Source organism: Electrona antarctica, assembly GCF_951216825.1.
Source record: "Electrona antarctica genome assembly, chromosome: 16".
Lineage (NCBI taxonomy): Eukaryota > Metazoa > Chordata > Actinopteri > Myctophiformes > Myctophidae > Electrona > Electrona antarctica.
In genome coordinates, this window is record NC_136797.1 from 40,506,380 (window position 1) to 40,650,558 (window position 144,179).

General features: G+C 41.7%; 9 protein-coding genes across 12 annotated transcripts; 3 read left to right on the plus strand and 6 right to left on the minus strand.

Moving 5' to 3' along the window:
• Positions 1 to 1,152: 1,152 nt before the first annotated feature.
• On the minus strand, positions 1,153 to 9,787 carry psmd5 (proteasome 26S subunit, non-ATPase 5). The gene is made up of 10 exons (XM_079524265.1): positions 9,557 to 9,787; positions 8,221 to 8,365; positions 7,784 to 7,897; positions 6,892 to 7,020; positions 5,689 to 5,798; positions 5,431 to 5,573; positions 4,540 to 4,731; positions 3,283 to 3,392; positions 2,663 to 2,803; positions 1,153 to 1,811 (listed from the first exon to the last, which is right to left on the minus strand). Exons 1-10 carry the CDS (start codon positions 9,727 to 9,729, stop codon positions 1,554 to 1,556), a joined length of 1,515 nt encoding a protein of 504 aa, XP_079380391.1. The 5' UTR covers positions 9,730 to 9,787; the 3' UTR covers positions 1,153 to 1,553.
• On the plus strand, positions 9,250 to 33,400 carry agxt2 (alanine--glyoxylate aminotransferase 2). Of its 2 annotated transcripts, XM_079524266.1 has the most exons (15): positions 9,250 to 9,375; positions 11,870 to 11,934; positions 17,158 to 17,246; positions 18,700 to 18,890; positions 22,133 to 22,256; positions 22,658 to 22,752; positions 25,029 to 25,122; positions 25,502 to 25,595; positions 26,895 to 26,995; positions 27,677 to 27,769; positions 28,490 to 28,622; positions 29,684 to 29,772; positions 31,458 to 31,607; positions 32,097 to 32,195; positions 32,859 to 33,400. In XM_079524266.1, the coding sequence occupies exons 3-15, from the start codon at positions 17,211 to 17,213 to the stop codon at positions 32,958 to 32,960; spliced, it is 1,401 nt and encodes a 466-aa protein (XP_079380392.1). In that variant the 5' UTR covers positions 9,250 to 9,375; positions 11,870 to 11,934; positions 17,158 to 17,210; the 3' UTR covers positions 32,961 to 33,400. The 2 variants fall into 2 exon arrangements, with proteins under 2 accessions (XP_079380392.1, XP_079380393.1); XM_079524267.1 differs by lacking the exon at positions 11,870 to 11,934 and having other exon boundaries at positions 9,320 to 9,375.
• A 2,327-nt stretch (positions 33,401 to 35,727) lies between these two features.
• Positions 35,728 to 46,272, minus strand: dnajc21 (DnaJ heat shock protein family (Hsp40) member C21). Of its 2 annotated transcripts, none has more exons than XM_079524217.1 (12): positions 45,869 to 46,272; positions 45,177 to 45,270; positions 44,551 to 44,680; positions 43,925 to 44,053; positions 42,305 to 42,609; positions 41,409 to 41,575; positions 40,638 to 40,734; positions 39,620 to 39,784; positions 38,629 to 38,677; positions 38,041 to 38,450; positions 37,693 to 37,780; positions 35,728 to 36,579 (listed from the first exon to the last, which is right to left on the minus strand). In XM_079524217.1, the coding sequence occupies exons 1-12, from the start codon at positions 45,963 to 45,965 to the stop codon at positions 36,418 to 36,420; spliced, it is 1,893 nt and encodes a 630-aa protein (XP_079380343.1). In that variant the 5' UTR covers positions 45,966 to 46,272; the 3' UTR covers positions 35,728 to 36,417. The 2 variants fall into 2 exon arrangements, with proteins under 2 accessions (XP_079380343.1, XP_079380342.1); XM_079524216.1 differs by having other exon boundaries at positions 37,693 to 37,783.
• A 255-nt stretch (positions 46,273 to 46,527) lies between these two features.
• On the plus strand, positions 46,528 to 52,409 carry bxdc2 (brix domain containing 2). 2 transcript variants are annotated; one of them, XR_013791949.1, is made up of 11 exons: positions 46,528 to 46,764; positions 47,144 to 47,255; positions 47,644 to 47,687; positions 47,786 to 47,856; positions 47,942 to 47,991; positions 48,136 to 48,209; positions 48,667 to 48,717; positions 49,345 to 49,446; positions 50,315 to 50,443; positions 51,897 to 52,220; positions 52,279 to 52,409. XR_013791949.1 is itself a non-coding variant. In XM_079524764.1 (10 exons), the coding sequence occupies exons 1-10, from the start codon at positions 46,615 to 46,617 to the stop codon at positions 52,143 to 52,145; spliced, it is 1,032 nt and encodes a 343-aa protein (XP_079380890.1). In that variant the 5' UTR covers positions 46,528 to 46,614; the 3' UTR covers positions 52,146 to 52,409. The 2 variants fall into 2 exon arrangements, 1 of the variants encoding a protein (XP_079380890.1); XM_079524764.1 differs by having other exon boundaries at positions 51,897 to 52,409.
• A 2,520-nt stretch (positions 52,410 to 54,929) lies between these two features.
• LOC306939144 (uncharacterized protein) lies at positions 54,930 to 66,399 on the minus strand. Its single transcript, XM_079523658.1, has 17 exons — positions 66,128 to 66,399; positions 65,056 to 65,163; positions 64,672 to 64,788; positions 64,313 to 64,423; positions 63,746 to 63,806; positions 61,921 to 63,585; positions 61,440 to 61,605; positions 60,837 to 60,991; positions 59,980 to 60,174; positions 59,787 to 59,872; positions 58,267 to 58,329; positions 57,697 to 57,788; positions 57,227 to 57,306; positions 57,033 to 57,121; positions 56,404 to 56,546; positions 55,756 to 55,858; positions 54,930 to 55,223 (listed from the first exon to the last, which is right to left on the minus strand). Exons 1-17 carry the CDS (start codon positions 66,295 to 66,297, stop codon positions 55,028 to 55,030), a joined length of 3,600 nt encoding a protein of 1,199 aa, XP_079379784.1. The 5' UTR covers positions 66,298 to 66,399; the 3' UTR covers positions 54,930 to 55,027.
• A 1,973-nt stretch (positions 66,400 to 68,372) lies between these two features.
• Positions 68,373 to 75,560, minus strand: rad1 (RAD1 homolog (S. pombe)). Its single transcript, XM_079523670.1, has 7 exons — positions 75,480 to 75,560; positions 74,446 to 74,647; positions 72,863 to 72,971; positions 72,472 to 72,629; positions 70,675 to 70,775; positions 70,363 to 70,461; positions 68,373 to 69,604 (listed from the first exon to the last, which is right to left on the minus strand). Exons 2-7 carry the CDS (start codon positions 74,638 to 74,640, stop codon positions 69,421 to 69,423), a joined length of 846 nt encoding a protein of 281 aa, XP_079379796.1. The 5' UTR covers positions 74,641 to 74,647; positions 75,480 to 75,560; the 3' UTR covers positions 68,373 to 69,420.
• Positions 75,561 to 75,693: 133 nt separating this feature from the next.
• c21h18orf32 (chromosome 21 C18orf32 homolog) lies at positions 75,694 to 80,128 on the plus strand. The gene is made up of 3 exons (XM_079523689.1): positions 75,694 to 75,832; positions 77,060 to 77,290; positions 79,579 to 80,128. The coding sequence occupies exons 2-3, from the start codon at positions 77,096 to 77,098 to the stop codon at positions 79,642 to 79,644; spliced, it is 261 nt and encodes an 86-aa protein (XP_079379815.1). The 5' UTR covers positions 75,694 to 75,832; positions 77,060 to 77,095; the 3' UTR covers positions 79,645 to 80,128.
• A 40,524-nt stretch (positions 80,129 to 120,652) lies between these two features.
• Positions 120,653 to 124,104, minus strand: LOC306939488 (uncharacterized protein; the record flags this gene model as incomplete). Its single annotated transcript, XM_079524076.1, has 13 exons — positions 120,653 to 120,882; positions 121,013 to 121,186; positions 121,293 to 121,402; positions 121,737 to 121,812; positions 122,007 to 122,117; positions 122,235 to 122,352; positions 122,466 to 122,557; positions 122,647 to 122,764; positions 122,932 to 123,143; positions 123,241 to 123,367; positions 123,494 to 123,587; positions 123,709 to 123,890; positions 123,976 to 124,104. 13 exons carry the CDS (start codon positions 124,102 to 124,104, stop codon positions 120,653 to 120,655), a joined length of 1,773 nt encoding a protein of 590 aa, XP_079380202.1.
• Positions 124,105 to 124,799: 695 nt separating this feature from the next.
• Positions 124,800 to 126,186, minus strand: LOC306939489 (uncharacterized protein; the record flags this gene model as incomplete). The annotated part of the gene is made up of 6 exons (XM_079524077.1): positions 124,800 to 124,879; positions 124,974 to 125,075; positions 125,180 to 125,563; positions 125,649 to 125,723; positions 125,874 to 126,003; positions 126,097 to 126,186. 6 exons carry the CDS (start codon positions 126,184 to 126,186, stop codon positions 124,800 to 124,802), a joined length of 861 nt encoding a protein of 286 aa, XP_079380203.1.
• Positions 126,187 to 144,179: the final 17,993 nt, after the last annotated feature.

Here is a 144,179-nt window from a genome sequence, read left to right on the forward strand (position 1 = left end):
TTATGCTGTGCACCTCGTACAATGGTGTTGCTCGGCGAAAACAGCAGATTTACAAGCTCACAGCGAGGCGCATTTAGGCCTGTCACAATTATTACATAATCACCTTGAGATCATTTTTCAAAAATAGCAGAAATAGCTGATCTACAACAAGTAGATCAACTATATCCGCTATAAATAAAAATAAATGTGTCAGTGATTTCGTTGCCCTGTGCAATTTGTGATTACAAAGCCTAAAAGCAATTATTTGCGGTTGAATTTATCGTCAACTTAAATGTTTAATTGTGACAGTCCTACTTGTAGATCGGCTATTTTCATCGTATACGACGGCGTCAGGTCTATAAGTGGTTTAAAGCGAGGTATAACGTGACTGTGATGAATGGCATCCAACGTGCTGCTGTAGACACAGACACAATGCACATTCTATCAGTCTGACAGCACCGGACCCACTACCTGCACTGCAGCTTATACAAGGTGTGGGAACCTGACTGCACAATTACTTGATATATATATACAGTATATGTTTTTGCTGCATTTTGTACATTTTTTTGAGTAGCATTTCTTTTGTAAATACTGTACAATTTATGTTTACTAAACAAAAGTTGGCACTATTTTTTTAGTTTTATTCCATTTTATTTCGTTTAGGCTTTCAGGTGTTTTTTTATTGTTATTATAATTTCGATGTGTTGAATCATGTTTTATTTTGAAGCAAAATAAAATGTAATAAATGCTTCTACTGCTAAACTAAAACATATGGTTGCGGTCTCTCGTGTCGCAGCCTTGCAGGGTTTTTTTTCATTCTTTTTTTACAAAGGGGGGGGGGGGGGGGGGGGGGGGGGGGGGGAAATAATCATTCCCTTGACATGGGGCGGCGGTGGCTCAGGGGTAGAGTGCCTGGATGGTAACCGTAAGGTTGCCAGTTCGAACCCGGGCTCCCGCAGAGTTACTGTCGAAGTGTCCTTGAGCAAGACACTGAACCCCTAATTGCTCCCGATGTGCTAGTTGGTGCCTTGCATGGTTTCCGCTGCCATCGGTGTATGTATGTGTGTGTGAATGGGTGAATGTAATGCACAATCTCTGTAAAGTGCCTTGGATAAAGGCGCTATATAAATGCACCATTTACCATTTACCATTTACATGACACATTTAATTAGTTGTTACAAACTTACAAAGTTTGTTCAAAATGCATTTATTGGGGAATTGCAGACTCCATGCTCTCGCAGTGAAACAGAAATTGTGAAAACTTACTGTGATTGTGAACATATGCATTTTGCTGCGCGAGCATGTAGGCCTATGCACACTTGCACAGTCCTTCATTTGGGTATGAAACATATTGGGCTTGTTAAGTTGTTACTCAAAAATGTACTTGACATGGAAATGTGTGAGAATCACTGGTTTAAACAACATTAGGAAACACACCCAAATAAGTAACTACACTTTAGAAATAAGCCCAAAACAATGCAACTCGCAACTACTACCAATATTTACAAGCAACTTTACAGAAAAACAAGCCCAACGTCGCTTATAATAAGCGGACATGGCAACACTGCAGTGAATCAGTCCGCTCCCTCTGTGGCGACCGTAGCCACTGCCAGCACGTAGTAGGGTCCCTCTCGGAGGTAGGTCTTCAGACGCAGGTAATTCTGGCTGCCCAGCATGTCTGCCGGTCTCGCCGAGCTCACCAGCGCCCCAACTAGTTCAAACTTGGCATCCTTTGCCTCCTTGGTTTTTCCTGACGAGCGGTCCACAACGAACTCCATGAAACCCGGGGTGGTGATCATCAGTCGCTGGCCCCACGGCTGAGGAGCGATCGCCTGCAATGCGCGCACACACACACACACACACACACACACACACACACACACACACACACACACACACACACACACACACACACACACACAGAGTGTTATGGTTGATGCAGATTATGGATGAATTACTCATTTGGTGTAATAAAAGAAAAAATCTAATCTAGCGGAGGAGAAAAGAAAACGCATCACATTGCGACTATACACTTGATTTTACTCTTTTACTTTTTTGTCTACCATATAATGACATGCTCAAAATAGGGATAGATTATCAATAGTTTTTCTTATCATCAATTAAACAGATTAGTTGTCGTACCCCTATATCACTCAATATCCCAAACAGTGGGTCAGGAATCATTTGTTTGTCAAGGACCAATTTCTATGTGTAAAAATCCCATTTCTATTAACTACATTTAAAAATATATTCATTTCAAAAGATTTTTTTTTAATATATTTTTTGTAAATAATTTTATATATTTAAAAAAAAAGAAAAACAATTCAATAAATATATTAAAAAATATATAATTACGAAGTAGTGAAAATAGCTACAAGCTTGCAACGCGCCGCGTTGTACGCTTATAGATCTGCTATTTTCACTGATTTGGGTCCCGGGCAAACGTCTAAACTCTCTTTTGGGTCTTGACCTGAAAGCTTTGGGAACCACTGCTCTAATCTATATCAGAGGTTCCCACAGTGGGGTCCCCAGTGGGTTCCCACAGTGGGGTCCCCAGTGGGGTCCCACAGTGGGGTCCCCAGTGGGTTCCCACAGTGGGGTCCGGGGACCCTTTCCCTTTCCTTGACATGAAAAGGTTTATACTGTATATGATAGCATGTGGGCAGTGTGTGTGGACACTCACAGCGAAGATGTTCAGTGCTGCACAGTGGAGCTCGGGGAAGGGCTGTGTGCTGATGTTACGGATCATCTCCATGGGATGATCAGTCAGGAGGAGGAACCAGGACTCTGTTAGAGCCAGCAGGTCCTCTGTCTGCTGCTCCGCCTGCAGTAGAACACTCGGTTAGAGTAAATGGTGCATTTATATAGTGCCTTTATCCAAGGAGCTTTACAGAGATTGTTGTAACACATTCATACACCGATGGCAGAGGAAACCATGCAAGGAACCAACCTGCTCATCAGGAGGCGAGCAATTAGGGGTACAGCATGCTTGCTCAAGGACACTTCGACACTAACTCAGGGGGAGAGCGGGATCAAACTGGGAACCTTCCAGTTGCCAAGCAACCACTCTACCCCTGAGCCACTGCCACTAATAATAGCACTGTTATGAGCCTAGGTACTGAAAAGCACATGAGAACAAATATGAAATACTTTAAGTTTACACACACACACACACACACACACACACACACACACACACACACACACACACACACACACACACACACACACACACACACACACACACACACACACACACACACACACACACACACACACACACACACACACACACACACACACCTGTAGACTGATCAGTTGAGCGATGGCTTCCAAGCAGCGAACTCTCATCTCCGTGGCTCCAGTTGAGGCCAGTTGACTCATTCTGAACAACACTGCCTTGAACTTCCCTCCTGAGGAAGGAAGGAAGAAATCATAATAGTCATGTGACTGTGACATGCAGCGACACCCGCGAGTAGAGCAGAGGTGTCGCTGTCAGGTATTAGAGACTACAGTATGCAGTACGAGATCGAACCAAATGGACATCTGGACATCAGGTCAATGTCACGGTTGACTGACTGTTGATCATTACAGTGAACCGTGCTACCTTTCGGTTCTTTCTACAAGCATGAAATGTTTTATGTCAGTGGTTCTCAACCAGTGGTCCGGGGATTCCAGGTGGTCCCCAGCTAAATGACCAAATGGACCCTTATAGATCTTTAACTCTGGCTGTAAAATCATTTCATGCTCTCAAGAGTTACATTATTGTTAACACCTTGGAGGCGCAAGACGGAGATCACCGTCAAGTTCAAGTGCACAGTCAGTTGCCCGAGACGGAGATTGATAAAAACGACGGAGATTAATGATATCAAAACCGGTCGCATCGCTCCACAGCCTAGGAGCGCTTGTTGCCCAATCCTCTGTGTTGCACAACAGTGACACGTCATCGAAAATGTTCCCTGCCTGTTTAGCGGACGACAACGAAAATCTTAAAACGTTCATCGACTCGCGATCTAAATCATCCCGTCTAATTATGAAAAAAGATCCTGTGTTAGACGGCGCTCCACGGTCCAGTCGCTAGTCGCGATAGATTTATTCTTACCTCCCGTTGTTGTCGATCGACTCTAGAGTGGTGTGGCTATTGTTAGCTGCTACACAGACATTCACAACAACTTCCGGTCCGCCGGTAAAAGTGGTCCGGGCGCTATAAACGATGGGCACATTTTATTAATGGATTAAATAGGCCCGAGCCCTCAAGGTGTTAAACATCTGCATTACTTAATTAGAAGAAGTCTATACAATTATAGAATGTAATTGTTTGCCTGTTATCTCGGCAGCACATCAATACAGCATGGAAATGTGGGCAAAGTCTTATCCAACGAAAACAAAATGTTCTAAGAATTGGTGGTCCGTGGCTTACATTTCTGAATAAATAATGGACCTTGATATGAAAAGGGTTGAAAACCACCGTTTTGCACACATCGCTATGTTGATGGTGAAATGATACATCCTTCAGCCTTAAATTGTAACCGTCATAAAACGGAGATGCCCCAAACAAACCTGTTTTGTGCAGGACTTGCTTGCCCTCCACGTTGGATCCCAGTAGACCCAGGGTGTCCAGAGCCACGCCGGTCATCACAGGGTCTGGATCAAGAGCCATCTCAAACACCTTGTTCTGGAAGGCTGGGTAGTGCTCACAGATCTGCTGGGGGCTCTCCATTATGGCCAGTGTCCCAAAGAACTTCACCAAACCTGGAAGAGTGATATGCCCACAGGTTTGTAAATATATCAAAGATGCGATTATAATCTATCTGTAATGGATAAAGCCTTGGCCTGGAAGAGAGGTCATCAGGTGGTCTCCAACCTTCTTAGAGTGATTCGACACTCTCCAGTTGGTGGGTCAGCAGTGATTGGCCAAATCACTGCCCCTCTTATCCATGCTTCCAGTTATTGTCTTTTCTCATATGCCAGAGCCAACAGGAGGCTCTCTCTGCCTTGCATGTTCTTGGGGGATTTGCAGGAACTGAGGTCTTTAGGACTATGGGTGTCTTCCTGCCTAGGGTCCCCCTATGTATCACCAGACTACAGTATAGTAAGTCTGTGCGGTGTGCATGCATCCTTCCTAGTCCACTCCACAATTGGCCCTACTCTGGTACATAGTCTGAATAATCGTGGGGCAATACATTATCTATGAACGACTTTAACGTACCCATTTATGTTCAAATATATGTATTATGTATGATAATTTTAAGATTTTCTCAATCACTGGACATCATTCATTCACACACCGATGTAATGTTCAGGGCCTGTAACTAACTTAGTAAACACATCCGTTTTTCTTTTTTTTAACAAATACATTCAAAACATCAGTAATCGGTGGTCCTGTTAGAGACTAAGTACAGTGTTTGTGTGTGTGTGGCCATGCTGAAAGTATTTCATTCAGTGCCTTACCAGGAAGGTAGAGAGTGGAGAATGAGTCTGTTTCAGCTCCTCTGATCAGGTTAGAGATCTTGTCCATGGCACCCTGCTGGGCGAGGTACTGTCGTCCGTGTTTACTGTGGGCTAAAGTGGTCACCATCTCAATGGCTGTGGCCCTGAATGGAGCACAAATATCTATTATGCATTGATTAAAGTACATTGACAAATGGGTGGTGGAGATATTCTCTCAATATTTCTGTGTGTGTGTGTGTGTGTGTGTGTGTCTGTTACCTAATCAGTATATCATTTCCTGTCAATTCATCCAGCAACTGAGAGAGGATGTTGCTATTGGCACAATAGCCAAGAGAGATGGCCGACCCTGAAGATATGCCTACTACCAACTGCAAACACAAAGAACAATGAATCAGTCTTTAGGGTCTATTTGTCAACTGTGTCAGTCTATACACGTTATAATCCTCTGTTAATTTAAGGGCGTGTTAAATTAGTGTTAAGAGTGTTTGTTCAGTAACAGCTCTTACAAAGAAAATACATTTACAGGTCAGGACACCAATTTCATCCAAACAGCAGATATAACTAATACAGAGTAGGATAAACAAGTGAATTTGGAAGTGATGAAACAAATAAGCAGACACGATTTGGAACTGGGACACACTACAGTATAAGCCTGAAGCTGATGATAAATCATCTTTGTGGGGTTCCTTCTCCTGATTGGATAAAACAGACCTGAAAATGCATTTCTTGTTTGCTGAAGAGCTGGAGAGATGTTGGGAGAGACCCGGGCATAATTCAATATTTTCCTAAAGATAGTGAATGTCTTAAAACCGGGAAAGCATGTGTCCTTGCAGATTTTTGCATTGGCTATTCCAAAATAGCAGATATACAAGCTAGCTCACAGCACGTCACTTTGTGCCGCGCTGCGAGCTTGTACAGTACATCTGCTAATTTTGAACATTTTTGAAAAATCTTGACAGTGTGAGAACTACTGATTAAGAAGGAATTTGTAGCATCGGCCTCAGGTCTTAATATGATTTCAGATGTAATTAAAATACTTTTGTGCTGCTCTAAATCAGGGGTTCTCAACCCGTGGGTCGCGACCCCTCGGGGGGTCGCCAAATTATTTTAGGGGGTCCCCAAATTATTTTAAAAAAAAAAGATTTTATTTTAAATTTTATTTTCACGATTTTTCAAAAATAGCAGACCTACAAGCTCGTAGCGCGCCACTCGGTGGCGCGCTATGAGCTTGTAGATCTGCTATTTTTAAATAGCTAAATTATAACAATGCTTAAAACACCAAAAGGGGTTCCCGCCCAAAATGGTTTAAGGTTATTGTAGCAGTCAATTTATAGTGGGGGTCGGGAGGGGGCGGGGCGGGGGTCCCGAGACGTTGCCAAAGCATTTTCGGGGGTCCCCGGCCAAAAACGTTGAGAACCCCTGCTCTAAATGGCAACGATGTCTCATAAATGGTGTATGCACCTCATATACTCTATATCTGAGAATGTCTCCTGCAGCCATCACGCGTTTGATCTCATTAAGCAGGTCGCTCCGGAACAAAGCGTCTAATCCAGCCTTGGAATGACTCAGTTTGGACAGAGAGCCAATTGCCTAGAAAACACACAGACACACACACACACACGCACACGCACACGCACACGCACACACACACACACACACACACACGCGCACACACATTTCATAAATTAAGGCACTATTTTATACTTAATCACAACACATCGCATTGTGACAAGTTGTGAGCTTGTAGAATGGCTATGTCTCAATCAAATATTAACAAGAGCTTATCACTAAATAATAACTACATTGGATCCATTGGAACACTGGCTTTTCTTTTCCATTTTCTGAAAAGTAATGGTTTTGGACATACACGCTTTCTAGCCGACAATGCCGATATGCCGTACGTATATTGTGCAGCAGAAATATTTGTTCTCTTCTATATGTCTCACATATATACAGTATAGCAGGGGTTCTCAACCCGTGGGTCGCGACCCCTCGGGGGGTCGCCAAATTATTTTAGGGGGTCCCCAAATTATTTAAAAAAAAAAATATATATATATATATATATATTTTTTTTTCACGGTTTTTCAAAAATAGCAGACCTACAAGCTCGTAGCGCGCCACTCGGTGGCGCGCTATGAGCTTGTAGATCTGCTATTTTTCAATAGCTAAATTATAACAATGCTTAAAACACCAAAAGGGGTTCCCGCCCAAAATGGGTTAAGGTTATTGTAGCAGTCAATTTATATTGGGGGTCGGGAGGGGGCGGGGCGGGGTCCCGAGACGTTGCCAAAGCATTTTCGGGGGTCCCCGGCCAAAAACGTTGAGAACCCCTGCAGTATAGTATGATTGTCACCTCTTTTGCAACAGATATCTCTTCACTCTTAATGCAGTGGATGACTTCACGCACAACGTCGTGATTCTTGAGGATTTCAGTGACCGCCTCTGGATGCTCCATCATTCTGCTTATCTGAAATAATAACCCCACCAACAACGAAATATTTGATCATAATAATACTTCTCAACATCACAGAAGATGTACGGTACTCGCAGCGTGATCTGCTATTTTTGAACATTTAAAAAAAACCTCCGCAGCCTAATGCATATCATTTTGGCGTTCCTTGACATGAACATTTTGAGAACCCCTATAGCAACATACGTTTTTCAGAAAACAGTTGGGATTTAGAAGACATTTGTAGAATTGGCCTCGGGTCTTAAGGGATCACACCTAATCATAGGACAGAGCCAGTCATTCAGAATTCTATTCAGTGTAGCGTGTGCATTGAAACGAACCTGTGTCAAAGCCAGTATCTTGACCGTTTTGTCCGGGTGGACCAGGCCGGCCACCAGCTCAGACGGCAGGTTCTGGGCCAGGTGCAGTGGACTCAGCGCCAGCAGAATGCGACTCAGGATGGCCACACACAGCTCAGTCTGTTCTCTGTGGAACAAAACTCATCAGATCAACTTTGCGGGTCCTACAACTGTCCTGTCCTATACCATTGGTTCTCAAAGTGGGGTCCAGGGTCCACCAGGGGTCCTTGGGAGGGGTCCCCAGGGGTCCATGGTCCACCAGGGGTCCTTGGGAGGGGTCCCCAGGGGTCCACCAGGGGTCCTTGGGAGGGGTCCCCAGGGGTCCACCAGGGGTCCTTGGGAGGGGTCCCCAGCAAAATAAGTTAACATAGCATCACAATCATCTTAACCACTTTATCCAATATGTTGGCCGTTTCAAAAATAGTAGATCTGCTATTTTGTGAACGTCATCCTGTCATGTACATGGAAATGTTGCCTGTGTGAGGAAAAGTTAGAGATATTTTACTGAACACACTTTTTCTGACAAAACTTTTGAATGCAGCACATTGTCTTTCGTTAAAATAAGCTATAGCTCGACTATATATTGTTTCTTACAGTGTAGTAAGCATTGCTAATTTGCTATATAGATTGAGTGTTTGTTCAGTGACAGAGGGAGGGTCGGGTCCCCGTCTCTTTAGTACAAAATTAAAAAATAGAAATGTATAGGCCAGGATACAAATTTGATCCAAGCGGGAGAAAGAACTCATACAGTAACAGGATAAACTAGTAAAATTGATGACACAAAAACAATCACACACGTGTGAAGTGAGGGCCGCTCTTATCATCATACATCATCTCATTCTGGCCAATCACAAGTCATAGGAAACGGTAGCAATACAATGTTTGTGTTTACACAAACCCTCAAAACTAGTCATAGGATTGGCTACCTCAAAAATTAAATGAGCAATTAGAACTGTTAAATGGGTTTTCTCTCCTGATTGGCTGAAATTGGCAACACACCTGAAAAAAGAGCTGGAGACCCGGGACACCTTACTGAACACTATAGAACTTTCCATTCCATTCTAACTCTGATGTGCTTATTGGTTGCTGCTTGCTTGCATAGGTTCTAACATCTAAATGCAATTAATAATATATTGGGTGAGTACAAATTAGACAAATTAGAATGCCACGGACGTTACTGCCTCCATGAAATTGCAGTACATGTGTAATGTATGTATAATGTATGTATGTGTAGTACCAGCCATTCTAGGGCAGGGCTACTGTATATCACTGATGCTAACACATGCTAGCATCTATGATCTATGAGTCAAAAACGTACCTTTCATTAGTGTACAAAAGAGAGAAGATCGCGTCGAGCCGCTGTCCACTGACAACGTTCCTCAGAGTGCTGAGAGGGATGGATAAAAGGGCTGTCTTCAGATTCTGCAGTTCTTCGATGGGATCTTCAATGCTGGAGATTTCCTCCAACAAGCTCTCTATGGAGGCCGCCATGTTGACTCAGTGTGCTTGTTGTCAACTTGTCATGTGCATCCACTGGCTGCATTGCTTTGGCTTGTGTTTGCATTCTAAACGTTGCATTACTGCCATCTACTGGACTTAACATTTAGAAGATTTTAATATCTCAACCTGTCTCAGACCTAGCTTTGGTCCATAGCTCTAATGCTGTTGGAGCTATGGACCAGAGCTATATATCTCAGACCCAAATCTTTTTTAAAGTGTTGGATAAATGGATATGATTTTGTCAATAGTATCAATTGATTGGGTAGGAGATAACAGGCAAACGTTAATACTTAACTTCCTGTCTCACAATGATAACTCATTCTTCCATGTTTTAAAGAAAATAATATTGCGTTTTATTATTATTATTTTGGGGACCACTTGTCTTGCAATATCCTCATGGCCTGCCAGACTGCCAGTGAGCCCCTGTCCACAGGCTGGACTAATCATGTTGTTCTATTTCAAGAAACAAGATGACTAAGCTGAGTGTTTAAATTTTGGCATGTTTATTATTAGTTTTAACAAACATAATGTTGGTAGGACGAAGATTAATTACACATTTTTGTCTATCATGTTGTCATGAGTTGTCATGAGTGCGCTGCCTTGGACCTGGTGAGAGATAGAAGTGAGGAAATAGACAGCTACCGGTATTTCCTCTTCCATTGTCATTGATTGATTATTGAAAATTGCAAGTTTGTATGGGTGCAGTTCAACAAAGTACAGGTCAATACAAAATCTGCTAAAACCAGAAAAAGCACTAATACTTGTGGGTCCTAGCCTGACACTCAGCCTGAATATATTTTTTTAATGGGCGTGGCTAGCGATTCAGGGGCTGGAGCCAGGCTATGTGGGTCCCCCATTTTCAATTAATTCAAAGACATACAGATATAGGCTACACTTCTATGGAAGAAAAAAATGAAATCATCATATACCCGGTTAATGAATGTCCTTTTCAAATGGTTTTTATTTAGCTCTCACAGACAGAAGCAATGGACGCATTTCGAACTGATCGATAATGCTGAGGAAGACCTATTAGGTCAAAACGCTGTCAGGGAGACGCAAATAAAAACCATGTGGAAAAAAACATTGTGTGCTGCTGCTGGCTATGAGTGTGTTGCGGGCCTTCTGCAATGCAGTCATTTCTCCCTGTGGGAGCCTGGAGGCCAGAGAAACAGGATGAGAATGAGGTTGTTGGGTTGAAAGTTAACCCTGACAGGGCAGATGGTGAGGGTGAATTGAGCATTCCCGTGAGCCCTTTGTTAATGTAGAAATGAAGCGAATACACATTGATTTGAGTTTGATCGCTTGGGGCCAGACCGGTCAGCAGAAGACACATGATAATGTGAATTTAAATGACCGGGATGGTTTACCAGGCTATAGTTTACCAGCACTTTTATATTATCAGATATGACAGATATTACAACTTTACCACAGCACTGCAGTATTGTCAGTTTGGACGGATGACTATTACTTAAGAGCAGATAGTCTGTGTAATCATTTATTGCTAGTTTCACTTAAAAATATAGTAGTTGAGGCATTTCCACCTGTCTTTAGGGAAAGTAAGTAAGACCTCCAATCTAATATAACTAGTTGAGGCATTTCCACCTGTCTTTAGGGAAAGTAAGTAAGACCTCCAATCTAATATAACTAGTTGAGGCATTTCCACCTGTCTTTAGGGAAAGTAAGTAAGACCTCCAATCTAATATAACTAGTTGAGGCATTTCCACCTGTCTTTAGGGAAAGTAAGTAATATAACTAGTTGAGGCATTTCCATCTGTCTTAAGGGAAAGTAAGTAATATAACTAGTTGAGGCATTTCCACCTGTCTTTAGGGAAAGTAAGTAATATAACTAGTTGAGGCATTTCCACCTGTCTTTAGGGAAAGTAAGTAATATAACTAGTTGAGGCATTTCCACCTGTCTTTAGGGAAAGTAAGTAAGACCTCCAATCTTTCCCACACATCAGCAGGAAAGTGATCAAATCTTAATCGCAATATCTTGGAAAAGAATACTTTTGTTTGATCTGTGCGGCACTACTCACACAGCTGTGAGTATATGGTAATGGTATAATATACTGTATACTAATAGGTATTTTATAATTGTACTACTAAGCCAACCATCTGTGCTCTGTTGTAGTAGTCTACTCTGCACCTGGTGAAAAGAGGAAGTGTAAACACCATCCCAAGAATAAGCACAAGAAGGTACTATAAGCTTAAAGTTAAACCATAACTTTACTAAAGATGATAGGACACAACCTGTCACAACCTCAAGTTGTATGTAGCCTGTATTTTGAAGTATTTTGAGAGAATAAGTAAGCCGTGTTGACAATGTTGTCGGTTGGAAATAATGTAAAATATGCACTTGTGTTGCAAGTATAAATTAAGCCTTAATGTGAATGGTGCCGTTTCAAGGGCCAGTCACTGATGGATCTGAATGAAAGCAATAATACACCATTTGACAGATATTACAACTTTACCACAGTATAACCAGTCCAGTATTGTGATTTGTGATAAAACATCACATCCTCTTGCTCAAATCTGCACCAAATGTGGTTCAGGGGCCATGACCATAGTAACACCAACGGGACCTCATATTTCCCCCACAGGCGCACTGTTGATTGGGATCTAGCATGACAATAGTCACCATAAAACATAAATTCCGCAAATGTGGGCATTAGCACAGCAGCGTTTAACTCTCCAAATGGCCATAACTCTGAACATCGCTCCGATCAGTGCAATGCATTGACTTGATTTGAACCCACATTGAAAATAGCTTCGCACCGAAAATAGCGGATCTATAAGTTCACAATGTGTCACATCACGATGCATTGAGGGCTTGTAAATTGGCTATTTCTGTGTGCAACACTGGTATGCAACTAAGCATACATCAAGCATAAACGATTATGTACCTGGTCTCAGTTATACAACTTGCCTCTCACTCCTACAGAAGAATACCAGCAAGAGTGAGGGGGAAGGGTAAGATGGTAGTGAAAACATCTATGCTGTGCGTCTTGGAAACGATGACACTGACAAAGACAGGAGGCAGAGCTGGATGGAGGAGGCCTATGATTCTCATTTGGTGGAGGCGCTTTCCCTTTAATGTAGTCATCCTGATCTCATCCCCAAGTTGAAAGGATTGGAGATAAAGCAAGAGAGTCAAAGTTGAGATGGTTTGGACATGTGCGGAGGCGGGTTTAGAGGTAGAGAAGTGTGTTGAGGATGGAGCTGCCAGGCAAGAAGAGGAAGTCCTGGAGGTTTGTGGATGTATAAGCAACGGATGTATAAACAGATGATTCGCTGTGGTGACCCCTGATGCAAATTAGGCGAAAGACAGATTACAAAAAAACCAAAAAAGACTTTTTTTCAGAGGTCTCTTCTTGAATATCCTCGATCTTTTCCATCTCTGTTGTCTGGTTGTCATGTTCTCTTCTTCCTCCTCCACCTTCTGAATCTGGGGAATGACTTCCTACTATGAGTCTCCTCTTTGGTGATGGTAGATGCCTCTTCAGCCGGAGGTTCATCCTGGGCTTGAGGTGAAGGAGGCGGATTGCTGTTTGCAACATTTTTATTCTTTGATTTGTCAAGGAAACGCCTCATCAACCCCTTCACCAAATGGTCTGTTTTACCTTTCTTCCCGGTGGCAGCGGTGGAGGCCTTGGTTGACGGTGACGCAACAAGCTTGAGCATGTCCTTGGCACTGCTACCTGCCGTGTCTGGGTCCAGCGTGTGTTCACACACGTCCGATAAGAACTGATTCGTCCGTTCGTTCTGTTCTTGCAGATCTTCCATCTGCTCTGCCATTCTCAGGACCTTGTCCTCCGTCGTCTTCATCCGGTCCGTGATGTCTTCACTCGTCTCGTCCCCGAGGGAGGAAGACGTTTCTGGCAGAGCCTGCCTTTCGCTTTCTCTAATCAGCTGGATTCTCTCATCCTCCCATGTGTCGATCTCCTTCGTCCTCTCCACCTCTATGTCCCTGAGCCTCAATTCAATCTTCAGCAGCTTGGTCTTCAGCTCTTCGTTCTGCTGCTCCATGGCGGACAACCTCTTACACAAAGCCTCTTTTTGTCCGATTAGCTGGAGTCTCTCTTCCTCCCACAGGTCCTTCTCCTTGATGAAGACCTTGTTCATCTCCACCAGGGACGCCAGGAGTCTGTTCTCTTCTCTTGTCACCGCTTCCTGCCTGTAAACGTAACCGGCCACGCATGCCGCTGTCGCTGCCGCGACACCGCTGACGAAAGACTCCAAACTCATCGCGGATGATGACTACTTGTCCACCACCATTGGTGAAAGACATAATTCCATTTGTTGCTGAAGTTGCGAAATGGTGTTTTTAAAGGACTACTAAATGGTTAAGATGACTACGTGGTGATGACATTGAGTGAGGATGACGTCATTATGTAGAATACATCAGGGATTCTCAAACTTCTGTATTCATTTTTGAGAGGCACTAGCCCCTCCTATATACAGGTTTAATGTTTGTTTTTAGTTCAATGTTTTTTTTTTAAATGCCATTGACAATGAAGGGTTTACGTCATCTTGTCCCTGTCGGTGTTATCCCCCGGAACCACCGTTTTTACATAAACATACATAGTTACGTCATCAGCCAATCCCTGATTGGCCGAGCAACGCCACCAACATACGGACCCAATCCAATCGGTCGAGGGGCCACCAACATACGCAGCAAGCTGCCAATCTGTGCTCTGATTGGCCGAGCGACGCCACCAAAAATACACGATCCCTGGTTGGATTGGCCGAGCGACGCCACCAAAGACAATACACAATCCCTGATTGGCCGAGCGTGTCACCGACAATTCACAATCCCCAATTGGTCGAAACAGTCACGGACATACGCAGCCAAAAACAGTACTTGCGCTCTGCTCGCACAAGTAATAACCATATTTCAACTGGGGGACCCCCCACCAACAAGCACTTGGAATGTAGGAGTCGAGGCGTTACATTTTGTTTGACTCGGTTCCACAGATAAATATTGTGAAAATAGAAGCTCTACAAGCTCACAACGCAAATGCAATGGGATTTCAAGGGGAGTGGTTAAACCTCTGAGGGCACACAGATGGAGCCAAATTGACCTGTAAAGGGTCCAGTTGGTTCCACCTGTACAGTCCAGCATCCCTGTTATGGGGGGAACGATTGCCAAAATAATAGCCGATACAAGCGTACTCGTACTGTAGATGGGCTGTTTTTGGTGCAGAGATTTGAAACAACAAAGAATTACACTAAACAAAATCCCATAGACTTGGCTGCCATATGACGCAATCTACAAACAACAAATTATTCTCATGATATCAAGGCATTATCACCATCACAACCAATGCTGTCTTCTGTAAGTAAATTAATATATCTGTACATGTCATTTAAACTGCTAGAGGTGGACATGTGGATGCACTGTACTCACGTTCAATCTTAGACCTATTCTACTGTTAGACTGATAGGTTCTTGGTTTACTTATTGATTGATTGATTGAATTTTTTTGTCACAGTATGCAGAATGTGGACGACACCATGATAAAGCATTACACTTGTCTACAACAGGGTCCACCTATGATCCTAGATTCCTATTTCTATGCATTTGATGTATTACCTATGTATTATAGCCACTCTGGATTATAGAGTGTCTGCTAAAGACCTAATTGTAAATGGTAAATCTGGTGGTGTCCCAATACACACACACACACACACACACACACACACACACACACACGCACGCACACACACACACACACACACACACACACACACACACACACACACACACACACACACACACACACACACACACACACACACACACACACACACACACACACACACACACACACACACACATGTATACACACATATGTTTTGTATTGTGCTTTATCCATTTTTTACAGATCTGTAGGGTTTATGTAGGCCTATATGCATTTTATCAATCAATCAATCAATCAGATTTGTATTGAAGGGATTGCCCCTCTCCTCTCTCTCATGTAGGCCTAATCAGTTCGAACTGCAATGAGAGAGAGAGTGAGAGTGAGAGTGAGTGAGAGAGAGAGAGAGAGAGAGAGAGAGAGAGGGAGGGAGGGAGGTAATAATTGCCTATTGGGAGGCCGTGATTGTCCCTGTCCCATTGGCTGCAGCGTGTCCTCCGCCTACACTTGACCAACGTCCAGTCCCAGTCTGTGTAGTGTCACCACTAAACAACACAGAAGCTGCAGCCTGCAGACCGTGTGCGTCTCGAGTCGAAAACATGCACAAGCTTGCGTCTCGTTTAAGTAGCAGTAGCCCCTATGTGGGTCTATTAGGAGACCCCCACAGTTGGGTAGGTTTGGCCAAATTCCACCGAGCGAGCGGTAAGTTTTATAGTTGACAAAACAAGTAAACAATACCAATGCGTTTTCACGGACGGGTTTCGGTTTATATAATGTTATAACGTTTGTGTAACACAGCTGAAAACAAATGTTTATTTTTGATTTCCGACCTTTGTCTACCTTGTTTTCTTTTTGAAAAATTGTGCTGTGGAAGTAGGACTGTCTACACCCGTTTAACTGTTATCAAAGATGTCATTCCGGTGAATATTGACTATAGGCCTATGCCTATCTTAAAATCACTATCTAGTCTAAGATAGTACAAGAAATCTAGGAATCTAATCTAATCTGGATGGACCATGTGTTTGTGCAGTGGGAGGGTGGGCAATTTAAAGTGGTATGCGTGCAGTCAACATGTTGTTTAAAAATTACCATGCATGGCATTAAAAAAAGAATACTTATATATACTTAATATACTTCTAATTTAATTTCTTAATTCAATTTCTTATTATTGTGAGTTGTCATTTCAATTTACGTGAGGTAATCAAAAGTTCAGCTGTTATCAAAATGCTTATTTAAAAAAACAACTTTGATTCTGTAGTCTGACCTTTGTTGTAGAGACATATCATGAATATGAATATTATGATGAAATGTCTTAATTTGTTACTATAACTTAAACAAACACATGCTATCCATCATTTTTCATTAACTTTTACCTATGATCTCTATAGTTATCTAATGGAAAAAAACATTATTTGTTTGTTTGTTTTACCAGGGAAAACAGTTGAGGAAGATATAAAATGAAATATTGGGTGTAAAGATAAACTAAAAAGCCTTCAATAACTAACCATCTACATTTTAAATTACTAAATCTCATGATTGTAGCTTCATTTACAAAATACCAGCATTTGTCTATATTACAGGGCAAATACAGTAACGCGCTGAGCTTGTAGATCTGCTATTTTTCAATAGCTAAAGTATAACATAATGCTTAGTTAAAACACCAAAAGGGGTTCCCGTCTAGAATGGGTTAATAACAAATCTTGTAGAGGTAATGATGTGAGTGTTTCATCCATTTTAAGCCACTAAATATAAGTTTATCTAAATATAACAATATTTTACAGGTGCATTATGTCAAAAATCTGCCATCAAGCACTCACCACCAGATGTCCCTGAGATGCCAGGCTGCAGCTTCCAACCAGAGGAGTACAACGTAAGAACAAGCGCTGTTTGATTGATAAATATATTGCACCATTCATGAATATCTATCCATCTGTCTGTCTGTCTAGACCTGACATCGCATCACCAGACTTTCCACTTCAGAGGTTTTATTGGATAGGCCCTAAAATGATGATGCACAGAATTATTTTAGGTATTCTGGTTCCTGTTTGGTGGTTCTGGCCCGATGACTACAAACCAGTAAGTACAACATGATGTAGGTTATTTCCGCTCCCAACTGGATCAGAAACCTCAAAATGGTATGCGTCCCAGGCTGGTCTAGACCAGTGGTATCATTTTAGGTCACAGGGGCCAAACTGGGCAAAATGTGACTTCATGTGGGTCGGACAGATTGTACGAACAAACATGTGTGTTGCCCTCATTTAAGTTTGTGTTTGTTTGATTTCTTTAACCTGTTCGCATGTCTCAGCCAGTACTACCCTATAACTACAAAATGCTTCACTTCACGAGTGATTTCACCCCTGGTTGGACTCTCTTGGTATTTGTTGTGTGTATGATAACATTTACCAGCTCAGTGGTTAGTGTATCCGCCTTGAGACTGGGAGGTCGGTGTTCGATCCCCTGCCGGGTCATAACAATTAAGATGGGACCCAGTGCCTCCCTGCTTGGTACTCAGCATCAAGGGTTGGCTTGGGGTAAGTCCCCCCTGCGACATACTAGCGTCATGTCCAGGCCAGGTACATCAAGCTGCCTCACGCTACAGAAACAGGAGATAGGCTTCGAGTCCTAAATGGGCCTCATGGCTCGGTAAGGCTTACTTATGATAACATTAAACTTCTGCGTGACAGCATGTCCACTGGTTCTCAACGTGGGGTCTGAGTTCCCCCAGGGGTCCTGTAGTGTAGGGGTTCGAGGGGGCCGGAACTAATTGCTCTGTAATTCAAAGTGTGCTCTCTCTGAGTCAAATGAACACTGAGGAGTTGACAGTGAAGATTGCATGGATTAAAGTTCTCAGTCGCCACGACTGATTTCAGTCATTTGGATTCCATATATACGTCAGAATGTCTTCTATGGAAGCATGCTATGCACTGAAAATAGGCCTATCTACAAGCTTACAACGTGTTGTAAGCTTGTAAATAGCCTATTTTCGGTTCATCGTTAGTTTGGTATGGATGACTTTAACATCAATCAGCAATTTCTTCAATTGGTTGGATGTATGGCTACAAAAACATAGTTCTACATATTAATTGTTTATGAATCACAGTGCTATTGTGTGGTGGCTCCTTTCTCACTGTCAAAAAGAGATTTTATTTTGCTTTAATCCATGAGATTGGGTTCCTATGCACAGATAGAAAATACTATCAAATGGGTGTCCGTGTGGGCTTCATGCATATCAAACGTTGTGCATCTTAAAGTGCTCTAAATTCAACTAGTAATAATAATACTAATTATCATCACGTGGACCACCTGTGTCTGCCTTATTACAGGACATGTCAAAAGAGAAGATGTTGGAGATCCGCAGGCAGTACTGCAACCCCATGACCATGAAGGTCACCATGTACAAGAAGCCAGTGTTCATCCACCAGGGTCACATGCAGTGGCTGTGGGACGTGGACGGCAGGAGATACCTGGACCTGTTCGCTGGCGTGGCCACTGTCAGCGTAGGACACTGCCACCCGTAAGTTCAACTGTCAGTGTAGGACACTGCCACCCGTAAGTTCAACTGTCAGTGTAGGACACTGTCACCCGTAAGTTCAACTGTCAGTGTAGGACACTGCCACCCGTAAGTTCAACTCAGTCAGTGTAGGACACTGCCACCCGTAAGTTCAACTCAGTCAGTGTAGGACACTGTCACCCGTAAGTTCAACTCAGTCAGTGTAGGACACTGTCACCCGTAAGTTCAACTGTCAGTGTAGGACACTGCCACCCGTAAGTTCAACTGTCAGTGTAGGACACTGCCACCCGTAAGTTCAACTCAGTCAGTGTAGGACACTGTCACCCGTAAGTTCAACTCAGTCAGTGTAGGACACTGTCACCCGTAAGTTCAACTCAGTCAGTGTAGGACACTGTCACCCGTAAGTTCAACTCAGTCAGTGTAGGACACTGCCACCCGTAAGTTCAACTCAGTCAGTGTAGGACACTGCCACCCGTAAGTTCAACTGTCAGTGTAGGACACTGCCACCCGTAAGTTCAACTGTCAGTGTAGGACACTGTCACCCGTAAGTTCAACTGTCAGTGTAGGACACTGTCACCCGTAAGTTCAACTCAGTCAGTGTAGGACACTGTCACCCGTAAGTTCAACTCAGTCAGTGTAGGACACTGCCACCCGTAAGTTCAACTCAGTCAGTGTAGGACACTGCCACCCGTAAGTTCAACTGTCAGTGTAGGACACTGCCACCCGTAAGTTCAACTGTCAGTGTAGGACACTGCCACCCGTAAGTTCAACTCAGTCAGTGTAGGACACTGCCACCCGTAAGTTCAACTCAGTCAGTGTAGGACACTGTCACCCGTAAGTTCAACTATCAGTGTAGGACACTGCCACCCGTAAGTTCAACTGTCAGCGTAGGACACTGCCACCCGTAAGTTCAACTGTCAGTGTAGGACACTGCCACCCGTAAGTTCAACTGTCAGTGTAGGACACTGCCATCCGTAAGTTCAACTCAGTCAGTGTAGGACACTGCCACCCGTAAGTTCAACTCAGTCAGTGTAGGACACTGTCACACGTAAATTCAACTCAGTCAGTGTAGGACACTGTCACCCGTAAGTTCAACTATCAGTGTAGGACACTGCCACCCGTAAGTTCAACTGTCAGCGTAGGACACTGCCACCCGTAAGTTCAACTCAGTCAGTGTAGGACACTGTCACCCGTAAATTCAACTCAGTCAGTGTAGGACACTGCCACCCGTAAGTTCAACTCAGTCAGTGTAGGACACTGTCACCCGTAAGTTCAACTCAGTCAGTGTAGGACACTGTCACCCGTAAGTTCAACTCAGTCAGTGTAGGACACTGTCACCCGTAAGTTCAACTGTCAGTGTAGGACACTGCCACCCGTAAGTTCAACTGTCAGCGTAGGACACTGCCACCCGTAAGTTCAACTGTCAGCGTAGGACACTGCCACCCGTAAGTTCAACTATCAGTGTAGGACACTGCCACCCGTAAGTTCAACTCAGTCAGTGTAGGACACTGCCACCCGTAAGTTCAACTCAGTCAGTGTAGGACACTGCCACCCGTAAGTTCAACTCAGTCAGTGTAGGACACTGCCACCCGTAAGTTCAACTCAGTCAGTGTAGGACACTGTCACCCGTAAATTCAACTCAGTCAGTGTAGGACACTGTCACCCGTAAGTTCAACTATCAGTGTAGGACACTGCCACCCGTAAGTTCAACTCAGTCAGTGTAGGACACTGTCACCCGTAAATTCAACTCAGTCAGTGTAGGACACTGCCACCCGTAAGTTCAACTCAGTCAGTGTAGGACACTGTCACCCGTAAGTTCAACTGTCAGTGTAGGACACTGCCACCCGTAACTTCAACTGTCAGCGTAGGACACTGCCACCCGTAAGTTCAACTGTCAGCGTAGGACACTGCCACCCGTAAGTTCAACTATCAGTGTAGGACACTGCCACCCGTAAGTTCAACTCAGTCAGTGTAGGACACTGCCACCCGTAAGTTCAACTCAGTCAGTGTAGGACACTGCCACCCGTAAGTTCAACTCAGTCAGTGTAGGACACTGCCACCCGTAAGTTCAACTGTCAGTGTAGGACACTGCCACCCGTAAGTTCAACTCAGTCAGTGTAGGACACTGCCACCCGTAAGTTCAACTGTCAGTGTAGGACACTGCCACCCGTAAGTTCAACTGTCAGTGTAGGACACTGCCACCCGTAAGTTCAACTCAGTCAGTGTAGGACACTGCCACCCGTAAGTTCAACTGTCAGTGTAGGACACTGTCACCCGTAAGTTCAACTGTCAGTGTAGGACACTGTCACCCGTAAGTTCAACTGTCAGTGTAGGTCACTCACCCGTAAGTTCAACTGTCAGTGTAGGACACTGTCACCCGTAAGTTCAACTGTCAGCGTAGGACACTGCCACCCGTAAGTTCAACTGTCAGTGTAGGTCACTCACCCGTAAGTTCAACTGTCAGTGTAGGACACTGTCACCCGTAAGTTCAACTGTCAGCGTAGGACACTGCCACCCGTAAGTTCAACTGTCAGTGTAGGTCCATAAGTTAAAACAGAATAGATGCCTCATTGGCCGCTGCAGTTCATTGGAGCAATGTGTCTACAGCGTAAGGCAGAAGGCAAGTGGAAGTAGGGAAGGCACGCTGCGTTGCTGCCACTCAAGTGACTACTGGCCAATCACAGCTCGTCTTTTCCGGGACTTCAATTCAATCCATGGGAGCTTTATTGGCATGAGGTTTACATTGACAAAGCAAGTGCCGCTGGGAAAGAGGGAGCATATCGAGAGCAATTAGGGGTCCAGAGTCTTGCTCAAGGACACTTCGACACTAACTTTGGGGGAGCCCGGGATCGAACTGGTAACCTCACGGTTCCCATCCAGCTGCTCTACAGTCACTCTACCCGACTACCCCTGAGCTATTGCCGCCCCAGTGTCTATGTAATCCTGAGCGCTACACTCCTCTGCCAACCTGGGGAGAGCAACGGACTAACCTCATGCTTCCTTCAATGCATGAGGAGTTCAAGCCACTGAAAGGGGGAGTTTCCTCGGTTGGACGTACTGTAGCACGTGGAAGGAACACGTTATTCCAACCAGTTCCTTTCCTCTCCATCAGGTGCCCTGGCTGGCCAGGGGGACGCAGTATATAGAGACTAGGATTACTGGTTGTTGTTTGTGAGGGTACCTACTATTTCCTGCGTAAACTTGTGGATGCTGGGGTGGTTAATTGTGGCTGTCCCTGGATACAGAAAGGTGACAGCGGCTGCAGAGAAACAGCTGAGGAAACTGTGGCACACGACGAACATCTACGTCTACCCTACTCTCCATGAGTACTGTGAGAAACTGGCATCCCACCTCCCTGATCCTCTCAAGGTGCTGCATATGCTCACTTTACCTTTAGAGACCACATATTTAACCATATAGCACTAGGATGTCATTACATTCAGGGGTGAAACGTCTAAGGGAATAATTGATTAATCCATCACCAGAAAATGAATCAAACTCTCTCTCTCTCTCTCTCTCTCTCTCTCTCTCTCTCTCTCTCTCTCTCTCTCTCTCTCTCTCTCTCTCTCTCGTTACTTTTCTAATTGTCTTTAGTGATTGTTTTAGTATCATGCAAAAAGAATATCTGTGTTATTCATAACTACACTGCTGTAAACATAATGTACTGTGTGAGGCAAGCAACTGGATTAATCAATGCATTATGAAAATGATGGTTTATTTCTGTTGTTCATAATCTCTTTCATTCTCATTAATGTGTATTGTATGTCCAGGTGGTGTACCTGACCAACAGTGGCTCAGAGGCGAATGAGCTGGCTATGTTGATGGCCAGGCTTTACACAGGAAACTTTGATATCATCAATTTAAGGTAAGATGCCTTTGTTATTTACGTAGATGTAAAATATCACACCTGTGTGAAGTGAGGGGCGCTAATATATTAAAGTCTAACTCATGTTGATTAGGTGATGTAATGGTGATGTACAAACGGTGCCAACACAAACATTAAATTCTCTTTATTGTTAATGGCATTTAATGTTTGTGTTTCCCTTCATTGTCAATGGCGTTTTTATGACTAAAAACAAACATTAAACCTGTATATAGGAGGGGCTAGCACCCCTCAAAAAGAAAGGATGGTTATGAACATCATTATGCCAACACTATAATAATGTGTCTTATGAACAGCCTGCACACCACTAATCTTACAGAAGTAAACATTTTCCTATCAATTGTTTTTTCCCCCAGCCATCATACTGCAGTTTGTCCTAACTTTTAGTGATTCTTTTGAGCATAATATTAAAGCTACAATCCTGAAGTTGTATGACCTTTCCCAATGTGTTATACAAATTGCATATGTACTGTATATGTATCACTTGGAATACAATCCCAATTCTCCCTCATGAAACCAAACCTCCAAACATCTACCTCTCACCATGGCCAGGGGGCATATTGGCCTTATGAGCTTCAGGCAGTACTACTACTCAATTAGTAGATGTTTTAACCGGCAGTATGTCTCAGTAGAAGATTAGGTCTTTATTATTATCAGGATTTATTCCATTGAGAAATGACGTCGGAAATGCTTAGATAGCTTCTAGATTGTTCTGAAATTTAAGCAGCGATACAAACATTTTTATACAGGGTGTTGGTTTCCACCTTCCATCATCACGTCATCAGTGGCTGCAGCCCCATCTTGCTTTGTTTCCTCTCTAAGACAGGGGTTCTCAACCCGTGGGTCGCGACCCCTCAGGGTTTTTTTTAATTTATTTTAGTTTCACGATTTTTCTAAAAGCTCGTAGCGCGCCACCGAGTGGCGCGCTACGAGCTTGTAGATCTGCTATTTTTCAATAGCTAAATTATAACATAATGCTTAAAACACCAAAAGGGGTTATTGTAGCAGTCAATTTATATTTGGGGTCGGGAGGGGGCGGGGCGGGGGTCCCGAGACATTGCCAAAGCATTTCCGGGGGTCCCCGGCCAAAAACGTTGAGAACCCCTGCTCTAAGAAACCAGGTTCACGATGCTCCAGTATGCACAACAAGCAAGATCACCCCACTATCTTCTGACTGTCACATACCAGGAGGCCAGCTAGATCGGTGGTTCCCAAACGTTTTAGCTTAAGAAATTAGATGTTTGCCGGCAACCCAAACTAGTGAAAATAGCAGATCTACGAGCTCACAACGCATCGCAGCTTTTAAGTAAGAATTGAGGAAGATCATTGGAGATGGACAGGGACATGAGCTCAGACGTTAAAAGAATAATCCTGGCCCAGGCGGTGGCGTAACCGTCTGGGCACCCGACTGGTAATCCAGTCGCAGTGTGCCGCGGGTTCGACTCCCGAGCCCGACACAGCCTTTACTGCATGTCTTCCCCCATCTCTCTCCCGTTTCCTGTCAGCCTACTGTCTGTCCCTTCAAAAAACCAATAAAAGGCGTAAGCCGCAAAAAAATATCTTAAAAAAAAAAAAAAAAGAATAATCCATCCCCAAAATGACTTATGTTCTATCGATTACACACCCCACGAAGCGGTCATCAAATTATTGGCTTAGGAATGCGACAAAAACTAATAAAATGCACATGAATACATGGCTTCGCGGGATGTGTCATTGATAGAAATCAAGGCATTTGTTATCTATCCCATTAAGGTTGACAAGAGGTCACCATGGTGCTTGTTGGCAGTGGCGTGCACAGACATTTAGAGGGGCAGGTGCTCAAGTTAAAAAAGGGCACCTTGTGCAGCGCGTGGAACCGGCCGGTTGCCTTAATCCATTTTGGGCGGGAACCCCTTTTGGTGTTAGCATTATGTTATGCTTTAGCTATTGAAAAATAGCAGATCTACAAGCTCATAGCGCGCCACCGAGTGGCGCGCTATGAGCTTGTAGGTCTGCTATTTTTGAAAAATCAAAAAAAAAGAGAAAAAAATGTTTTTTTTTTGTTTTTTTTCTCAAAAGGGCACATTGCCAAAAGGGCAGGGGGTGCTCTAGCACCCCCTAGTGTCTATCTGTGCACGCCACTGCTTGTTGGCATTATTGTGTTTGGGAGCATTTCTTACATCTGTGCACAATACATGATAGAATCATTTCCCCATATCTGGATGTCCCAAGAGAGGACGTTTCTTTAATTAACCCAGACCTGTTTGTTCTTCTCCCAGAGGATCGTACCACGGTGGCAGTCCATCGACCATGGCTCTGACCTCCAACTCTGCATATAAATACACCGTTCCCAGCGGCTTAGGCTGCACCAACGTACGTACAGTAATACAGACACATAGCTAACTAAGGCAATAGATAATACAACATGACAATAATTATATATAGTATACAGTAATGTGCAGTGCGCACGCACGTATGCACGCACACACGCACACACACACACACACCCACACACACACACACACACACACACACACACACACACACACACACACACACACACACACACACACACACACACACAGCTTATAAATCCTATATTATACATGCATTTCAGGCAAATGCAATGTAAAAGGGATGCATGTTTTTTTTTAATATACATGAATGCCATTATGACAACAATGTTGGTGATATTTTCCCTGCATTACATTATATCATGTTGATCTAAGGGACTTGGCTTCTGTCCTCACAGACCATGTGTCCTGATGTGTTCAGAGGTCCCTGGGGAGGGACCCACTGCAGGGACTCTCCAATACAGACCATCAGAGACTGTGGCTGTGCCCAAGGTACTTGTTTCAGCAGGCAGGCAGGCAGGCAGGCAGGCAGGCAGGCTGGCACGCACGCACGCACGCACGCACGCACGCACGCACGCACACACGCACACACGCACGCGTGCGTGCCCCCGCACACACACACACACACACACACACACACACACACACACACACACACACACACACACACACACACAACCACACGCACGTACAGCAGGCCAGACAGCTTATATGTATACGAAAATAGCTGATATACAAACAAGCTTACACTGCGTCATGGCGAGATGCGGGTGATTGTAAGTAGATTGGTTATGTTTGGTATTCTTTTGAAAGTGGTTAAACATTATTGCAACAACAAAATAACTGTGGCTTTATACTGGTTTGATAAACCTTTCCAAGCCCAGTCTTATAATTTAATCTTTAGGGAATCAATATGTGCTAAATTTTCATGCCAGAGTGGTTTTAATTAAATCCATTCCTTTTCCAGTTGAACTGGCTCTGTTTAGGAAAAGGTCAGCTCAGTTTAACCCTAACCCTTATAACACTAATCACAGCAAACATTGCACTCGAGTACAGTAGGCATATGAACAGTGAACCAGAGAGTTTCAGTTACCAAACCACAAGAAAACATGAAGGAATCTCCTCTAGTAGCAATACAAAGTTAAAACCAAGCCTTTGTCAGTGTTGCCCTGACGAAGGCCAGTGTCGGCCAAAACATGTTGCTTTATTGTTACATTAGGGTTTTTCTATTGGTTTGTTACCAACGATGGCGTTTAGATGCAAATCTAGAGTTCAAAGTCCTTCACTGGTGTTCAAACATTTACCATTTCCAGGAGAAATATTACACCTATAAGCACTTTATCTCTACTAGTAGTTTACCTGGAAGTGGTCAATATTTTAACTCATTCACGTAAGACTGTGCTTCTAGTGTTTTGAAGGTGAAAATGTATGGAACACAACCACAGTCAGTGGCGTGCACAGACATTTAGAGGGGCAGGTGCTCAAGTTAAAAAAGGGCACCTTGTGCAGCGCGTGGAACCGGCCGGTTGCCTTAATCCATTTTGGGCGGGAACCCCTTTTGGTGTTAGCATTATGTTATGCTTTAGCTATTGAAAAATAGCAGATCTACAAGCTCATAGCGCGCCACCGAGTGGCGCGCTATGAGCTTGTAGGTCTGCTATTTAAAAAAAAAAAAAAAAAAGGGCACATTGCCAAAAGGGCAGGGGGTGCTCTAGCACCCCCTAGTGTCTATCTGTGCACGCCACTGACCACAGTCAACATGACTCATGACATGTACATTTAAATCCATAGGTGATTGTATGGCTCATCACATGTATATTGGGCAGCTCAAAGAGACATTTGCTACAAGTGTTCCTAGTCGAATTGCTGCATTCTTTGGAGAACCTATTCAGGTAACTCAGTATTAATCCAACTCTGAGAGAGTACAAAATACAAATGGATAAATTACCATTTATTTATGCTTTACATTCCTCCTGTTTGAATATTTTGTTTGCAATAATTGTCAATCATAATAACTATGATTACATTTGTATTTTATATTTATTTATAACCAATGAATGCTATTATTGTGTGACTAACGGTTCACCTTACTGGATACATTCATTCATTTAACATCTAATTTAATTTTATTAGACAAAACTAATATTTTTACCCAGATGTTATGTACAATCTTGCTATTATTTGAGAGGCTTACCGTTTTTCCTAGTCTCTTGAGACAGACAAATTGTCAAATGCTTCCGTCATACAGTCTGGTATCACTGATAACTATTCGGGAGTAAAGCGGTTATAACCAACAGTTCAGCAAAGAGTTCAGATCTTTAGAAATCGGGGAAATGATATGACAATGACTGGCGAGTATTTTGCCTTCTATTCATATCATTTAGTTGATCCTCATTCATACAGATGGGTGCTTTTTAATTGTGGTGAAACCCCTACCTTGTTTTGACTTTATTTTTGGATGTGTGCATGCATATAGCTTTTTCTATTGTATATAATAAATACTTATGTTCTCTTCCAACTTGATTACCATGACAAATTGCATCACTTATGACAAATATTTATGCCCCATACAGGGAGTGGGAGGAGCTGTCCAATACCCCAAAAATTACCTAAAGGAGGCATACGAACTTGTGAGGGAGCGAGGTGGAGTCTGTATAGCTGATGAGGTAACATACATAGTATCTATTAACTACTTCCAACCTGGCTGGAGTCCCTAATTTTAATTATGGGTATAAAAGGGACACAGACAGATGGTTGGAACGGGTACTCTGACACGGGTACAACAGGTATTGCATAGCCAGGTGGGGCATGGATCTCCAACTTCCATCGTTACCGACTCAGTGCTCTACAGCCGGGCACCGGTCTAGTATTATCTATAAATGTACCTCTGTACGTATGTCTGTAATCCACGTAACTCGAGAACCGTTCGCCCCACCGACTTCAAATTTGACAAACACGTTCCACACCCCCACAGGGAGTTCAGTGCCTGGTGTCGAGTCGGTCAAAGAGATACAGAGAGACAGATACAGAAATCTCCATATATGGGCATAAAAGACAGACATAATAAGTGGATGGGCATGCATTTCCAACTTGCATTGTTCCAAGTGGGCCAGTGCCCAACGGGTGCCCCTCTAGTATGGCTTAAGTGGTTAAAGGTATGACTGATGCACATAGACATTAGACAACTGTGTTCTGTGCAATTTGAAAAAGACATATTTACAGTTTATGCACGAATTTTATACTTTCATTGAGTAAGCAAGCAATATATTCTCTACGAATGTTCTATTCAGCTCTTGTAGCTGCCACTTAAAATGGCATGAAATATTAAGAACAAAGTGATGCTGATTGGACCATTTCCTGAAAACCTTGTGGTTTGTGTCCGACAGGTTCAAACAGGCTTTGGAAGAACAGGAAGCCACTACTGGGGTTTCCAAGGTCATGATGTCATTCCTGACATGGTTACCATGGCAAAGGGTATTGGCAATGGATTCCCTATGGGAGCGGTCGTTACTACGCCAGGTGAGATCATAATACTAATCAACCGTGATGCTCTACAATTTAGTAGTTATACCAATTTATTCCTCCCTGGTCCTCCTACACGCAGCGCTTAACCCATTCAGGCCTGACGTCGAAATTTTAAAAAAAAAGGTTTTCTAAATCATGACAATTTTTGGAAAGAAAAAGGCACATTTTAACGATTTTTCAAAAATAGCAGACCTACAAGTTCATGAGCTTGTAGATCTGCTATTTTTCAATAGCTAAATTATAACATAATGTTTAAAACACCAAAAGGGGTTCCCACCCAAAATGGGTTAATGGTTAATGTGGTTAAACGCTAACGTGACATGGATGCGTTCCAGGTCTCAATGGGTTAAGTGTGTTGTCACTGCTGTTATGGCTAAACCTGCCAGTGAGGAGCCCCCACCGGGAGGACATGCATAGCGTGTCCTCCGTCACACTGACTATTCCCTCCCAACACTCCCTGCTGACAGGTGCCACCCCAGTCCGTAGGAGTACGTGCAGTGACAAATAAAACCCTATCACCTATCCCACCGCTGAACACGGGCCAATTGAGTCTTGATGCCTTCAAATTCATAACAGATTTTTTTAAGTTGATTAAACATGACTGGACTATCTGTGATTTAGTGTTTAATAACTCAATTGGAATCAAGCTGGACTCCTAGGTTTTAGATAGAGTTGACTTTATCTCCTGAGTCATTGCTGCCCCCTAGTGATAGTGAAGGTGTACTGAGTTAAAGAGAGGAGGATTCAGTTTATATACCATATCAAGCAAGTCAAGTCAATTTGTCAGGAAGTCATGTAGTTATGTATTGTAGTCTTGCTTTAAAATCAATTAGCAAACCATAGATCTCCTCAATCTTTAGAGACTGTTATTCCTTATAATTCTTAATTAATAAAGTATACGAGTATCAGGCTTCATATGTGGTCAAAGGTTATGTAAACAAATACGTCATGAAAAGTTACAATTCCATATGCTGGATAATTGTTTTGAGTGGATTTTTCTGAGGTGTAACCTTTACTTGAGTTTGTGTAAACATGCCTTTTCGTGTGTGTTCCAGAAATTGCTGCAGCGTTTGGAAAAGGAGTTCATTTCAACACTTTCGGAGGCAACCCTGTGGCGTGTGCCATTGGCTCGTCCATTTTGGATGTAAGAGTTCATTAAAAACAGAAGTTCACTTGCACACAATCCATAGTTCTTATCATTTTTAATAGAGGGTATGCACGTGACATCATCATACCCGGATGTTATGCGGGAACGCCTACTGACTAACTACTTTCTGGCCTTCACAGCCCATACATCCAAACATTAAAGTCCTATCGAGTTGCATTAAACAATGTTAAACAACGTTAAACTCACTTTGCCACTCGATTTGCTATTCACTTTATGCAAGTGCATATAGTTAGTTAGTTAGTTGCTGCGAGAGTGAGGTCTAGCCAACACCAACTCGGGATTCCTGGATCGCTGCCCTCCACAATTTCCTATCCAACATCAGGTTCTTGAGCTCTGCAGTGTTGTTAGCCAAGCTGTCGCACCGCAGCACATCTACATAGGTGGTACATTTCTTTCCCCTCCTGGCTTTGCCCTGGGTTGGCTCCCATAGGGTCAATTTACTTTGCCTCAAGTTCTTGGTGCCTGACGCAGTGCCCTGCCAGCCTCATCCTTCTCTCTCTGACTTAGGCCGTGACCCGTGGTAGGTCCTCATAGAGGTCCACATTTCTGAAGTGGTCCGTCCATGTGACACCTAGTGCCATTTGTAGCATTCTTGTGTAGACTCCGTCCAGGGCTTTTTCCTGTTGTATTGTAAGGGTCCATGTCTCGGCCCCATACAGCAGTACTGACTCCACAGTAGCTATGAACAGCCGCCTCTTAAGGTCTTCTCCCATATCTGATTTCCACACTCTCCTCATCCCGTGCAAGGCTTTCCAGGCAAGTGCTCTCCGAACCTTGGAAAGTGCATATACCTCTATATGATACAGTATAATTAAACATTATAGCAGACTTAGGGGTGTGAGAGTGGTTGGACCATATAGTATTCATTCACTCAGAACCTTATATGAAGAGGGCATATCCTTTTCATGTGAATTTAAATTGAATTGAACAGATCCTTATAAAGTTGAAACCTGGAACTATATAGAAATCAGTTGTACATTATTGAATAGCATTCAGTTAGAATTATCTAGCTCAGGGGTTCCCAAACTTCTCAGCTTGAGACTAAAAAGATACATTTCATGTCTCCCACGACTCAAAATTACAAACATACATCATACATTTCCATAACATTTCCATTTAGCTACTGGCAGTGGTGGTGTTCTACCTGTTAATACATAGTGTAGATTAGAACACTGTTTTTATTGTGTTGATTTTATGGAAAATGTTTTTGTTTCCAGCCCATTGATTCTCAATAGCTACTGTACTTTAGCAGTGGAGTAAATTTACTCAAGTACTGTATTTGAGTGGAGTATTTCCAATTTTCAGTACTTTTACTTCTACTCCACTACATCTCAGAGATAAATACTGTACTTTTACTCCACTAATGATTTGAAAACTTTAGTTACTAGTTACTTTGTACATTTTGATTATTATTACAAAACATACATTAACCAATTCAGCCCTATATACACTTCGGCCACTTGAACGTAGCCGATCCACAAGCTTGTAGATCGGATATTTTCAGAATATTTAAGTACATTTTGATTTTGATCCTACTTTTACTTATGTATATTTTGAATTCCGAACTTTTACTTTATAACAGAGTATTTCTACATCGAACAAACTTACGCAAACAACTTTTTGCGTAAGTAAAAAATGTGAGTGTTTATCTCTCCCACCAGGTCATCAAAGAGGACAGAACCCAGCAGATCAGTCATGATGTGGGGACCTATCTTCTGACAGAACTGGCCAAGTTCAGAGACAAATACGAGATCATCGGTGATGTCCGTGGCAAAGGCTTGATGATTGGTGTGGAGATGGTCAAAGACAAGGTAGGGGAGTTTGACTTCTCTCTCTCTCTCTCTCCAAGTTGTGTGATGTGTACAGTAGGTCTCGCTCCTCACATGTTGGTATTGTGTGTGTGTGTGTGTGTGTGTGTGTGTGTGTGTGTGTGTCATTGGAGGACATAGTTCAGGATAGTTTAACCATTAGCCATGAGTTACTGTTCATCTGTGACTACAGACAGGACGCAGCAATAACTTTACTGCTGCACTGAACTGCATGTTTGGGCAGTGACATGCATGTCACAGCAGGGTTAATTTTAAACGTAATACTGTTGAATGATACTGTATCATAATTTAGTCTCCGCACGCCACTCCTAAGCCCTCACCTGTATATTTGGGTTTCATGACGAATAGCTAAAATACCAGATCTACATCTCACAATGTATTGCGACGCGACACATTGTGAGGTTGTGGATTTGCTATTTTTGAAAATGTTTGTAATGATTATGCCCACACACAATTTCTCTCAATCTTCAGGCTAGTCGAGATCCCTTGCCTCCTGGGGACATGGCAGAGATCCTGGAGGACACCAAAGACATGGGAGTTCTCATAGGGAAAGGAGGGGTGTATGGACAGGTAAGTTAGCTGAAAGGAGGGGTGTATGAACAGGCAAATTAGCTGTCATTGCTGAGAAATCATTTTCAATAATTAAATTCATTAATACAAAATAAATAAAAATGTGATTGAAAAATGGAAACCCTTTGGGCATTAAACCGTCCTCAGATTTGTATGTATTGACTTTATTTATTTAGTATGAGATCATCTGTAATCTCATACTAAACTACTATTTGACTACTTCATCATCAATTTTGAAATGAATGTCACCATAATTTACAGAAATGCAAAAAGTAGTGACTGAAAGCAAAACATATTCATGACAATGTTTACTATTGGTATAATACAATCAAGTGTAAAGTCTGGTCAAATACCTGTTGAGTTTAATGGCATGAGAAATGTCTTCTGCAACCAGCAGTTGGGGAAATAGCCATTAATGAGAACTGTTCGCATTAGCTTCATATATCCTTATCCAGCGATGGAAAGTTGCCGCCTGGATAATACCACCTCTAACCATTTCATTGTATTAACATACTCTACCATACAGACTACTAGTTGACATATTTTATTTACAAAAACGTATGTATTGATGTTGCAGCTTCAGCAAATTGATCTCACGTATGCCCTTTAACACAGGGTTGCTTATTTAATGTAATGTTTTGTCAATGCCTCCTGCTGTTTCAGACATTCCGCGTCAAGCCGCCCATGTGCATCACCATGGATGATGCAGAGTTCTTCTTAGCAGTTTTTGACAAGTCTATTCAGAACTACATGGACAGAAGATAAAAGCATCGTCTTTGGCGACCTCTGCGGATATGGGACTAATTTTGCAATGATGACTCTAGTCTAGTCTATTCTCTGAAAAGCAGAGAGAAATAGGGGGTAGCAAAAAAGCACATTTGAGCCACAGACCACCATTTGATGAGATTTAGCCTTTCAGACCCAAAACTAAAGAATATTTTGTTATTGTGGGATAAGATTTTGTCCACAATTCCATGCTGTATTGATGTTGGTACAATAGGAGATGACAGGCAAATGTTCACTCAAAGTAACAATTTTTCTACATTCTCTAATTGTATAGACTTAGGGCTCCATCTTGCAACACCCTTATCCCTAAACGTATGGATAATCTATCAGAAGACATGATGAGATTGAACTTTTGATGTATTGACAAATGTATAGATTTTGTAACAATGTTCTGCTAATCTTTAATCTGTAAATATCCATTTTTAATATAACTTGACTGGATCGTTGTGGTGATTTCTGTAACAGGTTTGTTTTATCTACTGGTGGTTCTTAGTCTGATCCCTTACCCTTTGAGCTGTCTGGCATGGTGGCACCTGCCAAGACCTGCTCTCTGCTGCAGTGGTGGGAGAGTACTTTACCTCTTACCACACCCAGACGCCCCATAGACAGACAGACAGACGACGTTGCTAAACGCTCAGGCGCAAGACGCAACCTAGAGCCTGGCCCTGCACGACGCCAAGGCCAGTGACCATCACAGGGTTGAAGGGCACCTCAAGCTATCCCGCCAGACGTGAGGCCAACTGACTGGTCAAGATGACACTGTTAAACTGTTAAGCGAGTGGTAAATGCGACTGATCCTTTTAAAAGTCTCAATGCATCTGAAGTGAAAACCGGTGCGAGCGCCTTTTAACTGCAGCTCCTACGCGAGCGGTGGCCCGCCCTCAATCGCTGGTCGTTGATTGGTCGGTTTAAATGTCAACTAACTTTCACAGTTCAAAAGTACGAACGCTCTTGTCGTGTTTATTTTTGCGTTTTGCAATTGTTATTATTTTGTTTTAATTTGTACGTTACGTTTGTTGAATCACCACTGCGGGCCACTGAGCAGATCTTAGCGTATAATTACATGCGCAATGAAATTATTTATTTCCATCAGCCGAGTGTGTGTCACAGTGTGTGTGTGTGTGTGCGTGTGTGTTGCATGTACACGACAACCACGGACACGGACCACCAATGACTTGTTTACATGACATCACGTCAGAGCACGTTCAGCAACCGTTCTGTAACTTCTGTAGCTACTGTCATGTGGGCCACATTTACATTATTAACCGAATCCCATTCATGATGTAAATGTGGTCCACATGACAGTACTATATTGATAGCAAACTAATCTATTCAATACACAGTCAGCAACACCCCTGTTGTTGTGTATTGAATAGAGTAGTTAACCTTTCGACTTTTGTGTCAAGTTCAAGGCCTTCTGTCTTGAACTTGACAGGGAACCTGAGGGGGGTTCAGGGGACCCCCTAAGGCCTATTTGAAAAGAACAGATCACAGGAAGTTCACAGGTTGGGTAAAAATTAGAGGACGATTTTCACCTATGTACTGTATATAGCCTATATAGATGGTAAATGGTGCATTTGTATAGTGCCTATATCCATTTACATAGATTCACACTGTGACACACACATTCTACACTGATGGCGGAGGAAAGCATGCAAGGCACCAACCTGCTCATCGGGAGCAAGGGGTTCAGAGTCTTGCTCAAGGACACTTCGACACTAACTCTGGGGTAGCCCGGGATCGAACTGGGAACCTTCCAGTTCCCAACCGGAAACTATACCCCTGAGCCACTGCCACCCCTGTATATACAGTATGTGACAAAAAACACCCCAAAGGAGTGGGGACTATTCTGTGAGCTTGCAGATTTGCTATTTAAAAAAAGACGTGGAACAAATGAAATGAGTGAAATAGGACTATCTATTTGCATGGTTGTGGCCAAAATTCAGGTTTGTTTGTTTAGAGCACTAATTGTGACATGTGATGTGGCAGGCAAGTCTATGTTTAGAGTAAGTTTTTCTTATTGGTCCAGTCCATACCCGTTCAGGGATATTCCTACCTCTTAAAGCTCTGGGTGAGTAGTCCTGAACAAGATCTTCAAGGACAAAGGAAATGGTCAAGCCCATTTCTAACAAACCTTTGATGGTGATCTAGACATCCACATTTAGGCACTGTAGTTTTATTGCGATAATCTACCACTGGTGGATTATCACAATACAAAATTACAAAACACGTGTGAAGTGAGGGGCGCTCTTATCATCATCATCGAACATCATCATGCATCATCTCATACTGGCCAATCAGAATGCCTGTTTGGTTAGCTGATTTGCTCGTTTACATATGACATACATTTTCCCTTCAATGTCAAGGGCGTTTAATGTTTTGATGTTTAATTTACGTCATATTTAGCAGAATTTTGACCCAACTTCTCCGTTCATTGTCAATGGCAAATCTTGAGACGTGAGGGGACAAAAGCTGTTTATAGAAGGGGCTAGCGCCCCTGAAAAATACAGTGCCTGATATGGACCTCTACATCACGGCATAAATTGTATAAAAGGAAAGGATAACCTTCACAACTCTTCCACGGTTTTTAACATATCGTGAGATATTCTTCTACATTCCTTTTCATCACAAACCCAAACCACCTGAGCGTCACTAAAAACCGTCATCTGGAACACTTAGAGTATTGATCCAAACACTCTTGAAGCCTAAACCAAGATGTTCAAGCCAGACATTTAGGAACAGTAAGCTGTAAAAGTCAATCTTCTAACAGAAATGGAAAACCACAGTCATGATTTTATTGTGAAGACAACTCCTGTATTGCTTTTTCAACTAATGTTACTTATGAACCAAGACAAAATGATTGTGTGCACAGTGCCTGGGACGTTCACAATTTCAGCTGAACACAGGAGTGAGTCTAGGAAGAAATAAAATAAAAACGACAATGTATCTTCCCACTCAAACACACTGCCAAAACACTGGACATAATTAATGTTTTGTAGCATACATACATAATAGATAGTTTAAGTATTTACAGACAAGTCTGTGAACATGTTAAACAGTTGAAAACATCCTCAAAGCCCCTTCTTAGGCATGATTTATACATCGTCATAAGATCGCCATGGCACGTCGTGTGAGCTTGTTGATCGGCTATTTCCGGAGCTTAAACTTTCAGAGCATAGATTAGGCCAGGAGTTCTCGATGTGGGGTCCAGGGACCATCAGGGTTCCTTGAGGGGGTTCCAAGTGGATCCTGTGTGACCAAATGGACCACCTGTAAACCACCCGTATGGTTCCATTTGCAGACTCAAGGGTTATAGGGGGTCGTTGAAATTAAAAAAGGTTGAGAACCAACAAATTAGGCGTTGTCCTCCTCGGGTAAGAAGACTCATCCGTCACTTTCCTGCCATAATGTCCCGCTGGTCGTGCCGCTTCCTTGACTACCTGTTCTTCTTCTTGTCTTTCTTGCTCTTGGAGGCGGTGTGGGTAGCAGCACTGGAGGAGAGGGGCATGGAATGACCGCTGGTCTTCAGGTGGTCAAACAGCTTGTTCCTCGTGGGAAACTCGTTGTTACAGGTCACGCAGCGCATACTGCCTTCCCTCTGGAACGGGAAATGATTCGTTAATAATAATAATAATACACCCAATGACATAATACACATGAGATTCAAATCTCATGGGGGGGAAAAACCGGGAAAGCATCCGTGTCATTTTAGATGTTGCTAGCAACATGATTTTTTGTTTTTTATATGGGAAAACATTAAGCTTCAGCACAGTTATGACGGGGGGGTGTAATGTCTTTTAAACTATTGTCACTATTTTACTATGCGACTAAAATAGTGATGTCACTATTTTAAACACTTTCTTTTGCAGTTGAAAATGTTATTCTTGTCCAGCGGCAGTTGTCAAAAGAGTAATGCAACGAGTTAGGGTAGGTACCCTCACAAAACAAATAGTTTACTGTAATCCTGGTGTCCTAAACTGCCTCCCCCTGGCCAGCCGGGGCGCCTGAAGGAGTTGAAAGGAACTGGTTGGAATAACGTGTTCCTTCCACGCGCTACGTCCAGCCGGGGAAACCCCCCCCCCCCCCCCGTCAGGTGAAAAGAAGTGGCTTGGACTCCTCGTGCATAGAAGGAAGCATGAGGTCAGTCCGCTGCTCTCCCCAGGTTGGCAGAGGGAGTGTAGCGCCCAGGATTACATTAGATCAGCGGTTCCCAAACCTTTTTGGCCATGTTACCTCCTGACCTAGCTGACACACCCCCCGACATGGAAATATAAATTGCATATTGCTATATAGACATACATTTCCTATTTATCCACATATATGCACATATATGAACCTGAATATGGCATTTATATGCAGCATAGGCTATATTCTGCATATACTTGCCATATATTGGCATAATATGTTAGTATATTTAAAATAAAATCATAGCACCACCATTAGCCTTTTCATGTCGCGCACCCCCTAGAAGGAGCCAGCGCACAAGGGGTGCACGCACCAGTTTGGGAACCACTGCATTAGATAATTGACACTGGGTGAAAAAAATGGGTTCCAAAACTCTTGGGATAAATATTTGAAGTAAAGAAAGTGTGCCAATTAAAGGCTCTTCAGCCTTTAATTGGCACACTTTCTTTACTTCAAATAGAATTGCTATTATCTTATTAATATTGTGAAAATGTGAAAAGAGTTGTGGCATCTGCTGTCTGGTTACCTCAGATGTTACCTCTCCTCCTGCGTGAGGCTTCACGTTCTTCTTGGTTTCTTTTCCGCCTCCCTTCTTTCCCTTCGTCTTCCCTGAACTGCTACGACACACACAGTTTAGCTTATTTGTACAACAACAATAATGGGTAGTAGTACACTTAAAACAACTTCAATAACTGTCTGGCATAAGCTGCTCATAATACAAATTAAAACAAAATAAAGCTGAGAAGAAGCACAATACAAAAGTCAAGTCAAAATTCAGCTTTCATGTACAATCCACCCTTTAACCTAGCTAGTTTATCCTTTTGTTGAAAGTGGCTCTAAAAACAGTTTAGGAATTAGGAGAAAGCAGACCCACCTCTTTGCTTCTATGTCGTCTCCCTGCTCCTCAAGCCTCTCAGAGGCATCTTCACTGCTGCCCGTCTGTGGTAGAGGCGTGCTGTCTGTCTGCACTGGAGAGGGGCTGTGTGCCTGCACTGGAGAGGGGCTGTGTGCCTGCGCTGGAGGAGGGCTGTCTGTCTGCGCTGGAGGAGGGCTGTCTGTCTGCGCTGGAGGAGGGCTGTGTGCCTGCGCTGGAGGAGGGCTGTCTGTCTGCGCTGGAGGAGGGCTGTCTGTCTGCGCTGGAGGAGGGCTGTCTGTCTGCGCTGGAGGAGGGCTGTCTGTCTGCGCTGGAGGAGGGCTGTGTGTCTGCACTGGAGGAGGGCTGTCTGGACGTTTCGAGTCATCATGAAGCTCTGGCTTCTCCTCATTCTCCGCTTCCTCCGGTGTCTTTGAGGCCGTTTGATAAACATAACACAAACTGTTTAACAACTGTACATTATATGGGAACTCCCAAACTTAACACATGCCACCTACGGTACTGATCCATTTTATGGGTAGATCATGATCATATAGATTGTACTGTATATAGTGTTTGTATCAGTTTGCCGAAACAGACAATACTCACATGTGCTGCTTTCTGCTGTCGCTTTTTCTTCTTCTGCTTTTTGGAAAGCCTGGGGACACCGATGACATGGGGTCATGTTTTCAATCATAATTACGACAACGTGGTAGCCGTCTGTGTCATATTCATAACAAGTATGTTATTTAGTCCAGTTGTTCTCAGAGTGGGGTCCGCGGTCCGGGGACCGCCAGGGGCCCTGAGGAGGTTCCAGGAGGTCCCCGGCTAAATTAGTTAATGATATACAGTAGCATCAACATCAGATTAACTATTTCCCGAAATACAATATTGAGTCAAAACCGTCTCGAAACCGATTGCTGTTGTCTGACAAACTGTTAACTGGGCATAAACTGGTTACTCCATTCCTTTTGTCTGAAGTTGCTAATCGGGACTGTAAACAATAGAGTAAGTTTTGGTTCGGATAGCTTCCGGCAACAATGGACGCTCAAAATTATTGTCCCGTTGCCCCAAGAGGCTAAATCGTCATCAGACGATAGTCAATTATTCTGAATGTGCTTGATCGTTTAGTCTGTTGCTGGTTGACTAGCTCTAGCAAAGTGGTTCCCAAACTGTGGTGCGCGCACCCCTTGTGGTACAGAGTGCCATGCTACGAGCTTGTAGATCTGCTATTTTTGAAAAATCATGAAAACGTGTGCAAATCTTTGAATATATATTCTTTCACAGCAAACGTTTTTAACTCATATCTTTGTTTCTGGGGGGTCCCTGGAACAACATATTTTCAGATGGGGGTCAGCGGCCAATTATAATTTTTGGGGTCCTTGACATGAAATATTGAGAGCCACTGATATCGAAACATAGCTTTTTCAGAAAACTGTCGTGGTTTAGAAGACATTTTGTAGGTCTAGAGTGACTAGAGTGACAAGAGTTCATGCAGCTTTCTTTGCTCCAGCATTTGGCGAGTCCCCCTGGATGAAGAGTATGTGCTACTGTACATACAGTACATTCCAATATGCTGAGTTGTATATGAGCTACGTACTTCTGTCTGGGTTTGTCCTCCTCCTCATCCTCCTCCTCCTCTTCCTCCTCTCCTGCCCGTTTCTCTCCAGGGTTCAACCCCAGCGACTCGTCCTCCTCCTTCAGCTGTTGTCGCAGCAACGTCACCATCTCCCGGTGCTTTTTAGACTTTTCATGATTCTTCATGCTGTAGAAATTAATCAGTTACAAAGAAGGAAGATATAAAAAAAGATATAATTCTAATTAGAATGAGTGATGGTGTGGCCGGGTAGTAGGTAAATATGTACCCAGCATTACACTGTAATGTTATATTTATGACATGCATGCATGCAGACTTGACCAGTTAAGCCCCATGCTGTATATTTCTTTGCACGTCGAATAGTGAAAACAGCTAATCTACAAGCTCACGAGAGCTTGTAGCTCTCACTTCTGAGATGTAATAGAATATAATGTAATATTTGTCATGCTTATGTTAGAGGCTTTTAAACAATCAGTACAAAGTGATTGAACATGCCTACAGTTTCTCTCTAAAGTCCCTCATCCCAATCTTTCTGAAGGAAATCTCAAAACACGCATGAGAGAATCTGTTTGCTTTCAAACAAGCTGCAATTTTCATCAGATTTCATGAAAAATGTTTTAACAGTATTTTTTTTTCTTCACTGAAATATTAATTTCAAATGATAATCCAGTGACACCAATCCATGAATAGAAATGTGAGTGACAGTGTGTGCCTCCTTCAAAGCACTCTGCTGCCCTCCTTTGGAAGGCAACAGCATGTGTCACAATAGCAAGTTTTGATGTTGTTTGTGGGTTTTGTCAACTGACATTGAACAGTCTCAGCTATCACAATGTTTAAATATCATCACGAATAAGAAACACAGTAATGAGTACACACATATACACACACACACACGTGCGTGCTTGTAAGGAAATAACCCTGTGACAAGTGATTTAATTCTCTCGTATGAACATAATACCTGGTAAAGTAAAACAAATGTGGCAACCGGTGAGGTGAAATGTGTAGAGAGCTGAACACTCACGCTTTATCAGATTTGAAGAGTTTGTCACATGCTGGACAGTACAGGTCATCATAGCAGTTGGTCATAACGTCATCATTTCCATTCGACTGCACTGCATCTGTTGAAACACATAGTTGAGCGCCAGTGTCACACGGGCGAAAATAGCTGAGCTACAAGCTCACAACGCATCGCCTTGTGATGCGTTGTGAGCTGGTAGATTTGACCATTTCTGTCACGAATGTGACGTGTGGTGATCTCCTGTCACGCAATGTAGATCTTCTATTTTCTACAGTACATGCAACATTGTTGCCACACCATAGTAGTCAGTGCGATGAAGGGTGAATCGGGCTCAAGGCCTATTCATAGTCTGGGTTTTCGGTGGTGAGGTGACCACCGCTCCTGTGGTGAGCTGACCACCGGAGCTGAAATAACGTTGAGCAGTGGTGAGTAAAAACAGAGAGAAGGGCTGGGGCGGTGGCGGTGGTTTGCTCTTCACCGCGGCTTGTGACGTCATGTTGTAGTTCGGTGGTCACCTCACCACTGAAAATCCAGACTATGTATGAGCCTTCAGTGTTCATAGCATAAGCATGTTGATCTGCTTTTTTTGAAGAATCGTGAAAATGTGTGCAAATCTTTGAAAAAGAAATCATGGCCAAATGTTGGGGGTCCTCCTTGACATGAAAAAGTTTGAGCACCACTAATATATAGCAAAATATGTTTTCAGAAAACTGTTAGGATTTAGAAGACATTTTTAGAATGGGCCTCAGCTCTTAATGGGTTCCACACACACACCTCCTTCCTCTGGGTGGGTGCTGTCCACTGCATCCATACTCTGGTCTTCTTCTTCACTTTCAGTCGCGTCTCCAAACTCCTCTTCGTACTGGGCCTCGATCTGCTGCAGCTCCTTCTCCAGTTCAGACATGGCTGCCCAGCTCTGCTCCTTGTACTCCTCTGCCAGTCTGACACACACATGGATACATTCATCATCAATCCTATCCCAGAACTCTTGTTGTCAGACCTTTTTCAGCTTGCCAGAACCTAACCTCATTACCTGGCACATAAGTGTAGAGGCTGAGCTGCTGGAGATGGGTCTCTCGTGGGGCACGGCACAACTGGTTGCCAAAGACTGTGATAGGTGGAGGAACACTATCGATGCCGTATGCCCCATTGGGGCCGAAAAGCACAAGTAAGTAAAAACCTAACCTAAATAGTTTTATACTCGATGGAGCCCTAAGTGCCGAATGTTAGACCCCAGTCACTGGGTACAGCTGCTGTAACGGTGATTTTGATGCCGGATCTCCACCGTATGTTTACACGGACCTCAGACACGCTTTGACATAATTTGCGATTTAGCCATTTCTGGTGAAAGACACAGCGGATGTGGATGCTATCAATCTCCACTCTCCATGAATGGATTGCCATCTGGTTGTGTTTATATTTTCTTAAGAGTGGGATACACCTGTCACCAAACTGCCCATGGTACATTGCTGGCAGTCAGGGGAAATTAAACAATAGAATATAATTCAGCATCTATATAGAATATAGATACTGCTGGGGTTCAATAAACAAGTCTAACTAGTTTCAGACCTAGAATATGGATGCTGCTGGGGTTCAATAAACAAGTCTAACTAGTTTCTGACCTAGAATATGGATGCTGCTGGGGTTCAATGAATAAATCTACCGCTCACTTGGCCTGGCTGAGTTTCTGCTTGCGTCGCAGCTCCTCCGTCTTCTTGAGCTTCTGGGCGTTCTGCTCCTCCACCAGGAGCTTGTGGGCCTGGACCCTGCGGTCGCGCTTGCGCACGAAGGCCACCAGCTGGCGCACCAGCTCGTTGCGCTCCTTGCGAGCCTTGTCCCGGGTCTTCTTGTTCTCCTTCTCCATGGCCCTCTTCTCCCAGCGGTTGGAGCCCTGGCGGCTGTCGTACTCCTCCTTCCAGGCAAAGTTCTTGCGGGTGCAGAAGCTCTGCCAGTAGCCATAGAACAGGTGCACGACCTGAGGAACGGAGATACAGTATGCCCCACCCCGGGTCAACTGGGAAATCTATGTTTCAACTGGGAAACACAACCTTTTGACATTGTTATCATATATGATATAATGGTTTATGAGTCCTGCACCATTTAACTCAATGGTCGCCAAGGACTTATTTAACTTCTTTTTCATGATGTCCTGGAGCGCCAAGGACGTGTTTTTCGTGTTTTATAACATGGTAAAAAAATAAAAATAAAACAAAATATTTTGTTTTTAGACTTTTTTTTTGAAAAAAATAAAAATATCTAAGATGAAAAAAGATATATATGGTGGCGGTCTGGGACTTTTGGCGCCCCCTGGTGGCGGTGAATGAGTTGAACCAGGAAATCTCTGTTTCAGAGCTTTGAGAAGCACTTTGCTAGCGTGTCTGACAACAGGGACTACCCATAACTCCGACATACCGTTAGTCAGACATTCGTGGCTGGTTAAGACTCCCATGTGGCTTCGACATACGTGGACGCTGGGCGGTTCATACTAACCAGTGGCCGGTTAAGACTAACACGTGGCTTCCGCGTGTGGTTAGGTTTAGGGTTAGTAATGTGTGAGTTGGACCAATGCACCTTCGGAACAATGAGCCGTCAGACTAATGACACGGCACTGTTTTTGCACTTACTAGATAGAGCTGGGAAATCTCTGGATCATTGCCTGCAACACCGTTTTGCACAATTATTGTTAAGTTTTATTTTTGTATAATGTATTTTTCACTGTATTTATTGTATCTTCTATGGACCCCAGGAAGATTAGTTGTCAGCTATTTGGGATCCATTAGTAAATAAACGATAAACAAACGTATACATACTGTACGTGTACATGATAATGATGAATGTGTTTGCATAGCTCTTTTCCTCACTCCACAAATGAACCGTGAAGAGTGCCTTCAACTTTTATGCCCCAGACAAATGGAATAGACTCCAGAACTCTCTGAAACTGGATAAACTGGTCTCTATAGAGACATTTAGGGTACTACTTGAAGTTGAGGATGCATTATACAAGGACTGTAGCTGTTTTGTGTAGCCCCTGTGTAATTGCATTACGATATAAATATATTGTTCACTATATCCACTGAATTTAAAATAGTGTTGTTGTTTTTTGTACATTGTGATTATGTTTTAATCAGGGCATCCTTGCAAAAGAGAGCATACTCAATGTTCTTCCCTGGTTAAATAAAGGTTAATAAATAAATAAATAAAAACAAAAGTTTAAACATTAATTAAAATAAATAAATAATAATAAACAAACATGTTTATATACAACTTTGTTTAAAGCACTGGCTGAATACCGTATCATAGTCACTCTGAGAATCCCCAAAGGACGGAAACTCCTCGTCCTCCTCTTCGTCTGCTTTGCTGTGCTCCATCTCCTCCTTCACAATGGACTCAAACAGGCTTCTGTAGACCATGTAGAAGCCCTGATGAGGACGGGTCGGATAAAAAAAACACAGGAAAAACATTATGTCAGGACTGTCACAACTATTTGTGTTATAACAACGTCATAGTGATTAATAAAATCCTTTTAAATCCCATCCAAGTCCATAAAAATGCCCTTGGCCTTATTTTTTGCTTTCTGCTTTCTTTTGTCCAAGGAACTGAATGTTCATTTGAACTATTCTGAAGATATATCAAATGTCAGGAATTATAATTCCTGGAATTGTGTATGCAATTCCAACATACATGTATTTGAGTGGTTGTTTTAGTTCATGCAATGTCCTGCACAAAACACATTTAACACATTTAACATAATTTTCACCTATGATGAGTGATGACATGCTCAAAATAGGGACACCAGGTTGAAACAGATACTCTCCTTCAAGACAGAACAGCAGTGTAAATATCTTTAAAGAACCATCTCAAGTTCATGCACATAGAACGACGCAAATTATTTCAGAGCATGAACACAACGGCTGACCTTCTTGTCATCTCCAAAGCCAGAGTAACAGGTTACGGTGAAGAACTGGACCAGGTCAACGCTGTCGTCTTCATAATCTCCACTCACTCCTCCTTTGCCTTTCAGCAACGCTTCTCTGTGGTTGTCATACCTGCCAATGCCATACATACGATGAAAGAACTGTATGGACCGGTGTATGCAATACTGGACACCTTGCATTATGTAGCGTGTAGCCTACCTCTTCTTCAAAATCAACCGTATTGTCAGTTTACACTGACATTCATTTCATGAACGACAGAGGCACAAACAGCCAATCAAAATCCATCCACATACACAGGATGTCATGTTGTTCCAACGAAATGACTCGCGTTCGACATGTTTAATACATATGTTATCGTTCATCAGCGTGGATGCTCACATCTATTTTGTTATCCAGCCTTGTATCAAGACTATCATAGGTGTATTTTATCGAGTCTGACTTTTGCTTTCGTATCATAGACAGTACCCGATAGCAAAAGTCAGACTCGATAAAATACATCTATGATAGTCTTGATCCAAGGCTAATTGTTCTGATTCTTTGCGTGGACAACTCTGGACATAGTTATTATTATCCATCAGCAGCACAGCAGTGGGTGCTCCCCACTCACCAGGCTCTTTCCTGGGGGTCACTCAGGACTTCATAGGCTGCCTGAATCAGCTTAAAGTGCTCCGCTGCCTCCTCAGCATTGTCCAAATTCTTATCTGTAAACAGTTAGATCATAGATAGGACTATTAGTAACACCTTTAGATAACGTGAGTCTGTGACAATCCGCTGCTTATTTAATGGAACATGATGACTGTGGCTGGCATTTCTATCAGGGGTCTTCAACATGGTGTCCGGGACCCCTGGAGGGGTCCTCAGAGTTACTACTTGAACCATAGAATTCCTTTTTTGCAGATCTACAAGCTCACATTGTAGATCGGCTATTTTCAGCAATGAGGTTTCAATGAGGGAAAAGGGCAAGGGATTTGATCAAGTATTGAGAGTTTAAGTGGTTCTGAAAATACACATCATGACATCAATGTGAATCCAACACCTGACAGTGCTGTCAAACTATAGTCAATATGTTTTTGTATTGAGTTGTACTTGAAATGTAATGTTAATAAATCAATCAATCAATATCTGAGGGTGTCCCTGTAGGGTCCCTGCTTCATCGCTCTCACACCTAAGGGGCCCTTGGCCTGAAAAACTTTGAAGACACCTGTTTTAACTGGTGGATATACAAATTAATACAAAATAGCTGATCTACAAGCCCACATGTGGAGGGGGGCTATTATTTTGGCCATTATTAAAACATACCTGGATGCCATCTGAGGGCCAGTTTCCTGTAGACTTTCTTGAGTTCGTCATCACCCGCGTCCCGTTTGACCCCCAGGATCTCATAGTGACACTTCATGGTGATGCCTGGTGTGCCAAATGTCCACCAATGTAATGACAGCTACACGTTAGCATGTAGCTAGCCGGTGTTGTATGGAATTATTTCCAGTGTTCAAGTTGGATTCAAATTATTATCACAACTCATCTAGCTATAACAAGCACGCCATTGTAATGCCTGGGACTGTCGTCACTCGTCATATTCAAAAATAAATATTAGCACTGTTATTATGCATCAATAATGTATAAAATATAATAACATTATTTCCAAAAGAAACAACTTGCGGCTTGTTGCGGTGAAACGTGTATACCAATCTCGCGAGAGGACTTGCAACGCGAGGTTTGGTATATAGGGTACTTTTTTGCCTGGTTATTTTTGCAAGGTAGATTTCTCTTTCACAACAGTGTTGTTTTTATTATTTTATTATTAAAGCTAGTCAAATATGTTAATCGCAGGTGTTGTATCATACCCAGCAACACAAAATGCATTCTCAGGGTGCTATTGCCAATGCCAACGTCACTACAATAAACACGGCAAATAGACACGGCAACGCTGATTACAACATACAACTCCGCCGCACAAGGGGGCGCTGTAAACGCGTGTCTGTGTCTGTTTTTTGTGTTTGTTCGAGGCAAACTTCCGGCCCAACAAGAAGAAGCACTGAAGCAGCATGGCGGCGATGAAGAGAAAACGTGGAGGAAAAGGAGCTGCTGAGAAAAATGCAAAGAAAGTGAAATTGTCACAGAATGGAAATGTACAACCGAGTGAACCCCAACAGCAACAGAAGGATGACATCATCGTCCCGGCGCCAGTATCTAGGGTGATTATTACTACTACTATTACTACAACTTATAACACCTGCGACTTATGTTAGCAACACTTTTCTTAGCTCTGGTGCTTTGGCATTAGAGCTATGGACCAGAGCTACACTTTTCTGTAGATTTTGTTACATTATCAGAAAAAAAACAACGTTTATGAACGATTGAAATTAACCAAAGGCCGGTTGCTTTCATTCCTACTACTTGTCAACATTGTGTCGACAATGAATGGACTACTTAGCTATTTATTTACCTCACTACTTTGTTCTCAATTATTATTATGTTTGTATTTTGTTATTGTTGCTTCAAGGGCTACAATGTTGATTAAACGTCTTGTATACTTTTCACATAAAGAATCTTGTGGTCATATTTTCCAAACAGGGCAAATGGACAAACAAGGAAAGAGTTCTCATTTTCTCCTCCAGAGGCATCAACTTCAGGACCAGACACTTGATGCAGGACTTGAAGACTATGATGCCTCACTCCAAAGCAGGTGAGTGTTGTAGTTTTAGTCAACAAAATCTTAAGCAATATTACATAGTTACTTTGCAGATTTGTATTGTGTATGCTGATAATGATTTATTATTATAGGTTAATATAATAATTACCCAGTAGCACGTTAAAATCAGCACCACCTTTACCAGCTGCAACATAATGAAAACATGAATGCATTTACTAATGTCCATTGATTGTCAAATGGGTCATTCTGCATATTATGTCATGTGAATTCTTATGCCAATACTTTTGTACTTTTATTCAACTAGTTTTGAATGCAGACTGGTTGCAGATTCTTTGTGTTGTGTTGGTACTTTTAATTACAGTACGTAACATTCTCGAGTACTTATTCCAGCAGTGATGATGTAATTCTCTTTCTTTAACAGATACAAAAATGGACAGGAAAGACAAACTATTCGTCGTAAATGAGGTGGGTTTACCTAATTTAGGGCGTCCCAGTTGTCATCTTTGGCATGCTTGAAAGTTGAAACTCTACATTATTTATAATAATACATGATGTCTTCACAGGTTTGTGAAATTAAGAACTGCAACAAATGCCTGTTCTTTGAAGCAAAGAAAAAGATGGACCTCTACATGTGGTGAGTGTGTGTGATCATTTTGATACAAAATGGTGTTTATATCTTTGAGCAAGCAATGCATAAATAATATTTTAATTTCTTACAGGATTGCAAACTCCCCTCATGGACCTTCAGCAAAGTTTCTCGTTCAGAACAGTGAGTTACAGTTTAAAAAAAAAAAAGTTCTCTCTGGAAACGACATAAAAAGCAGGTTTCTGTCAGTGATTCCGTGGAGTGAAAGGAAATGTAAAAAAACAACGGGAAAAAAAAACATGATTTATGTGATCCTTTGTTTCACAGTCCACACAATGGCTGAACTTAAAATGACGGGGAACTGCCTTAAAGGATCCAGACCACTGCTCTCCTTCGATCCTGTGAGTGGACAGTCGGGGACACACGCACACATCTTTAAAATATCACAGTCAAAAGCAATACTAGAATATATTGTGTACTAGTAGGCTGTATGATGTCGGTCTGTAATCTCTGGATAGATGTTGTCTAGTCTTTATTTAGACTTGCAGTGTTTGTTTTATTACATAGACAGATACTAGGCCTGGATGTTTACCTGGTATTCTAGTTTGTTCTTTGAGGCACTCCAGTTTGTACACTACTGATCTTATGACTATTATTTATCCATATCCATCTATCTATTTACCCAGACATTTAGCTAGGGACCACTGGGGGTCACCATTGAGAATCCTGGCTATTTTGCTTGAATACTGCATCTGAAATGTGACATACTGTACTGTTTGTTATATTATATTTGTATGTTATATAGATACAATAGACGCATCATTCAATGTCATTTTTTGTTGCTTTTTCCTTTAATAGAAATTTGACAAGGAGCCACACTATGCTTTGCTGAAGGAGCTCTTCACCCAGGTTGGTTTTCACTATGCAAGATGTTTGCCATGAAAATTATACAAATACACAAATCTATACTCTTGGTAATACACGTCGGTCATTTATTGTCTCTGGTGGAAACCTCATACTGTATGTCCAAACTGTTACTTTTCAGGATAAAAAAGAGAGGCAAAAGTAGCAGATCGATGAGCAGATTGCGGATCTGCTACTTTCTTTGATGCTTTTTTTTGTGTGACGCTGTAGTATGATCAAGTAGGGCGCAAATTTACAAAAAGATAAGCGGTTTCTGCCCGACAGCAACCTTATGGTATAATCATGATCCCTAGCCTCCTAGCGGAGGGTGGCTCCTACTGGTTGGTCAGGGTGCCTGGTGGTCAGTGGGGTATGGACGCTAGGAGGGATAGCATGTTCCTGGAGAATCTCCTCAACTTTCAGATGAAAAGAGGAGGCCTCGACGTCACGATAGACGTGATTGTCTGTGCTCTCCCTACCACCAACTGTAGGAGGTAGCGGTGACAAGAGGCTAGAAAGCACAGGGAATCTGGAATTGACATAACATAATGTGGGAGAAAGGGGTGAAAGTATGGGAGATTGGAGAAGAAAAAAATAAAGTGGTATTCATTCATTTTGTGTTCTTGTTTGTAGACATTTTCCACTCCACACTACCATCCTAAGAGTCAGCCGTTTGTCGATCATGTCTACACATTCAGTATAGCAGACAACAGGATATGGTTTAGAAACTACCAGGTGAGTTAATTACTTTTACTTATTTTTTGTTGGCATCAATTTATGCCTTTTGCTTGTTCATTGTCAATATCTGCCAAGAGATCAATAATAACGGCTCCAACATGTGTAGCAGAGAGGTGTGTTCTTTGTTTCCATCATAATCCGTTATCTTTTAACAGTGTTTAATGTATGTAGTATGTACTGGCAATCAGTTTATCTTGCTCGTTTGTTGATGAATGATATATTGCAGTCTTGTACTTCTCCAAGAATGCCACATAACTTCACCTCTATCTCTAAGCAAAGAGCATGAGGTTCTACACTTTCCATGTTGAGAGAAATTAATCTCATTTATATTTGACACCACAGGATCATCTTTTATTATCACATGATCATCTTGTATTATTGGTCCAGTTCATGTACTCAACTTAAGATGGCTCAAGGGCCACTCAGCAGAAATCCAAAAGTCCCAAGGGCCGCAAATTAAAAATGTCAGTGTTTTGTAACAGACTACACGACTAGTCTAAAAATTAAGGAAACAGAGTTAAAAGCCGCATTTCCATCTACAAGGCCAAACCTCAATGAACAAAAACATTGTGATTAATGATGAAGTTACAAAATGAGGATTAATTCACAAAATGTGAAGAGAACATGTAATGAACAAAGTATGTGGTTAATACTCTGCTACTACTATGCCATATCACTTTCTCTTGGAACAAACAATACAATACTTAATCTTGTTCAAAACAATGACGGGCTACAGATACATTATAGGGTCCGTGGGTTGAGTAGCACTTATGTAGAATAAGTGGCAGATTTTTATCACTGGGTGATTGGTCAAATATATATTGGTTCAAGTTGGTTATTTGTTGTTTTTCTCTGTCACGTCCAGATTATTGAAGAGGATGCTGCTCTGGTGGAGATCGGACCTCGCTTTGTTCTGAACCCAATCAAGATCTTCCAGGGCAGCTTTGGAGGCCCCACACTCTACGAAAACCCACACTTCCAAACTCCCAACATGGTATGCTCCAATCATATGGCAATCACCTCATTAAAGAAGTTATGATGATCTGATTATAATTCAGGAGTTTGATGTAATAGTTTGGTTAACTACATTCATTAGCCTGACATATTATAATGAGTACTCCTCTAGTTGTTAATTGCATGGATAATCAAGGTAATAAAAGTATTACTGTAATACCCTGCTTGACTCAAGGTGACCATATTCTACAAATGAAATAGAACCACTGATATAATCTTGATCTCTTGATTTAGAAGACAAGGACCCCAAAAATTGCAGTATGTAATTGGCCACCGACCCCCATCTGAAAATAGGTTGTTCCAGGGAACCCCCAGAAGCAAAGATTGAATGGTTTTCACAATTCTTCCAAAAATAGCAGATCTACAAGCTCTTAGCGTGGCACTCGGTGCCGTGCTATAAGCTTGTATATCTGCTATTTTTCATATCTAAAGTGTAAAAATAATGGTTAAAGTGGGTTAGGGGTTAGGCTAACCCTGACACAGATGCGTTCCACGTCTTAACACAATCAGTGCCTGAAGTCCTTCAAAATAGGAGCTCTGGGGTGCCGGAAAGACATGGCCGCTTTTACTCGGAAACCCATGACCCGGAAACAATCCACTAAAAAAAAGTTTACTTTACATAGCTAGCTTACATTGCGATCGTTTTAGTTTATACGATATATGATCCAAAAAGCGTTCATATTTTGCGGGAGAGACGGATGAGGAGCAGAAATGAAGCGCCAGTATATCGATCCGTTCAACACCACGGAGAGTGTGTGGCGACGTCCTATGTACGGAAACGGTTAATGGGTCCAAGTTTATTGTAAATCTTCTGACTCCCATCACATACACAAGGTTTTGATAACCATATCTGAGGAATCATTGAAAAGAGAATGTAAGTATACATATTGGAATTTGGCTAATATCATATCTAGGGATGCACAATATAATCGGTTGTATAATCGGAATCAGCCATAAAAATGCCGTACCGGAAAGTCTCAAAATAATCCAGATTAGTTGATCGGTTTTCACCAGCAAAAATAATAAATAAATAATAAATGTAAACATTCATCAACGAGTTCAAATTTGTTCTCCGCATTTGACCCATCTCTTGGAGCGGTGAGCCGCAGCTGTGCCGCACTCGGGAATCATTAGTTGATTTGACCCCCAATCCATTGATGCTGAGAGCCAAGCAGGGAGGCATTGGGTCCCATTTTTACAGTCTTTGGTATGACCCGGCTGGGGATCTAACCCCGACCTCCCAGTTTCAGGGCGGACACTCTTAAGCACAAGGCCACTGTCTGGTCAATCGGTATCGGCAGATATGACCCTGCAAATAATCGGATATCTGTCATATTTAATTATAATTAAAAGAAAATGTAATTTCATAATTGTGCACCCCTAATCATATCCATTGGGCTTTAACTTAACCCCCACCCGCATGTCCCCCACAGCACCGTCGCCAGATCCGATTGGCTACGGCAGCTCGCGTGCGCGAGAAGCAGATGGTCAAGGACCTCCAGAAGGCCAGGAAAACGGAAGCAAAGGAGGACCTGAACAAAGACGTTACAGCTGATGTCTTCCTGATACCCGGCAAGGAGAAGCACGTCCACATCCAGATGGAAGCGCCGGAGCCCAAGGCCCAGAAGATGAACAGCAAACGCAAAGTCTTCAAGCGACAGAGAATGCAGATGAAACGCTGAGAGATGAAAGCCAGATTACAGACTTTGTTGTAAAACCAACTGACCAAAGTATAAATCTGTCTGGAAGTGGACCGAGTTAACCTCAGACACGCTTCTGAGGAGAATGTCAGGGTAGTCATAACTCTGTTGGGTTGTTGTAAGAGAAATGAATCCATGTACATTGTGTGTGCTGCATGTGTTTTCCATTGTGTGCATATTGTTGTATTGGATGGAAACCTTGTATGGTTTAAAACAATTGAATAAAATAACCTGTGTTCCAATGGATACAATGTATGTAGTAATTTAGCCACAAGCTCTTAAATACTGTTCATCGGTTCGGTAACACTTTCTATGAAGCCCACATTTATAATGCAGTATGAGTCATAATCATTATGACTCATACTGCATTATAAATGTGGGCTTCATAGAAAGTCAAAGTTCAATATTTATAAAACCCTCAGACATAACCTTATTGCAAAAAAATAAATCAAGCTCTACTTTTGTATTAAGTAGGCAGTAGAGCTTTCATTTACAAAGAAAATTACATTGAAATGAAATGAAATGAAATCTATATTTACCCAGGGTATCTGGGCTAAGCTCAAGAACTTGTTTCCAGACAGGCCCTGCTCATAGAACACATTTCATCGTAGTGGTTGATGCCTTGTTCAAGGGCATTTCAGCGGTGGTAATTTTAACGTGTCGGACGGCTGGTTCGAACTGGGAACCTTCCGGTATCTAGACCGCGCCGCTATCCGTTCGGCCACCGCTGCCACATGCAAGGTTTCTGCCTGACAGTGATATGTATTTTGCCAGTCACGGACTGCTTCAGAATACATATCGTTAATATACTTTAGTACGCAAGTACCCAGCTGTGAGTGTGTAACTTAATTTTCTTTGTTATGGAAATGAAGTTAACTATCATGTTCTGACATTGTAATGCCTTAGCTTAGTTCTATGCGAAAATGGCTGTGACATGCGTACAGCCTAAAATACACTACAAAATTGTGGTATTCTTTAACACGACCAGAGGGCTGCAGAGCATTTTCAATTGTGTTCCTTGTAAGGTCAATCTAGTTGAGATCTAAAAAGGGAAACCTTTTGTGTCCTTCCACGGCCCACCTAATATATTTATTACATTTCAGTGCATTTCTCAACATGGACATAGATTATACAACCCCAAATAAAATAAAGGTTCATTAAAGTGCTTTTTCAGGATGCTGTGACTGCAAAGCAAGAAAGTGACACTAGATTCACCCACTAAGTTGGTTTCAAAAGTTCACACCAACAGGAATATTTCAGCTGGAATTAAGAGTTTGAGAGCCCCTGAGCTGCAAATTGTTCTCATTCTTATAGATCAAATGCTTCAAAATATAGCACATTTTTAGCATAAACTCACGAAGGAACAAATATGTATTATGTAATTACAGGTCACATTTGAACCACATCCCATTGACCATGAGTCAATATTATCTGCTTCAAATTTTCTGCGTATAACAAATCCATACTAATGCTCATAAGATGGTACCATTTGTGTCAACTCAGTTTATCTCAGAGGAGGGCTAAGATTCCAAATTTATTTTAGATTAATGCAAGAATGGCTGTCAGCAAGCCAACTTTCAAGGAAGAGAACAGATTCTATAACTCTTGGAAACCTCATCGATGTCATTAGTGAATACAAATTATATGAAGATGGGGTTTAAAATGGATGAAGTGCTTTAAGCATGTATTTGTGGCAGCCCTTGGAATGGCAGTCTTTGCTATTATATATACTGTAGATGCTGAATGGAGGTTGGGAGGCAGAGTGTGAGGACTCATTAACACCAGGTTTCATATTAGTTTCCATACCTTCCCTTATCAGCCATTGAATCCATGGCCAAGTATTGCTGTCCTGTTAGCTTGATATCACAAGCATTGGCCTCATTCACAAATGTACATTAAGATTTAATCCAAGTGTACTTACGAACGTTTCCACAAACATGGCAGATGTTTGTTAGACGAATGTGTTAAAAATTACTTTTGATCAAAATATACTTGTTAGGTATGTGGGATTAAGGCATTATGATCATATGTATTGTACAAAGTACAAAAATGACACCAGAAAAGTGTAAATAAATGTTATTTGCTATATCTTGCTGCTAATGGGTCTATCAGTGCATCTGATGAAGGCTCTGGCCGTCATAGCTGTGTCAGACAGCTGCAGCCAATTCAAATATGTGTTAGGTACCACTGTACGCCAAAGGAGGAGCACTGACAACCATCATGCTTGCTAACTGGTACACCCAAATCAAACATAACTAAAATTAGCTGCAGCTGTGTTGAGGCGTTGAGCCTGTCTGGACACATCTGTGAAGAGTCAATTGCAACCTTATTAATAAGCCTATCTCACAGAATTTCCCCACCCCCCTAAATACGCCCCCTTTCGGGGTTAGTGGTGATAGCGTGACGTCACTCCATAGACGCTTCATGTTAACAGAGGTAATTTAAGAAGTCTACAACTTTTGTTTTCTCAAGGTAAGGTTTGTTCTATCTGTTCGACCTGATTTACCATCTTGTTTGCTTCATAATAATATTGGTCTGTCACATTTTTACATTAGAAAATGTACTTAGATTCTCCAGAGGAAAAAAACGTGTAAATGCTCATGTTAAAGACACCACTATTTACCGGAAGTGGGCGTGGAAAGCGGGCTGTGAGATAGGCCTATTGTGCCATAGCAGATGTATTTACCGGCATTACTTTCTTTAAATACACCTTTCATACCTGCGCACTGTAGACAAAAATAAATAAATAAAAACCTGCACACAATCAACGAGTCATGTGACCAGTTTATTTGGATCATGCAAAAAAAAAAAAATCTAAATCTGAAAACTAAAAATTGTTAAACATTAATTAAAAATGGTAAAAATCAAAACAACCCGCTTTGCAATGCCTCGGTCGCAGAGCGGCATTGAAGCAGGTTGTCATGGATACGTCCGAGTTCCTCCCGGGTATCCTTGGCCCTACAGCCTCCTTTACTCCGATACTTCATGGACAGCAGCTTGGAGCACAGGTAGTGGAGCCACAGCACGTTGGAGTGAGGCTGGTAGTCATCCCACTTGTTACTGGGGTGTAGAGACACACACAGACATGTCATTTTCTGGTGGACGTTTACTCCTTTATACTCTATGGTTTACACACACAGGAAGTTGTTGTCGTTTGTTTAGAGCCTATTGTTTTTGACAATGGCATCTGCAATTATGTAGCCATGTGTCCCGATTAGTTACCTTCTTATGTCGTTTCTAAAGCAGATCTCTACAAGCTCAGAATGCGATGAGAGCTTATGTTTTAGCCATTTTGTGTGTTTTTAAATAACACAAGTTACAGGTAGTCTTTACATTTACCGTATACGTGTTCATTATAAAAGTTAAATGTCCTTTTCATACATTAGTTTAATTCTCTTATAAAAGTTAAATGTTCTTAAATATATTGGTGAAAACATGATAAATAGTCATTGCTCTGGGTCCAATGTTGGGGCACAGAAGTTACAGAACACAAAGCTACTAGCTGGGTCGTACTATATCATATCATCCGCTATGAATAGGCCTATTAATATCCAGAGAAGCCAAAACAATACTTGCAGAAACGGACGCTGACCTGTTCTGCTCTCTCATCAGTCGATAGATGTCGAACTGATAGTCTCCCTGGCCCATGAACAGCTCCTCGTCCTCAGAGATGTCGCATGACACCGTCAAACCATCTGGACAGACAGTCAACAGATTAGATTACTGGTTCCCAGTAACAGTGGGACCCATTTATAGGAGTCACTTGATTTTTTACATTGTTTAATTATTTCAAAACATTTTGTTTTCAGTCATTTCAAAAGAAAATGACTGATGTAACAATTGTTCATTTAAACCTGGAGGACATAACACATGTCCAATTGTGTTAATTGGAGTGCCCGGCAAAGCCGGATGGACATGGAGGATTCTAACCCCCGTCTCTACAGTGAGTGGTGGGCAGTAACTACTCCTGCGGCAGCCGCACAACATGCTGCATCTATGCAGATATATCAGAGATCGTATCACATCACAGAAATGCTAAGAAAGTTATTTTCATGGAAGGTTGCTCAGACTGATGCTAGATTTTACCTGGTATCCCAGTTTCTTTGAACACCATTTACATGACCATGGTTCTTTCTAATAAGGAACTGATCTGCTAAATGCCTAAATTATAAATTGCAATGCACAAGATGATTTTCAACATACAGAGCAAGTCAGAGAGGAAACATGACGACAAACTGACCAATTTCCATCCTGGACAGAGAGTAGTCAATGATGCGAACAAGCACCCCTTTGGTGTCCAGACAATGCTCAATTCCATCGAGTAGGAAGCTGGTCGACTTCTCCTTGGTGGCCTTAACTAAAATGTTGCCCCAGTGGAGATCTCTAGAGAGAACAGCAGCACAATGGGATGAGACACCAGACAATGGCAATCACACTCAATAATGAAGCATACAAATAGTGTCACACACACACACACACACACACACACACACACACACACACACACACACACACACACACACACACACACACACACACACACACACACACACACACACACACACACACACACACACACACACACACACACACACACACACACACACACACACACACACACACACACTTGTTAGGGCAGATTCATACCAAGTTGATTCAAGCTGTTCCCGAATACAATTGCCTGGTCCCCGCTGGCCATGATTCATATTGGCCTTGATTCTTCCGCACCAGAGTACACTTCATTCAACTGTATTCAATGCTTTCACATTGTCAACACAAATCCATTTTCTGATCTATCTATCCATCTATCTGCCAAATACTGGGGGATCCATGGAAATGTTTGAGAACCAATAAATGTATGCACACTACCTGTGTTCAAAGCACAGCTGCTGTTCAGCCACAGCCAGAGCAGCGGTCACTTGGTGGAGGATGCTTCTTGCCACCGCCAGAGAGGACAGCTTATATAATGACACAGGGTGACAACCATTAAAGACGGGATCCGTGTTTTATAGCCCAAACACTGAATTAATACCATCTCTGAATAATTGATTCGGTTTCTTTACCTTTCCATTGCTGTTCTCCAGGTCACTGCCACCAAACTCAAACTCTAAGATTAGAAATAGCTGTTCATCTTCGAAGAAGTCTGGACAGGGGAATACAGACAAAAAACATTTTACTGGGTGGGTGAATGGATGTGTCGTGGAATTCTGGATCAATCAATAACCGATGAGGCAATATAGGAGTCGAAATGGTGGTAGGATAAATGCTTGTGTACAAAAAAAATAAAATCTTAACTTTGTTATATCCTTGCAGTCTAGTGAAACTTAAACATAAATGAATGCCCTATTTTGTCATCCAAGTGTCACCCCAAAAGTATCAAAAACAGCCCTACACACTATTTTTATACTATAGTGGGGCCCGAACACACCTATTTTTGATAACTAGAGGGGTCCTAACACACCTAAGTTAACGCAGTATTGGATGCTATTGACGAGACAGTTTCACACATTTAAGACATATTTCACCCTCTGACCTGGTCGGTCATTCTCGGAGCGTTTCTGGCGGTCGAATGCATCCCAGGCCTTCAGCATGACTGCAGGGTAGCTGCCTTTTACACAATGGAGACTGCAGCGAGACAAGACACCTCATGTCACATCTGCATTCAAAAGTACCAACTAGAGCAGGGGTTCTCAACCCGTGGGTAGCGACCCCTCGGGGGGTCGCCAAATTATTTTAGGGGGTCCCCAAATGATTTAAAAAAAAAAAAAAAATAGATTTCAAAAATAGCAGACCTACAAGCTCGTAGCGCGCCACTCGGTGGCGCGCTATGAGCTTGTAGATCTGCTATTTTTCAATAGCTAAATTATAACAATGCTTAAAACACCAAAAGGGGTTCCCGCCCAAAATGGTTTAAGGTTATTGTAGCAGTCAATTTATATTGGGGGTCGGGAGGGGGCGGGGCGGGGGTCCCGAGACATTGCCAAAGCATTTCCGGGGGTCCCCGGCCAAAAACGTTGAGAACCCCTGAACTAGAGGAAAGCCGACAGGACAAATACTTGAGGGACTAGGAGAAAGGACAGGAGAGGGGGGGGGGGCTTCTTACCCATGGAGTCCGATGAAGCCATACGTCTGGTTGTGTTGCTTCTCTTTCAGACTGCTCAACTCCCTAGAGGGAATATACATTCAGACGTGTTAGTCATTAATACAATGTGAGAGTTGGCACTGAATTCAGGTCACATTGTCGTTCATTTGGATTTCATGTTCAGTCTTTGTTTTCCCAGGAATATTCCAAAAGAGATTCAGAACACAAGGGAATCCCTGGCCAAGGACGTTTTACATGAAACATCATAAAATCCATAAAACTTGAGGCAGTAAATTGTTGCCTTTGGGCAGAAACCTGTTTTTTTTTTTATCCTTCAAGAGTGTCATAAAAGTAGTGAAAATCTCTCTATCCCATCATAACATGTGAACTGTAGATTGGCCGGTTTGACATCCACCCCACAGTGTCAAAATCAGGCCCACTCTCAGCAGTTTCAACAGTCAATTGTCAGCACATTTTACAGGTAGCTTCATATTGCCACTGGAACAACAAAACCCCATTTTGATTGACAACTACATCAAGCCTTTGTTTGGTGAGGGCATTTTAGGTATATAAAGACAGGAAAACAAAGACCGGAGATTGTTGGATGAGTTTGATTAGATCTCAGGTCCTTGTGAATCACAAGGAGCATGTCATCAGTACACCAACTCAGGATCAATTTACAATTTACAATTTAGGCATTTAGCAGACACTCTTAATCCAGAGCGATTTACATTAAGCAAGAACAAAAAGCATGGGAATACATCACATATATAAACAGCATTTGTCAAGAAACATGCGTAAGCTAAGAACGTAACTAGAACATATCTATATATAATGACACTATACATATAAGCTATACATATATATTATACTATGCTGTACTGTTATTGTGCTGTCTACATGACATGCTATAAGTCTGTTTCAAATGCTATCTAAGTCTAAAAAAGTGCTGTCTAAGGGGGTAGGGTAAGTGCTATGGGCCATGGTGGAGTCTGAAAAGGTGGGTTTTCAAACTACGGCGGAAGATCGGGAGTGATGCTGCAGTTCTGATTGCAACGGGAAGTGCGTTCCAGTGCGATCATGACAAGGACCCCCAAGTAGCCTTAACCTCTGACCTGATGGTCACGATTCAATTAAAACCCTGAGCAAGCAGCAGGCAGGCTCTATTAGCGCAATGGGCACGCAGGAAACCGCCCGGATTCAAATCCAGGGAGAGTTACATACAGTAATGCAGCTTTAACCCATTCAGGACTGACGTCGAAATTAAAAAAAATTTTTTTTCTAAATCATGACAATTTTCGGAAAGATTTGAGGCACATTTTAACGATTTTTCAAAAATAGCAGACCTACAAGTTCATAGCGCGCCACTCGGTGGCGCGCTATGAGCTTGTAGATCTGCTATTTTTCAATAGCTAAATTATAACATAATGTTTAAAACACAAAGGGGTTCCCACCCAAAATGGGTTAATGGTTAATATGGTTAAACGCTAACGTGACATGGATGCGTTCCAGGTCTCAATGGGTTAAGTTCACAGTCTTACTTGGATATGATCATCTCATGGAGAATGTCGCCAAACGTCTTCTGCTCTTCTCCATTCACTTTCTCCTTGCCTTCAATCGGAATGATCTATCCAGACAAAGATGATCAATGTATAAGCAGCACACACCATAAACTAGAAAGCCCGTTGAAGACTATATAAAACAAAAGGTTTAGTCTTGCTACGTCATACAGACCTTGAGTGCAACTGTGTCCCCAGAAGCGTCGACGGTGGAGAAGACCTCTCCAAAGGTCCCTTCCCCTATCTTCTTGCACCGTTTCAGACGCTCAGGCAGAATGCACTCCTCCCAGCACAGAGCCCCTTGCTGGTTGCACTCTGCATACACCTTCTCTGCATCGGACAGATCATCCTCAGCACCCTCACATATACTCTGATGATGAAGACAGGAGCAGGGAGAAAGGCATGAGCACATGACCAAATACGCCAATGCAGATATTTCTGTTGACGGTTTTCATGTGAACTAAAGCCCTAACCTCACCATGCCAACAGTCTTGACCCTTTGGTGTGGTTTGGGCCATTGAATTCCATGTGTTGAATCACTAGGGTCAATGTAGGTCAACGTGCAACAAGACATCACATCGCAGGGACAGCGCTAAAACCGTCTTGACCCTTTGGTGTGGTTAGGGCTTTAACAATATTTGGTTGTGTGAGGTAACCATGTATAAGGTTATTCAGCTTGATGGTGTGAGCGTGTGTGCATTTGTCTGCGTGGGTGAAATGGTTGAAATTATCCAGTTTCACATATCGGTCAGTGTCCAATTCTAACAGCAATTTCAAATCATTATTTTGGTTGTTTAAATCCTGAGGGATTCATGTGCAAAATAACACAAGTTTGTAACGCAAACAATTTGTTATTTTGTACTAACTGAACTTGGGAAATCAAACAGTAACTTAGCACTAATTTGGCACAATGATGATTGTGTAGTATCCCACACGAATAACTTTCAGTGTTTTTTTATCATGGAAAATAAACATCTAGTAATAATTGACAATTGTATTTATGTGCTATGCAGATGTGTAGTGTATGCATACCAGAAAAGTACTGCTGTTCGGCAGTTGTGACTGGACCCATTTGGAGAAATGCGTTTTAGCGTGCATGTCAAATAAATCCATGCTTCCATCGACCTGGCCTGCCCTTCCAGAAGACTCCAACACAGAGCTTTGGAGCTTTCTAGGAGTCATCCTCACTAGGATGAAAGAGCGGAAGGGAAATATAACAATAACAATGAAGCTCTTTATAATAATGATAAAGATTAAACCATCTAGAGAAGTGGTTCTGAAAGAGGGGTCTGGGGACCTCCTCTAGGGGTCCTAGACGGTCCTCAGAACAGTTTAAACATTTAATCCCCATTTTATTTTTTGGCTATTTGAACATAGCGGCTCACAAGATCAGCCATTTGCAAAAAATAAAAAAATCTCTTGACAAATCTCTTAAATGGGGGGTCTGGCCCAATTCTTTTTAAACCTGTTAAAACCAGGAAAGCATCCATGTCATTTTTTATTTGCGTTGGCTACTCAAAAATAGCAGATCTACAAGCTTGCAGTGTTGTGTGTCACTTCGTGCTGCAATGCAAGATCCAGAACCACTTATGTAGAGCAACAGAGTGGTGTGTGTGTAATGGACCGGTCCAGTACCTGTAACTCTGCGGTGCACAGAGAGGCGAGCTTTGAGGCGGCTCCAGGTGTGCGTCTCAGGTGTTGTTAGGTTTGCCAGCAGAGAGGAGAGGTCCAGGTGGCTGGGCAAGGCTCTGACTGGAGTAGAGAATATACCAGAGCCATGCAGCAGGCCTTCATTGACCACCTGAAAACAAAAATAAGAGATTCTAAATCAGTTGTCAGTTTACGTGTGATGTGCTCACTCCATCGTTTTGTAGTATTCCGTGACAAGAGAGGATGTAGGTAGAGGGAAAGCAAAGGGAAAGAGATAGGTAGCACACGTATGTAGCAGAGTGGCTTACAACCTCCGCCTACAGTTGCCTATGCATTATGTTCAACCCAGTGCATGTGTGTGTAAACACTAAATTATGTTTAAGTTCAGTACCACTCTTTAAGCTTTGCGTCTGTATGTGGCAGTGTCACCTTGGGTTCATTATTTGTGTATGCGTGTCATTGTCACCTTGGATGTATTATGATGTCCAGTTATGCTGCTGTCCCCAGCCTTGCTTCTTCCCCTTAGTGAATGCTGGGTCTGGCCTTTGTCTCTCCAGCGACTCACACTCAGACCACTCACAAACGCCTTCCTGGCCGTCCCGGGCCGGTCCCTTGACGCACTCCGCCTCTTTGTCTCTTTGGTAGCCCGAGAGACCTTTTTGGGACGACGTTCATTAGGATTTTGCACACACTCTTTAGCGTCTGCGGTCATGTCCTCTGAACGAGTGGACCCATTTTCGCTTGCAGTGTGCTCAGAGTGCATGCCATGTCCGTGAGTTCCAGTCCCTTGTGTCGAGGTCAGTCTCTTCAGTGGAACTGTACTTTTCTTAGCAAGACATTCCTCCTTCAGTCTGGCTATGATCATTGCCGCCTTGTCTTCTGGCACTTGCTTACTGAACTGTTGCTGGTCAACTACAACATAAGAGCTGTTGTCTACCGGCCATGCGTCAGTTACACTCTCAATATTGTCATCTACCTGGTGGGCTGACTGAACGCTAGCCACAGACTGGTTGCATTCAACAGAGTGTGCAAGGCTACTGGTGTGGATATCTGTAACTGAATGTTCAACCGAGTGTGCAAGGCTACTGGTGTGGACATCTGTAACTGAATGTTCAACCGAGTGTGCAAGGCTACTGGTGTGGACATCTGTAACTGAATGTTCAACCGAGTGTGCAAGGCTACTGGTGTGGACATCTGTAACTGAATGTTCAACCGAGTGTGCAAGGCTACTGGTGTGGACATCTGTGACTGAAGGTGTATTGTCCGAGTCACATTGGGCCACTGATTGGCTACTATTCCCAGAGAGGAAAAGATGAAATGTGTCAGTTACCAACTCTGGAGGATGACCGCTTTGATCATCAATTAATGACGCTGCATAGTCAGTTACATGACAAGGCGGTCCAGGACACAGCCGGTCTAAGTGGTTTGCAGTCTGACCACTCTCCACCATTTGTGGCTCTTCAGTGGTTTGTGGGCACAAGTCTGAGCTTGAATAGCCCAAACATGAAACGTAGGGGGTTTGAGGGAGGAGTTTATCCACTCTCTCCAGCTGCACTTGGCATCGCTTGCTCAAACACATGTCTTTCAGAGCATCAATGAGCATCTCTAATTCTCTGGAAACCGACCTGTATGAAGAGACAGAGTCTGAGCCATTAGAGAACAGCATCAAACTTGGCGTTTCGTGCATATCTGGAGCCTCTGTGATGATAGGCAGCGTCTTACACCCAGAGCCAGGCTCCCTGAGTGGGGCAGAGAGGGGTGGAGAGAAGTGATCTCCTGATGGGACCAGCTCCTCTGGGGCTGACAAGTCCAATGGTGATACTGGTGGAGCGGCAGCAGATACACCCGGCCTCTTGCCAACCAGCTGTAGTGAGGGTGTGGAGCAGAAGAGGGGTTTCCTGTGGTACGGTTCAACGGTCTGATCTTCAGCCTCGCTGATGGAGCTCTGCTGGCAGACACGTCGTCTAATGGCCGATCTTCTATGGCTCTGGACTGTGTCATTCACAGAGCTCTCAGGACTGAAGGTGAAGGTCACTCTGGCCTTGCATCTACGCGACAATTGGCCGTTGGAAACACCTTTTCTCAGCACAAATTCATCAGAAGAGTCGAGATTTGGAAGGGGTATAGATGCCTGCGAGGGACACAAGGATTTATACACATTTTCAGAAAAACTGCAGTTTTGCCGTTGCATTCAAGTGGTTGGCAACAATGTGTATACATTTTGTTTGATCTAGTAATGTTTGGTTTCACTTGAGAGGGGTATAAGCATATTGAATGAGAGATGGTCTTACAATGAGACGGGCTGCTCCCCTACGGTGGGTGACAAATTGGGCAGGACGAGGCAGGGCCACACTGCAAGAGAGACCGATAGGAAATTAGGAATATTGCCCGGACAGCGGACACACTTTAGTACCATCTACAATCAGTACAAGCTCACGTGATACTGAAGTGTAGATGAAGGCAATACAATTTCTAAAAACAGCCAAACGCTGATAATTGGTGTCTTTGTCCCCACAAAATCAAATCATTGACAAAACGCTATCTATCCAGTTGCATTAACTGCTGCACCACTGCATCTCTCCCCAAAGATACTGGCAAGGTTTACTACTAGACTAGGGTCATGTACAATCTAACTCTAACCATGATAACCATGTCGGTACTTCTCTAATGAATTCCTTACTTCATACGAGCTTGAAGATCGGTGATCAATGAGAATTTAAAATAAAGGTTACATACATACAAGGTTACTTTCCCACATGACAATATATAGCAGCTTAGCTGGGTTAAGAGACATACATCTGACATCTCCATGCTGGTATAATGCAAGCCCACCCCATCTGTGTTGACCTAATACAGACCTTGCTGGTTCATTAGTCTGTGGAATGGAGCCAGAAGGTGCCTTCTTCATGGCTTGCCTCTTGGTAGCACGCACCCTTCTGCTGCCGACAGAAGTACTCTTCTTTCTTTTGCTAAAATAAATAAGAACTGAGGTAAGCCTGCAGTGTTGCTAGGCAGATTGAGCTATGAATTAAAAAAATAAGTTCTTGTTTGGTGGTGGACCATTTGACCAAATGGGCCCGTTACGATCCACTTTCCGAGTCAACACTAATGCTGGGGGTTTCAGTCTTCCAGCTTCCAGAGTTAGAAATGGTAGCAAACTTGAGGTCTAATCAATGCATATAATAAAAAACGGTTGAGAATCACTGATATAACGCACCTGGTCTCCTTGGGTTCCACTTCTGAACAGCTGGCAGACATGGCCGAGTTTGAAGAAGAGGTTTCACTGTCTGGCTGAACGTTCCTCCTCAACAGACCGGAGACAACTTTACCTCTCCTGTTCACACACACAAATATTTTCACACAATAGTTCTTAACATGATGCTCACATCAAGGGCAGCAGTCTAATAAATAGTAAATACCACTCAGTGGTTTACAGGAACACATCAATTATTTATTCTCATCAATAAACATTTCAAAATATGTAAAACTGACTCAGACTGCACATGTTGACACATGCATCTGACATCTCCATGCTTGCTGTCATAATGTATTCATTGTGTCCAACACTCCCGTCCCCGTTCACTGCATAGTGCATACACACCTTGCTGGCTCTTCAGAAGGGTCGCAGTTCTCCTTCAAGGAAACTACCGTAACTACGGACTTTTTAGCAGTACGCACTCTTCTGCCAACAGTACTCTTCTTTCTGTTGCTAAAATAAACAGGAGGGGGACAGTGAGAGCTAATTTAACTTAGTTGATTATACACATTTGAACACTCAGTTAAAGCACCTGGCCCGCCGGGCGTGAATATTATAAATGTATGGAATCTCATGGAGCAGTGCCCTGTAGTGTAGGCCATGGGTGTAGCTAATCAGCTTAATGATACACCTCAGTAATGGCTGCACCCAGGGCACCCTTTGTGGATTAGTCCATCTATACATAGTAGGTTAAATAGCCAAGCCCCTATCAGGGACACCCATGAGTTTAATAGAAGGATGGTTATTGCTTAAACATGAACTTTATAATTGTTTGGGACATAATCAAAAGTTACACAGTGCTGCTTTAAATCAGCATTGTGGCAATGTACATTTTAAAATAGAAATAGAGTACCGTATACACTACTACACTTATTACACTATTACAGCACTACTACACTTATTACACTTGGTTGAGGGAACATAGGGCTGAGGGAACTTGGGTACGGTCCCAAACTTAAGTATGGTGGAAGTTAGCCCTGTGAACCATTTCGGAAACACAAAACAATAACATTAACGGATCTTGTTAACATTTCATTTTGTGTAGTGTAATGTGTAGCCTGTAGGCCCTCCACCCTTCACATATCACTTGTCTACAGCGAACTTCTGAAATCAAATTTGTCTTCACTCGTCACTCACTCGTGACTCGTCTCATACTTTTTGCAACCCTAGATTTCTTCTCGAGCACGCACTCTTCTGGAAGCTCACCCGCCGAAGAGCTCGGTTCCAAACGGGGCTAAACATGAATGTCTTGCATCAAAGCTAGGTTCAAGATCAAACTTAGCTCCTTTCGGAACCATACGTTAAAGTTTCTGACATTTTGATGAGGGTCCAAAGGAGCTCAACCCGGGGGGTCCGGAGACGGGCTAGATCAAACTGTGCCCGTGGGTCATTCAAATTAAAAAAGCTGACAACATACCTCGTCTCCGTGGGTTCTAAACAGACGGAGGGGTTCGAAGAGTTTGCAGCCGCACTGCCACTGGAGTCAAAGAGCTGTTTTCGGTTGCCGTCCAGCGGCCAGTAAGCAGCAGCAGACACCCTGCGAGTGCGACTGGCTTTACTGTAGGTCTTCATCGCCCATCGTTCCATCTTTAAAGTTAACCGCTCGTTGTTGAAACGAAATAAAAGTTCAGTTGTCGACTTTTAGGAATCGGATCGTCTATCGGAACATCATCAGAATGTCTGCCTCCCGGCCCGCTTCACATTCAAATGCTTCTTCTTTTGTTTTTATCCCTGATCCCCGGATGTCTATTGTCTAGTAGTCAACGACACGACAAGCTTGGTGCCTTAAGCAACAATGGCGGTTAAACACAACACCGCCTTCTGCTGGCTCAGAGGAATAACGGCACTGTCCGGACCACCGCTCCCTCATGCTTGTCTAGAGCCCCATCTAGTGGAGAAATAGAAATTGACACCAGGGTGTCAATCTCATTCCAGTAGTGTTTCAACTTTTATGGATTTAGTTTCATATGGATTGTCTAGCAACTGAAATGAAGACATTGACAATAATGAAATAGTCAGAGATGACACTCAATATTGAATGTGTTGTATATAGGCCTAACCCTGAAGAAACGGGACATGTATTATTACACATACACAATATCAGGTGTTTCTGGGCAGTTCTGTTTAGCTCTTCTCAGAGGCTAATGTCATAGAACTCCATGCATTGGCAGCAGTCAAGATTTACACAGAACTCCATACTTCGCTTGGGAGTAGTGATTACGCAAGGATCAAGGAAACCAGCTCCCACCGCATTACTGAGTGTGTTAAAAGGTTTTTATCCCTGGACCTTACAAGAGGAACAGTTAGAGAAGATTAATACAATATATAATAGTCAATTTCTGTATTGTAACACCAGACATAATTGGGCAGCTAGCAAATTAACAATCCATTTTATTATTATTTTTTCCCCCTTCTACAAACATGATGTTAGAACATTTTAACTGTAATATTTACACTCTGAGTTGCTTCATCTGGAACACTAGGCCACTGGTCACGGCTTGCAACAACTTTTCTTTGTCCCTGTTTAAACAGCTGATGGAAAATAACAGTGGCAATGTTTTCTACTCTCCTCCTCTCTGGCCATGGTATTTTTGGGGGAGCCCGTACTGTTGGAGTCTGTGGACCCACCTGCAGAGGGATCTAGGCTGAACATCAACAGCTGGCTGGAGAAGCAGACACACGGTCAAATCAAGGATTTGCTTGCCTCATTTTGATTCTACAAATGTCTTCTAAATCCTGACAGTTTTCTGAAAACCCCATGTTTCTGTGTCTCAAACTATTTCATGTCAAGGACCCCCAGAATTATCTGTATTTAGCCGCGGACCCCCATCTGAAAATATGTTGTTCCAGGGACTGCCCAGAAGCAAAGATTTGAGTTAAAAGCGTTCACTCTGAAAGAATATATATCCAAATATTTCTGCCACATTTTCACAATTTTTCAAAAATAGCAAATCTACAAGCTTGTAGCACGGCACTCGTTACCGCGCTATGAGCTTGTATATCTGCTATTTTTCAATAGCTAAAGTATAACAATGCTTAAAACACCAAAAGGGGTTCCCGCCCCTTTTGGTCCCGACCAGAATGGTCTTGGTCAATGCCTTCTACTTCAAAGCCAAGTCGGTCATTCATTCAAAGTCACATTGAAAGCAAGCCAATGCAGATGATGTAGGTTTTACAAATAGTGAACCAATGAAATGGGGGCATGTCGTTCTCAAAAATGAAATAATTTTATTACAAGATATATTTCAGCAAGATGACATCTTACGTTGTCACTGCCTAAACAAACACGAAAGTCCATAGACTTGGCTGGCACGAATGGCTGATTCAGTAGTTTTCTGATAAAATGTTTTATCAGTGCTGCGCAAACCTTTTCATGTCAAGGACTTGCTATACATTAACATCACCAAACGTGACCTCTAGTCAAGGTACAGTGTTGCTTTATTTAGATCAGTGGTTCTCAACCAGTGGTCCTTGAGGGGGTTCCAGGTGGTCCCCAGCTAAATGGAGTTAGTAACCAAATGGACCGTTATGTTTATTTTTTTGTTAAATTATTGTTAAACATCTGCACGGACGGATGTTCCCAGGAAGCCAATTTATTTTTCTCCAGAACATACAATTCAATATTTCAGTCCCCCGTACAAAAACGACTTCGACATCAGATGAATGGTTCATTATTTACTAATAAAAAAAGGTTTAAACAAAATATGCACTTTCCACATAAGAATTGAGAGCTATATACAATAAACATACAGAGCCCTAAAAACAGGACCAAATCTAAGAGCGTAATCCTTCTGAACTGAAGGAGCAGTTAACCACTTGGACCCTTAAACCTTGAGTTGGCTCTTTACTTGGTGCGATGTTTTATTTACTCTACACCAAATCTCTTCGCCGAAAATGTACATTTACAAGCTCACAGCGCGTTTGATTTTGTAAACAGTGGCTGTTGTAAAGGTTGCCTCCCAGCATACTGCTTTGTTTGTTCAGGACCGAATGCATGGAGTTTGTAGACGGAACAGGTCAATCTGCTGGTGGTGGACTTGGGCCATCTCCCCGAGACCTTTCTTTGAAAATTATGTTGTGAGGAGGCCATCTCAGTAGAAAATAAATATGAGCACTCTCAGTCTGTATATGCAGTTTACCAGGTGCACGGCTCACAAAGATTCACAGTAGGGCCTAAGAAAGAAATAACCAGCGCTCCAAACTCCTTCTGGTACTTTTAATTCATAAGTGCACTAGTGTACTGACAGACACAGGAAACCTTTGTCTATATATTATGAATTAAATGTACCAGAAGGACTTCAGAGTGCTGGCTATTTATTTCTTACTGTGAGGAAGCCATCTGGCTGTCCAGGGAATCACTCAGATGGCTGATTTGTCAGATGGGATATTTTTGCAAGCACATAAAAAGGAACGGCGAATGTCCCCCCCAGCATAGGGATGTTTAGCGGATTCCAATGCCAACAATGCATTGAAAGGGACAAAATAATTTTTAATCAGACTGTATTAAATGCTCCAGTTGACCGCCCACGTAGTCAGTTGACAACAACGTGCGTCGTCGCTGGTAGCCGTGATCAACCGCACAGAATGCAGTCTACTGGAACATTGAATGCTCTGATTAAACGTGATTTTGTCCCTTTCAGTGCACTGATGGCATTCGAAACGGATGGGATGTTAGGGTTCAAGTGGTTAAAAGGCTTTCGGGTGGCCGGCTCAGTCCTCCGGAACGTCGGCCTCCTCATCGGGACAGCAGTAGTACTCCACAAAGCAGATCTGACCGTCGTCGTTTCTGACCAGGTACTGCAGCGAGAGGAAGCCCCGGTTGTCCGTCCTCACAGAGGCTTTGGAGGACAGCGCCAGTGCTTTGGTAGACTGCTTCAGCAGGGACATCTTGTATCTGTCCAGACCAACAAACATGATATACTGTGTCACGGTAAAAACAACCTGTAGGATATACCATAACCACAAGTTTTTCAAAGATGGTGAAAATAGCTGCTTTACGAGCTCACTGCTCTTTTAGATCCGAGCTTGTATACTTTCACTATGTGTTGAAATATGGATACAAGGTTTATGCCCGATAGGAACAATATGAAAAGGGACTTTCTGCTCTAATAAACAAATTACAATTCAGGCATTTAGCAGACGCTTAATGGATAGCGATTTACAGTAGGCAAGGAACACATGGTAATACATCAAATACATACAAAATAGTCATCAAGATTCAAGAATCATACGTAAGCTAAGAACTTAACATCCGTCTAGCAGTGCAATATCTATATAATTAAACTATGCGTATACACGTGACTATAGTCTACACAAAATGCTATATAAATGACACAAATTGAGCCTTTGCATACGCATGTAAAACAACGTATAAAAGGACAGCATTCAGTCTGCATAGGGTAACTTTACCAAAATATAATACTGTTGAACTACATCATGTTACAAACGTAGGCTGCGAGATGTTCCAGTGTTCCCAACATGGAACACCTTGGGAAGTGTCCGATTTTCACGTCGTCCCCACTTTTAGAACAATGGGATTCTGTTTAAAGATCAGCAAACATCTAATCATCTTCTAAATTGACCATTGGAGGTCCTGGCACACCAAGCTGTTCTTTGACACTTGACAATGCATTCAAAAGTGATTTTTCTAACCTGTTGGATTGTGTTTTGGTGCATTGAAATAGCTCCATCATGCCTGAGTCCTTGGGGTAATCATAATGGGTGTTTCCAGCATTCCCAAAAGTTGATAGCCTGAAGAACAGAATAAAATGCTTACCATACAGTATTTGTGTGGTGAAGTAAAATTATGTTTAGTTAATACTGTATCACACAAAAAAATTTGTGCATGGAATGGTTTGTAACAAGCCTTTCAAGATCAGTTCTGCGTCATTTTGCAGTTCCCCGCTTATGCTCTTACACAAAGCAACTCACAAAGTAAAAGGTTTAAATTTAGACAGTACTCGCCTGAAGTATGGTGGGTCGGGAGACATGAGGATCTGAAGAACTTCGCTGGTCATGTCCAGCTCAGAGAAGGCTTCCTTCAAACTGTCTGACTGCAGAATCACCTTGATGAAAACAAAGAATATGAAAACCAATTAATAATAAGTGAAAAGTTTTCTCCATGCAGGCAAAAAAGAAGAAAAGAAAACACAGGGAATATACAGGCATACATAAAGACTCTGTCTACACTAACGTATACCATTAATGTCCCTTGAAAGACGTGTGTAGTGTGTGTAGTGACATTATGCATGCACACTGCAGTACATTGTCTACTACTCTGTAGTTAACCATTAGTGTCACTCACTGACACCGCTCACTGCTCATGTTCGGGGGCTGTGTCATGCTTCACTCAGTTTCAAATTGCAGGCGATTGAACTTATGCACACCGCTGCCATCTTGCCAGCAAGGCGCTAACTAGGTGCAACTTCCAATTGACAGCCCATTCATCCAAACAGAAAAGTCCTATCTAATTGTATTAAACAACGTTGTAACTGTACGAAAACCTTGAATTATCCTCCTTCTATCCGCAAAGTGTTTGTTTCATGAAAATCCACTGTAGTGTAGACATGTCATGAGCTACTTTCTGTCAAGAAATACGCAGATGATTTTCTTTCTAAAAGTGTTGGAGTTTGGAAGTGCTCGTTGAATATCACTGACTCAACAGCTCATGCGTGCCACCTGTTTTGAATTTGCGCATAATTCAGGAAGCAGCAGTAGGTTGCTTTACTGATAACAAGCGCTTCCAAACTCTGACAAAAAATAACCTGCACAGAATTTCTTGACAGGAAGTAGCTCGTCATAACATGTCTATGGTGGATTTTTATGAAACAAAAACGTTACAGATTGAAAGCTTTCCGTACAGCTGCAGTGTTGGTGAGTTTGACGTTGTTTAATACAACTAGATAGGACTTTTCTGTTTGGATGAATGGGCTGTCAATGGGAAGTTGCACCTAGTTAGCACCTTGCTGGCAAGATGGCAGCGGTCTGCATAAGGTCAATTGAACACAGGGTGAAGCACATTTTCTAAATGAACCATAATTGACCATATTCACATGGCAGCTTGTACATAGTTTATTCATCATATCACAAAGTATATAGGACTTGAGTGGTTCATGTTTATCATGATTATACCGGGGACACTGGGCGCTAGGGGGCGTGTTCTCTCCTCCCCGTGTCCCCTAGGGTAGGTACCCTCACAAAAAACATGCAGTAATCCTGGCCTCTATACTGCCTCCCCCTGGTCAGCAGGGCGCCTGATCGAGGGGAAAGGAACTGGTTGGAGCTAGCCTACGTCCTACCAGGGAAACTCCCCCTGTGAGGTAGAAGCTTAGCGGCCTGCTCACTCCTCATACATTGAAGGAAGAATGAGCCTGATGGGACCCTGACGAAGGCTTTTACAACCGATGTATTTTTTTAATGCTCTTTGCCGAGTCTATGCCATTTAAATAAAGGCTTTTTACTTGAATGTAGCAGAGTGCCTTGGACCTCTTTTTGTTTTGCCATTTTCGAACCCTCGCCAATGAGCACCTGGCCGTGGTCCCCAACCAAACGGACCACGGCAGTGCTTCTTCTTTCTATTCAATCGAAGAATGAGCTCAGTTCGTGGCTGGCAGAGGGAGAGAGGCACCCAGGATTACAGTTTAGTTTACGCCATTGGCACCGGGTGAAAAATGGGTTACAAAATCGGGGGATAAAAAAAAGACAAACAAATAAAAATAAAAAAGATCATTATACCAGAGTGAATGGTGAACGTTCTACTACCTTGTTGGTCACATTGGTGCTGCAGAACTCAAAGTCAACGGGCTCTTCTGGTTCTTGAGTGTTGATCTTGCACACAGTCACCACCCCGCCCTCTTCCAGGAACAGTGTCAGAGGGTAACCATAACCCATGTAGCACATACGCAGTGCTGTGCTCACTCCTGACAACACACAAGAGGTTACAATGATGGTTGTGTCATGTATTGATTACTTTATTTTTTTTTATTCTGTCACTCAAAAATTACATTTTGGTAAATGGATGCTTCTAAACTTGTATTATATTGCTAGTTTGATCACTTCAAATAGGTTTTCATCTTAAAATAACTAATAACTAAAATAACTAACGTCTGAGAACTTTAATCCATGAGTATATCAGGCCAACCCAAAAATGTACCTGGTGTTGTGCTTCCACCAAAGATGCTGAGGCAGTCCACAAGGACAGTCAGATTGACCTGAAACCCCACTGTGTCTTCTCTGATGGTGAACTCCTGAAATATCTCAGCCTGGAAGAGGAGGAGAACAGTGTTGATTCTTCATTTTGTCGACGAAAACTATGACAAAAAAATGTTCGTCGACTACCTTTTTTCACTGATGAAAATTTGAAATCATGAAATAAAAACTAAGCTACGATGTAGGGACTAGAACAACAAAATATATTGACAATTTCGTCAACAAATAAAAACTAGACTAAAATGTTATGGAGGGACTAGTGGAGAAGAGATCGAGTCATAAGTCACTTAACCCTGTTCACTTGTTAGTACTTGGTTGGTTGCATGGTGGCATACAAAAAATAGCTGCTCTACAATCAGAATCAACTTTGTCATCAAGCTCACAGCACGTCATGTGGTGGGCTTGTAGATCTGCCATTTTCACAATTTATTTTTCTTAACCAAGTCTTCATTAGATGGATCCAAGAGATAAGTCAAACATTTTATTTTCTCCTCAGATTTATGACATACTGTGTATTGCTCCTGTATTGGAGTTAACTGACGGTTAAGCAGGAATTGCCTCAGCTAAATTTATTTTTGGGGAACCATTCATCAACCCTGTGATTAGCCTCGGTACCCACTACCCAGGCTTTTATTTCCGTTCGCATTCGGCTTTTCGGCTAAAAGTGATTAACTGATACTGCACAGTAAAGTCCTCACTGTTAAAGGACCACTTCACCACTTTTCAACATCTCTTTATATAATTGGTCCTCACTAATGTTCATGATAAAACACCACCATTTTTTCCTACTCAGTCTGTGTCTCATAGGAGGGCTTTGGGCAGTTCGGACACCCGTCCACCAGTGACATCATCATTAGGCAGATTTTTTTTTAAACAATATTTGTTTTAAAATATATTTAGATTTTTATTATCGTGAGAACGATGGCTTCAACTTTTGCATTGCAACTTTTCAGGAAAAGAAAGCCTGCCGGTTCTATTAGCTTGGATTCACCATCGATGATGTCACTGGTGGACGGGTTTCTGAACTGCCCACAGCCTTCTTATGAGACACAGACTGAGTAGGAAAAAATTGTGGTATTTTATCATGAACATTAGTTAGGACCAATTATAGGAAGAGAAGTTGAAAAGTGGTGAAGTGGTCCTTTAAGTATTTGTAAGGGTCCATTGACGTGTTAGGAATATTGGACACTTAAGTAAGTCTGAGGATTTTACTGTGTACAGTACTGAGAAGTAGAGAAAAATAATCCTGCACACTGTCTTCACTTAGTTAGATTTATTGAGCAACGTTTCGGTCGTCAGACCTTCATCAGGCATGTCTGACTTTACTGTGCACTATCAGTTGATTCTCAGTTCCAGTTATCTGACGCACCTGCCCTTTGTAGGTGTGCAGAAGGACTTTTTCTTATACTGTGTACAGTACAAAAAGAAACACACACACACACACACACACACACACACACACACACACACACACACACACACACACACACACACACACACACACACACACACACACACACACAATACCTGAATAAAGGCATTAGCTTGCAGACACTTGGAATCTTCCACAGTGATCTTCAGCCCGTTGGGTGTAGCACTGAAGATGGCATGGTCTTTGCAGGTGATGGCTTTCAGTATGTTAGACAGATTACGAGCATTGTCCAGACAGGCCACCAGAACATACGGGCCATCCTCGCCTTGAGATTCAGTGGACAGAGGCATGGCTGCACTGAAACCGCAAAAAATAATAAATGCTCATTATTGACAATAGCATTAAGTAACAGATTCGGGTCATACAAAGGTTAAATTCATTTCGCTCCTTTGCCACAAAAATGTGGAACGTCCTACCAACAGCTGTTAAGAAACCTGCTCTCAAAGAGCACTAATATAATATAAATATAATATGGGCGGCTGCAATTCGAAACTGGCCCCTGTAAGAAAGTAAAAGCCCTCCGACCCCTATTCTTCTATACTGTTGATGGCTGGTGATTTTTATTTTGCATAGAAGTGTAAGTGTATATTTGTATTTCTTTAAATGTTTTGATGAATTGAAAAAGGAGGACCCTGATATAAACAAGTCTAGTGCTTTTTCTGGTTTTATCCTCTTGGCAGTTTTTGTATTGACCTGTACCTTCCTTGGTACTGTACCCATTCTACAATCTGTTAATACAATATTTCAATCAATCAGATAGCATTAGTAAAGGTAGAAATGTGTTTCTATTATTTTGTGGCACGTTGCGTGCAAACTGTCTCAGTCTGTATTGTATATGTATATCTGTATGTATATCGATAGTTGCTAGATCGTTGCTGACTGTCGGAAAGAAAAGTGCAAGACGAAATAAACACGATATACGACATTATTTTCGCAAGGACAGTCGTCACAGAGAATCATTCATGTTGAGATCATATTACTGTGTTTTATTGAAGTTATATCTAAACGCAAAAACGCTGTATTATCTGTCTGTCGCGTCGATGAGTTAAATGAGCTAGAGTAGGACAATATCTATAGCATAAACCTTATGCGTGGTGAGGTAGTGTTTTATATCAAGTTTAAAACTCACATTCAAAAAGCTGAAGTTGTTTTGTATTTTGAAGACCCCGGCGCCAAGCACTTCCGGGTTGGTAACGTCATAGGGGTTGCGTCATCCAAGGCGGAAATGTCGAAACCATCCGGCGTTGTAAATATCAGATCTACAAGCTCACGAGGCGTCGTGCCGCGACGCCTCGTGAGCTTGTAGATCTGATATTTTCTACGCGGCACTGACGTACGGCGGTCGGCGGAGGAAGTGAACAATGCGCATGTGACGTTCAATTCCGGAGCCTTCGCAGCATCAAAACCTGATCAAAACATAACATTTGTTCTTTTAACTGCATATTCATTATTATAAATCACAGCAGCGCCGACAAAACAAAGGTGAGCATTTGAGTTACAGTGACAATAAACTGAGCAGCGACAACAGGTAATTCTTTAATTAGGTTAATTTCGGAGAGAGATTGAGGGCCGATGGTGATGCACATTCATAATCCGACTGCAAAGTACTGTACTAGTAGTGTAGATGTTATGTTAATCCAGCATTTCATTAATGTAGATTTTAGATTATAAATCCAACAGTGCTAATTTAAATATGACTGTATTGTAGATGGCATGCTAATGCCAATGTGTTACTATAGGCTAGCATAGATGGTAATCAAACGATATTAAAGTAAATATGACTAGAATCTGGCAATCCAATAATGTTTATTGTAAATATAGTAGTATACTATTATGTTCATCATGCAGCCTAAATAGAACTGCATTCTAGATGGCAATCTATCAGTGTAGACTGTAGTGTATAGATGGTAATCTAGCCCTGGTCCACTGGACCAAGGCTAATGGTAATCCAACAATATGACTATCTATTCTAGTTAGTAGTACAACCATGTATAATCTGTCCCTGTGATAGTGTCAGCCGTTTCTGGTTTCATTACAGAGTGGGACCATTATAATAATCTGTCACTAACATTGTTCATTCATCGATTGGATGATGTGATTAATTTGACCATGAAATTATGGTAATTTTAAAATGACAATCCATTCAGAAAACAAAAGTCTGATCTGCTTTTAAACAACGTTAAACTCACCAACATTGCAGCTGTAAGGAAAGCTTGAATTATCCTTTTTCGACTGTACAAGAAAATCAGACCCATCTGAAGTGAGTGGTACTGTACTGTACGGCACTGTACTGTTATTACTGTACAAGCCCTCCTCCCTGGCGTGTGTGTGTGTGTGTGTGTGTGTGTGTGTGTGTGTGTGTGTGTGTGTGTGTGTGTGTGTGTGTGTGTGTGTGTGTGTGTGTGTGTGTGTGTGTGTGTGTGTGTGTGTGTGTGTGTGTGTGTGTGTGTGTGTGAGTGAGTGAGTGTGTGAGACATAATGGCTGCTGCAGCACAATGCGTTAATGAAAACAAGTGCATCCAAACTTTAACTTTCTTACCAGTTTATATTAAGTAGCTCATGTCTACGGTGGATTTTTATGAAACAAACGTTTTGCCGATTCAAAGAGGATAATTCAAGCTTTCCTTACAACTGCAATGTTGGTGAGTTAAAGTGGTTACAGTTCTCTTGCTATAATACCTACTGTTAACTGTGCCTTCTCTGGGGCAGGTTCATCTCTTTGGACCTGCAGTCTGAGCCACAGCTATGGTGTGCATTCCTTGTATTGTGATTCCTGTCCTGTTATGGGTGTACAAGAGGTTCCTGGAGCCCATCCTCTACCCTTTCATCTCCCCCATCATGAACAAGTTCTGGACCAAGCAAGCCATTCAGGAGACTGGGCCTGTGGCTGGGGGCACAGGTGACCAAAAAGAGAGTCAAACCTTAAATGGAACAAGCAAGGTAAATCTATGTCTGTCCAGTCCATATCCCCTTTTACACAGCCCCGTTCAAGGTGGTGAATATTGTAGAGATGTACTGATACCATTTTTTCCTTCCTGATACCAATTACGATACCCATAACTTGTGTATCAGTCGATACAGAGTACCGATCAAATTCCAGTGTGTAATCTAGGACAGTGGCTCTCAAAGTGGGGTCCAGGGAGTCTCTGGGTTTCTTGGGGGTTCCAAATCCCTTACAGTTCTGTAACAAGAGTGTACAAATGGAACCAAATGGACCCTTACGGCTCCATTCGGTTATGGGAGAGTTATGGGGGTCCTTCAGTACCTCAGTACCACTGATCTAGAAATGAATAAAAATGCCATTAATAACTGTTGCAGTGCAGCTATAAGTTAGTAAAACAATAATGTAAATTGTACAATAAGAGTATAAAAAAGTAGTGCAACATTTATTGAAGCATTCAAATAATTGATGTGATTTGTGAATGAATAATGTGGTAAATTACATGGTATCGGAATGGCATAGACTGACAATCATACTCTGGTCACACAAACATTTCTTGCATGAATCGGCCATCGTAATGTTATGCATCATCAACATGTGTCTCTCTCTCTCTCTCTTTCTCTCTCTCTCTCTCTCTCTCTCGCACACACACAAAGAGTCTCCTTTGTGTCTCTACCGGAACCGCTGCTTGTCGTCAAATTATTGGCTTAGGAATGCGACAAAAACAAAACATTATCCATGAATTAAAGTCTCCATGGGGTGACTAATCGATAGAAAATAAGTAACTTTTTGAGTGGACTACTCCTTTAACAGAGTAGTCGACATCTAAGGTTCAGTACAGGGGCTCTGTGACTGCGGTCTGATACTGTACATCACTCCATTTTGTTTCGATATTTTGTGAAATAAATGTGCGTAGTGTCCAAGAAATTCTTAGAATTAAACATTTAATAACACCCTTTATAAATGTATCTTTTAAGTATTTTTAGTAACTCTTCTCCATGAGTTAAGGTACAGCCATCTCCTGTGAGATGATCTTATCTGTCAATCATACTGCTTTGTTGAGACATGGTTATGGGTTGGCTGTTGTGGGGTCTTAATGCTATAAAGGTTGTTAGTATTTGTTGCTCTGAGAGCCAGACTGGGTTTCCATTGCATTGACAGGTCATGTAAGTTGTGTCTCCTTACTCGAGTAAAATCACTCATACTTTTGAAGTCTGAATTCCTGTCTTGCCTCATTTGTGTATCATGTTTTCTGAGCATACCTACAGGATCCTGCAGATGGCTTTAACAGTAGCAGAGTAAAGCTTTGAATGTATAAAATCTTCTGACAAACTGTTAATTGTCACACTAAAGCGTTATTCATAGTCTGGATTTTCGGTGTTGAGGTGACCACCGAACTACAACATGACGCCAAGAGCCGCAGTGAAGAGCAAACCACCGCCACCACCCCAGCCCTTCTCTCTGTTTTTACTCACCTCACCACCGAAAATCCAGACTATGGCTGAGCTCACACCTTTCATGCAATTCTGTGCTCGTTGGATGCTCGTTGGATGCATGTTGTGTTGTGTCATGGCCGCCCAATGTATTGCCAATGGAGGTCACATGGTTTGACCCAACATTGTGTTGTGGGAGGGGCGCAGTCGTCCGCCCCTCCCCCTCACACAACACAATGTTGGGTCAAACCATGTGACCTCCATTGGAAATGCATTGGGCCGCTGGGCGGCCATGACGCAACACCCAACGAGCACAGAGAATTGCATGAACCGTGTGAGTGCACCCTATGAATGAGCCTTTATGATTCTGAAATGCCAGCAGGCTTGACTGGGACAAAAAAATCGGCAACGTGTCATTGGTCCGACGTCGCTTTGTTCCGACGCATTGGACTCGCCCTGTTACTATCCCTATCCCTAAAGGCCTATTCATAGTCTGGATTTTCGGTGGTGAGGTGACCACCGCTCCGGTGGTGAGCTGACCACCGGAGCTGAAATAGCGTTGAGCGGTGGTGAGTAAAAACAGAGAGAAGGGCTGGAGCAGTGGCGGTGGTTTGCTCTTCACCGTGGCTCGTGACGTCATGTACCGAAACTCCAGACTATGTATGAGCCTTAACTCTAGCCACATAGTCGGAGTAATGGGATGTTCAGCCTGACATGGGTTTCACAAATCACACATTAGGACTCTGGCCATACTAACCTTTTTCAGTCATGAGGTTTTATTTTGCTTTATTCCATGCAATCATCTTGCTTTATGTTCATAATGTAACCACTGACATTATTTCTTTGTTTTTCAGCTTGAAAGTAACGGAGACCTCACTGCCAATGGAACAACCACAGTAGCTGATAAGAAGACAGACTGACGGCTTATTAAACATCTAAAATTGTGTACATATTTCAGTATATAACATATATTAAGTTAAATAATTAATTTCAGTTAATTACAAAAATGTATAATTTAAAAACTTATCCTTGTGTAAATTAGGTATTTTTCAAGTGAATAAAACTGTTTTCTTCTGCAATTTATTTCATGACAGCTCTAACCACATGAACTCTAGTCTGGCCTCCCCATTCTGGGGCAAACATCAGGCAAAAAATAGCAGATCTACTGTACAAGCTCACAATGGGTGATGTGTTGCAACTTGCAATGTGATGTTGGGACCTTGTAGATGTGCTATTTTTGGCAAAGAGATTTGGTGTAGAGATGAAAAAAAGGAGCGGACCAAGTGTAGAGCTCTGGTGTCAACTAAGTAGGCTATAATATAGGGCTTAAGTGCTAATGTTTTTACTTTGTTATATGGCATCATAGTATACTCAGGCTTTTTCTGAATAAAAGGAAATCTATAATTGATTGTACTTCATTCTTTGCTTCTCTTTAACACAAAATGGTCACTTTGATTATTTCTTCTAGCTTTATACTCACAGTAAAAGACTGCAGGTGTCACATCTTTGCAGTCGGGCAGAGACCTTGTATCCTCCAATTTCTCCACATTTCATTTTCCGTTATTGATTAATGCCCTACTTCATAGGGCATCATATAAGAGTGTTGCACACAAGTAGTGAAAATAGCCGATCTGAGCATGAAGTTTCCTATTTTCTATTTCTTTTTTCAAGATATGTTTGGGCCTTTTTCTGCCTTTATTTGATAAGAGTACAGTAAACTGACAGGAAATGGGTTGAGAGCATAGAGCAGGGGTTCTCAACGTTTTTGGCCGGGGACCCCCGAAAATGCTTTGGCAACGTCTTGGGACCCCCGCCCCGCCCCCTCCCGACCCCCAATATAAATTGACTGCTACAATAACCTTAAACCATTTTGGGCGGGAACCCCTTTTGGTGTTTTAAGCATTGTTATAATTTAGCTATTTAAAAATAGCAGATCTACAAGCTCATAGCGCGCCACCGAGTGGCGCGCTACGAGCTTGTAGATCTGCTATTTTTGAAAATAATTTGGGGACCCCCTAAAATAATTTGGCGACCCCCCGAGGGGTCGCGACCCACAGGTTGAGAACCCCTGGCATAGAGGGTGACACGCAGCAAAGGTCGTCGAGACCAGCAGCCTATAGGTGCCCGAACGTCAATGCCAGCCGTCCAGGCCGAAGATGCATATTTTCAGCTTTTTAGAATGTTTAAAAAAAAGGAGTAAAAAATATGAATGCTCAGCTCAAGGTTTCCACCCCACAGTAATGATTGATATTTACTGTTCTACATGCAGTAGCTCTAGCTGGTCCATTGCGTTGTCCTTTTTTAACAGCTTGCCTTTAGTTTTAGTTTGCAGATTTAGATTATTATTAGTATTAAATATATTAACTGATAAATTATGTATTATATATAGGTTAAACCAAACATAAGTCATTAACATCAGCCTTTATCTTTTACAGATGCAAAGAGAGATGGAACTAGAAAAAGTGCCCTTCTAGCGGGGCAGATAGCATGCCATTTACAGGTGAATCGTTCACTTGCGGATACAAGCACCAAAATTGGCACACATACTCCTTAGGGATGGCTCTTTTGATAAAACCATTGTGCCAAATAAAATTTCAAGATGGCGGCCATTTTTCAAGATGGCCACCATTGAATATACAGTAATATTGCATTTCGCAATAAAATCCCATAGACTTGTCCTATTTGAATGATCTTGGTGTCAAATCATACATTTTTCACTATGTAGAATCCAAATTTGGACCCATGGACTTACTCATTGGCTTCCTTGTACCATATATCAGTCCCGGAATCCTAATATTCTGCTAAATTAGAGGTTTGTGTTATGTCTGACTCGGGTAAAATGGATGATAGTGTATATCTTAATATTGTTATAGGTTGTGTGTGTGTGTGTGTGTGTGTGTGTGTGTGTGTGTGTGTGTGTGTGTGTGTGTGTGTGTGTGGGGGGGGGGGGGGGTAATGTAGTAGCTCAACAGAGTGGATGTCAACGTACAGCCAGGGCACACTGGTGGCACCGCTCCTGTGAAACTCAGCATGGGGTTCAGTATCAGCTGAGTAATTTGTTTGGTGTAGCTTGCTAAATAATGACTTCATTGTCCCAAATGTTGTCTAATAGCTAGTGTAGATTACATGTAGTTTACCATGTATGATGTTTAGTTAGACAGCCACACCTGAATTGACAGGGTATGCCAGCACGGGAGAGCCGAGCCAATGGTAAGTTGGCTATACATGACTTATTCATGGACTTACCAAGATGGTGTACAGAACGCACGGGACTTAAATGATACTGGATGAACGATCGGGCTAGGTGTAGATTAGTGATGCACCGAATATTCGTCCGCAGAAAATATTCGGCAGAAAATGGCTAAAAATGCATTTTCGGCCTATTCGGTTTCGGCCCGAATAGGCAGAAAATATATCACCAAATAGTGTATGCAATTAATGCATTCAAAAGAGCTGAGTAAATGTTTTATGGACCCATAATAGTGATTATTTAAGTTAAGTTTTGCCATAACCATTCCTTTTGCCATAAATCAGGTAGGTTTAAGGTACGACCATGACAGCAATGGTAGGAAAAAAGATATATAATATTAATCATATTTGTATATTCGGTATTCGGTTTTCGGCCAACTGTTTCCTATATTCGGTATTCGGTTTCGACCAAGAATTTCCCTTTCGCAAGTGTTGTCTTTGCAAAGAGAAGAATAGTAAAGAGCTCTCATCACATGCAAGACCATCACAACATGATGGCTACACTATGATTGCAACTAATATTCCCCTCTTTCACACAATGAATGAGATGCATTTTAATAAAATGTATCCAGACAGACTTGATGATGGTGGTGGCATTGAAGAAAATCTGAGGAGGAACAAGGCGCAATATCACAAAAGTTGTCGCATTACGAAACTGGAGAGTGAGAATCACAAAACGAAAAGCAGAGTGCGCTCAGCACTGGAATGCAGCTGGATGTTGATGCATCTGCTGTCAACTCCACAAGACTGAAGGAAAAACTCATGCTGTCAGAAATACCTGAGTTGGATGCTCACAAGCAGGGAAGGGATGTTCTTTTGGCTTTCCAGAAAGATGTAGGCTTTGGCTTGTCAGAAGCCTCTGACTCTTATAGTGAAGCTATTGTCCTTAGCAAAGCAGCTAACATCTTACGAAGACATATATGCTGGACCACAAGTCCCTCCAAATCAGGTATTTCTTACAGCAGTTTTTCATTCAGTCTTGTGGAGTTGACAGCAGGTGCATCAACAGTAACACCCAGCTGTTCCAGGCACTGGGCGTACAGGTGAACGATATGTCTGCAAGTCGGAGGACTAGAGGACCCTCACCAGATCTGGTGGTCTCCACTAGATATGTGACTAGCTCTGAGAATTCCTGTAGGTGGGCAACTGGGCATCCTCTTCGGTTTAATGTTCCTTTTCCAGTCTCTTTGTGGCTCTGAGGTACGACCTCTCTCTATTGTACAGGTCTGCCAAGCATGCAGCGTGGTATTGGAGCTCCTGTGCAATAACATCTCCACCACTGAGTCTTGCAACTCTCTTATTGAGATTCATCGTCATAGCTTTCTTGTGAGTTCAGAGTATGCGACATCTTTGTCACATCTGAAACATGTTTGGCTTTTAATGCTGGTTCTACTCCACTTGGTCTGGCATTCCACTGGCTGAGCACTCTCTGCTTTTCGTTTTGTGGTTCTCACTCTCTCCAGTTGAACATAATGCGACAACCTTTGTGATATTGCGCCTTGTTCCTCCTCAGAGTTTATTCAATGTCACCAAGGGAATATTAGTTGTTGTTGTGATTGTCTTGCATGTGGTGATGAGAGCTCATACTATTCTTCTCTTTGCAAAGACAACACTTGCTCCAGTCAGTGTTGAATTTAGGCGGTCCTGGGTCTATATTAGACATCTTGGTGAATGGTAATCAAGGTATCACAGTATGATCATTATCTGTATTCAGTGAAGAGGGATTATCCTTTTACCGCCATCATGCACAATAAGGTATGGGATACGACTAGGTTTGTCAATAAAATCTACACCTAGCCCGATCGTTCATCCAGTATCATTTAAGTCCTGTGCGATCTGTACACCATGTTGGTAAGACCATGAATAAGTCATGTATAGCCCCTTTACCATTGGCTCGGCTCTCCCGTGCTGGTAACATGTCAATTCAGGCGCGTTTGTCTAACTGAACATCATACATGGTACACTTCATGTAATCTAGCTAAAAGATGCTACACACACACACACACACACACACACACACACACACACACACACACACACACACACACACACACACACACACACACACACTCACACACACATTAAACCTCTAACAATATTAAGATACACACTACCATCCATTTTACCTGAGTCAGACATAACACAAACCTCTAATTTAGCAGAATATTAGGATTCTGGCACTGATATATGGTACAAGGAAGCCAGTGAGTAAGTCCATGGGTCCAAATTTGGATTCTACATAGTGAAAAATGTATGATTTGACACCAAGATCATTCAAACAGGACAAGTCTATGGGATTTTATTGCGAAATGCAATATTACTGTATATTCAATGGTGGCCATTTTGAAAAATGGCTGCCATATTGAAATTTGATTTGGCACAATGGTTTTATCAAAAGAGCCATCCCTAAGGAGTATGTGTACCAATTTTGGTGCTTGTATCCGCAAGTGAACGATTATTTCCACTATCTGCCCCGCTATTCTGGGCACAGGTCTCCACCAGGAGGATAGGACTGTGTGAGATGTTTGGCAAAATCTTTAGGAGTAATATAAACATGTTTGTTTGTTTTTTGCAACAATTTTCTTTTGTTGAGGAAATGCAGAGCCAGATCACTCTGGACAAAACGGGCCACTCCTGAAAACTTTGGAAGGCAATGTTAGCCAATCAGTGTAGAATCTGAGAAATACAACAGACTCGTCTTGTTCACATGACTACAGAGATCATGTGTACCGATTTGTGTGAGATTTGGATGAAATCTGTGCGACTAACATAAGCAATGTGTTTTGCAGACATCGGCCTCATGGTGGCGCTATAACCGGCAGATGTGGAGGGATGCAGAGACAATGTTTTTCCATGGCCTCTAGGGAGTGCGCATACATAAGTTGTATACAGATCGATGCAGTTATAGCTAAAAACAGGAATTGGCCTGTTATAGCGCCACCATGAGGCCGATTTGGAAAAAAATGAGTGGCATGTCGTCCTCGGCCTAGTGTAAATGTGCGTGCATAATTTCACGGAAATTGCACACTGTGTTTGTGATTTGTGGCATTTTGTTCGAAACGGACCAATCATGTGAGCTTTGGAAGCCAATCTTAGCCAATCAGGATGGAAGATGAGAAATGGTGCAGATCCGTGTTGATCACATGACTATGAAGATAGTGTATACCGAATTGTGTGATGTATGGATAAAATGTGTACGAGTAATCTACAGAAATGTGTTTTGCCCAAATCGGCCTCATGGTGGCGCCATAACAGGCCGTTGAAGAATATTTGGGGCAGAGGTTTGTTGTTGGCATCCAGGGAGTGTGTGTGCAAAGTTTGGCATGGATCGGGCCAACGGTGGCGGAGATTAGCTGATAACGGACGGACGGAAGGAAGGAAGGAAGGACGGACACACACACACGGACGGACGGAGTGCAAAACATACTCTCTCCCCATGCCTTCGGCCTGGTGGAGACAAAAATGGTGCCAGTCCTTTAATAACAGCGACTACACTGAGTTTTCTATAGATCATAACATTATTTAGGTGGACCTGTTTTTCTTCTCTTCTGAAAAATAAAAATATAAAAAGTGAAAGGGGATGAGTAGAATTGTTTTAATTTCAATTAAGACACATTATTCGTTAGTGTTATTTATTAGGACTTACTAATATTATAGCGTTATATTATTGTGTTATTATTCATGTTCACACCAGAAAATGAAATGGATGTAGTGCTGACATTGTAAAGTGTAATGCGAATGTATTTCAGGGTGTTGGTGGATGTCATATTTGTATAGCCTGGTATCCAGCCTGCTTCGCTACGTTCGGCGGATTTTTTTTTCTCTCTTCGCTTATCAGTCTGGAAAGCCTCCTATCTCCAAGGGAGGCGGGACATGCCAAAAGTTTCGAAACCTAACGTGGCTTCTGATTGGTCTGTGGTGCGGGGCGGGACAAAGCACCAGTGAGACGTCATAGCAAAGCGCAGCTACTGCTACTGAAAAGCATGGAGGGTGGCGCTGGCTGATGACGTAGGTTGCCTAACGCTACTCTCATTCGTTGGAACAACATCCAATCAGCAACGACGTTGACTACGTAACATATGTAGTTCTAGTGTAGTTCTGCAAAACCTCCCAATGGGAGGCTTTCCAGACTGATAAGCGAAGAGAGAAAAAAAAATCCGCCGAACGTAGCGAAGCAGGCTGGATACCAGGCTAATATTTGTATAGTTTACCCACATTATTAGCTATTCACATTGCTTAATAACATATTCAAGCCTGCTAGCTTTTTAATATGCAATATTTATTTAATTATATATTTATCTTCCTAGATGGAAAGTCCCACAATTGTATGTTGTTGTGAAATGGATGGGAAAAATGTTTCCCTTATGTTGTATTTTAATTAGTTAGGCCTACATTAGTTTGCCTGAATGTAGTAAACATTTTTAGTAATGTATATTTATTACTTCCTGCTTAGGTCTACTTCACTTTTTAAAGTAGTGTTGAATACTGAACCTTGAGTGAGTTAGGTTGTGATTGGTGGACAGATGGTTCTATTGTTCTCCTCTTTGGCCAGTCATTGCAAGCCTCCACCTCAGGCTCTCTAGTATAAGAAGAGTGTAGTTGTAAGGTCTCAGTCCACAACTCCTCTGGAACTCCTCCAGAATATCAATCATTTCGAACCAGAACTGACTGTGGACTCCAGACTTCAAGTGAAGATGAACAACAACAACAATTCTGCTCCTGAGGAGGGAGTGATGCTAGCAGACATAATGGCTCGACAGGAAGAGGAGCTCACCTGTCCTGTTTGCTGCAACATCTTTAAACATCCTGTTATCCTGTCGTGTAGCCACAGCTTCTGCAGCGCCTGTCTGCAGCAATGGTGGACGGTGAACAAGAACAGGGACTGTCCTGTTTGCAGAACAAACTCCTCCCTGGACCAACCTCCTGTCAACTTGGCCTTGAAGAACCTCTCTGAGAACTTCTTAGAGGAGAGAAGTCGCAGGTCTCTCAGAGATAATTCCAAAGTGAATACTCTATGTGGTTACTTTGACTCACTTCAAATACTACCTGAGGTTAATACTTTGTGTGAGTACTTTAATGTACTACAAATACAAAGAGGAAACTGTGAGTAATTTAGTACTGCATATAGTAGTGTAGTTTTTACAAGAGTGTAACCACTGTTATGGCCTTGTGGGTCATATTGTGTATATCCCTGTGTTGCTTCTGTCCCCTGCAGGTGCTGAGCATTGTTGTCCCTAATGTGTTGCTGTCCTGAGGAGGGCCTGGCTTGGAGCCTGATCAGCTCTCTGATTGGTCCTGTGGCAGCTCAGGCCTCGCTACCTGGACTATAAAGCTCACTCTGTGCCTGGACTTCGGGGTGGGAACACTGCTGCGTGTGGTGTGGGAGCACTCCAGCGTGTGGCCTTCCCTCCAGCCGACTGCTTATGTGTTTCATGTCCGGTTTAGTTGTAGTTCCATTTGTCTGTCTGTTAGGTTGTGTTGTTTGGTCATCTGTTCCACTTCATTCAGTCATGTAAGTGTTCATTCATTCTGGGCTCACAGAGCCTCTCTGTCATTATCATTCATCATGCACTATGCCACTTTGTAAGTTATTTGTGAACTGAGTATTAAAACAGATACTCTTTTATGAGCCGTGTTGTTCTTTCATACATGTTACGGGCAGTAAAACCCCTAGACTTAAACAGTTCGTAACATATTTGGGATCTCGTCCGGTCTTTTGTCTTTTTCCAAAAGTGAACCTGTTAATTGGGATCTCGTCCGGTCTTTTGTCTTTTTCCAAAAGTGAACCTGTTAATTGGGATTTCTTTTTCTAAAAGTTAACCCATTAGTTGGGATCTCTCCTGGTTTTTTGGCTTTTCAAAAGTACCCATGTTAAGTGAATATTAAGTGGCTGTTTGTCAGTTTTTTGTTCCAAAAGAAAGTTGAGCTTGTACTGTGGTCATTTGGTCTCTCTTTCTTGTTTGGTTGTTGCTAAAACTGAGCCCATACTCCTATATGGTGTCTTTTTTTTAGTAATATTCGTTTGGTGAACCTGCATTTGTTAAAAGAAAGTAACATGATGTTTTCTTTTTTTTCGGTCCCGTTTGTGATCGGCTGGAGTTGCTATTGGTAGGTATGTTGCTCGTATTTTGTTGCACCTTAAGTTTGGTTAGTTTAGTATAGGTGAATTGGACAAACTAAAAGCTGTTAGATTACCAAATTTCTTAGAATCTCGGTGGCGGGGCTGCTGGGAGGCGATATAGACAAGGGTGGTGGTGGAGCTGTTAGTTCGAGGTGGCTTTCTGAATGTGGCATCTGAGAGACGGATGGTCAGTGCAACTGGTTGGATAGGGGGGGAGGATGAAGCGGAGGCTGAAGATTCTTCCCTGGGTGCCGCCAGAGGTGCTGACCTGCCGAAAAAGGCTGGGGGGGTTCTGGGGAACTAGGGATAACCCTTTGGGGGGTGAGTCCTGATAGGGCGCCGGCTGCGACGCCTGCTCCCCGGCCTGATGACACAGCCACGGGAGAGAAATGCCGGTCTGGAGCGCGGTGCTCCTGCTCTAAGCCCCACCACCCAGAGATTGCCTTGGTCCCGTTTGCTGCAGAGAAGGTGAGAGTGAAGTCTGCTTTTTCAGCGTTTGTGTCGAATGTGTTGCTGCCACGGGAAGATTGGCTTAACCCGTGAGGAGCTTGACATGCTAAATAATGGTGCAGAAAATCGAGTCATATAGCTGCTTTTGCCCTCCGTTCAGTTGTGCTGGAATCGCACTAATTTTGATATAATGCAGTGGTGCTGCGATGGCACCGTTCATATTTCTGAAATCCATAACCTGATACGGACGAGGGTGGATATGGAATGTAGTGAAATGTTTATTTGGCCGTGTCGTGGTGTGTGCAAACTCCGGAGGCTGGCACCCACGGCAGCAGTCAAACCTTGTAGCGTTTCTTTTTTTGTTTTCATTCAAGTTGTCCTATGTTGGACTCAGGTACATTTAGTGGTTGTGCATTCAACCGTAGAGGTTAGTTAAACAAAGTGGGTTTTTCATACCTCGTTTTTGGTCCGTTGGTGGGTAATTCAAACTAGTTCTGAAAGTGTGACAGGTTATGTTATAACCTTACGTACCAAGTTGAATGTAGTTTGGGTATTTGTTTGTTAGTTGGCAAGGCATTTACCACAACTAAATGTGATGTCGATATATGGTGTTTTAAACTGTTCAGGTACTATACTTGCTTCTTGTCGCTGCTATTTTGCTTTTGACAGGCCGCGTGTTGTGTCTATTTTTGCCATGATGTTGTAGAGGCTTCAGAGGCTTCTTTAAATTATATTTGTAGCATTTTTCGATGAGCGTCCGCGCCGCTGTTTTTTTTTAGAAATAGTCGGATTTTTGCGAGCAGAAACCAAATTCGTTTTGCAAACCGGTGGTTTTACACTTTTTCGTGGATTCATAAATACTTGTGACGGGGTTTGGTGAGCCATTGCCCTGACGTAAAGTGGAATTCAGGCATGTGTTTTTATTGCCACGGTTTTTCGATAGCACTTGTCACTTTACACATTTGGGTGTAAAGGCTTGTGTTTTGTGTCGGCTAGTGCCTTGAACAGGTTGAACGTTTCAGTATGTATTGTGGAGAAAGCGTCTTTATTCCACTCTACAGAGTATTAGAGCACTTGTATTATTTGAGGGTTGTTAAACGCTGCCCTCGTGTGGGCGTTGTGAGTGTGGCAGACCTCCAAATTCAATGGCTTGCTCATTTAGGGGTCCTGAGTAGGACCAGGCGTACAAGTTAAGTGATTGTGGATCCAATCAAATTTAGTGATCATGTAAATCAGATTCATCCTTGGATATCCTTTTTTGTTACGCACTAAAAGGGTTGAGATTTTGAAGGGTGGTGATCTGAATGTATTGTGATTAATCTGTCATGTGGGTTTGCTTAAACCATATTGGTCTGTGTAGTGATTAAACTAGTTCTAACATGAGAAGGGTTACGTGGTAACCTGACGTACCAAATTGAATTGGTTTTCGCTAAGCTAAGTTTTTGATTGCGGTCTCAGGAGAGACGTTAGGAGTGAGGGAAATGTCAGTGGAGATTTGGGAAGAGGTCTCAGTCGAGACATTAGGAGAGAGGGTCTTAGTGGGGGGGAGATACTGTAGGAAGGAGTATATTCAGCATGTTTTGGGTTTTTTTTTAGTGATGTGAAAGTGGAATAATCAAACCTTTTTTGTTAAGGGTAAAATGTTTGATCTTAGGGGGGAGGTGTTATGGCCTTGTGGGTCATATTGTGTATATCCCTGTGTTGCTTCTGTCCCCTGCAGGTGCTGAGCATTGTTGTCCCTAATGTGTTGCTGTCCTGAGGAGGGCCTGGCTTGGAGCCTGATCAGCTCTCTGATTGGTCCTGTGGCAGCTCAGGCCTCGCTACCTGGACTATAAAGCTCACTCTGTGCCTGGACTTCGGGGTGGGAACACTGCTGCGTGTGGTGTGGGAGCACTCCAGCGTGTGGCCTTCCCTCCAGCCGACTGCTTATGTGTTTCATGTCCGGTTTAGTTGTAGTTCCATTTGTCTGTCTGTTAGGTTGTGTTGTTTGGTCATCTGTTCCACTTCATTCAGTCATGTAAGTGTTCATTCATTCTGGGCTCACAGAGCCTCTCTGTCATTATCATTCATCATGCACTATGCCACTTTGTAAGTTATTTGTGAACTGAGTATTAAAACAGATACTCTTTTATGAGCCGTGTTGTTCTTTCATACATGTTACGGGCAGTAAAACCCCTAGACTTAAACAGTTCGTAACAACCACCTTTACACCATGTTTGAGCTTGTATAGGTGTGCTATTTTTGATAGCATTCCTATTCCCCCAGAATAGGGATGCTGGTGTTCAAGGTGTTAATTTAATAAAAAATACTAAGGCAGGATTGAATCAATTAACATGTTTTCTGTCAACAACAAAAAACACCACATAGACATCCATTGACATATGCATTAGATGGCTTGTTAATTATTATTACAGTAGGCCTACACATGTCTGGGACACGTATAGGCCTACAAAAGCAGACATGGCTGATTATATGGCCAGGGAGTCATTTTTACTGAAGACGAATCATTGGAACAGATTGAGCACCCCAACCTTTATTTTTTTATTTTTTTCTGTGAAGAAAGCTAGTGCTAAGCATTTTCAACTTGTATTATGACCTTCTGATGATACTGATATGACAATATGAGAATCAGTGTTTGTCCACATTCGTCAGGAATTAAAATGTCATATTCATTATATTAATGAATGAATATGCATGCACTATAGTGGTGCAATTGCAACTCGTCTCTGTGTGTTACCCTGTGTTGTTTGAACAGATTATCACATTATATTATTCATCATTTGTTTAGATCATCATAGAGTGCATTGCGAAGTGAAATATTTACTGTGTTATACCAGTCAAAACATTCATATTTTTTTCTTTTTCAAATAAAGGTTTGACAGCTACAGTTCCTTTGTGTGTTCATTACAGAGAGGCCATCACATGATCACAACACATCTGTTCAAACATTTTTACATTTTTACAGAGAGAATCCGATACCACAATTTATGTGTTAGCCAATGATACCGATACCGAATACCGATACCAGTGTTGTGATCTCGTGTTCATAGCTATTTAGCTATATATCTTGTGTTGTGTTTATAGCAGACTCCTCACTCAAATGTGCACTTATTTACCTGCCATAGTGTTAACCCCTTACCCCTGTGTCGGATCGGTGGTTAGACTGGCATATTCGCCGATACCGATATGACCCGATATGACAAATAAGGGCCGATACGGATACAGTATCGGGACATCTCTAATTTAAATAAAGATAAAAAATAAAAAATCACCAGAGAATTCACACTGGAGAAGCCATACTGCTCTGACCAATATGGAAAAGGTAATTCAGAGAAACACTACAGGATTCACACGGGAAAGAAATAATTCAACTGAGTACTGTGTGGGAGGAGTTTTACTCAGTGTCATGGATACACACACATAGGCCTACATGCAGGAGTGAAAGCCTGCAGAGTTGCACTGTACCAAGTGTAGAAAAAGCTTTAGTAGGCCTATAACTCCAGGTTCTTTTAATATCCATCAGAGAAGTCACACTGGAGAGAAACACTACAAATGCAAGAGTGCCATATGTCTACATAAAATGCTATCTAGCCTATTCACACAAGCATGATTAAACTCACGACAGGGTTGACTAGAGTTTCTCTCCACACATATTTGCCTCTACTGCTGCCATGCACAGAAGATATTTCGAGAACCACCACTATAGACCAAGCAATGGTCAAACACCTCCTTCTAGTGACAAAACAGTGAGCATAGCATTGAATGATCCACCAGCATTATGCACTACTGAATGACAAAAGCGTAGATCAATTACTGACCGTCTAGCCATCATCATTACATACACTCTGTTCTTTTCAGACAAAACTAGGACAATTACTATGTTTTAATGACAATGGAACATCCTTATGCACCACTTTGACTGCATTACATGTGAATGGTAAAGCCATTCACACAGTATCACACGGTGTGATATATGGGTGGGGCAACAAGTAGGCCTAATCAGACTAACTTGTGAAAGAACACTGGCGAAACTACTGACATAGCCAACATTGTCTACACTCTACTACTCTATTGTATTTTGTATTCAGCTCATCTAAATGATTCTCACTACTGTTAATAACAGCGACTACACTGAGTTTTCTATAGATCATAACATTATTTAGGTTTTTTAAATATTTAATATTTCATTACATTTCTTCTCTTCTGAAAAATAAAAATATAAAAAGTGAAAGGGGATGAGTAGAATTGTTTTAATTTCAATTAAGACACATTATTCGTTAGTGTTATTTATTAGGACTTACTTAGTGTTATATTATTGTGTTACTTCATGTTCACACCAGAAAATGAAATGGATGTAGTGTTGACATTGTAAAGTGTAATGCGAATGTATTTCAGGGTGTTGGTGGATGTCATGTATAGTTTACCCACATTATTCACATTGCTTAATAAAATATTCAAGCCTGCTAGCTTTTTTCCCCCCCATCTACCCCCCACTATTTCTTTGCCTTCTGGCAGTTTAGTCAGGGTAAACGTGTCATTTTCCTTTAGTGATTCAATTTCCTCATCCATAGCTCTTGCCCATAACTTAGAGTCAGGTGATGCCATTGCCTGCTTTACTGTGTGTGGCACATCACAAATGACTCTATAACAATAATCAAAGGTTATGTCATCTAGGTCATCAGATTTTACTTGACACTCATAATCCTTTAAATACTGAGGTGGTTTCACTTTTCTTCTGGGATATGTTGCACTCTGGCCACTGTCACCTGCCTGAGCACTGACCAAATCATCCATCTCCCCTGCTTCTTGTTCCTGTATCTCACTGGTTTGGCCATCTTCACCTGCCTGAACATTTGCCAAATCACTCATTTCAACAACCACCTCTTGTTCTTGTGTCTCGTTAGTTTCCCTATCTTCAGGGAGGTGGTTTACAGTCCTTCCCCCACTGCAATCATCATCCCACTCTGTTTGGGTCTGAATCTCAATGACATTCCTTTGAATGAACTTTACCAATCTGTGCTTAGTTACCTTCCCAGTGTCGGGATAAAACACTAAATAGGCTGGGCTATTTTTATCATATCCTACAAATATCCCTTTTTCACATCGTGAATCCAACTTTTTCTTATTTTGTTTATATGCATAGCATGGGGACCCAAAAGTTCTCATTCTTGAAAGGTTTGGCCTCTTTCCTGTCAGCATGTAATATGGGGTCTGTCCTACACGCTTATTGAAACATCTATTTCGAATAACAGCAGCATTACCGCATATGTCCACAATTCCCTTGGTAATTTGCACTCAATCAGCACTCAATCAGCATACATCTGGCCATCTCAAACAGCGTTCGCCAATTTCTTTCAGCTGTCCCATTCTGATGGGGTGAGTATGGAGCTGAGGTCTCATGTCTAATGGACTTTCCGCTTAACAATGCCTGAAAGTGACCAGAAGTATACTCAGTACCATTATCCGAACGAATACACTTAATTTTCCCATAAGGTGAAACATCGGCAATGTACTTCTCTGTAGCTTGGACTGTGTCACTCTTAGATTTCAAGAAATAAACAAAAGTAGCTCCTGAATAGTCGTCAGTAAATGCTAAAGCATTTTTGAATCCGTCTTTAGCCGTTGGATCAATTGGTCCAGATAAATCAGTGTGTACAAGTTCTAGTGCTGCTTTAGCTCTTTGGTCTGGTTCTCTATTTCGGCTCTGAGCAAATTTACCTTCTATACACACATCGCATGACAACTTGGAAATATCAACCTTGCCTTTAATTTCCATACCATCAGTTACATTCTGCAGTTTTAACACATCTTCGTAGTTGCAATGTCCCAGAATCTCATGCCACGTCTTGATGTCATAGCATCCATGACATTCATCAACATCAATACTCTCATCAACGGTGTTTACATAAAACAACCTGTCATGTACCTTAATGTCGAATGTCGTGCCGTCTCTCTGGATGAACTTGTTCTGTCCCTCTTTGAAGATGAATGTGGCTCCATTTGATGTTGCTGCGTTGACTGAGAAAATGTCTTGGGGAAAGGATGGAACATACAGCGCCCCCTTCAGCATCGTTTCCACCTCTCGACCCTTGGTATCTCTCAGGAAAAACACTGCAGTACCTCTCTTCAGCGCTACGCCAGAGGCCCTCACTCCATCAGCCATCTCCAGAACATTCCTCCGTGGCTCGAAATTCTCATCGAAGTTTCGGAACTTCTTCACGTCGGTCACAATATGTGACGTAGCCCCGGTGTCGACCATCAGCCCTCTGCTCAGAGTATTACTCCGACAAAGTCTCTGCTTCGGTCTCCCGGCGCCATCCGAGTCGCGGTTCACCTGGCCCACCTTGAAGGTGAACGCGTGCTCCTCTTCATCCTGCGTCACATTGACGTTGTCTTTCCGTCTTCTTCGTCTGCAGTTGGTGTCGTTATGTGTTGGACTTCTGCAAAGACTGCACCACTGTCTCTGTTCTTTCTGACCAGCAGCATCTCCGCACTCAAACGATTTGTGCCCTCTCTGGCCGCAGTTATAACAGGACAGTCTCACGTCGTTGTCCTTGCTTCTTAGTCTCATCACGCTGTCATCCCCGGAACTGCTACTGAACCTTTCAGTGATCTCGTAACTCCTCAGTTTGGACTTAAAGTCGGCGAAGTTGATCCTGTCATCACTTTGTGCGATGTGGATGGAAAATGGCTTATAAGATTCTGGCAGCCCCTTCAGAACCATTGCTGTTAGCAAGCCATCACTCAAAGTCTCTTCCGCATTTCTCAGTGCCGTGATAGCTGTTTCTGCTCGTATAATATATGCTGTCATTGTTTCATCTGCAGTTTTCCGGAGCGACGTCAGCTCTGTGTACAAACTGATCACCCTCGGTTTCCCCTTGCCCGCATAGTGATCTTTCAGAATCTGTAACGCCTTTCTTCCGTCATCCGCTGCCTCACGCATAACCAAAGACAAACTTGTATCATCGAGCACTTGAACCAATTCAGCGTAAGCATTTTCATTTTTCTCGGCGTCCTCAGTGTCTCTTGCTGCGGCCTCCTCCGCACCGAGTATTTCCTCATCGTCGTACTCGTATAGTATGGTGTTTTTCAGGCCCTTCAGCCGGAGGTAACCGAGAAATTTTACCAACCATAATTCAAAGTTCCTTTCATCTCCGTCAAAGCGAATACGGTTCCATTGGTTGTTGCCTCTACCACTGGGCTCCATGACCTGTTGAACAAAGCTAGCGTATCGCGTCAGATTCAACAACAACCAAAGCTAGCCGGAAGCATGACGGAGGGGTAACAAAGAGACTCAGAGAGCAGATGTGGGTTTGCTTCCTTAGACCATGGCTGAGAGAAGCGAGTGTGTTTATTTTTACTCATTATATACACGTCAACACAATTGACACATCCGGCATCCGGTTTCAGTATAAAAGCATATATAAATATACATACAATGACAATGATATATTTATATACACAGGCAATTAATGATCATTTTTAATACATCTCAACAATATTATTGTAACTTATTATTCATGTTCACACCAGAAAATGAAATGGATGTAGTGCTGACATTGTAAAGTGTAATGCGAATGTATTTCAGGGTGTTGGTGGATGTCATATTTGTATAGTTTACCCACATTATTACCTATTCACATTGCTTAATAACATATTCAAGCCTGCTAGCTTTTTAATATGCAATATTTATTTAATTATATATTTATCTTCCTAGATGGAAAGTCCCACAATTGTATGTTGTTGTGAAATGGATGGGAAAAATGTTTCCCTTATGTTGTATTTTAATTAGTTAGGCCTACATTAGTTTGCCTGAATGTAGTAAACATTTTTAGTAATGTATATTTATTACTTCCTGCTTAGGTCTACTTCACTTTTTAAAGTAGTGTTGAATACTGAACCTTGAGTGAGTTAGGTTGTGATTGGTGGACAGATGGTTCTATTGTTCTCCTCTTTGGCCAGTCATTGCAAGCCTCCACCTCAGGCTCTCTAGTATAAGAAGAGTGTAGTTGTAATGTCTCAGTCCACAACTCCTCTGGAACTCCTCCAGAATATCAATCATTTCGAACCAGAACTGACTGTGGACTCCAGACTTCAAGTGAAGATGAACAACAACAACAACAATTCTGCTCCCGAGGAGGGTGTGATGCTAGCAGACAGAATGGCTCGACAGGAAGAGGAGCTCACCTGTCCTGTTTGCTGCAACATCTTTACATATCCTGTTATCTGGCTGCCGTGTAGCCACAGCTTCTGCTGCGCCTGTCTGCAGCAATGGTGGGCGGTGAACAAGAACAGCGACTGTCCTGTTTGCAGAACAAACTCCCATGACCAACCTCCTGTCAACTTCTTAGAGGAGAGACGTCGCAGGTCTCTCAGAGATAATTCCAAAGTGAATACTCTATGTGATTCCTTTGACTCACTTCAAATACTACCTGAGGTTAATACTTTGTGTGAGTACTTTAATGTACTACAAATACAAAGAGGAAACTTTGTGTGAGTAATTTAGTACTGCATATAGTAGTGTAGTTTTTACAAGAGTGTAACCACCTTTACACCATGTTTTTTATTTTTTTTAAAGATATTTTTTTTGCGGCTTACGCCTTTTATTGGTTTTTTTGAAGGGACAGACAGTAGGCTGACAGGAAATGGGAGAGAGATGGGGGAAGACATGCAGTAAAGGCCGTGTCGGGCTCGGGAGTCGAACCCGCGGCACACTGCGACTGGATTACCAGTCGGGTGCCCAGACGGTTACGCCACCGCCTTGAGCACCCCAACCTTTATTTTTTTATTTTTTTTCTGTGAAGAAAGCTAGTGCTAAGCATTTTCAACTTGTATTATGACCTTCTGATGATACTGATATGACAATATGAGAATCAGTGTTTGTCCACATTCGTCAGGAATTAAAATGTCATATTCATTATATTAATGAATGAATATGCATGCACTATAGTGGTGCAATTGCAACTCGTCTCTGTGTGTTACCCTGTGTTGTTTGAACAGATTATCACATTATATTATTCATCATTTGTTTAGATCATCATAGAGTGCATTGCGAAGTGAAATATTTACTGTGTTATACCAGTCAAAACATTCATATTTTTTTCTTTTTCAAATAAAGGTTTGACAGCTACAGTTCCTTTGTGTGTTCATTACAGAGAGGCCATCACATGATCACAACACATCTGTTCAAACATTTTTACATTTTTACAGAGAGAATCCGATACCACAATTTATGTGTTAGCCAATGATACCGATACCGAATACCGATACCAGTGTTGTGATCTCGTGTTCATAGCTATTTAGCTATATATCTTGTGTTGTGTTTATAGCAGACTCCTCACTCAAATGTGCACTTATTTACCTGCCATAGTGTTAACCCCTTACCCCTGTGTCGGATCGGTGGTTAGACTGGCATATTCGCCGATACCGATATGACCCGATATGACAAATAAGGGCCGATACGGATACAGTATCGGGACATCTCTAATTTAAATAAAGATAAAAAATAAAAAATCACCAGAGAATTCACACTGGAGAAGCCATACTGCTCTGACCAATATGGAAAAGGTAATTCAGAGAAACACTACAGGATTCACACGGGAAAGAAATAATTCAACTGAGTACTGTGTGGGAGGAGTTTTACTCAGTGTCATGGATACACACACATAGGCCTACATGCAGGAGTGAAAGCCTGCAGAGTTGCACTGTACCAAGTGTAGAAAAAGCTTTAGTAGGCCTATAACTCCAGGTTCTTTTAATATCCATCAGAGAAGTTACACTGGAGAGAAACACTACAAATGCAAGAGTGCCATATGTCTACATAAAATGCTATCTAGCCTATTCACACAAGCATGATTAAACTCACGACAGGGTTGACTAGAGTTTCTCTCCACACATATTTGCCTCTACTGCTGCCATGCACAGAAGATATTTCGAGAACCACCACTATAGACCAAGCAATGGTCAAACACCTCCTTCTAGTGACAAAACAGTGAGCATAGCATTGAATGATCCACCAGCATTATGCACTACTGAATGACAAAAGCGTAGATCAATTACTGACCGTCTAGCCATCATCATTACATACACTCTGTTCTTTTCAGACAAAACTAGGACAATTACTATGTTTTAATGACAATGGAACATCCTTATGCACCACTTTGACTGCATTACATGTGAATGGTAAAGCCATTCACACAGTATCACACGGTGTGATATATGGGTGGGGCAACAAGTAGGCCTAATCAGACTAACTTGTGAAAGAACACTGGCGAAACTACTGACATAGCCATCATTGTCTACACTCTACTACTCTATTGTATTTTTTATTCAGCTCATCTAAATGATTCTCACTACTGTTAATAACAGCGACTACACTGAGTTTTCTATAGATCATAACATTATTTAGGTTTTTTAAATATTTAATATTTCATTACATTTCTTCTCTTCTGAAAAATAAAAATATAAAAAGTGAAAGGGGATGAGTAGAATTGTTTTAATTTCAATTAAGACACATTATTCGTTAGTGTTATTTATTAGGACTTACTTAGTGTTATATTATTGTGTTACTTCATGTTCACACCAGAAAATGAAATGGATGTAGTGTTGACATTGTAAAGTGTAATGCGAATGTATTTCAGGGTGTTGGTGGATGTCATGTATAGTTTACCCACATTATTCACATTGCTTAATAAAATATTCAAGCCTGCTAGCTTTTTGCCCCCCCATCTACCCCCCACTATTTCTTTGCCTTCTGGCAGTTTAGTCAGGGTAAACGTGTCATTTTCCTTTAGAGATTCAATTTCCTCATCCATAGCTCTTGCCCATAACTTAGAGTCAGGTGATGCCATTGCCTGCTTTACTGTGTGTGGCACATCACAAATGACTCTATAACAATAATCAAAGGTTATGTCATCTAGGTCATCAGATTTTACTTGACACTCATAATCCTTTAAATACTGAGGTGGTTTCACTTTTCTTCTGGGATATGTTGCACTCTGGCCACTGTCACCTGCCTGAGCACTGACCAAATCATCCATCTCCCCTGCTTCTTGTTCCTGTATCTCACTGGTTTGGCCATCTTCACCTGCCTGAACATTTGCCAAATCACTCATTTCAACAACCACCTCTTGTTCTTGTGTCTCGTTAGTTTCCCTATCTTCAGGGAGGTGGTTTACAGTCCTTCCCCCACTGCAATCATCATCCCACTCTGTTTGGGTCTGAATCTCAATGACATTCCTTTGAATGAACTTTACCAATCTGTGCTTAGTTACCTTCCCAGTGTCGGGATAAAACACTAAATAGGCTGGGCTATTTTTATCATATCCTACAAATATCCCTTTTTCACATCGTGAATCCAACTTTTTCTTATTTTGTTTATATGCATAGCATGGGGACCCAAAAGTTCTCATTCTTGAAAGGTTTGGCCTCTTTCCTGTCAGCATGTAATATGGGGTCTGTCCTACACGCTTATTGAAACATCTATTTCGAATAACAGCAGCATTACCGCATATGTCCACAATTCCCTTGGTAATTTGCACTCAATCAGCACTCAATCAGCATACATCTGGCCATCTCAAACAGCGTTCGCCAATTTCTTTCAGCTGTCCCATTCTGATGGGGTGAGTATGGAGCTGAGGTCTCATGTCTAATGGACTTTCCGCTTAACAATGCCTGAAAGTGACCAGAAGTATACTCAGTACCATTATCCGAACGAATACACTTAATTTTCCCATAAGGTGAAACATCGGCAATGTACTTCTCTGTAGCTTGGACTGTGTCACTCTTAGATTTCAAGAAATAAACAAAAGTAGCTCCTGAATAGTCGTCAGTAAATGCTAAAGCATTTTTTAATCCGTCTTTAGCCGTTGGATCAATTGGTCCAGATAAATCAGTGTGTACAAGTTCTAGTGCTGCTTTAGCTCTTTGGTCTGGTTCTCTATTTCGGCTCTGAGCAAATTTACCTTCTATACACACATCGCATGACAACTTGGAAATATCAACCTTGCCTTTAATTTCCATACCATCAGTTACATTCTGCAGTTTTAACACATCTTCGTAGTTGCAATGTCCCAGAATCTCATGCCACGTCTTGATGTCATAGCATCCATGACATTCATCAACATCAATACTCTCATCAACGGTGTTTACATAAAACAACCTGTCATGTACCTTAATGTCGAATGTCGTGCCGTCTCTCTGGATGAACTTGTTCTGTCCCTCTTTGAAGATGAATGTGGCTCCATTTGATGTTGCTGCGTTGACTGAGAAAATGTCTTGGGGAAAGGATGGAACATACAGCGCCCCCTTCAGCATCGTTTCCACCTCTCGACCCTTGGTATCTCTCAGGAAAAACACTGCAGTACCTCTCTTCAGCGCTACGCCAGAGGCCCTCACTCAGTGACGGATCAACCCCTGTCAAGGCCCTGGCGCTTCATCAAATCAAAGGGCCCTATATGTGATTCAGCCAATTAATTAATTAACATGCGCGCGCTCAGCGCACCGCACGTGACGTATCCACTATCCACCACTGCTGCTGCGCTGCCCGCTGACATACAAGACGCAGCCAGGCACTGGGCACAGGCGCACAGCCTTTCCAACTTCAGTCTCTCTCCTACTATGCACTCTGACTCACTGTGACTATCATCATTTTACAAATTACAATGTATTAAGGACAAGGAGATTACTGTATGGTTATTAGTACAGTACAGACTAGTCGTTAACAAGAAACACTCATGGAAAATTTGTCAATGATGAGATGGGGGGAAAAGAACGATGCAGTTTCATGTAATTGTACATTTTATTTTCTTATGTATTCAGTCAAACAGCTGATTGCACCGCATATAAGTTGAAGTTACAAAATACAACATATAATAGTGCAAGACCAAAAGGCCCATAAATATTTGTTACACACAGAAGACAGAATCGAATTGTAAAAGTGTTTACTGCAAAGTGCAAGTCAGAGCAAAATCAGACCAAAAGGCCAGGATTAGAAAATAAAAATTGAACACAAATTAATAATACAGTGCAGTGCAGTATAATAAACATTGCTCGGCCTGGGTGTGGAGACGGACATCCACTGCGGGCTGGCCATGCTCTGGTGCAGGCAGCAGCCGCGGCGAGGCTGTGGTGGTGAAAGAGAGATGTTCTATCAATATAGTTATCTTTGCCTACCTATTGTTCTGCAAATTCATATAGCCTATGGGCAAATCACTTACTTGGCGTTGGAGGTCGGGGCTGGTTCTGCTGGATATCCGCCTGGACAGGCACCCCACTGCGGCTGCCACCAGCAGCAGCAGTGCTTCCTCCTTCGGTGTCGGTAGCTGCTCTTCGGCCGGTAAAATAAGTTGTAAGTCTCGGGATTTTTTCTTTAAGCACCTCTTGTCTTTTGAGTTTTTCTTCCTTTTTCGTTCGTTTTGCACTGCCACTGTCAGGTTTCTTGCCGGGCATTGTAATTTGTACAAACGTGTCCAACGAGGCGACGACTCCGAGCACAAACAAACAGACAACTCTCCAATTTGAAATTAGCAATGAACACAGCTGCTCAGGTCCAACTAATTAACGACTCTCTCTCTCTCTTTGCGTCATGACATCACTGAGAAATTGAGAATAGAAGGGATCTATTGGATTTGGACCTAAATAAACAACCACAATAACATGACTAATCATCCATCTCATAGTAAATTTACAGTCATTACTTGACTTTGACTTTGACCTGACTTTTTTTTTTTTTTCTCCAACTTTTTTTTTTTTTTTTTTGCGCAATTCCCACAGGGCCCCGCAGGCTTCGGGCCCTGGCGCTTAAGCTCCACCTAGTTCCATTGTTAGTCCGGCTCTGGCATATTCGCCGATACCGATATGACCCGATATGACAAATAAGGGCCGATACGGATACAGTATCGGGACATCTCTAATTTAAATAAAGATAAAAAATAAAAAATCACCAGAGAATTCACACTGGAGAAGCCATACTGCTCTGACCAATATGGAAAAGGTAATTCAGAGAAACAGGATTCACACAGGAAAGAAATAATTCAACTGAGTACTGTGTGGGAGGAGTTTTACTCAGTGTCATGGATACATACACATAGGCCTACATGCAGGAGTGAAAGCCTGCAGAGTTGCACTGTACCAAGTGTAGAAAAAGCTTTAGTAGGCCTATAACTCCAGGTTCTTTTAATATCCATCAGAGAAGTCACACTGGAGAGAAACACTACAAATGCAAGAGTGCCATATGTCTACATAAAATGCTATCTAGCCTATTCACACAAGCATGATTAAACTCACGACAGGGTTGACTAGAGTTTCTCTCCACACATATTTGCCTCTACTGCTGCCATGCACAGAAGATATTTCGAGAACCACCACTATAGACCAAGCAATGGTCAAACACCTCCTTCTAGTGACAAAACAGTGAGCATAGCATTGAATGATCCACCAGCATTATGCACTACTGAATGACAAAAGCGTAGATCAATTACTGACCGTCTAGCCATCATCATTACATACACTCTGTTCTTTTCAGACAAAACTAGGACAATTACTATGTTTTAATGACAATGGAACATCCTTATGCACCACTTTGACTGCATTACATGTGAATGTATATAACAAATATACAAAAAAACAACAACAACTAGAAAAAGTGCCCTTCTGGGCACAGGTCTCCACCAGGAGGATAGGAGTGTGTGTGATGTTTGGCAAAATGTTTAGGAGTGATATAAACATGTTTGTTTGTTTTTTGCAACAATTTTCTTCATTTTGTTGAGGAAATGCAGAGCCAGATCACTCATAGCATCTCTGAGGATAGAATTCTGGATGAGCAGGACATGTGCAGCATTTTGTACAAAACGGGCCACTCCTGAAGACTTTGGAAGGCAATCTTAGCCAATCAGTGTAGAATCTGAGAAATCAAACGGACTCGTCTTGATCACATGACTACAGAGATCATATATACCGATTTGCATGAGATTTGGATGAAATCTGTGCGACTAATATAAACAATGTGTTTTACAGAAATCGGCCTCATGGTGGCGCTATAACCGGCAGATGTGGAGGGATGCAGGGAAAATGTTTTTCCATGGCCTCTAGGGAGTGCGCATACAAAGTTGTACACAGATCGATGCAGTTATAGGTAAAAACAGGAATTGCCCTGTTATAGCGCCACCATGAGGCTGGTTTGGAAAATAAATTGTGTCATGTCGTCCTCAGCCTAGTGGAAATGTGCGTGTATAATTTCACAGAAATTGCACACTGTGTTTGTGATTTGTGGCATTTTGTTCGAAACGGACCAATCATGTGAGCTTTGGAAGCCAATCTTAGCCAATCAGGATGGAAGATGAGAAATGGTGCAGATCCGTGTTGATCACATGACTATGAAGATAGTGTATACCGAATTGTGTGATGTATGGATAAAATGTGTACGAGTAATCTTCAGAAATGTGTTTTGCCCAAATCGGCCTCATGGTGGCGCCATAACAGGCCGTTGAAGAATATTTGGGGCAGAGGTTTGTTGTTGGCATCCAGGGAGTGTGTGTGCAAAGTTTGACATGGATCGGGCCAACGGTGGCGGAGATTAGCTGATAACGGACGGACGGAAGGAAGGAAGGAAGGAAGGAAGGAAGGACGGACACACACACACACGGACGGAGTGCAAAACATACTCTCTCCCCATGCCTTCGGCCTGGTGGAGACAAAAATGGTGCCAGTCCTTTAATAACAGCGACTACACTGAGTTTTCTATAGATCATAACATTATTTAGGTGGACCTGTTTTTCTTCTCTTCTGAAAAATAAAAATATAAAAAGTGAAAGGGGATGAGTAGAATTGTTTTAATTTCAATTAAGACACATTATTCGTTAGTGTTATTTATTAGGACTTACTAATATTATAGCGTTATATTATTGTGTTATTATTCATGTTCACACCAGAAAATGAAATGGATGTAGTGCTGACATTGTAAAGTGTAATGCGAATGTATTTCAGGGTGTTGGTGGATGTCATATTTGTATAGTTTACCCACATTATTAGCTATTCACATTGCTTAATAACATATTCAAGCCTGCTAGCTTTTTAATATGCAATATTTATTTAATTATATATTTATCTTCCTAGATGGAAAGTCCCACAATTGTATGTTGTTGTGAAATGGATGGGAAAAATGTTTCCCTTATGTTGTATTTTAATTAGTTAGGCCTACATTAGTTTGCCTGAATGTAGTAAACATTTTTAGTAATGTATATTTATTACTTCCTGCTTAGGTCTACTTCACTTTTTAAAGTAGTGTTGAATACTGAACCTTGAGTGAGTTAGGTTGTGATTGGTGGACAGATGGTTCTATTGTTCTCCTCTTTGGCCAGTCATTGCAAGCCTCCACCTCAGGCTCTCTAGTATAAGAAGAGTGTAGTTGTAATGTCTCAGTCCACAACTCCTCTGGAACTCCTCCAGAATATCAATCATTTCGAACCAGAACTGACTGTGGACTCCAGACTTCAAGTGAAGATGAACAACAACAACAATTCTGCTCCTGAGGAGGGAGTGATGCTAGCAGACAGAATGGCTGTCCTGCTCACCTGTCCTGTTTGCTGCAACATCTTTAAACATCCTGTTATCCTGTCGTGTAGCCACAGCTTCTGCAGCGCCTGTCTGCAGCAATGGTGGACGGTGAACAAGAACAGGGACTGTCCTGTTTGCAGAACAAACTCCTCCCAGGACCAACCTCCTGTCAACTTGGCCTTGAAGAACCTCTCTGAGAAGTTCTTAGAGGAGAGAAGTCGCAGGTCTCTCAGAGATAAAGTGAATACTCTATGTGGTTACTTTGACTCACTTACTACCTGAGGTTAATACTTTGTGTGAGTACTTTAATGTACTACAAATACAAAGAGGAAACTTTGTGTGATGAGTAATTTAGTACTGCATATACTACAAGACATAGTATTTAGTAGTGTGTTGTAGTAGTGTAGATCATTTGAATACTATATCAGTTTGTAACCACCTTTACACCTTGTTTGAGCTTGTATAGGTGTGCTATTTTTGATAGCATCCCTATTCCCCCAGAATAGGGATGCTGGTGTTCAAGGTGTTAATTTAGTAAAAAATACTAAGGCAGGATTGAATCAATTAACATGTTTTCCGTCAAAAAAATAAAAACACCACATAGACATCCATTGACATATGCATTACATGGCTTGTTAGTTAGTATTACAGTACACATGTCTGGGACACGTATACAAAAGGAGACATGGCTGATTATATGGCCAGGGAGTCATTTTTACTGAATCATTTGAACAGATTGAGCACCCCAACCTTTATGAACACATCTGTGAAGAAAGCTAGTTTCAACTTGTATTATGACCTTCTGATGATACTGATGACAATATGAGAATCAGTGTTTGTCCACATTCGTCAGGAATTAAAATGTCATATTCATTATATTAATGAATGAATATGCATACACTAGTGGTGCAATTGCAACTCGTCTCCGTGTGTTAACGTGTGTTGTTTGAACAGATTATCACATTATAGTATTCATCATTTGTTTAGATCATCATAGAGTGCATTGCAAAGTGAAATATGTACTGTGTTATGATCAAGATTCCTATTTTTCTTCTTTTTCAAATAAAGATTTGACAGCTACAGTTCCTTTGTGTGTTCATTACAGAGAGGCCATCACATGATCACAACACTGTTCACGGTTTCACCTCATTTAATTATGGGCATCTTGTACTGTGAACAATACCGTGTTTTAATGACAATGGAACACCACTTTGACTGCATTACATGTGAATGGTAAAGCCATAGCAGACCAATCAATGTATCACACCCACCCAACAAGTAATCAGGCACTTGTGAGGCCTCATTCACACATATCAAACGGATGTTCTGTGCCGTCTTAGCTGTCTCTGATTAATGGCTGCCACAATGCAATTCCAATGGGAGTCACATGGTTTGACCAAACATTTGTGTTTGATGAGGCTGCAATCAGCAATAAAACACAAATGTTTGGCCAAACCAAAAATATCGGACAGATCCGTCTTGAGCACATGACTATAGAGATACTGTGTAGCGATTTGTGGGATTTTTGGACAAAATCTGGAGGAGTAATATTAAAAGATGTGTTTTACAAAAGTCGACCTCCTGGTGGCGTTCTGAAAAACTGACGGACGGAGTGCAAAACATACTCTATCCCCTCCCCATGCCTTCGGCCTGGTGGAGACAATAAGGGATAGATTGATACCACATGGGCCAAAGTATAGCACTAATTCCAGCAACCCACTCTCCCCCAAATACGGTGAAATAGCACGGATTGGCACACTGGAAATGCGTGCATATGACACTAGATTCCCCGACATTCCGTGGATATGTACGTTATTTCCTCCCCGTTCACTTCTATACGTTTCTCGTCGGTGACGTCACGAGGACAATCCGTGTATATCTACTAGATTTCCTCCCCGTTCACTTCTATACGTTGCTCGTCAGTGACGTCACGTCACGAAAATAAATAAAATCGATAGGTTTGCAATATTAACAACACTCAATAAAATATATATCACTACTGATGATGTTTGACGACTATTTCTATGTATTTGATGTATGTGTAAATCACTCTGGAAGCTAAATGCTATAATAGTTCAGCCATTGTGCTACTTAGAATAATAATAATACTTCTATATTATTATTATTATTATTATTATTATTATTATATTAATGATACATTAATAGAAAGCCCAACAATCTGTAGGCCTACATATTTACTGCTTCTATATTATTATTATTATTATTATTATTATTATTATTATTATTATTATTATTATTATTATTATTATTATTATATTAATGATACATTAATAGAAAGCCCAACAATCTGTAGGCCTACATATTTACTGCTTCTATATTATTATTATTATTATTATTATTATTATTATTATTATTATTATATTAATGATACATTAATAGAAAGCCCAACAATCTGTAGGCCTACATATTTACTGCTTCTATATTATTATTATTATTATTATTATTATTATTATTATTATTATTATTATTATATTAATGATACATTAATAGAAAGCCCAACAATCTGTAGGCCTACATATTTACTGCTTCTATATTATTATTATTATTATTATTATTATTATTATTATTATTATTATTATTATTATATTAATGATACATTAATAGAAAGCCCAACAATCTGTAGGCCTACATATTTACTGCTTCTATATTATTATTATTATTATTATTATTATTATTATTATTATTATTATTATATTAATGATACATTAATAGAAAGCCCAACAATCTGTAGGCCTACATATTTACTGCTTCTATATTATTATTATTATTATTATTATTATTATTATTATTATTATTATTATTATTATTATTATTATATTAATGATACATTAATAGAAAGCCCAACAATCTGTAGGCCTACATATTTACTGCTTCTATATTATTATTATTATTATTATTATTATTATTATTATTATTATTATTATTATTATTATTATATTAATGATACATTAATAGAAAGCCCAACAATCTGTAGGCCTACATATTTACTGCTTCTATATTATTATTATTATTATTATTATTATTATTATTATTATTATTATTATTATATTAATGATACATTAATAGAAAGCCCAACAATCTGTAGGTCTACATATTTACTGCTTCTATATTATTATTATTATTATTATTATTATTATTATTATTATTATTGTTGTTATTTCTTGGCTCGCTCCACATGGAACTTCCGGGACGGGGGGGGGGAGTCGCTCCACAATCCACATGCGACTTCCGGAGAACAAGGAGCAGCAAGTTTTTCAGGTGTATGTTTAAGGTGAGTTTTTATTATGGATTGCTTTTTTATTAATCTAATGATCTGCCCGTTCACACAGGCAGATTAAACGATGCGGTCTACCATTCGTTGTCAATGGAAGCCAGCGAAATCACGTTGATAGACGGAACGATGCATGTAGCTAACCAAATCAACTCACAACGGTGCATCGTTTTATCTGCCCGTGTGAACGCTCCATTGTTGTTGATGTAGATGTTGTTTACGTTAGGGACCATGTCTCAGATTTGCAATTTATCTTTGTATTTTTTAGCATGCTAGATGACGCTGTAGCCCCGCGGTGGCTATTCAGCAGCTATATGTATTGAATGAGTACTTTTTTCTGCAGTTTGCAGAAAAAGCAAATGAAAATATAGCCCCATATGTGCCCTCTCCCTACGCTCATTCTGTAGCTCGGAGCTACAGAATGAGCGTAGGGAGAGGGCACATATGGGGCTAATGAAAATACAGTTCATTACATGGTATGCTAAGAGGATCACCTCATGTGTTGCTCAAACCCTTACCACAATGCAATACCCCATTTGAAAAGACATGCCAGGGACCCCCATAAGAGAAGTTTTTACAGTTTAATTTCAAGGACCCCCAGTTTGACATGCATTAGTCTACGGACCCCCCATTTAATGGCATTTCTATCTCTGGGACCACCAATTTATATTGTAAAATCAATGTTATTTTAACTCTGAGAGTGTACAAATGGAACGGGTCCATTTGGTTCCATTTGTGTAGACTCTGAGTTACAGACCCATAATGGTCCATTTGGTTCCAAACTATAATTTAGCTGGGGACCCCCTGGAACTCCCTCAGGTACCCCTGGGGGTCCACGGACCCCACTTTTGGAACCACTAGGTTAGATAGAGATAGGTATGTAGGTAGTGGTTCTTGGTTTACTATGAATCTAGATTACTATTTCTATGCATGTGGTGTATTAATATTACCTTATGTCAAATTGAGTCATTTGGTCATTGTAATTCAAATCTCATCAAAATTGTAGGAGCCAAAATACATCTTTTTTTTGTATAAATAAATAAGATAGAATAAAGATGACAATTACATTACATAGTTATTTAGGATTACAGTATAATATAGTGTAGTTATGTATGTTAATTCTCTCTCTCTCTCTCTCTTTCTCCCCCACAGTGAAGCTCAAGCACAAAAAGAGTAGGTTATTATATTATAACGTAGTCTACTATACAGATTGGAGAAATGTACATTATATTCATTACAATGTTTAATTAGTGCTGCTTTAAGTAATTGTTTCCCCCCTTTCCCTTAAAATAATAATTGTAGAAATGCCCTCTAACACCAGGACCTGCCACCAATGCAAGGCAAAGATGCCATGTGGCATTCAAACATGCAAAAAGGTAGGTAATATATACAGTACAGTATGCCTTTAGCATATACTGCATTTGAAATAGAATTTGACTACGTTTTAAGAGAACCCTTGTATCTTAATTGTACCTCTTATAGTGCTCTCATCCTTGCTCTCTCTCTCACTTACACAGTGTGGGCAGCTGTTGGGCTTTAAAGAGCGCCACACCAGGAACCTGGTTCTGTTCCGTAAAACCGCTGACCAGTGGGCAGCAAAAACTAAGAAGGCCGGCAATGGCTCGAAAATAGTTGACCGTGCATTGGAGATGGTAATACATTTTTTTTTCTTTCTATTTTGTATTATTGTATTTTTGGTCTATTGTATTTATTTTGTAGTTTTATACTATGAATGTTTTTGTCTTATTTAGGGACTTGGTTTATTGACTTATGGTGTTTCCCTTCATCCGAATGCTTGTTACATTCAAAATAATTTCTGCCTAAGTCAGAAAGTTGGCCTCATAGCATAAGTGCCTGCGTAACTTTTGGAATATAACAAGCATTCTGATTTGGATATCCGCAGTCTTAGATGGAGAGTGGAAATGTCAATTTGGTCAAAACATGACTAGAAATTGAACCATGTAGCACCTGCACAACCTATGTCTTGTCTTAAGCCCAAACCACACCAAAGGGTTGGGACAAAACCGTTTTTAAGGTCAACCACACCAGTGCAACTCAGGAGTTGCATACTGTAGGTGTGGTTGACCTTTAAAAAACGGTTTTGTCTCTACGGCTTGGAATAAACTCCCATTATACCTAAGACAGGCAGTAGATAGATGGCTTTAAAGTTCAAGAGCAATTTCTTAATACTTGCTTTTAATTGATTTTTAATCCTGTGTTATTCATGTCCTCGATGTTTTGCCTTATTCACTGCCTTTTTTGATATTATTTGAATGTATCATGCTTTTGCTTTTATTTTTTCTTCATTGCTCTGTAAAGCACTTTGAGCTACATGTCATGAAAAGTGCTCCAAATAAAGTTTTATTGTGATATTAGTCTGGCCATGCCAGGCTAAAGCATAAAGGGCTTTTTTCAGTGAACGACACCAGCTGAAATAGCCGTTCATTGGGCTTTGTGACCCTGCCATGACAATGTTTGCTGTTATGCTTTTCATTGCTTTAGGTGGAGAGAATGAAGGCATTGGGGCACGTTCCCTTGCTCCTCTGGGGGAAGCCCACAAAGGGAAAGAATGCCGGCTGGAACGCCGACATGCACTTTCCCTTTGAGCTTCCCCCAGAGGGGCATGTTTTACTGCGCAAGATGCTGGCCCTTTTTGAGGGATTACTCCAAGGTAGGTTAGAGCACGATATCTATATCCATGACATTGGTCCTGTATTATGTCCAGATGGAGCATATTTAAATGTACTATACCTTTTTTGTTTTTCTGTTTTTGTTCTTTAAAAGCATGCAATTCTGTGAGGGAAGAGGGGAGAGACACGCAGGACATAGGAGAAGGAGAGGAGAGCGAGAGAGTAGAGGAGAGAGAGATGGGGGCAGAGTTGGCAGGGGATGCAGAGGGTGAGGTGGAGGAAGACGTGGGTGATGAGGATGGACAAGTAGGGGATGTAGAAGGTGGAGAGATGGGTGAGGCCGGAGAAGAGGGCGGGAATGAGAGCAGGAAGGAGCAGGAAGAGATGGTGGAGGCAGAGGAAGTTGAGACGGAGAAGAAGGGTGGAGAGATGGAGGAAGACATGGGTGATGAGGATGGACAAGTAGGGGATGTAGAAGGTGGAGAGATGGGTGAGGCCGGAGAAGAGGGCGGGAATGAGAGCAGGAAGGAGCAGGAAGAGATGGTGGAGGCAGAGGAAGTTGAGACGAAGAAGAAGGGTGGAGAGATGGAGGAAGACATGGGTGATGAGGATGGACAAGTAGAGGGTGGAGAGATGGGTGAGGCCAGAGAAGAGGACGGGAAAGAGAGCAGGAAGGAGCAGGAACAGATGGTGGAGGCAAAGGAAGCTTCTTCTTCGGCTGAGCCGCCGAAGAAGAAGAAGAAGAAGGAGGGACCAACTACAAGGTAAGTGACGATACAGAATAGAAGATGCTGAGCAATTGAGTATATGCAGACCGCAGCCATCTTGCCATTAAAGGAGAATACTAGAAGGCTTTCTTACCTTTATTTGTAGTTGTTACGTCCCCACCAAAGAGGTCCAGGTGTTATTTTGTGCAAAAGCGCATTATTGGCTATTTCCCCTACCATAAGCCCTCAATGAATTGCATTGAATTGAATGGGGCTATGGGGTGTTGTGCCAATTCGCTTATTTCCATCGCTCAAAAATCTTTTTTTTTGTATCCTCTTCAGAATGTAAATAGTATCCCAAGTGGCACACTTTACTACTTATTTCGATGGAAATAAGCCAATTTTAGCACAAAAACCCAACCCCCATTGAGGGTTTATGGTAGGGGAAATAGCCAATAATGCACTTTTGCACAAAATAACACCTGGACCTCTTTGGTGGGGACGTAACAACTACAAATAAAGGTAAGAAAGCCTCTAGTATGGAATTCTCCTTTTAAGTTAATTGCAGGTTGCTAACTAGTTGCAATTCCTTGCAGGTGATTATTTATGTGTTGGAGTTTGGAAGCGCTCGTTCGATATCACTCAATGGCCCTGCCCTGCATACCAACTGTTTTGAATTTGCACATAGCCAAATGCAGAAAGCAGCAGGACGTTGCTTTGCTGAAAGCGAGCGCTTCCAAACTCTTATCTCAAGATGGCCACGGTCTGCATAAGTCAATAGAGGTGATCATAACTATGCAGAACAGGTGGGCAATCTTTTGCTCTTGCTCAGCAACTTAAATTTCATTTCAATAGAGGGTATGCGCATGCATAAAGTGAATGGCAGATCGAGTGGCAAAGTGAGTGTAATGCAATCATATAGGACTTTTCTGTTTGCATGTATGGGCTGTCAAGGCCAGAAAGTAGTTTTTTGCTACTCAGTAGGCATTCCCTCATAACTTCTGGGTATGAGGACCAGACCAGAGACTGGAAAGGTGCGTGGTGTTTGAGAACCTGGCTTGCGAGGCAAAGACCACAGGCCTTAATTCCCTTTTTTTCCCCTCCATGTAGCACGCCTGGCCCTGTGGTGACCATCTTGGCCAAGAGGAGTGAGGAGAGTGAGGAGAACGGGGATGATGGTATGAATGACTATTGTTATAATCCTGGATTCCTGTGCATATGTTGCCATTTATATGATTGCACTAATGGTGCTTGCTCAGGGGATACATTGAATCTTGACCTTCTGGTCAAAATCTGTGTCTAGGTGAGACTCCATTACCTTGCACCATAGAGGGTGTCTCTGAATCTGACAAGTCAAATGAACTTGGCAACTTGTGCCTTGGACTTGTGACTGTGATCATGTCTTGCCCAAATTGCATTAAATGCACAATGTATGCACATTTTGTTCAAAAGAGCTGGAAATAAACTGAACTGAACCAGTTTCAAGGCCACGCTTGGGTAAATGGAGAAGCCAGAAGTCTCTGCAGACCCATTTAATTTGTACATCTAATCAGGTTTTTCAATAGGGCCTGAAAAGTGTTCTGTGTCGACTGAATGAGTCTCAGAATTCTAGTATGCTGCTGTCTAACCCCAGCCTCTGAGTTATCATATGTCGGTGTACTTTTTGGAAAACACTGCTCTTGTAATGGCATTCTTTATCTATGTAAAGTGTTTCTTATGTTGTCTACCTGAGTCTACACACATAAACTTGACTGATAAAGAAAGAGAGGTAATATGTGTCACTTCACTTACGGGGTAAGGCAGTGCATGTCAGCAGCGGAGCGGTGTGTTGAATGTGCAAAGAGTAGAAGGCAGGCACTACGTCCTCTGGGTGGAGGCTCAACAGTATGTGAGTGAGTAGGGTATAATACAGAAATTAATTGTGTAACAAATACATTTGAAGTGGTATGGTTTGTGCTTACAGATTGTGACTTTCATAACAACCCCGGGGAACCGTACACGATTGTGTACGTTGACAAAAAGAACCGCACCAGAAAGGTTAGTATCTACTGTATATGAAGTATTTGGAACATGTAGAGTTTGAGCTCTGATATTAAACAAAACAATTACATTTTGGTTGTATGCTGACAGCATTTTAGAAGCTGGGAGTAATTATTTTATTTAATTTGTACTTTATTTTCCTGTTTTCCTTTTACCCAAGGGCAAGAAACAGTCCCTGGTCCATTGGGCCCCATGCCCCAAATGGTAACTTGAACTTTGTTTTCCTGAAAGGGAAATTTCACCTTAATTAAGATTCTAAGCATGTGATTTGACATAAAGTTATATATATATATTTTCTGGAAGAAGCATCTACAAATAGGTTATTATTACAAAGCAAGGCAGTTTTATTTGTATAGCACATCTTAACCAATGAATTCAACATGCTTTACACATGGATCAACAAGCAAAGGAAAAACAATTATAAAATAAAAATAACATAACATTACAGATCAAAGAGAGGCAAAGAGAAAGGTTTTTAGTTGTGATTTAACAGACAAGTGGCAGCACACCTGCTGTTTTCTGGGTGTTTGTTCCAGATATGTGGTGTCTAAACACTAATTAATGCTTCCCCACGTTCAAGCAGACCTTTCCTAGCCTGGTAAACCATCCCGGTCACGTGAATTCAGTCTGTCAATCACAGGGACCTGAGCGTCTTCTACGTTTTCACAGAAGACGCGTGAATTCACTGGAGCAGGATGGTTTACCATGCAGGCTGACCTGCATGGGCACCTGAGGTGTCTGGGTGATTCATGTACAAGATCAGACATTTATTTTGTATTTCGTTTAATATACCAGCAGTATTTTGAAATCAATTATTTGACACAGGGTGTCAATTTAAGGATTAAACTCCTTGACAGCCATCGACCCCTTGGTGCTTTATTCGTTTTTTATATTGCATGTGCAGAAATTCACAACAGAGAATATTCTGTACTCTCCAAGCTCAAATTCTACCGGCTGAAGCAAACTACCATAGAGATAAATAGGCTGGCTGTCAAGGAGATGCGGAGTGATATACTACACTTTCTTGGTATTTCATAGGACTATCATCTGTTTTCATTTCAGCAATAAAACCTTCCCGCCCTCCTGGATCCTGACCAAAGATGTCCTCCTGAAGGCTATGACCTGACATTTTATTTGATTTTTTTATTTTGATTATTTTGTACAAATAAAGTATTTGTTTATAAATCACTGTTTCATCATTTGCTCAGTAGGGCTGTGTTGGCAAGGAACTCACCCTATACAATTAGCTGCAGGGGCCAAAGTATTGCACTTAACATCTTTACAGTTCCACTGCTCAGATTGTTAGATTTTCTTATTGAATTGGTAGGTATTTTGAAAATTGATAATGATTGGTGAAACTTCAGAAAATGTGTGAAGACCATGCTATTTCTTCCTGTACCTTAACGTGTACTTAGTATGCAATACAACACGATGACAATACACAAAGCACATACATGAATCATTGTGTTATAGATCTGTTACTGTACAATAAGCCTACTAATGGTTAGCGAAAGCATGAACAGGAACTCAAGGTGTGTAACAATAGCAACAGAAATAGGTATCAGAAGTTCTGTTTTGAAACGTTGCCTAGTCTGTTAGCCATTGAACAACTCGTCTCTCTCAGTGGGTGAAACACAGTACAGGAATAGGGTTATAATACATGTTCTATAACATGTTTATAACCCTATTCCTTACAATATAACCATATGCAGAGTTTATACTTATGCTAGTACAAAATGAGGGGCATATGTTTCAAAGCCTTCATGGTCAGAGGGCACTTAAAGTTTTAAGGGGTAGACCTAACAGTGATGGGCAAATGTGTGTCAGTATTCAATTTGAACAATAATAGACCTGTTTTACCCAGAATGTAGCCTATTACATCAACATAGTACATCACACCATTCCAGATCTCCTTAAATATCCCATTCTCATAATGTAGCTGTTTTGAAGCACTAAAGCAATGCCTGTACAGTTTGGTGCATACTTTCTAAAGTATTTAGGAAAAAAAACACAAAATGACATAATTATAGTTAATCCCATCCACATGCCATAGGCCTACATGAAGATGTATAGGCTATACATGACTGCGTGGTGGATCTGGTCTCCGAAAATATCACAGAATGAAAGGCCACCAAAATAGGTTAATGCAGTGCAGCAGTACTACTGTACAACTTGACTGGTTTGATCACAATGGTACAGATGTCAATTCAGCTCAGATTCTGTGAACAGAGGTGAGCCGCATGGATAACTGCATGGATGGATAAATGTATAGCACCTTTCATGTCATGGAATGCAGGTCAAAGTGCTTTACTAGAGACACACAGATCCCCCATCACTATTCTTCATATATATTTCTCTACGACATTTCTACGCAAACTCTATAATTAGCCAACTAGGGGCCAATTAAGGCACTTCTGGTTGTCGGATTGAGATATAACCTACATATTCTGATTCAGCACCATTGGTTTAGTTGGGGTAGAAGGAGTTTTGGAGCAAAATGACTAAAATTCGACAAAATATGATTTTTTTAAACGTTCAAACAGCAATTTGACCCATTTCTAAGTCTTCTAGACAGTTAAAACTAACACCATTAGATTTCCCTTACTTGACATAGGGGGGGAAGTGTATTTAGAGGAATCCTTAAAAAATGTAGTCTCTACGACACTTCTAACTATCAAAGGTCACGCCCGTGACCCCTGTGCGGCGTCGAGCCCCTTTTAAGCTATGGTCGACAGGGAAAAAACAAATGTTCTAAAACAAAGGGTGTTTATCCATGTCTGAAGCACGGGGAATCCAATGGAATTGGTTTCAAGTCTCTACGACACTTCTAAATATTTTAGATATTTTTTTAGACACGTTTTTTGGACCCCACAAACACAATTTTTTTACAAAAACTACTTAGTCTGACTCACTTTTTCACGCTGGATTTAATGGAATTGGTCCCGTTGAAAAATAAATTGTTGTTATTTTTCTAGCCTCTCTAAGGCCTCTAAGTCAAAATCCATTGGATATTAGAGGCCCATCTTTTAGTATGTTATATAGCTTGTCAGGACGAACAATCTGATATGTGTTTCTCCAAACACGGTCATGTGGTTCAGAAAACTAGGGTTAGACTTTGACGCGCGATAGCTCCTCCCACAAAGGTCGAAAATGGGCGTGCTTTACATCCACGCATAGCTATCAATCTGACGAACGCGCCAATATGTGTCTCCCCGCGCACGGACGTGTGGTTCTCAAAATTAGGATTAGCATTTCATCATTCAATACACTGTAAGGTTTATCATGTCTCTAAGGCTTGTGGATTACAGGTCAGAGTTGGACTCTTGCTACGGGTGTCGCACGAGAATGGCGGACCTATCGGAGCGTAGATCTTGGAGAGCTGTACGCGCCCATGTGAATTACTTGGCTGACGGACCTATTGTTCCCGAGCTATCGCGCGTTGAAAACGAACCCTAACGCTAGCCAATTAAGAGAACCGTAAGTCTGTGTGCTGGGAAACACCGTCGAAGGCCGGCGGGGGCAATTCCTGCTAGGACTGGCAGGTAGGGCACAGGGGTCGGCTTCAGGCAGCCAGTTAGGATCCGAAGAGCATTATTGATGACAGGGTCAACCTTCCTCACGTGTGGGGTGTACAGTACACTACAGAGGCTCTATACATCTACGGCATAGGCGACAACCTCAGTCCTCTTGGCATTCAGCCGGATGGTGTACAGTACAGGACTGTTCAGTACAGTGCTAAACTGAGGAATCCTTGTTGTTCCCTTCCTTACACTCCTCTACACCCAGCAGCACAATATTGTGGCCTTGCTATGCATCCCATCTGTAATACTTTATAAATATACCCCTAATGCATTCAATGCGTTCAATCCCCGGCCGGGTAATACCAAAGACCCAGTGCCTCCCTGCTTGGCACTCAGCATCAAGGGTTGGATTGGGGGTAAGTCCCTGTGACATACTAGTGTCATGTCCAGGGGGTGTACATCAAGCTGCCTCACGCTACAGAAACAGGAGATAGGCTCCTGCCCTATGGGCCTCATGGCTCATCAAGGCTACTTACTTATATTTATACTCATAATGCTTTATAACTATAATAAATAATTATAAAGCATTTTATAATGACTTAAGATCATCACATATCATTATTATTACTGGTCACTCGCACTAAATTTCATTATTCATAGTTGTAATACATATTATAAACATTTATAAAGCTTTATAATCACTGTTATAATGCATATAGGGTGACTGCAGAGTTCAAAAGTTCATTACAATATCTATGACAACCTAGCATCCACAACATCCAACATCAAAATCATTATACAATTGCATATGGTAACTTGCAATGGGCCTCGATTTAGAAGAGAAGCAACAGTGCCCATGTACTTGTCTTACTTCAGTAGAAAGCAGTGGTCATCAAAGGTTCTTAATGGCCTTAAATTGTCACTTTAGAGATGTGCAGCCTATACACATGTACTGTATGTTGAGAGAGAAAACCATGCAATTTTTTCCAAGACATTCTGCATGCAGCAGCATCCACTCTTAAATCCCTAGACTCTGTTTATCGATTCGATTTATTACAGGTGATAGCTATGGTACTCACCATTGTATCTTATATACCAAGGTTGGATGGTCCTCCCTGACAGAGAGACGATAACTGCATTGGCACCTGTTCTTGTATAAAGTCATGCTTGGAGATTGTCCTAAATACATCATTTCTGAAATGGGACTCTGAACCCTATCACACCAGATCAAGAAATGTCCCCAAATTCAAGTACCAAAAGTTAACTCTGAACTTGGTAGATCTGCTTTTGGCCTCTGTGGCCCTAATACATGGAATCACCTGCAAACTACATTACAATTGACCACATTGGTACCCCTGGGTCGTTTTAAAACCTTGGTGAGCATACTAGCATACTATTACTCGACACTGAGAAAGATCACACCCGTGTGAAGTAAGTGGTGCAACTCCGTGTGGGGTGGGGGGAGTTCCAGACAAACAGGAACGCACCCAGGGTGAGGGTGACAGAGTTACCGTGTGGGGGTCTCTCTACTGTACCCACTACTGTACTGGCACACCTGAAATCACCATATATACAGTTAATATGTGCGTGTGTGTTTGTGCGCATGTTAGGTTGCGCACAGGTGGTGAAAAAAACCCCATGCTGTTTTCATGCTCAGACGCACCCAGGCAGGCAGGCACCCACACACACTCACTTAAGGAAGTGGTTTGCACCACTAATGAGTTAAATTGCTGTAATCGAGAATTTAAAAAAACTTTAATGAATTAATGAATTTTATGGCCAAAAACAGACAACTCAGCTATGTTGCAAAACAAGGAGTTTTCAGTACAATAAAACATTGAGAACCCATTGGAGAAGAACGCTATTAAGAACATCTAAAGTTACATCAATATTAAAAATGCAGATTACAAAAACACAGAAAATAGATGGACATATGTATGTTACTGTCGTCGCAAAAATAGCCGATCTACAAGCTCAAAACGTGACATTGTGACGCGTTTTGAGCTTGTAGATCATCTATTTTTACTATATTTGAATTGAAATCCTGAAAAGTAAAAGCTAATACATTGGACATGAAGACAATGTATTACTAGTCATTAAGCTACTAATTTATAGATTGAAGTATTTAGTAGGATTTCAAAGTCAAGAAATTACAAATAGGTTATTAAAAAGCAAGGCAGTTTTATTTGTATAGCACATTTCAACAAGGGAATTCAACATGCTTTACACAGATCAACAAGCAAAGGTAGTACTATTGATGCTCCAAATGAGTCAAGGATGCATTTTTCCCTGTATAATAGGCCTACAAATAGCCATCTCCTTTTTAAAAAGGTAAATAAATGTAATAGCTCTACAATAATGAAATTACGACCGATATCCGAGCTACGATTAATCACAGGGTCATATTTGCCGATACAGATTCTGACTGATTCCGATATTATACAGAATACCACAATGGAAACAAGCCATGGCCCTATAGGGGCTTAGCCCAAAGCCTGTTAAGTATTCAATCAATAAATATACAGTGAGGACCTTTAGTCGTAGGCTCACCTTCCATCCGAGAATGAACACAGAGCAGTATACACTCTCCTTTCTGCCTGCTTATGGTCCTGTGTCTGAAGTCTATGGTCTTGTTGTGATTATGTCCAGTTGTGTCCAATGTGTTTTTCTGTTGTTTATTTTTTACATTTTACATTATGCTGCTGTTTGTATTGTAGAGAGATTTGTATTGTAGAGACAGGCCTAAACATTCTCCCCCTCCTCCCCCCACACACAGGAACAGTTGACATAATAATGTCAAAACTGTAATAATTTTGGAAATATTAAAATTTGAAATTGACATTATGCTGAACGAATGCAACGGGAGCACGTCTGACCCAACACTGCAGCAAATCGCCAAAAACAGCAAGCATAAATGAAAACTGAACTGACATGTGTAGATCGGAGATCCATCTGCATCTATGAGGAAAAGGGGGTATATTCAAACGTTTTGAACGTTTTCGAAACCTTGCATGGTTTCCTCCGGCATCGGTGTATAAATGTGTGTGTGAATGTAATGCACCTTGGATAAAGGCGCTATATAAGTACCATTTTAAAAATGAGACAGCCAAAAAGTAAAATGACATTTACAACAGGTCTTTCTGGAAAAACCTTCAAACACCGCTTCATGTCATTGCGCTTGTGTGTAGTGTACACAGTCCGTTCAGCGCAGGACGTTCCTGAGCCGTGCGCACGTTAGGGGTGCCCCCAGTCAAACAATACCGTGAAAAAAAGCAAATAAAATAATCCACTCCAAAAGGAGAAAAAAAAGCAAATAAAATAATCCACTGGTCAACCTTGTATACATCCCAGGCAATATGTAGTCTCATATCGCAGTGTCCTCCTCGTCGTCGTCATCGTCCGAGCTTTCTGGTTGACACTCTCTTTCCTCCTCCATCTCTGCCTCCTGTTCTTCCAACAGTTGGAGACTTGGCCCCAGAATGGCCTTGTAGGCTCTCCCTGCAACCTGCTGCTTGAGTTTAAGGTCCTCCAATCTTCTCTTGAGCAGACAGATTAGGCCCCTCGAACCCTCCTCGGTCAATACATTTGGAAAAGCTAGAATATATACACAAGAACATTAATGGAATTCAATTCAAACCACACATGTTAAAATGAACGGTAACGAAAAACCAACATGTCTCTCACTTGGACAATTTCATAAAAAGACAGATGGAGTTGTACTTACTTCCCGTCTGTGACAAGACAGTTCCCATCTGTGTTTGCACTTTTGCTACAGAGTCCTTTAAGAAGGCACAGTGTTGCATCATCTCCTTTACCAGAATCTGCTTTTCCTCTGCCAGTCGTGACAGAAGCATCACCTGGTCAAAAAGCTGTTTCTTGCAGAGGATGTTGACACCATCTGTGATGATATGAAAACATTGAATTATTAATTATAAATAAATACAAAAAGTGATCTCAAACGAGCTCACAAAGTCTAATAGAGATACCGGTATTATAATAAACACCTGTGTTCTGTTCCTGCCATGGCCATATCATGCTCTCCACAGCTTTGTTGGACAGTTTCTGCACAACAGTGCTTATATCCACAGGGGTTGCATCAGGTTGTTGGTTGTACCTATAATGTAAAATATTAATACCAGGCAGGGTGAAGTGTTGAGAATGAAGATTAAGCCAGAACAGCATACAGATCAACAAGCCTCCTGGCCTGTTCCCCAAACCCAATCTAATGTGCTATACTGTAAATACCTGGTCATAAAAGGATATATTCTAAAGATGAGACAAATACACTTCGCTGACAGATTGATAGTAAGCATGGAGGACCACTGTGGTCTAGTCAGCAAGCTCTCTCACCAATGTGCCATTTCAGACTGGACTATTGAATGGAAGGCAGAGAAATACACCAATATATTTGGCAATCGATTTAGGATTCGAAAATATCTATTACATACCTCTGGACATCATCCAACAAGCGTTTCTTCTCCTGGCCAATCTTCTGGGTGATTTTCTGACGCCTTTTGTTGCGATCTGCAAAATAGTATTACAAAAAGCTGTGATTTGGGCTCTGTCCAGTAAATGAGTGAAATGTATTATGTATAGTTATAGTTTTACAGGCAATGTAAGTTTTGCCCTCTTGATTAATTGGTTTGCAATTTAATTGCTGTGTAACGAACAAAACTGACATACTGCAAGAGCCAGCAAAATAATTTCACAATACATACCATTCTGTCTGTAGAGGTAGTGTTTCTTCTGACAGATGCTCACAAAAAGCGAGTCAATGGAGAGCTGCAAACAATGCATCTCTGATGACACAGAACTGGCTGCTGCACTTCCTAAGAAACAAAAAAGTGTTCACACAAGTTCTAAAAATGTACTCATTGTCAGCTGTCAGATTGATTCTTCCCCACACACATTGATGCGTGTTGTCCATGTGAGGACATTGTTCTTACCGGTACTGGCCCACTGCTTCACATCAATGACCCACTGTTGCAGCATGTCATCTGTGCACTTAAACTGTTCCTGCAGCTTCCCGAGTCCCTCCGTTACCTCCAAAGTCTTCTCGACAGTCTGCAAAATTGCAATACAGAACACTGTAATTTACAAATGTGTTCATGAAATAGCATTTGAAGTTGAATCATGATCAGAGTTACACATTACGTTTTTTTAACAAAAGAACATACCTTTTTGTATCTGGAAGACAAAGCGGAGTGTAGGCCAATGGCTTTACGGAGATTCCACCCCATGGCATGGACCGCAAGCATGTCAGTTCTTACTGTAACACAAATCCAAATAAGATTGTTGAAAATGTTTAGTGTACCTTTGCAGGCTAAAAGTAGCAGGGGGTTAAATAAGCTTACAAACCTGACTTCATCATATACTTGGTGGTCAGGGCACATCTGGACAGGAAACTGTTGACCTGCTCAACCTCTTCACCGAGAGTGGTCCCAACTCCCTCCTGGTTCCTCGCATTCCACTGGATCTATAGGAAGTATGAACAGTGTGGCCAGACGCATGGTCAATATTGATGCATAGCCATAGGTTACTATGGTTATATAGTTTGGGTCAGTTCAGACCATTGTTCTGTGGCTAACATTGCCATGCATTGTGACAATCTAATTTACATCATCAAGCAGTATGACGCATCACCTCGCATTTTGTAGTGTGTGCTTTAGCATGCATGACAGACAAGCACGGTTTCATGCTCAGAAGGGGTTGAAGATGGGCCAGGTTCTCCGACACCTTCGCCAGGTAAGGTACGTATCTGCAGGTCACATCCATGGCCAAGAATGTGGCACTCTTGTACTCTTGCTGGAGAAACATCGGGTAGGCAAAGATTTCTCCTCTGTACATATTCAGACCTTTGGAGGGGAGGGGTGATTAGGAGCATATTATTGTGCTTTAGATAATCATGATATCTTTTTGTATGTTCAATTTATCATCAATACTAATACTAACCTCTAAGAAGGAATCCGTGCCTACAAACGGCAACTTCAATGCCTTCTTCGTCCAACCTGTTGGCCTGCTTGGACGTCTCCCTAGCAGCTCTCCAGTGCGAATTCCCACACGTCGCTTTTCCCGCAGTCTACCAAAGCACATAGTTAGAATATACAGTATTAATAGTTAGACAATAGATAGCAGGGCTCAATACTGAAACATACAGTCAAGACTTTTTTTTGGCTGAGCCATGTTTCACTTGTTTAAAACTTACACTTGTTACAACTCCTCTGACCTCCTCAACAAAAGTTGACACCTCAGAGTCTTTTGCCAAGAACAAGCCATCAAAGAACCCTGGCTCTTCACTCCTACATACACACATTTTCAAAACAAGGTCACAAAGTAACAGTTATTACATTCAACAGCTGAAGTGTCATCTTAAATAAATAAAAAACATTACGATAGTGTTTATAGGAAAGACAAACTAACTGTTTTTTTTGCTGGAACCTGTACAGTTTTCTGTTGCCATCAACTGAAACAGCCAGCATGTCCGGGGTGCAAGCAGGACAGACAAAGCGTTGTTCATCTCCGTGAAGCTGGTTCTCAACAGACTTGCAGTACATATACTGCAGAAAGCTTGTCTGAAAAGAACCTGCATTCACTTTGCCAGTCTGAAAAGATATAATAATTAATATGACTGCTACATAAATAAAATTAAATAAACTGGCTTAACGACATGACAAACTAATTACTCACTCTTCCAAACTGCTTTGTCCTCTGGTCCAACATGGTTGTGAAGGCTTGTCTAGACAACGCTGGAGCTGATGTCTTCATTGCCTCAAAGGAGTGGAAGACATCCTGGTGGAACAGTGTCTGGGCTTGCATGGTTCCAGGCCAGTAGCCACTTCTGACAAATAGTCCAGTAATAATGTAATTTGACCTCTAACTAATTGCAAAAAAAACAAACTCAACTGATTTTGCATCTTCAATATATCCTGAATAACAGAAAGAAAGTTGCCTGGAATTGTCTGAGGGGAAAGTGTTGAAAATGCCCTGTACAGTATGGCCACCATTGACATCCTATTATAAGGCAATATTTTCTAAATTTCCTTATGCTTTAAGTAGCATGTGACATATCAAACTAGGTTGTTGTCATGATGCTGAAGCCATTCCAAGCATTAGTTTTGCATAAAAACACTCATTGGGCTAAATTTGGCCATAGCAACTTGCCAAAATGTAATGAGGTCAGCACATTTGGGCAAGTTGCTATGGCCACATTTAGCCCAATGAGTGTTTTTATGCAAAACTAATGCTTGGAATGGATTCAGCATCATGAAAACCCCCTAGTTTGATATGTCACATGCTACTTAAAGCATAAGGACATTTAGAAAATATTACCTTATAATAGGATGTCAATGGTGGCCACACTGTACAGGCTATTTTCAACACTTTCCCCTCAGACAATTCCAGGCAACTTTTTTTCTGTTATTCAGGATATATTGAAGATGCAAAATCAGCTGAGTTCTGTTTTTTTGCAATTAGTTAGAGGTTGATCCTGTATTTTCCATAGATTTCCTGTACTAAAAGTCCCTGACCTCCGGAGACCACTGCTTAGAGCACTGTTTGCACGACAGCACTGGGAGGCGAAGATCATAGCGGCCTGAGAGTAAATGAGACATAGCAAGGAACTTAAGTAATGTCTATTAAACACATACGGTGTGTGCATCTACATAGATGAAGACTTAAATTCCTACCATTTATGGAAACCAGTATGATGGCTCTACCAGCTGAGACTGAAACATCAAACGTGTCACAGGTGCATATCTTTCCAGGATATGCTGTTGGCAGCAAACAATCTGAAGGGGCAAAGGACAATCAGGATGAAATGTTTGGGTTGTGTGAAGGTACTGGGATAACAGGTTATAATGAGCCAATGTTGTCTGTTAATTGAAAAAGAGACCTTGTTCACAGATGATGTATTTCCCATCACTGAGATTCACCGACTCTGTTGGGGGAATGTATTTATAATAACCACACATGGTGGTTTGCCTATTGTGCAGAGTGTGACGTTCATGTACCAAACGATCACACTCTGCACAAAACGACTCTGAAGGCATACATTCCCCACAACGGATGACAGCTTCTCTCAAGTGACAGTGTTGACACGTCCTCTCCACGATGTTCTCCGCTGACAACACGTTGTCCACATTGTGGTCTCTTGCCTGTTGCCAGCCTAGTTGGACATCTTTCTGCCTTTGACTCCAAGTGTGAGACTGTGTTGGCTGCTCTACACAATCATACGCAGTGTCCTGAAGAAGCTCTTCGAGCATCTGCCTATTAAAATCTTCAGGGAGAGAAACACAAGAAAAATAAAACATCACTGCCATAGTCTTCTTTGAGGAATTTATTTTAAGTACATTTATACTTACCAGGTTCTTGGTAACCGAGCCATGGTGTTGACACAGATGGTGTAGTGGACGTAGATGGTGTAGTGGATGTACCAACTGGAGAAACAGCAACCACATTAGACCAAATATGTTCAAACTCTTTGCCAGCATAAATCAAAACAATAACAGACACTATCAAATGATTACCCTATACATACTCCAACCACTTCAATCCATCAAAATCACTCTCCATAGATGGGGACTAACCATAAGATGAAGCCTTTCTCCTGCGTTTGCTGGTTTTTACACGAATCCCATCAGCATCCCTCATCGACCAGCTAACTTCAGGCTTCTGAGTTGTCGCTGTAGCTTGGCTGGTAGCTTGGCCTTTAGCTCTCTATACGGAGATGTCATGAAATGTAGAGAAATGGGCATCAACTAACTGGAGTTAAAATTATTTCACATGCATGTACAACGAGAATGTACTTACCTCCATCTCAACAAACGCATCCGCAACCTCAGCAAGCGCTTCCAGTCTCTCCTTGGCGGACAATGGCTCGCTCTTTCTGCGTGTCGACATTTTACTGAAACAAAAATATTGGGAACAGTCAGCAACCAAACAGATATAAATACACAGACAAAACATGTGAAATTTCTCTCGTTTGTTTTGTCCACTCCCTATGGAGCATTTATGGATATGGGCCTTAACAGGACCTTATTACCTACAAATGTCTGTACAGGGACCTAAATTGATAGCAGTCAGGAGGATGAGGCTAGTCATCGAGACAGAACTCCCTGGAAAAAAGCTTGTGCTGTGGTAACCAACACAAAGCTGGCATCAATCAGTAGGACATCACATTCTCAGAAGTTGAAGCCGTTTTAAAAGGACCCACTTTTAGGCCAGTGCAACAGAGCATGCTTGCACTGGCCTTCCTTTTAGTCCCCTTCAGCCTATCCCAGTGTTGATTGTCAATTTAGTATAGGCCCTACCTGTGTGTGCGCCATCTGTTATCCCTGTGTCTATTTAAACCCCGCATTTGCATTGTATTCTTGTTGGTTTCTAGCTCCCTGGTGAGTGAGTCTGTCCTGTATTCGGAAAGTCCTGTTATTTACCCGTTTTCCCATTTATGGAAGTTCCTGTGTTTTGTTAAGACATCCTTCTAAGTTTACTTGTTCTGCCTGCTGTCGCTTTTGGGTCCAACATACTCATTCGTAACAGATAAAGCCCTTTGAATGAAGGTGTGTGTGTGCGTGTGCGTGCTCCATATTTCTCCTTACCTTAATTCTCTTCCCTTCCCTTCCCTTCCCTTCTCTTCTCTTCTCTTCTCTTCTCTTCTCTTCTCTTCTCTTCTCTTCTCTTCTCTTCTCTTCTCTTCTCTTCTCTTCTCTTCTCTTCTCTTCTCTTCTCTTCTCTTCTCCTCCTCCTCTTCTTTTCTTTTCTTTTCTTCTCTTCTCTTCTCTTCTCTTCTGTGAAAATGAACGGTAGATATATTGGGAACAGTCAGTATAAATACACAGACAAAACATGTGAAATTTCTCTCGTTTGTTTTGTCCACTCCCTATGGAGCATTTATGGATATGGGCCTTAACAGGACCTTATTACCTACACATGTCTGTACAGGGACCTAAATTGATAGCAGTCAGGAGGATGAGGCTAGTCATCGAGACAGAACTCCCTGGAAAAAAGCTTGTGCTGTGGTAACCAACTCAAAGCTGGCATCAATCAGTAGGACATCCCAGACTTACCTCTGGAATCTGGACGTAGACAGATGCTGGTGTGGGAAGCACTAAGGAGATGGTCAGATGTCTGGAGAATTAGGATGACTGGAGACTCCAATGACGGGCTTGTCTGGAAAGAAGACACACAGACACAGAATTACCATACATAACTACTACACCATACTGTATTCCTAACTACTCCAGCACGTAAATGCAGAGCTAACCATGCTCATGAACACAGCAGAAAACAGCTTTTACCATGTGTTTTTCTACCTCTATTGCCAACTTTATTCTATTGTATTTGTTTTAATACAATGACTCTTTAGATTTACCATAAGCAATGTCAACATACGGTAATACACCACATGCATAGAAACCGTAATCGAGGATCATAGCCTATAGGTAAACCAAGAACGTATCAGTACAAAGGTTGAATATAGATAATAATAAAAGTACATTGAAACTATAACCCGGGGCCTATAAATCCTATAGAGCCATAAGAGCCATGGCCTAATACGCAAGCAGCACCGTATAGCCTACACTATTGATTGATTGAAATATATATTAACAGTTTGCAGAATTACAGTACATTTCGAGCACAAACTCAATACAAAGACTGTTAACTGTGAGTGGACGACCCAATTAAGCATTACACTTGTTTACAAGAGGGTTCATCAAAACATTTAGAGACGTACAAATAGACACTTCTATATAGTCAAAGAACAGAACAGGAATTCATCATAAGGGAGGTAAAACGGTAATGCTAACAACAACAATAGCATGCTAACGAGCTCTGTAAATAGTAGTTAATATTTAGACTCCCGTAGACGCATTCATCGATTCTGCTTGAAAACGAATATATTTAGAATACGAGTCTAAATCTTAGGCTAGCTAGCTACTAACTACTATTTACAGAGATCGTTAGCATGCTATTGTTGTTGTTGGCATTCCCTTTAACTATGGACCACTGCTAGCAGCTAACATGCTACTAACACTGAAAAAACATTTATACAGTTGTGATTTATAGCAACAAATCTTACCTTGGCTCGAATATTCACCTGTACAATAAACAGACTGGCTGGTAGTGGGTACTATAGGCTGTGGCTAGGCTAAGTAAGCAAAGTCTGAGGACAACCATTCACGACAACAAAAACAACGCAATGAATGTTATTATGCAAAAACATTAGGATTAGCCTGGCAGCAAAAACACTTCCGGTTCCGGTTCCGGTAAACATTTTTTTTTTTAAATAAATACAATCCAGAGTGATTTACAGTAAGCAAGAACAACACCTGGTACATCTAATACATAGAAATAGTCATCAAACATCATCAGTAGCGATTAAAATATGATTTTATTGAGTATTGTTTAAAATATCGCAAACGTACGAGTCCAAATAGGTGATTATGCACGGGACCAGGGCACTTCCGGTCAAAAATAATATCAAAAAGAATTATTCTTATTAATGAATATAATAATAACACTCCATAGCGATTTGCAGTAAGCAAGAACAACACCTGGGACATCAAATACATAGAAATAGTCATCAATAAATCATCAGTAGCGAGATTTGATATTGTTTAATATCGCAAACGAATCGACACGAGCAACGTATAGAAGTGAACGGGGAGGAAATCTAGTAGATATACACGGATTGTCCTCGTGACGTCACCGACGAGAAACGTATAGAAGTGAACGGGGAGGAAATAACGTACATATCCACGGAATGTCGGGGAATCTAGTGTCATATGCACGCATTTCCAGTGTGCCAATCCGTGCTATTTCACCGTATTTGGGGGAGACCGGGTTGATTCCAGAGACCTTCCCTGATCCACTGCTTACAACAGGTGACAGTCAGTCTGTGTCCTATGAGACAGACTGAGTAGAAAAGAATTGTGCCATTTTATCATGATTATTATTAGTGAGGATAGGTTGAAAAGTGAAGATTGAAGATAGGTTGAAAAGTGGTGAAGTGGTCCTTTACACATTGTGGTGCATTGAGCTTGTAGATCAGCTACAGTATGTTTGAATCAGAGTGTAGAGTAGGAGAGTAGCGACACGCTTTGATCTCGCCACAAAGCGGGTGCCTATGGGCTATAGTTCCAAACATTGCTCCTATGGCTGGAACTATCCCTATCCCATTGAGATAAAACGAGCACTTCCGCATTCCATTGTTACAATGGGAGTTAACGCTAGTGTCGCCACTCTGTTACTATTCCACTCAGGTTTGAATGGCCCAACAATGAAATGGGGTTAAAGTGGTTAAACTGATGTGTACGTAAGCCTTGCCGAGCCATGAGGCCCATATAGGGACAGGAGCCTATCTCCTGTTTCTGTGGTGAGGCAGCTTGATGTACAAGTACACCCCCTGGACATGACGCTATAGTATGTCGCAGGGACTTACCCCCAATCCCAACCCTTGATGCTGAGAGCCAAGCAGGGAGGCATTGGGTCCCGTTTCTGGTCTGGTATGACCCGGCTGGGGATCGAACCCCGACCGCAAGGCCACTGAGCTGATGTGTAAAGCGATATAAACTCATTTTGCTGGGAACACGTTGGAACCCCTTCGAGGATCCCACTTCCAACCAACCTGTACTTATCCAACCTGTACATATGTTATTTTTACCTTTTAGGATGATTAGAATTTTGTTGTTATTTTTCATGTCATGATTATGAATTGAATACCCAGGACCTGAATGGAAACAAGACCGCAAGGACTTTTTTTCTGATTTAATTTCTGTTTGACCGTACCCTGTACTGATACATTTCTGCCAATAAAGTATTCAATCAATCAAACTTTGCACCCCACTTTGACGACCAATGACCTAAACAACTAGCTTTGTTAACACATGGCTACATTGCTTTGTCAAAGCTGAAAGTAGCAACAAAATGATGTGACATTTCCTCCAGAAAATCAAATTTTATTAATCAATCAAATGATTTGTTTTCACAACGGAGAACATATTACACAAAAGACAATGAGAGGGTTTAACAGTAGCAATCACATGACAACCATCATGGGAAGCATGTGTTCAGCATTTTGCTGTTGCATGTTTTGTGAAATCTTGCAACGAGCAAAAAAACATTGACAATAGAAGATCTACATCTTGCAATGTGTTGCGATGCAAGCTTGTAGATTCTACAAGCTTGCATCGCAACACATTGCAAATTTGTAGATTGTTGCTATTCGTCGTATGACGAAATACATTAGGGCTTAAGTGGCTAAAATAAAAACAAACAAGGGAAAGTCCCACATGGAGAGACTGATTCAGCTATAAGGCACAATATAGTGTTAGATCTGCTCCTCCCGTCACGTCCTCTGTCAGCTGGCCGTCCAACCTGGAGTCATACAGAGCAGTGGTTCTCAAGCACTTTCACGTCACAAGGACCCCCAGATCACACAAGGTCACAAGGACCCCCAGATCACACAAGGATGTGACCCCTGACATAGCCAACCTTGTCTACACCAGGGGTGCCCACACATTTATGACGTGAGATCTACTTTCAAAATGACCAGCTCAACAAGATCTACCCACTGAAAAAATAAATGTACCATTGCTGAAAATAGTTTAAATATATAATGTACCTGGGGGGGCTTTGGAATAGGCAGAGTTTCTGCTGTCAAAATATGTCCCCCCCGTATTTAACTTAAATGCCCAATGCATTCTCAATGGCAATAGCACAAACTTTGGCATGCTACTAGTCCTACATACTTATACCTAGAAACCCCATTCAAACCTATTTAGGTTCATCTTACGGTGGACATGTTTGCCTGAAAAGAAATCTTTGAAATGTTTCATAAAGAACTTTCACCTAGAAACTCCATTCACACTTTTTATAATTCAGCTTACTGTGGAGACACATGCTGGAACTTTTTACTTTGAAATGATTTGTAGTTTCGGAGTTATTTAACTTAAACGCCCAATGCATTCTCAATGACTACTACTCTATTTGTTGTATTTTATATTCAGCTCATCTAAATGATTCTCACTACTGTTAATAACAGCGACTACACTGAGTTTTCTATAGATCATAACATTATTTAGGTGGACCTGTTTTTTAAATATTTAATATTTCATTACATTTCTTCTCTTTTAAATAAAAATATAAAAAGTGAAAGGGGATGAGTAGAATTGTTTTAATTTCAATTAAGACACATTATTCGTTAGTGTTATTTATTAGGACTTACTTATATTATAGCGTTATATTATTGTGTTATTATTCATGTTCACACCAGAAAATGAAATGGATGTAGTGCTGACATTGTAAAGTGTAATGCGAATGTATTTCAGGGTGTTGGTGGATGTCATGTATTTATGTTATGTTGTATTTATAAAATATTCAAGCCTGCTAGCTTTTTAATATGCAATATTTATTTAATTATATATTTATCTTCCTAGATGGAAAGTCCCACAATTGTATGTTGTTGTGAAATGGATGGGAAAAATGTTTCCCTTATGTTGTATTTTAATTAGTTAGGCCTACATTAGTTTGCCTGAATGTAGTAAACATTTTTAGTAATGTATATTTATTACTTCCTGCTTAGGTCTACTTCACTTTTTAAAGTAGTGTTGAATACTGAACCTTGAGTGAGTTAGGTTGTGATTGGTGGACAGATGGTTCTATTGTTCTCCTCTTTGGCCAGTCATTGCAAGCCTCCACCTCAGGCTCTCTAGTATAAGAAGAGTGTAGTTGTAATGTCTCAGTCCACAACTCCTCTGGAACTCCTCCAGAATATCAATCATTTCGAACCAGAACTGACTGTGGACTCCAGACTTCAAGTGAAGATGAACAACAACAACAACAACAATTCTGCTCCTGAGGAGGGTGTGATGCTAGCAGACAGAATGGCTCGACAGGAAGAGGAGCTCACCTGTCCTGTTTGCTGCAACATCTTTAAATATCCTGTTGTCTGGCTGCCGTGTAGCCACAGCTTCTGCAGCGCCTGTCTGCAGCAATGGTGGGCGGTGAACAAGAACAGCGACTGTCCTGTTTGCAGAACAAACTCCCATGACCAACCTCCTGTCAACTTCTTAGAGGAGAGACGTCGCAGGTCTCTCAGAGATAATTCCAAAGTGAATACTCTATGTGATTACTTTGACTCACTTCAAATACTACCTGAGGTTAATACTTTGTGTGAGTACTTTAATGTACTACAAATACAAAGAGGAAACTTGTGTGATGAGTAATTTAGTACTGCATATACTACAAGACATAGTATTTAGTAGTGTGTTGTAGTAGTGTAGATCATTTGAATACTATATCAGTTTGTAACCACCTTTACACCTTGTTTGAGCTTGTATAGGTGTGCTATTTTTGATAGCATCCCTATTCCCCCAGAATAGGGATGCTGGTGTTCAAGGTGTTAATTTAGTAAAAAATACTAAGGCAGGATTGAATCAATTAACATGTTTTCCGTCAAAAAAGGTAAAAACACCACATAGACATCCATTGACATATGCATTACATGGCTTGTTAGTTAGTATTACAGTACACATGTCTGGGACACGTATACAAAAGGAGACATGGCTGATTATATGGCCAGGGAGTCATTTTTACTGAATCATTTGAACAGATTGAGCACCCCAACCTTTATGAACACATCTGTGAAGAAAGCTAGTTTCAACTTGTATTATGACCTTCTGATGATACTGATGACAATATGAGAATCAGTGTTTGTCCACATTCGTCAGGAATTAAAATGTCATATTCATTATATTAATGAATGAATATGCATACACTAGTGGTGCAATTGCAACTCGTCTCCGTGTGTTAACGTGTGTTGTTTGAACAGATCACATTATAGTATTCATCATTTGTTTAGATCATCATAGAGTGCATTGCAAAGTGAAATATGTACTGTGTTATGATCAAGATTCCTATTTTTCTTCTTTTTCAAATAAAGATTTGACAGTTACAGTTCCTTTGTGTGTTCATTACAGAGAGGCCATCACATGATCACAACACTGTTCACGGTTTCACCTCATTTAATTATGGGCATCTTGTACTGTGAACAATACCGTGTTTTAATGACAATGGAACACCACTTTGACTGCATTACATGTGAATGGTAAAGCCATAGCAGACCAATCAATGTTTCACACCCACCCAACAAGTAATCAGGCACTTGTGAGGCCTCATTCACACATATCAAACGGATGTTCTGTGCCGTCTTAGCTGTCTCTGATTAATGGCTGCCACAATGCAATTCCAATGGGAGTCACATGGTTTGACCAAACATTTGTGTTTGATGAGGCTGCAATCAGCAATAAAACACAAATGTTTGGCCAAACCAAAAATATCGGACAGATCCGTCTTGAGCACATGACTATAGAGATACTGTGTAGCGATTTGCGGGATTTTTGGACAAAATCTGGAGGAGTAATATTAAAAGATGTGTTTTACAAAAGTCGACCTCCTGGTCATAGGCGGCGGGTGTGTAAGGCTAGGGAAGGCTAAGCCTTCCCAAATATTATGCTGGGTATTTTTCAAAATCTATATAATTATGTGCGCAATCAGCGCGCAACATTATATTACAGCCCCCTGTTGTCCCTGACGATCAGGGACGCTAAGCGCGAGCCTATGGGTAGGCTAAAAAAAAAAAAAAAAAAACACATCCCAAGTGGCCAATCACATTCTGATCTGGGCGCAAAGCGTCATGCTTCAGTGTGTGATTGGCTACTTGGGACGTCTGTTAACATCCGCTTTGACAGCGCGCTGTTTTTGAAAACGGAAGCAGGAAATAGCAGACAGTTGTTGACATCGTTTATTCATCATTTCAAAACACGCAAAAATCTAAATGAAATATGGATATAAGGTCCTTTTTTTCAAGAAAAGAAAAGAATCCTGGAGAGGCTGTCAGCAATGCAGCTGCTGCAGCAACAGCAAGCCCGGCTGGGCATAATAACACCACAGTCAGCGCCAGTGGAGATGGCGGTAGGGAGGGCGAGGCAGAGCCAGTGGCAGGGCCGTCTACCTGTCTAAGGCGCCCGCTTGTGAGAATCAATGAGCGGGGAGGCGGGGAAGGCACTGCCGAGGGCGGTAATCACCACAGAGCCAGCGGCGGCCCGGTCCAGCACACTGACTTGGCATTGGGAGACAAAGACAGTGGCCCATCTCAGCCAGTCCTGCCTGAATACCCAAAATCATTGTTCGGGAAACAGAGACGTTCATTTTCTGCAGAATATTTTAAAAGGTACAGTTTTTTAGAATACTGCACAAATGCAGATGCTGTGTTCTGTTTCCCGTGCCGACATTTCCAGTCCACCAGTGGGTATAACGATACTGCTTTTGTGAGCAATGGTGTGTGTGATTGGAAAAACATGTCGTTCAAGTTACAGAAACACATTGAATGTGTTTCACATCGGCAGTGTATGGATCAATGGCAATCATATTTAAAATCCAAAGCCACGGGTTCTGTTGCTGCACAGTTAAGCAACTCGCACAGAGAAACTGTTAAGTGCAACAGGGAATATGCCCGCACAATTGTTGAAATGTTGATCTATCTTGGCAAACAAGGGCTTGCGCTTCGAGGGCATGATGAGACACAAAGTTCAGTAAACCGTGGGAACTTTTTAGAGCTTTGCAAATGGTATTCAACACATGACGATGCGTTTTGCACTCGGCTGAATAGCTCATTCAACCTCACCAGTCATGATGCTCAAAATGAGATGATGGAAATCGCAGCTAAAACTGTCAAAAGCCAAATCATTCGCAGTGTTGAGGAAAATGGATTTTACACCATTCTCGTGGATGAAGCGCGTTCCTATAAACAGGAGCAAATGACAGTGTGCGTGCGATACGCGTCAGAGGAGTTGGAAATTAAAGAGCGGTTCCTCGGATTTGTGGATTGTTCTGAAGCGCAAGACGCAAACGCAATTTATGGTCATGTTAAGCACTTTCTGGAGGATTGCGGGCTGTACAGTTTACCCATTGTCGCACAGTGTTATGACGGGGCAGCAGTGATGTCTGGTCATGTTAATGGTGTTCAGAAGAAACTGCGCGAGGATCACCCGTCTGCTATCTACATCCACTGCATGGCCCACAAATTAAACCTGGTTTTGGTTGATGCCTGTAAAGTAAATCGCACAGCAATGGGATTTTTCTGCACCCTTGAAAGTCTGTACACCTTCTTTGCACAGCCAGGCACACATCACGCGTACAAGCAGGCTCAGAAAGAGCTTGGTGTCACCGCGGATCTTACAGCACTGAGCGACACACGATGGGCTTGCAGATGGAGCAACGTGTCAGCTGTAAAAGATGCCATCACAGCCCTGACATCCACTTTGTCTGAACTATCTGTGCCTCCTTATCGTAGGTTTGTGGAAGCATCTGGTCTGCTGCATACTGTGAAAAGCGCAGAGTTTTGCGTCAGTCTGATTATTTTTTATCATTTGCTCAGCACAGTCCATGTCGCACACATTGCACTTCAAAAGAAAGACACAACATTGGCTATGGCTGCAGGTACCCTGGGAACTATGATGAAAACATTTGAAAACATGAGGACCAACAGTGAAAAGTGGGATGACATCTGGAGCGAAATTAAAACATTCGGCGAGTCAGTTGGCGTTTCTATGGAGGCTGAGAGCGAGGGCACGGTGGGCACCGACGAGGAGGATCAGAGGATACGTGCACGCCCCAAGCGCCCTGTTAGACAGCCAGCTGCCCTTGACTGTATGGTCGTCACGAGCACTCTTGGCCAGAGAGAGTACCAAATGGAAAGCACCACAGCAGCAACCACCCAAATCACGATGAAAAATAAATGGGCCAGTCGGCTGTTCTATCCTGTTTTGGACACACTTATGGGCGAGTGCAGAGAAAGATTTTCCGCCCAGTCATTAGCCATTTCTAAAAGTGTTGATGCTGTGGTAAAATGTGACTACAAAGGCGCAGAGAGCCTGATCAGCCAGTATGCAAAATTACTCAACATCAACCCCAAACTCGCACTGACTGAAATGACAATGGTGTCAACACAAACAGAAAACGGATCAACTGAACACATCAGAAGGGAACTTGTGTCTGGACATTACCCCAATTACGAGAAACTTTTTCGTTTGGCTCTGTCATTGCCAGTCGGCACAGCAACATGTGAGCGGTCTTTTTCTGCTATGAGGCGCATCAAGAACTGGCTTAGGACGACAATGCTCCAGGCCAGACTGTCTAATCTCAGTCTGCTTCACATTGAAAGTGACCTCACAGCCAAGCTGCAAGCAGAAGACATTATTGATGCCTATGATGCCAAGACAAAACGTCGCATATTGCTGCATTAAGGTAGGATAATTATCATTAATTTGAACACTTAATTTGCACTATATAAATGTATATATTAAATGAGTGGGGCTCACTGTAGCCTATAGGGGTGTGTCGTGGTGTGTGTAATAAATTAGGACCATGAACAGCAGCACTGTTTGCAGACTTTGCAGTGCAAAACAAATAAAAAGAAGCCTAATTTAAATGAATAGGGAGATCGACAGACAGAAGCTGGTATTGGAAATTAATTACACATAAATTAATTTCACACCGTCACTGTCCCCGCCCCCCCCCATTCTCTCGCCCCATTACAGCAACACAGGCCAAAGGCGAGGGGAAAGAGAGAGACAGACGAAGAGAACGACGCGAGCCGCCCGCGGCCCGCTTTGCAAATTAAATTGACAAAATGACATGCACATATTTTGGTTTTGCCACATAATTCATATCTTCTTAATAAATGTCTTCTTCCCCTTTGATTTTGATGTTGTGGTGTTATTTTCTATATCATTTCTAATATTGCGTTATAATAAAATTATATAACATGGCAATTATATAACATGGCATTGGCATTACTTTGTAATATTTCATGATAGTCGTTGTCTGTGCTAATTCATTGGTAAAAGTATGCTAAATAACTCATTTTTAAACCATCTGGGAAATAAATAAATAAATAAGTCCGCGACGAGTCCCCCCCCCCCCCCCCCCCCCCCCAACACAATTCTATAGCCTACCCAAAGGTAAAACGCACCCGCCGCCTATGCTCCTGGTGGCGTTCTGAAAAACTGACGGACGGAGTGCAAAACATACTCTATCCCCTCCCCATGCCTTCGGCCTGGTGGAGACAATAAGGGATAGATTGATACCACATGGGCCAAAGTAGCACTAATTCCAGAGACCTTCCCTGATCCACTGCTTACAACAGGTGACAGTCAGTCTGTGTCCTATGAGACAGACTGAGTAGAAAATAATTGTGCCATTTTATCATGATTATTATTAGTGAGGATAGGTTGAAAAGTGAAGATTGAAGATAGGTTGAAAAGTGGTGAAGTGGTCCTTTACACATTGTGGTGCATTGAGCTTGTAGATCAGCTACAGTTTGTTTGAATCAGAGTGTAGAGTAGGAGAGTAGCGACACGCTTTGATCTCGCCACAAAGCGGGTGCCTATGGGCTATAGTTCCAAACATTGCTCCTATGGCTGGAACTATCCCTATCCCATTGAGATAAAACGAGCACTTCCGCATTCCATTGTTACAATGGGAGTTAACGCTAGTGTCGCCACTCTGTTACTATTCCACTCAGGTTTGAATGGCCCAACAATGAAATGGGGTTAAAGTGGTTAAACTGATGTGTACGTAAGCCTTGCCGAGCCATGAGGCCCATATAGGGACAGGAGCCTATCTCCTGTTTCTGTGGTGAGGCAGCTTGATGTACAAGTACACCCCCTGGACATGACGCTATAGTATGTCGCAGGGACTTACCCCCAATCCCAACCCTTGATGCTGAGAGCCAAGCAGGGAGGCATTGGGTCCCGTTTCTGGTCTGGTATGACCCGGCTGGGGATCGAACCCCGACCGCAAGGCCACTGAGCTGATGTGTAAAGCGATATAAACTCATTTTGCTGGGAACACGTTGGAACCCCTTCGAGGATCCCACTTCCAACCAACCTGTACTTATCCAACCTGTACATATGTTATTTTTACCTTTTAGGATGATTAGAATTTTGTTGTTATTTTTCATGTCATGATTATGAATTGAATACCCAGGACCTGAATGGAAACAAGACCGCAAGGACTTTTTTCTGATTTAATTTCTGTTTGACCGTACCCTGTACTGATACATTTCTGCCAATAAAGTATTCAATCAATCAAACTTTGCACCCCACTTTGACGACCAATGACCTAAACAACTAGCTTTGTTAACACATGGCTACATTGCTTTGTCAAAGCTGAAAGTAGCAACAAAATGATGTGACATTTCCTCCAGAAAATCAAATTTTATTAATCAATCAAATGATTTGTTTTCACAACGGAGAACATATTACACAAAAGACAATGAGAGGGTTTAACAGTAGCAATCACATGACAACCATCATGGGAAGCATGTGTTCAGCATTTTGCTGTTGCATGTTTTGTGAAATCTTGCAACGAGCAAAAAAACATTGACAATAGAAGATCTACATCTTGCAATGTGTTGCGATGCAAGCTTGTAGATTCTACAAGCTTGCATCGCAACACATTGCAAATTTGTAGATTGTTGCTATTCGTCGTATGACGAAATACATTAGGGCTTAAGTGGCTAAAATAAAAACAAACAAGGGAAAGTCCCACATGGAGAGACTGATTCAGCTATAAGGCACAATATAGTGTTAGATCTGCTCCTCCCGTCACGTCCTCTGTCAGCTGGCCGTCCAACCTGGAGTCATACAGAGCAGTGGTTCTCAAGCACTTTCACGTCACAAGGACCCCCAGATCACACAAGGTCACAAGGACCCCCAGATCACACAAGGATGTGACCCCTGACATAGCCAACCTTGTCTACACCAGGGGTGCCCACACATTTATGACGTGAGATCTACTTTCAAAATGACCAGCTCAACAAGATCTACCCACTGAAAAAATAAATGTACCATTGCTGAAAATAGTTTAAATATATAATGTACCTGGGGGGGCTTTGGAATAGGCAGAGTTTCTGCTGTCAAAATATGTCCCCCCCGTATTTAACTTAAATGCCCAATGCATTCTCAATGGCAATAGCACAAACTTTGGCATGCTACTAGTCCTACATACTTATACCTAGAAACCCCATTCAAACCTATTTAGGTTCATCTTACGGTGGACATGTTTGCCTGAAAAGAAATCTTTGAAATGTTTCATAAAGAACTTTCACCTAGAAACTCCATTCACACTTTTTATAATTCAGCTTACTGTGGAGACACATGCTGGAACTTTTTACTTTGAAATGATTTGTAGTTTCGGAGTTATTTAACTTAAACGCCCAATGCATTCTCAATGACTACTACTCTATTTGTTGTATTTTATATTCAGCTCATCTAAATGATTCTCACTACTGTTAATAACAGCGACTACACTGAGTTTTCTATAGATCATAACATTATTTAGGTGGACCTGTTTTTTAAATATTTAATATTTCATTACATGTCTTCTCTTTTAAATAAAAATATAAAAAGTGAAAGGGGATGAGTAGAATTGTTTTAATTTCAATTAAGACACATTATTCGTTAGTGTTATTTATTAGGACTTACTTATATTATAGCGTTATATTATTGTGTTATTATTCATGTTCACACCAGAAAATGAAATGGATGTAGTGCTGACATTGTAAAGTGTAATGCGAATGTATTTCAGGGTGTTGGTGGATGTCATGTATTTATGTTATGTTGTATTTATAAAATATTCAAGCCTGCTAGCTTTTTAATATGCAATATTTATTTAATTATATATTTATCTTCCTAGATGGAAAGTCCCACAATTGTATGTTGTTGTGAAATGGATGGGAAAAATGTTTCCCTTATGTTGTATTTTAATTAGTTAGGCCTACATTAGTTTGCCTGAATGTAGTAAACATTTTTAGTAATGTATATTTATTACTTCCTGCTTAGGTCTACTTCACTTTTTAAAGTAGTGTTGAATACTGAACCTTGAGTGAGTTAGGTTGTGATTGGTGGACAGATGGTTCTATTGTTCTCCTCTTTGGCCAGTCATTGCAAGCCTCCACCTCAGGCTCTCTAGTATAAGAAGAGTGTAGTTGTAATGTCTCAGTCCACAACTCCTCTGGAACTCCTCCAGAATATCAATCATTTCGAACCAGAACTGACTGTGGACTCCAGACTTCAAGTGAAGATGAACAACAACAACAACAATTCTGCTCCTGAGGAGGGTGTGATGCTAGCAGACAGAATGGCTCGACAGGAAGAGGAGCTCACCTGTCCTGTTTGCTGCAACATCTTTAAATATCCTGTTGTCTGGCTGCCGTGTAGCCACAGCTTCTGCAGCGCCTGTCTGCAGCAATGGTGGGCGGTGAACAAGAACAGCGACTGTCCTGTTTGCAGAACAAACTCCCATGACCAACCTCCTGTCAACTTCTTAGAGGAGAGACGTCGCAGGTCTCTCAGAGATAATTCCAAAGTGAATACTCTATGTGATTACTTTGACTCACTTCAAATACTACCTGAGGTTAATACTTTGTGTGAGTACTTTAATGTACTACAAATACAAAGAGGAAACTTGTGTGATGAGTAATTTAGTACTGCATATACTACAAGACATAGTATTTAGTAGTGTGTTGTAGTAGTGTAGATCATTTGAATACTATATCAGTTTGTAACCACCTTTACACCTTGTTTGAGCTTGTATAGGTGTGCTATTTTTGATAGTGAAATATGTACTGTGTTATGATCAAGATTCCTATTTTTCTTCTTTTTCAAATAAAGATTTGACAGTTACAGTTCCTTTGTGTGTTCATTACAGAGAGGCCATCACATGATCACAACACTGTTCACGGTTTCACCTCATTTAATTATGGGCATCTTGTACTGTGAACAATACCGTGTTTTAATGACAATGGAACACCACTTTGACTGCATTACATGTGAATGGTAAAGCCATAGCAGACCAATCAATGTTTCACACCCACCCAACAAGTAATCAGGCACTTGTGAGGCCTCATTCACACATATCAAACGGATGTTCTGTCCCGTCTTAGCTGTCTCTGATTAATGGCTGCCACAATGCAATTCCAATGGGAGTCACATGGTTTGACCAAACATTTGTGTTTGATGAGGCTGCAATCAGCAATAAAACACAAATGTTTGGCCAAACCAAAAATATCGGACAGATCCGTCTTGAGCACATGACTATAGAGATACTGTGTAGCGATTTGCGGGATTTTTGGACAAAATCTGGAGGAGTAATATTAAAAGATGTGTTTTACAAAAGTCGACCTCCTGGTGGCGTTCTGAAAAACTGACGGACGGAGTGCAAAACATACTCTATCCCCTCCCCATGCCTTCGGCCTGGTGGAGACAATAAGGGATAGATTGATACCACATGGGCCAAAGTAGCACTAATTCCAGAGACCTTCCCTGATCCACTGCTTACAACAGGTGACAGTCAGTCTGTGTCCTATGAGACAGACTGAGTAGAAAATAATTGTGCCATTTTATCATGATTATTATTAGTGAGGATAGGTTGAAAAGTGAAGATTGAAGATAGGTTGAAAAGTGGTGAAGTGGTCCTTTACACATTGTGGTGCATTGAGCTTGTAGATCAGCTACAGTTTGTTTGAATCAGAGTGTAGAGTAGGAGAGTAGCGACACGCTTTGATCTCGCCACAAAGCGGGTGCCTATGGGCTATAGTTCCAAACATTGCTCCTATGGCTGGAACTATCCCTATCCCATTGAGATAAAACGAGCACTTCCGCATTCCATTGTTACAATGGGAGTTAACGCTAGTGTCGCCACTCTGTTACTATTCCACTCAGGTTTGAATGGCCCAACAATGAAATGGGGTTAAAGTGGTTAAACTGATGTGTACGTAAGCCTTGCCGAGCCATGAGGCCCATATAGGGACAGGAGCCTATCTCCTGTTTCTGTGGTGAGGCAGCTTGATGTACAAGTACACCCCCTGGACATGACGCTATAGTATGTCGCAGGGACTTACCCCCAATCCCAACCCTTGATGCTGAGAGCCAAGCAGGGAGGCATTGGGTCCCGTTTCTGGTCTGGTATGACCCGGCTGGGGATCGAACCCCGACCGCAAGGCCACTGAGCTGATGTGTAAAGCGATATAAACTCATTTTGCTGGGAACACGTTGGAACCCCTTCGAGGATCCCACTTCCAACCAACCTGTACTTATCCAACCTGTACATATGTTATTTTTACCTTTTAGGATGATTAGAATTTTGTTGTTATTTTTCATGTCATGATTATGAATTGAATACCCAGGACCTGAATGGAAACAAGACCGCAAGGACTTTTTTCTGATTTAATTTCTGTTTGACCGTACCCTGTACTGATACATTTCTGCCAATAAAGTATTCAATCAATCAAACTTTGCACCCCACTTTGACGACCAATGACCTAAACAACTAGCTTTGTTAACACATGGCTACATTGCTTTGTCAAAGCTGAAAGTAGCAACAAAATGATGTGACATTTCCTCCAGAAAATCAAATTTTATTAATCAATCAAATGATTTGTTTTCACAACGGAGAACATATTACACAAAAGACAATGAGAGGGTTTAACAGTAGCAATCACATGACAACCATCATGGGAAGCATGTGTTCAGCATTTTGCTGTTGCATGTTTTGTGAAATCTTGCAACGAGCAAAAAAACATTGACAATAGAAGATCTACATCTTGCAATGTGTTGCGATGCAAGCTTGTAGATTCTACAAGCTTGCATCGCAACACATTGCAAATTTGTAGATTGTTGCTATTCGTCGTATGACGAAATACATTAGGGCTTAAGTGGCTAAAATAAAAACAAACAAGGGAAAGTCCCACATGGAGAGACTGATTCAGCTATAAGGCACAATATAGTGTTAGATCTGCTCCTCCCGTCACGTCCTCTGTCAGCTGGCCGTCCAACCTGGAGTCATACAGAGCAGTGGTTCTCAAGCACTTTCACGTCACAAGGACCCCCAGATCACACAAGGTCACAAGGACCCCCAGATCACACAAGGATGTGACCCCTGACATAGCCAACCTTGTCTACACCAGGGGTGCCCACACATTTATGACGTGAGATCTACTTTCAAAATGACCAGCTCAACAAGATCTACCCACTGAAAAAATAAATGTACCATTGCTGAAAATAGTTTAAATATATAATGTACCTGGGGGGGCTTTGGAATAGGCAGAGTTTCTGCTGTCAAAATATGTCCCCCCCGTATTTAACTTAAATGCCCAATGCATTCTCAATGGCAATAGCACAAACTTTGGCATGCTACTAGTCCTACATACTTATACCTAGAAACCCCATTCAAACCTATTTAGGTTCATCTTACGGTGGACATGTTTGCCTGAAAAGAAATCTTTGAAATGTTTCATAAAGAACTTTCACCTAGAAACTCCATTCACACTTTTTATAATTCAGCTTACTGTGGAGACACATGCTGGAACTTTTTACTTTGAAATGATTTGTAGTTTCGGAGTTATTTAACTTAAACGCCCAATGCATTCTCAATGACTACTACTCTATTTGTTGTATTTTATATTCAGCTCATCTAAATGATTCTCACTACTGTTAATAACAGCGACTACACTGAGTTTTCTATAGATCATAACATTATTTAGGTGGACCTGTTTTTTAAATATTTAATATTTCATTACATGTCTTCTCTTTTAAATAAAAATATAAAAAGTGAAAGGGGATGAGTAGAATTGTTTTAATTTCAATTAAGACACATTATTCGTTAGTGTTATTTATTAGGACTTACTTATATTATAGCGTTATATTATTGTGTTATTATTCATGTTCACACCAGAAAATGAAATGGATGTAGTGCTGACATTGTAAAGTGTAATGCGAATGTATTTCAGGGTGTTGGTGGATGTCATGTATTTATGTTATGTTGTATTT

What these genes read in the sequence shown, in the direction of transcription:
- psmd5 (XM_079524265.1), bottom strand. Translation starts at nt 9,729, where the DNA reads ATGGCGGCCTCCATAGAGAGCTTGTTGGAGGAAATCTCCAGCATTGAA. An exon ending in AGATACTGGCTTTGACACAG is followed by an intron (nt 7,898 to 8,220) that starts GTTCGTTTCAAT and finishes TTATTATTTCAG; the next exon opens with ATAAGCAGAATGATGGAGCA. An exon ending in TCAGATATAGAGTATATGAG is followed by an intron (nt 5,799 to 6,891) that starts GTGCATACACCA and finishes TTGTGTTTGCAG; the next exon opens with TTGGTAGTAGGCATATCTTC.
- agxt2 (XM_079524266.1), top strand. Translation starts at nt 17,211, where the DNA reads ATGCCAGGCTGCAGCTTCCAACCAGAGGAGTACAAC. An exon ending in TTTGATATCATCAATTTAAG is followed by an intron (nt 22,753 to 25,028) that starts GTAAGATGCCTT and finishes TTCTTCTCCCAG; the next exon opens with AGGATCGTACCACGGTGGCA. An exon ending in TCTTTGGAGAACCTATTCAG is followed by an intron (nt 26,996 to 27,676) that starts GTAACTCAGTAT and finishes TGCCCCATACAG; the next exon opens with GGAGTGGGAGGAGCTGTCCA.
- dnajc21 (XM_079524216.1), bottom strand. Translation starts at nt 45,965, where the DNA reads ATGAAGTGTCACTATGAGATCCTGGGGGTCAAACGGGACGCGGGTGAT. An exon ending in CTCTTCAAATCTGATAAAGC is followed by an intron (nt 39,785 to 40,637) that starts GTGAGTGTTCAG and finishes TAATTTCTACAG; the next exon opens with CATGAAGAATCATGAAAAGT. An exon ending in GAGGAGAGGTAACATCTGAG is followed by an intron (nt 36,580 to 37,692) that starts GTAACCAGACAG and finishes TTCCCGTTCCAG; the next exon opens with AGGGAAGGCAGTATGCGCTG.
- bxdc2 (XM_079524764.1), top strand. Translation starts at nt 46,615, where the DNA reads ATGGCGGCGATGAAGAGAAAACGTGGAGGAAAAGGAGCTGCTGAGAAA. An exon ending in AACTATTCGTCGTAAATGAG is followed by an intron (nt 47,688 to 47,785) that starts GTGGGTTTACCT and finishes ATGTCTTCACAG; the next exon opens with GTTTGTGAAATTAAGAACTG. An exon ending in TGAAGGAGCTCTTCACCCAG is followed by an intron (nt 48,718 to 49,344) that starts GTTGGTTTTCAC and finishes TCTTGTTTGTAG; the next exon opens with ACATTTTCCACTCCACACTA.
- LOC306939144 (XM_079523658.1), bottom strand. Translation starts at nt 66,297, where the DNA reads ATGGAACGATGGGCGATGAAGACCTACAGTAAAGCCAGTCGCACTCGC. An exon ending in CTCCGAGAATGACCGACCAG is followed by an intron (nt 57,307 to 57,696) that starts GTCAGAGGGTGA and finishes TCCCCTGTCCAG; the next exon opens with ACTTCTTCGAAGATGAACAG. An exon ending in CAGCTGTGCTTTGAACACAG is followed by an intron (nt 56,547 to 57,032) that starts GTAGTGTGCATA and finishes TGTTCTCTCTAG; the next exon opens with AGATCTCCACTGGGGCAACA.
- rad1 (XM_079523670.1), bottom strand. Translation starts at nt 74,640, where the DNA reads ATGCCTCTGTCCACTGAATCTCAAGGCGAGGATGGCCCGTATGTTCTG. An exon ending in AAGCTAATGCCTTTATTCAG is followed by an intron (nt 72,972 to 74,445) that starts GTATTGTGTGTG and finishes CTCCTCTTCCAG; the next exon opens with GCTGAGATATTTCAGGAGTT. An exon ending in CCCGACCCACCATACTTCAG is followed by an intron (nt 70,462 to 70,674) that starts GCGAGTACTGTC and finishes TCTGTTCTTCAG; the next exon opens with GCTATCAACTTTTGGGAATG.
- c21h18orf32 (XM_079523689.1), top strand. Translation starts at nt 77,096, where the DNA reads ATGGTGTGCATTCCTTGTATTGTGATTCCTGTCCTGTTATGGGTGTAC. An exon ending in CCTTAAATGGAACAAGCAAG is followed by an intron (nt 77,291 to 79,578) that starts GTAAATCTATGT and finishes TTTGTTTTTCAG; the next exon opens with CTTGAAAGTAACGGAGACCT.